This window comes from Rhipicephalus sanguineus, chromosome 2 (genome assembly GCF_013339695.2).
Source record: "Rhipicephalus sanguineus isolate Rsan-2018 chromosome 2, BIME_Rsan_1.4, whole genome shotgun sequence".
Classification (NCBI taxonomy): domain Eukaryota; kingdom Metazoa; phylum Arthropoda; class Arachnida; order Ixodida; family Ixodidae; genus Rhipicephalus; species Rhipicephalus sanguineus.
The window spans coordinates 83827445-83971623 of NC_051177.1; the positions used below are offsets into that span (position 1 = coordinate 83827445).

A 144179-nucleotide genomic window follows, 5' to 3' on the forward strand; every position below is an offset into this window, starting at 1 on the left:
TCCCTAGTAACTAAACGTCTCTTAACGCGCGACAGAACCTAAATGTTAAGAAAAACAACACGCAAAGAAAACTCTTGATGCCGTACACCTCGGGAACACCTGACGTAATCTGCGTTAGATTCGTGCTGAATATCCGGCCCCAAATGCTTGTCAATACTGACGGTGGTCCACTAAAATAGCCACATTCAGCGCTAAACCTTAGCATTTCAAAAACCGCTTTGGTTTTACTCTAAAACCTTCCTCAAAATTGCTCATTTGCTCCCTTAAAATGGGTGACAGTATACTACTTCGCGCTATACATAAAAACACAAACAAGTGAAATTCGGTTCCGCTCGACAAACGCTACCACTGCTTCACAATTAGCGGTCGTACCAATTTTCACACATGACTACCGTGACTCGATCTTACGCAGTCAGCTCACTTCCGTGCGGGTCACAGCTTCCGCACAAGTTACTCATAATATTGCGCCCACAACTATTTCGCACAATGCTTATAGGCTCAATAAAAGAAACACATACATCGCATAAAAATACCAAAAGTAAGAAACTGCTTCGCTAAACAAACCAGTCGGAGATAACAAATAACACTACATCAAACTAGAATAACCCTACAAAAAAAAAATCCTTTCGACAAACTGTTACATTCTCCGACAAGCTTACAGCTTTCTTCCTCTCTTTAGTCGTACTCGTGGCGGTCGCGGTCTTGGCGGCATTTCATTTCGCCAGAGACTACTATGAGCGCGCGCCATTAGCTGTACTTCTCCGTCACGCCTCATTCGGGAATTCAGACTGCTTCCTTCACAAGGTGAAGGGGGATGCCAGAGACGCGGGGGAAAGAGTGGCAATCCTCTCCTTTTGTTTGCTCTCGCTCGGCGCTCTACTCCTCCTGCCTTGCGTCTAGGACCACCTTGACATAGTTGTCCCCGCAAACTTGTACCTGTCGAAGGCACCCTCCGTCGTGGGGATGCGCATTGTTCTCCCCCGCTTCCCCTCTTTCGCCGCTTGCACCTTACTGCGCGCCCCGAAGGACGTTTCCCTGAACTGCCCGATGACCTGTCCTTTTTCTTTCTGCGCTGCGGCGGTCGCTTGCATCCGACTGTACGCCTCAAAGGGCGTTTTCTCAAACTACCCGCTCGCCTGTCCTGTGTTTCGCTCTGCCGTGTGCCACCTGTCTCAACACTTCGCGGCGCCGCACGAGTCCGCTTTTTTCTTTTGCGGCGACGTTTGCGAACATTTCCTCCCCGATTACGGTGGACTTTACTCTTGGATTGCGACGTCGGCATCTTCACAACTCATAAATGCTTGTGCGCCACTTTCTCTCTTGCTTAAATCAATCGACTTCTCTGCTCCGTTGCACTGTCGGGCCAATTGATCTGTGCTCTCATTTGCAAAAACTACAGCTGGGCCCTTCTCGACAGTATGGCTCTCTACCCTCTCACACTCTGGGATATTTCCTCCGCTATCAAAAGGAACTTTTTTAGAGAGGCCCTCTCCGATAGTACTGTCTTTCTGGAGCGTCGCGTCACCGCTACGTTTAGGACTAGCGTTGTCCTCATCTCCCTCCACTTCCGGAAGGCCATTCACGTGTTGGGGTGCGAGGGAAGTCTCCAACTCCTCGATGACCCTATTAGGGCGGCTGGAACCAGCCTCGGTCCCACACGGAATGCCTTTCGGAATCCTTTCAGTCTCCCTTCCAGCCGCGGTCTTGTCTACTATTTGCTCGGCCTTCGCACAATCAGAGAAACGCGTACATTTATCAGGCGCGATTTCACTATCCGCGACCTGTCTCTCGGTTTTCTCCGCAGAAGGCTCCGTGCGCATCTCGCACTCGTAGAGACGCGTACCTTTCATTTGTGGTACCTCACAAGGAGCGGCTTTCTCGGTGGCTTTGAAGTGCACCGCACTCGCCATTTCTTCGCACCTTTCGTGCGCAACCTCTGCGGACGTCTGACTTCTCCGCCGCATTGCCTCAACTTTACGCTCCAACCTTTCAATCTCTTCGTCTAAGGCTCGCTCGCGTTCTTCTCTTTCTTTCTCGTGTTTTTCTCTCTCCTTTTCTAGCTCACGCTCTACCTTCGCACAATCGGAGAAACGCGTACCTTTCTCTGGGTCGGTTTCACTAACAACGACCTGTCGCGCATTTTTCTCCGCAGAAGGATCTCTCTGCAAGTCATTCTTGTTTTGCTCTCTCTTAAGGGTGATACCGAAGGACCGCAATAAAGCTGCCTTAGTTACTTCGTACTTATTGAACTCCTCCTTTGGAAGGTACCCTATCTTACCTAACAAGTCACACGGAAGAACACTGTATAAGGCAATAGACCAATAGTCCCGGTCTAGCCCAAGTTCTGTGCAAACCTTCTCGTAAGCGGTAAGAAAACGCTCTATACTTTCACCCTCTCTGAATTGGTGAATCCTTGAATTTACTTGAGACCATTTCCAACGTTGCATTTCTGTTCTCCTCTCTTCGCGTTCTCTTTCTAGCCTCTCCTTCCGTTCCTGTCTCTCGCGTTCTCTTTGTCGCTCACGTTCCATTGTTTCCCTCTCCTCTCTTCTCTTTTTCTCGCTCTTCAAACCTTTTGAAAGCTATTAACGCGCAGTTAATGTCTCCTCACTGGATTCCCTAATAATCAGCTTCCACATATTTGTCCTTGCCATTTTATTATCTACCTTGATGCCGAGATGCTCGCACACAAACAAGAGCTCATCTTTCAGCATCGTCCTCAAATCCATGACTGCCGCTTTGCTTTGGTCCTGCTCACACATAGTTAGGTGATCCCTCAAACTCACTCGTTACGCAATAACTAGGTGATCTACCTAACCCACAAAAACACAATCCAGCTTCTACACTACTCAAGTGTAAACGCAAAATGAAGCCTGGAAAGTCATAGCAAAGACCAAGCACTCACCACAAACGCAGCACCATGTCGCAAGGTCCATCTCACCGCTGCCAACCAGTTGTAAGGTGTGGGGTTCGGCGGGTCTCGTTACGGTAGCTGGCTCCCGCCGTCCGTCCCCATAGCCGAAGGTTCCCAGTGAGGAGGCGCGTTCTTTCAAGAAGGAACGTGTTTATTTACATGATGAAGTCAGGAGGTGAAAAGAAGAGAAATAACAGCAAAAGTCTTCGGCTTTTATAGCCCCGAGACTGTCACTGCATAAGCACTGGCAAACCGGTGTCAACGTCTCCCGCCAATCCGGTGACCTGTCGTCCTGGCGTCCGGCCTCCCGAAAGGAGGCAAAGAGTCACACAATACACTCGCCACGCCCCGAAGACTCGTAGGTGAGAAGGTCGGCGAGGAGTTTCAGTCCAAACGGGAAAGGGCCGATGACCTCCGCTTCCACTGCCAGTAATACTTGGAAGAAGCGTTGAATGATGGCTGCCACGGGTGAAGGCCCCACCTGGGTTGATGGGAGTGTCTTCAACGGCGCAGTCCCACGCTGACCAAAACGCACGATAAAGCAGGTGTGTCGAATTCCGGAAAACACGCAGACCGCTCCCTCTGGCGCAGGTTAATTTTCCCTGCTGCGGTAGGGTAGAAGGCAGATGTGGCTGGGTGAGAAACTCTCCCGTGGTGCTATCTCACGCAGAGACCAACAAGCCAAAAAGGGGTCTCCAAATTCCGACGTCCTTTTTCTGGGAAATCCGTCCACGGCGACCTGCTCGCTCGCTCGGCATAGGCTCCTCCAGGAAGAACTGGCGTTCCTGCCTCCGTCTAAGCGCCGATACGGGGGGAGAAGACAGCATTCCGGTAGACAGCTGTACGCTCAATGGCGTCTGCCTCGATGAATTTTCAGGCCAAACATAACAGCGTGTGCACGAAGAAATTTAGCTTCAGTAGTGCAGCACTCCTAGCTCAATGTGAAAGGACCGTCACTGCAGGAAAAAGGCAACCTCACTGCGATTCAGGCTTCTATTTTTGTACAGATAAGTGCAACGTTCCGGGTGAAGAAAAGAAAAAACAACTTTTTGTCGTCAAAACCAGGCGGTGTTTGGTGTTCCTGCTAGGAGACGGGTTACAAAGTGAGCGGAAGCACTCGGTTCATCGCAAGGAGGCAGCATTTGTCATTAGAAATTCTGAACGCTCTCTCTGAAGGTCCCGCTTTCATTTTCGTTTTTTTAGTCGAGCAACCATATAAACTTGACGACGGAGAAGGCACGCAAACGCACAATGTTCACGCATTGTCATGCACCGCTGCCATTTGACACAGGACGCGACCGAGCGAAACGGTTTGTTTATGCACGACGGCCCGCAATGAATCGAGTCGGTCGCGTCGTCCGTTTGGCGAGCTCTGACAGTTGTCTGAAATGTACGCAAGAATGGCATGGCACAACGCGCGCGTTAGGCGGCGGGAAGCCACCGCCCCGCCAGAAGCGGCTAAGCGTCCTTCTCTGTTTTTTTCCGTGGGCCCACTCTTCGCTTGTCTCCTGAAAAATGCAGAAATGACCGCACTCCATCAGCGTAACTAGGCGACATTAGACTCAAAGGAGGCGCGCTCTACGCATGCCGCGTGAGAGTCAGCGTTGTTGAGCCCTTTCGTGTTTCTTCACCCTCTCTCTTTCTCTCTCCCGTTCTCGGTGTAGCCCTATTTTTCCGTGTCGCGTGTACGCGACCGCGCGACGCCTCATGTAGCGAGCGAAGGTGATGCGATGTATTCGCTTTAGCGGAGTGGCTGCGTCTGTTGAAGAGAAAGAAGGCAGCCGAAGGCAGGTAAAGGCGAGGGCAGCTTGACTTATTAACGAGCTTGCGCTAACTGCAGCGTACGCTGTGTTTTGGCACGTGGTGGGAAGTACATCAAAACAGCTTGCATTATTCCGTATTACTCCGGGAAAAGAGCGCTATCGTCAGAAGCCGCGCGTGGTAGGGTTTTCCACGTGTGAGCGCCACATGAGTGAAAGAGCAAAGATCGAAAACCTAACTAGACCGAACCCGGTTTGGTACCATGCGCTGCGGAGGATAAAAATTATATATATATATATATATATATATATATATATATATATATATATATATATATATATATATATATATATATATATATATATATATATATATATATATATATATATATATATATATGCGCCCAAAAATTACAGAAGGAAAGTTCACTGCATAATGAAAGACGATAATAATAATCGCTATAGACATGGGGCAGGCGGGAATGGATGTCCATATCATTTATGTATTGCTTGCTGATGCCTGAAGTTTTAGCTATCGAATGAGTTCTGTAGCATCTGCTCTTCGTATAAAGCCAACTTGTTATATTCCTATAAGCACTTGCGGTGGTATGGCTTAGCGGCTAAGGTGTCGCACAGTTACGGTTGTGCACGTGGGTTCGATTTCCAGTCACGGTGGTCATACTTCGATGAAATGTGAAACTCGAGAAAAAAGAGAAATATGTGTACATAGGTTTAGGTGCACATAACAAGAAAGACCGAAGAGCTAAACATTTATCCGGAGACCCCAATACGTCACAGTGGGATTTTATGTATTAGCAGCGCTAAAAAAGCGGACATACTACATGAAGAAAAGAATTGACCGCGTATCTGCGTGCTTCGCTGCAAATGTTGTCGAAAGACGATAGTCGACTGCCGGCCGTACTACACGAGTGCCTCCTCCTCTATGTTGAATCGCCGCATCTGGCTCATAGCGTCGCATTGGCAGCGCAGCCCAAAAGCACTAGCATTTTCCCCGCAGCCTAAGAAACACTGGGGTCTTTAGAATTACGTATCTATGTATTTTCTAGTAAAGGAACACACCACTTAATATATATGTATTGATGTTGCGCCTCAGATATGTGTAACATTTACTTTTTGATTGACAATGTTCACAAGTATGAACTGCGGTACCAGTTCAAGATGGCTGGACGTTCCGCAAGTGGTTAAACTTTGGCCGGGTGGCTGAATCGAGTGAGAGACAAGACAGACAGACAGACAGACAGACAGACAGACAGACCAAAATATCTGCGTTTAAGTTCCCCAGGAAAGACTATCGTCTTTAAAAAAGAGTGGGGGCTGACAGCGACCCTCCTTATCTTTAATGTGACGATGGTTTTAACGAATACATACTGCGTGATACAAAGAGTGGACACTGATGCGTTTTCGATAACGCTTAGTGCCCTAACGATGCATTCACTTGCGTAATACAAGTGCAGTAAATGTTGAACATAACGCAGTTTGAAAGTGTTGCAAACACTGGGCATGTGACGAGTTATGAGAATACAAAATACGCAGGAGCAAATTCTATGTACAGTGTCGGAAAGCATCACTCCAGCTTTCGAGGGAAGTTTTTGCAGAGGGGACGGCCGCTCCAGTGAGCCCATAGTCATTGCCCCTGTACTCCTTGAGTGGTTTCGCGAGCAGACACAGAGAGTCATTAGCTACGAGGTCTAAGGTGCCGCAGAATAAAAGTAGATAACAAAAGAAAACCACGGCGCTTTGAACGTGAGTGAGCTTATATTGCGGTCGTAGCTCATCAACAAAGAAACAAATGGCTAACTCGAACGAATCCTTTTTCAACTACAAATACAGTGTCTTAATGACGCCTATTTCTTTTTCTGAAGGTGACATAGAAAACGGCTATGCACAACATTACCTAATGGAGCGCGTGTCGTTATAAGTTTCAATGCACATTGAGCGCCGAAGCAATTTTTTAAGATCTTTGTTGTTTAATATATCCACATGATGAAGAGATTATGTGAGCCTGCTCATCAGTGTTTTAGTCAGGGTGGTTGGTCAGGCCGCCTAGCTTTTGTAGATTTATTATTTGAGATGAAGTCCCGAGCATGGAGGAACTCATTAGCACAATGGAACTTGCAGTTAAATATCACCTATGCCGTAAAAGGCAGGGCCCTAATCACAAAAGCCTCCTACGCTATAATTGTTTGTAAGAAAAAATTTTAGCCAGTCGCTATGCTGGGTGCGTCTTCAGCGAAACCTTCGGGACAATGACAACAAGCAATTAAAGATGAAAAGTTCTGCGGGTCCGGCCCGAGACAATGAGCTCTGCAATAGGATATGTGTAATGTCTCTCAGGCCTAATTCACAACTGAACTTATAACGCAATGGAAAATGAGAGTTGAGGAAATGACAACATGTCCAAGGTGGAAGCCGAACGTACATATTGAGTTGCTGAGATGTATCATGCATAGAAGGTTGCCCCTGTAAGCAGCAGCCAGCGCGGCTCACAGCTACGGCAGAGGATGTCAAACATCCTTTTAACCTGAGACGCAGGCGTGGTGCTTGAGCATAAAAGCAAACAACTGGACTATGAACCTTCGCAGTTCGCAAAATTACGCACGCAAAAATTTTGAAATATATGTTAAGAGAACCAGAAATTTTCTTTTCTGAATGAAACTATCACGAATGTTCCTGTAGTTTCTTTATAGTGGCGTTGTGCTCGTAGGCGTTACTAATAATTTTTCTATGCCAATGAAGCTATCTTACTTCCTATTTCTTTATTAGTCGAGTATCTTCAACGAACGTTTCAATATTACAAATGATAAATGTACTATAAATACATTAATTGGAACAATCGATTATGTATTCCAACCATTGCGCAAGTCACATACGCTGCTACGTGTTATCAAGCTAATGAACTACAATAACGCTATTCTTTAGGGAATATTTTTCATGCACTCTGCATATTAGCTAAAAATATACCTCACAAAAATTGCACTAGGCGTTTATTAAATTACGACTAAAACACCTTACGCGATGCGTTGTTGCCTCCATAACTGGCTTATACCCACAAGGGGAACTGGTTACACTGTAGTAATAAAGGTAATGCACAAACATGCACAAAAGGTAATTTAAACAAAATTAACAACTTAAAATGATGGCTTACTCAATTGAATCAAAGCGAATTTTGATAAGACTACTCAGAAAAAGCTGATAAAACATTTACATGAAACTTAGACAGTAATTCGGGTCACACTAACAATGTGATCATCTGGACGCTTCAGTAAACTTTTGTAGAGCAATCAGAATAGAGCCAAACGTTTTACATAACTAACAGGCTCATAAACACGAATAGATTAATGTTGAGAGTTAAGCCCAGATCACAGTGGGCATTGCATGGAACATTGTGCGGAGGGAGGTAAAGCGGCGGCATGCTGCTCCATTCATTCATTCATTCATTCATTCATTCATTCATTCATTCATTCATTCATTCATTCATTCATTCATTCATTCATTCAGTATTAGTCTCCAGAAGCGAACACCTGCTTCCTCTTCTTTTTTCTTTAGGGAAAAATTTTTCGTCAGGCATATAAAGAATAAGTGCTTCAGCCCAGGCTCCATCGTGCCAGCAGAAGATTCACAGTAAGCACTGTTTGCTTGCACACCTCGTCACTTCGCCATTTGTCGTTATAGTCTACACATGCTTTTACATTTGCTGTCGCAATACTACCTCTTACGTACTAAGTATTTTTTTGTGGTGTGGCTTGGCTGCCGCGCAAGCCCCACACTTTCACCCCTGCAAGGTGTCTGCGCGTGCGTTGTGCCTGGCTTTAGTAGTTGGTATCTCAGTTGCGCAAGACAGATCGGGAAAGTTGGAGAGGATGAGATAAAGTGACTTTCCACGGCTTGCGAAAGTCGAAACTTCCGTATTTAATTTCCTAGTGGTTAGGGGTATACAGGCTTGGGGTTCCTAACTTCAGTAACTAGGCTCGTCTGCACTAGCGGTGATTGCCGACAGTGACGTGCCAAGCATTCTTTCGCCATTTCATTACGAAAGTGAAACACGCGTGAGGACTAAGCAATGGAGGAGTAGGAGAAGAGGAGAAGCAGGATGTTGGATGCGGGAGGCGGACCTAGCCTTACGAGGTATGACGGTGACTGCACCGCCAGGGCTTCTCATTTCACTGAGCACTTTTAGGAAAACTCATCATCGTTCAAAAGCTCAGTCTAGACGTTTGAACGGCGTGCACAGTGAAGCAGAATAGTACACAAGCGAGCATGCTGTGAGCCACTCGGGTCTAGGGCTGCCCACCATCCAGCCCAAAAGGCGTGAAATTAGTGAGGAAACCATCAGCAATCATGGGCAAAGTAAACATTGCTTCAAGAAAACTCCAGGAGCAGTCAAGGTACCTCCCGTTTGAATATACAGTGTCCACTTGGAAGCACCATATCATATATAGACACGATTAACGTTTAGGGTGATGGTGTTGTGGTTGATTATGACGATATCTTTGCCGTAGTCGTCGTTGTGGTCGTTGTTGTTGCTCGTGTATGTGCCCTTGCGCTACATTATGTTCCTTGGCGAGCAAGAAGTCCCCCCGAAGCTCATACCTTACAAGACCCAACATGATGCATGCTGCGATACGAGTCTTCACACTATCGTATACGAAAGAGCTCACCTTCGATGGCAATATGGAGTGAAGCAGCTCCTCGGTTCGTTTCTTGTCCTCGTCCAGCTTGGACTGCAACATGCGCAGTCTGTTGGTGGCCTCGTCTAGCTTCTCGATGAGCTCCCGCTCTCCACGATGGTGATGAGAGCGCAGGAACAGCTCCCTGGCGGGGTCGTGTATGGCCATGTCGCTGAAGAACATCCCCATGCGCCGCATGTCGTCGATGTCCTTGACGCGCGGCGAACACAAGAACATGATGCTGTTCGTCTCTTCTACCGATACCATTTGTACCCTTGAGCCGAAGAATCTTGGGGCTCGAGTTCTCCGTGTCCTCGTCGTCCTCTGGGCCTTTGCCTGACCGAGGCTTCAGTACGCCTTCTTTTGTCTGTACAACGAACACCTGCAGAAACGCTTTGTTTGGTTTACCGTTTTTAACAATATTGCTTAAGCGCCTATAAAGAGTATCCTTATTGAGCTCCCTATTCATATCAATAGCGACAAGGATCCGTATATATGATGCAGCTACAACTTGAACCTCACTTTTTTATTCTTTTTTGGGAGTGATCTAATGTAGTCGCTTTTTTTTTTGTCCCCATTTAAAAAAGGAGCATGTCAAGATGCTCTCAAGAACACCAGTGTTATATGCACTAATTATAAGGTAAGTTGGACAAGAAAAACAGTCATCTATAGTCTTATATTCTGTTTTGTCATAATGCATGCATGACCCAGTAAACTGTAACAATTTTATGCCAGTCCTGTTGCTTTTCATGCTTATTCAGTGGTTGACGTTGTGCTCCTGTCCATGTTTTTCGCCGTGGTCGTCGGGTCATTCTAGTACTCTTCAGCTGTCGGACTTCTTAGTGAATGTTACTTGCGAATTCTACGCCTGTCCTGAAGCTGAAGTTATTACAAGCGCATTTTCTGCTATGATCCAACATTCATGCGTCACTTGTGATTTAGCGTGGGGTTCACAAAGGCCTTCAAATTTCTTCACCGAGAAAACTGAAAAGACATTCGTGCGACAGCTGCGGGTGTGAAATATCAAGTCGAACGTATCATCTGCTTCTCTTTTAGATAGAACCGCTTTTGAATAACCACTTCTTTTTTTTTTCTTTTTTCGCTGCAACTTATAGAAATGGAGTAGCCGAGGTGATATAAACCTCGACCTTTCCACAACAAGCCAGTTTAAACAGAACAGAACAGAACCAGCGTCCTAATTCATATGTCCCACGTTAAATCACAGGTATTCAATCTCATGACGAAAATTCTCGTACTATTGCCGCAAGCGTCGAAAGCGTCGAAAGCGACCCATGCGTTTCTTTCCTTCCCTCATAGCCGAATAAGTTATGCGATCAATTCTGTAATCTTTACGTGCATCCCGATGTAAGTCACCGCCATCGCACTTTCTTTCTTTCATTTTTCGATCCATCAAACCTTTTGCGGCTTCCTTACACAGCAAACGAAACGCGCGTCTGCTTGACCTTCGTTACTATTCGTTCTTTGTTTTGCTGTCTTTTCTTTTAAATACACATCACCCCACCTCTTCCGTGCGCATTACTGCTCTCAATCTGATTTCTCCCAGATTTTTGTTTCTCCTGAAGCGCGAATAGCGCCTCGCGTTATGGAAGCGTAATGTTCTAGTACCTATTTTTCCTTTGTGCAAGCAACGGAAAGTTTTCGGAACGTTTCGCCGTTTGAGCTTGTTACGAATTCCTCATCCGAGTAGTTTTCCTACAGCGAAAGGCTTCATCGTTTTTGCCTCCGAGGTACTGAGCCACCTATGGATCAGCGCCACGGGGGCCACAAGGAGCTATACCCCGAATTACTGTTGTGCGCAGGGCTTTAGGAGACTCGAATAACTACAAGGACAAGAAGAAAAATCTTTCGAGTGGCTCGTGCCGCCGGCGGTAAGTTACCACGGTCAAGTATTCCTTACGTTCCTTGTGCCTCGCACTGTGTCCACTTCTCTGCACTCCTCGAAAGCAACCGCCTCGCTATTTGTGCAAACCTGCTATAAAAGTGAGAGCAGAAATCGAACGTGAAGAACAGGGGTCTTCAATAAAATACACGCCCCCCCCCCCCCCTGCCTCCGAAAAAAAAACAAGCAAATCAAAAGCTTTTCTTTTTTTGCCGAGTCAGAAACAAGAGAACGAAGTAGTTTTTCGTAGAAACGTGCCTGAGACGTAACTAAGCCAAGCGGGCATTGTCAGAAAATCGGTCCCACATAGCCGCAGGGCTTTTCTCGCAGGATGTTGCGCCGAAGATACACACAATGAAAACAGTGAAAGCAAACGTATATCGAAAGCGCTACAATCGGTAGAGTAGATGCGGGGCTATCTGCGCGGAGAAATTCCGGAGAACAAGCGGAAGCGTAATGACCGCGCGGCCAGGAGGGCCGTTATTTCTTTTACGTAGAAGCACATTTCGTTTTGTCTCTTGTTTTGTATCATTCGAGTCCGATCAATGCACTGGACCGGCTGTTACACAAATAGCAAAGCGAGTACGTACCCGCACTGAAAGATTGAACGTGCCTAAGGGAACGCGCGGAGACGAAGCAAAACTTGAGATAAGATAACGCATTGTCGTAAGCCCTCTGCATCGCCGGTCGGGAAATATACTAATGCAGAAAAAGAATACAACCGGGGTGACAAAGACAGGAGGAATGCAAGCATATTAACTGTCTCAGGCTCTAGGCAGCCGTGGCACAAAGATTTGGCTAGAGTGTTACGGGCAGCGCGGTGGGGGGTCCAGACACGCGGTCGATAAGGCCGAGACCAGAGACAAAATAGCCGCCGGGCGGGAAACAGAGGAGGGAAACGGTAACATCAGCTTCCTATCGGAGCGACGCAGTGCACAAGGCAGCGCAGCCAGTTAAACGGAAAAAGAGGCCCAATTAGAGGGCGGTGCCTCATCGCAGAGACTGCTAGGTACGACCGAAATGCTTAGCGGTTGGACATGGGTCGCGGCGTTGTTTGTCTGCGGACGTGGCGTGGTAGCAAGTGCCGTTCTTCGTACGGGGAACCGCTTGAGTTCTTAAGAATATACTAGTATTTGCCTCTATCTAGATGTCACAGATGTCACAGAGAGCGATGCGATACAAAACCGCGTGTTGCAAGGGCAGCGAAACGACCGGGATGCTGCCGCCACCTGGTGCTGCACTTAAAAAAAATTAAAGTCTTTGTCTCTGGTGAGGAAACGACTGTGCCGCGGCAGCCCAACAATCAATACTATGCCGTTGCAATGAGACTACCATTTCATCCCTGTCAAGGAGTTCAAGTGACCCGTTGGGGATATACTATGAAAGGAAAGCGTCAATAGTTGTGGGTATGCTCACTGTGAGAATATATGGTCAGGTCACTGTTGCGATTGGTGAATGTCACCCTAATCTGCTGATAGTCACATTACCGGCTACTCTGCTCAGTTCTGGTGCTTGCATGGGCCTTAACTGTTGGCATTTATACATTGCGCGGGAATCCGATATTTTTTTTCTCTGTCCTGCTTGGTATCTGGAGCACTATCTCGATGATAATGGGCGTATTTCATCCAAATTTCAACATTATTGCCGGCAAAAAGTGCCATGTTTACGTAGGATTTTCTTTATCGATAGTAGTTGTAAAACAATCAATGAAGGCCTTTTTCTGTAGATTACTTGCGCAATTAATTGCAAGAATGTTTGGTTTCTCTATAGATTTTTGTTCAGCAAACTTGCACTGTCGTGAGCGCAAGAACTTCCTCTTGATACTAGGCCTATTGACCTGCTTTTCATTTATGTTCTCCGCCTACTGTACTCGTACATTTCGTACAGATACCAGCAAACAACACTAAATGACCTGATGTGTTCTTTCTGATATCTCTCCACTGTCTTCTCCCCAAATTCTATTCCCCATTATAGTGCGGGGTTGCAAAGCGGTTACTAACGCTTGGTTAACCTCCCTGCCTTCCTCTTTTCTCTCCGGACAAGAGGGATTGGATTTACGAACCAAGTGGTGGTATAACATGCGCCAGCACTGACCTGATTACAATAACTGCGTATGGACTCGAAAGTGCACTCGATAACGGGTCTCGTTATTTCGAAGATGTCGTCGAACTTGAGGCGGCGTCCCTGCGCTTTACTCTCCTTCCAGCGGTGCCCGACAAGACGCAGCAATCCTTTGCCCGCTTGCTTGATGCCGAAGTCGCGGCCAAACAGCACGTGGAACGGGAACGCTGCGCACATTGTCTTCACGCCGATCGGTAGGTCTTCCGGACGACTGCTGAGAATGTCGGCTGCGTTGCTGTCGAGAAATGAAATACAACAAGGAATGTATTACGGTTTTGAGAGTGGATCTCTCTAAAATCACGCTGAAATGAAGGTATATAAGAAAGTTATCTCTTTATAACTGTTCGTCATAAAAAAAAGCTCGTAATTACAGCTCCTCATTACCAACAGGAATTTGAAAGTAAAAAGAAGCGGACGAAGATGCGTGTAGCTGCCACTTTGCTTCAGGACAGCTACAAGGGTCGCTGTAAATTAATAACGTCCCTGCTGCATATTCTAATGTACTTGGCTTTAAACCATTCATTTTCTGCCTATTAAACGACAACCAACCTTCTGTACTACAATTAGAAGCTCATTCTAACTTGGAGACATCGCCCCTTCATATGTGCTCTTTGACCCAATTGCTCTTATCACCCAATTCTCACCCGATTTATTTATTCATATCTATCTATCTATCTATCTATCTATCTATCTATCTATCTATCTATCTATCTATCTATCTATCTATCTATCTATCTATCTATCTATCTATCTATCTATCTATCTATCTATCTATCTATCTATCTATCTATCTATCTATCTATCTATCTATCTATCTATCTATCTATCTATCTATCTAGCCGCCAAGGTCTGGGCGCTCTCCTGGTTGTCTCCATAGGTTGTAATATACCAAAATTCGCTTGGCAGAGGATCAGTGTATGAAGAGCACGATTCACTGCTCATGACATGAATAACGCAATATACCCGTCACGTAAATCATGAAATCCTTTCTCTCAGTCACGTGTGGCACATACCCGCATACCAGAGTTCATGTTACGCGGTTATGTGCCACAGGTAATACAGAGTCCCAATCAACACAGTTACCGCGAACGTACGCATTGACACGCGAGGAAATTTTCACCATGTGGTGCTTTTTAACGTGCACTGACATCGCACAGTACACGGGCCTCTACCATTTCGCCTCAACCGAAATGCAGCCGCCGCGGCTGGGGTCGAACCCGCGACCTTCCGCTCAGTCAGCAGCCGAGCACCGTAACCGCTACACCACCGCAGCGGTGCAAACAAATTGAGGGAGCTGAAGACAGGACACCCCTGGAAGACGCTCGACTACCATCCACTCGTTCACGTGGTCCGCAACGGGGACCACGTGGATTACGCAGAAACCGGGGTCAATGCTTCCTACAATAACTCTGTCGAGAGGACTATGCCCCTCATCATTACCGGTGACTTCAGCATTGACTTATCAAAACCGGAAGCATCAGAGATCATTTCTTCGTAAGAGGCATCCATGATTTTCTCCAGCTGTACTATACCTCATACTTTCCATGCTGCAGCTACGCTTTTGTTTGTGCAAGAGAACTTGGATAATCAGTGGCTGAAAGCGCGAACCTCCAAGTTCAAGGTTACTTCAAGGTTTGGGTTTTCAGGCAATGTAAGTAGAAAAAAACTACTGAGTTATAGATTTCTTTAAAAAGCTGGCATGCTTGTGCACCAGACCCCTAATTGCCGCGATCACGAACAGATCCGATAACAAGTCCTGTCCAGCTGCTGGTGATCACTGATCACGGTGATGATGACCTTGCTCAAGAACTGTCAAGAACCCCTTCCACAGATGCACACGAGTTTGTGAAACATGCGTGCGTTGTCCGTCATAACGGACAAGTGTAAGTATAACAACCGCAACGCAACTGTAACAACTGCAACTGTGACTGTAACGTATACGTGCAGTGTGCCTTCGCGTGCCATTCGGTTGAGTTTTCTTGCTATGCATTCATGGCTTCGAACTTGCGACGAAACTGTGACTTTTTATTTATTTATTTATTTATTTATTTATTTATTTATTTATTTATTTATTTATTTATTTATTATTTATTTATGAGTACTATCAAGCGCCGTAGCTTTACAGAGGGGAGTGAGTTACAAGCGATAATATGAAAAAATTCCGATGACGGCGGGATTATTATATATTTCTTATATTACAAGCATATTCGTTTCGAATAGGGATGGCCGACAACGCTCTTTGCGACGCCTGCGGCACCGAGGAGACCTTGCAGCATATCTTCTGCGACTGTCCTCGCTACGCTACGCAGAGACGACCCCTCATATTCGCTCTCGCTCGTCTTCACAACAGAACGATGACACTAGAAACAGTTCTCCAATGCCATCCTGAAAAGTCATCGAGAATTCAAGCAACCAAGGCATTGCTCAAATTCCTAAGGACAACAGACTTACACGAACGGCTGTAGACTCTAAATGATGCCGCTTACCGCAGAAGACTGCCGCTCTGCGCTGTGAAGTTATGTGTGTGCGTGTGTGTTCCCCTCTCTTTCTCTCTTTCTTTACTCTTCTTTCAATCTCCCCATCCCTTCCCCCTGTGCAGGGTAGCATACCGGTCATGCCAAACTGGCTAACATCCCTGTCTTTCCTCTCTCCCGTTTTCCTTCCTTATATTACAAGAACATTAGGAAACATTATTTAAACAAATTGTAATACAAAATGCTGTGCAAACAAGAATATGTCATGGCGCTAAACGAAAGGACCCAATAAGGCGAAAAGACGCGAACGCATACTGCGCTAATACGTTTATATCTTTATGCAGATGAACATGTTACATGTTAGGATGGACGAAAAAAAAATAAAATAAGGCATCTGCATCACAAGTTTTAAGGATGTAAAATTACTGGAAACTTCCAGCTTTGGACCAACAGCAAGGCAATAATAGCACTGCGTAGCAACCGCGAAAAAGAGTTTGGTTGTAATAATGTTACAATGAGTCTCCACGCATGCTAATTAGGCTATGTCTTGTTCTTTTTTAAGTGCGTAGCCCTTTAGGGGCCCGCCTTGTCGTCATCCATATAGGTATCGTGTGGCGTAATCACGATCACAATCAAGTGGTCAATACAGGTCTAAAACGAGGCTAGCAGTGCTCAAAACCGGGTTAATATAAACGAAAAAGGTCTAAGATAATATAATTAACACAAATACCCAAGAAGTGATCGCAATAATGAACTTAAATTGCTAAAACCACTTCGGAAACATGCGGCTGGCTCCCGCGCTGCTCAAGCACCGGTGGGTGGAGCAATGGTGCCAGGCGCACAATTGCTCCTCCCACCGGCGCTTCTCCGGCGCCGGTGTTAAAAGCTCCTGCGAGAGATCATTCATAGACAGAGACTAACAATAGCGCAATGGGAATCGCGGGGTGCCCGTGCTACGCACTTCCTCAGGTTTGTCAGTAGTGGAGCTGCATTTAGCGCAGGGTTAGAACTGCACCAATCGCTACACAAGAACGACATTAGCGTTGTATGGTATTTGTAGCGCCTTTCAGTGATGCTAGACACAGGCGGCAGAATTTTTTCAACGCGCTCTTTCAGTGAGCTTTATTTTGTGCAGACCTGGCGTCCCTCGGATACAACTCTACAATAACCACTGGCACAAATTATTCCACTCTTTTTGAGTACGAGATTGGCGCAGTAAGTGTAGGGCGGTACTTATGCTAACTACGTGAAAACTCAGTATAGTGGGTGCAATTCAATGCGATTAAAAATACGTTCAATGAACGATCGTTTCCGTCATTAACGCTCAAACAAAGGAAAAGCCCATTCTCATGCCCCGTGCGCTACTGACTGAAAAAAATAGAAGCGACATTTTTTAATGGAATGAACTCCGCCTTACAGTAAGTACTTTATGAACTTCTCTGCACTTCTTCGTAATTCAGTGAACTTAAATTTAGGTTCACGCCCTTAAAATAGCGTTAAGATGACTTTTTGCGAAGCAGCGCTGCTACAAGCCTGAGCAAATTATTAATGAAGTAACTTTGCTACGCATTATGATTACGTAACATGTCCAAAAAGCTCAATCGTTAATAATCAGTCAAATGTGAGTACGTGCCGTTTCCATATATTCTAGAAGCGCATGCTTCATTGTAAATATGTGATAGGCTGCTGTGTGCGATTCGGCTCTTAGGTGGGGCGCAACGTAGGCAATATGCACGCATTCTTCGTTCACTTGTCAGCCTGAACGACTGCGGCAAGATAATAAATACGCACTAATTAGAGCTATCAAGAATAGACATTGGCAGCACCCAATCTAAAACACGAGTATGTGTACTTAGGGGTAAACGAATGACCATGCATAGAAGAAAGTCGTAGTTTTGCCCCAAAGGCGAAGTACTGATAGTGATAGCAAAGTATTCCGAATCTACACGAACAAGAGGCTCGTAGATTTACCAGCCGTATGAATTTCGCTGTACGCTTGCGCTACTGAACGAATGTACCAACATGATGCTACGCGCCACAAAATACAAACACGAATGTAGTATCTCACGTGAAAACTGCCAGTGCTCGCTGGAAGAACGCTAGAGTGACGCAGAACGCTGATAGTGAGGAACGACGTGCAGCACCACGCATGCCCAAATACGCGTATACCACTTTAAGCCACCAGCCATTTCCAAATGGCTATCCATTGAGCACGCTGACCCTTACCTTCAAGATACGGAGCGTGGGCCGCGTATACTCTCGGCTGAGCAAACAGTGATGCTCAGCGATTGCCGGGATAAAGAAGACGCGCTTCCCAAGCCTCTACACACTTCCCTCTCCCCTCCACATCCCTCGTTTGGCCAAATACATTAGTAAGCTGTCGGTCTTCACAAGATGGTGCACACTCGGTTTCTTTACCTAAATCGAAGAAGAACCTCGGCGACTTGTCTACGGAAGGACTATGTCAAACTTTTCCTGTACCGAAGAAGCTGTCTGAAAGTGAATGTCCTAACACTGTCACAGCTTGAATGTTCGCTGCTTTTAACATAGCGCAACAGTAGCCCACGCTTCGCACTGAAAGATGACGCGCGGCCACATACCTCGGCAGCAAGGAGCTCTTGCCTTCCTTCTTCGTCTCGGTCACTTCCAGGGTCACGTGGGCCCTGTCTCCAAACTCCGACACAACAGAAATGTCGGCGCGCACCTCCGTGTTGAAGAATTCCTTGCCGACCACCTTGACGATGCCCAGCACGATTGGATGCAGCCCTGCAGAAAGCGCAGATGCACATCAGATAAAAAATGGGTAGATATAGACGAGATAACAGCTGGTCATTAAGAGTAACACACTGTATTCCAAGCAAAGCCAAGTGCAACAGAGGAGGCAGTAAGGTGGGCAGATTAGATTAAGAAGTTTACGGGGATAGCGTGGCCGCAGTGAGCACAGGAGCGGTGTATGAGAGAAACATGGAAGAAGCCATTGCCCTGTAGATAGATAGATAGATAGATAGATAGATAGATAGATAGATAGATAGATAGATAGATAGATAGATAGATAGATAGATAGATAGATAGATAGATAGATAGATAGATAGATAGATAGATAGATAGATAGATAGATAGATAGATAGATAGATAGATAGATAGATAGATAGATAGATAGATAGATAGATAGATAGATAGATAGATTTCATACAAACGCACTTTCCATAAAGTCTGTGCACTTTAATGGTTTACAAAATAAAATCGTTCTTGACCCAAGCAGCGCATCATCTATAGCGAACTTGAAATGTTTTCTCCGATAGAAACGTCTTCTCAGGAAAAGAACAGTTTCCTCTTACGGGCTAGGTTTGCCGCGTGTAATGCTGACGTTTTTCTGTCTTTGTGAAATCTTAAAAATCCATGCTGCAGCTACGTATTTCCTTCGTGCAAGAGCACTTGGATTATCAGTCGCTGAAAGCGCGAACCTCTAAGTTCAAGATTATTTCAAGGTTTGGGTTTTCATTCAATGTCAATAGTGAAAAACTATCGATTTATAGATTTCTTTAAAAAGCTCGCATGCTTGTGCACCAGCCGAGATCTCTTTTACTCGTAGTATCTGCAGTTTTCTATCGACCTCAAGAACTGTGCCGTACAAGTTAAACTTCTCACGAAATTTACATAAAAACTCAGCGACTTCGCTTCCATCCCGCACAATTGAAGACAGGCTGCCAATAATAAAGAAACGTATCTTAATCGGAGAAAACACCATAGATTTGTTTTGCATAAGAATGTTAGAAGAATTATTTGTAAGGGCAACCTTCTATTGGTTATTGTCAGCTTACACCAAGGTAAGCGATAACTGCAAAATTGGTGAAGCATCCTTATTTTCCAAATGAAATCGTCTCGTACTTGATGTACGGAGGAAATACTTCCCCTTCTCTTCAGTATTACAAGCGAGGGATCTTCTTTAAAATTTGTGCAGAACTTGAAAACTTTTCGCATAGAAAATCAATTCAGCTAGCCGGCTATCCATCCAGCCCGCTATACTGAATTCGCAGATATAAAATTCAATCACAAAAAAATTGTCCTATAGGCTCTGAAGTGAAGAGGCGTGCAAATGAAAAGACGTACAAAAAGATTATTTGCTCTTCGAACGGTTATGAAAGGGCGAATATAATAACATTATCCAAAGAAAAATTGCATATGACAGAAAACGTCAAAGAAGGGATGATCTGGCTCCCGCTTGATCAGACTTCCTTTCATTAGCCGATCTCATCTGCTTCCTAAGACTAGCTCGTTATATCTTCGTGAGATCATGTTGGGAGGCTTCATTCTCAAAACTCTCGCTGGCTCCGTTGGCGCAGGTTGCAGCGTAATACTTCATTGCATCAGCCAATCTCCTTTACCCTACCGTGAACGTGACCTAGAATTCTTGATTCTGGCCACTGATGAAAACAGCAGTGCGGCCGTAGAAGCTTATTACGCCCGTTTCTTCGAGCGCTTCTTACGCTTAAGGCCAATCTGTGGCGAAACACGTGCGCTATTTTGAAGGTGATGTATCAACATCCTGAAAGCTCCTGTTTTTTTATTTCTTGGCTGCTCCTAATCAAGGGACACGATGATAAGGCGTGGGGGAAATAACGAGAGCTCAAGGATGAGCCTGGCTGTGTAGCTACTGGGGCCGTTGCACAATTACGTCCTCATTTTTTTCCTTCGTTTTCTTCGTTGTTCCTATATTTAGGAAACGGTGGCAGGTCATGGATAAAATAGGGGGTGATAAAACGTGCGCCAGATACTGCGTTACCGCGTCTCGACTTCAAAGCGGGATGAAACAGCACGTGCCTAATAATAAATTTATTACAAATACACACGTGGCGATCGCCATGGTCGCTGCATCAACTTATGTTTAGGCAATTTAAAACAATAGTAGAACCGCCCCTAATAATAGTGAGGTGGATTCGTTCGTTGACGATCCTGTGATCATGGAAGGAAATTGGATCAGAACGATAGCATGACGTCTGCCGTAGTGATGTGCATAGCAAAGAGCCCTGTAGTTGTTAAACTTTGTGTCTTTTCTTGCCGTGTTCGTAAGGGGAATTAACTATTCAAATAAGGCTAATGATGAGAGATGGATTGCTGCGGACTACTTCAGTAATGCACTATTACTGGCGCAATACCGGTCTGTCTAACATGCTGCCCCGGCCAGGCTTGCCAAAAGAGACAAAAAATGTTTCGAGGCCGATGAAGCAATTCTGTGTGCATATCATTACGTGTATTTCGAGACGTCTTGTACAACCATCATATACTGTTTGTTATGAAAAATCTAGTCATGTGGAAATTTTATAATGTGCCTCTTCATTGCCCTGAATTAATTTTTTTTCAGCATTTTTTACTTTTCTTCCCATTCTGCAGGAGCAAACCTGACAATGTATTGACATTTTCGCTAAGGCACGGGAAAGAAAGACAGAAAGAGATCCTTCAGTTCGTTTTATTACCTAGGTGTTCTTTCATACTCGTGTATAGAACGAAACCAAGAATTGGCCTTAGCATAAGGTGTTAAAGCAATATGAGACTGCATGAGGTTCAAAGGAGCGCGGTACGACCTGACATCTCAAGCCCCGAATAAAATACAGGTGACACATTTCTTCCTCAAATGAAAGCCGATACACGTTACCAGCTGGATATACGAGAGTCACAATAGAGAATACATTGTGATTAAGCGCAGTGTGGGACCTATTTATGACAATCGATTGCATCGCTCCAGCAGTGGTAATCGGTTCTCCAATGTTAGATTTACCGATTTACTGTTTTCATATTTTCATGCTGCATTGGATGTGTTATTGCACAAACTAATTCCCTTCCCCATGCAGAGTAAATAGTGAGAGATTTGCATACGCCGGCTAAATTCTCTGCGTTTCAATCAAGAGTTTTTTCTTTCGTATTTCTAGCCCAACTACTACAAGGTAAAAACAGGCGTACCTTTTCGATCACTGTAATAGTGTAGCAGTATTTGACCGCTGGGACCTGGTGTTACACGGAACGAGGGAGCTCGCATTCCTGGATAGGTGGAGGCCAGGTGGTCGTGCAGGTTGTCCAGGTTCGTCAGGAAGTCGGCCATGTTGGAACCTAGGACACGCAGGATGTGGTCGTAGCCGTGCTGCTGACAGAAGTACAGGAAGTGTTCTCCGAACGCTTCTAGGCACGTGTCCAGATCCAAGCCTGCATTGGTAACATCAACGTGTATTGCAGCAGTTTTCGTTAGCGTTCAGAGAAGTGCAGGAACTTCGCTAAGATGTGATAATAAGAAATTCAGCGATGGAGACGAGGCTTTGGCTCATTTCCACATTTTGCTACAAATAACGCGTACTGGTTGGCTTTTTGTGTCTACAGTAAGATGACGAAGACTGGTGTACACGGTCAATAATGATATCTGGGGTTTAACGTCCCAAAACCACGATATGATTTATGAGAGACGCCGTAGTGGAGGGCTCCAGGAAATTTCAACCACCTGGGGTTCTTTAACATGCACCTAAATCTAAGTACACGGGCCTCAAACATTTTCGCCTCCATCGAAAATGCAACCGCCGCGGCCGGAATTTTATCGCGCGATCTTCGGGTCAGCAGTCGAGCGCCATAACCACTATACCACCGTGGCGAGGCCTGGTGTACACGATTATCTCGAGATAAGTTCTTCGACACTACCTTTTTTCAAGAGGTGTTGACGCCCCTACTGCAGGTCTTATTGCTTTCGCAGCTACTGTCAGCATGCGTTGCCGTGTAAGTATGCGAACAATTGCACTTGACTTGTGAAGGATATTGTTCGAATATTTTGCGTACGTATAAATGCGCTTCAAAATGCTCGCGTTTTGCGCTTCACCTTAAATGGTCCACGAATCCCAGTTTTGGATCACATTCCGTGCTAGCGGGTGAATCCGTGTCCGTTCACAAGCAAGCTGGCGAAATTTTATCAAATTTGGTCGAGCACTTCAATCTATAATTGAATATTCTTTCTAAAGACGCGAGCAGCCTGAGTCTCCGGCAACACTGGTGTACTCGAGAGCTTTGGCATAACAAGATGCTTGCTGTGCGAGCGCCTGCGCTCCGGTGAACGATGTTCATCCCTGGTCAGCTGCGCGTGCAATCGAGTCATTTCAGCTTTCTTCAGCTTGGCATTGAAATTGAACGATTTGCAACTGGCTGAAACTTTGGTAGAGCACATGACGTCACAAGCGCCTTAGGAAAATGGCGGTCGAGGCAGTTGGGCGGGGTTTATAGCCGGCGACTTCTACGGGCTTATTCTGTACTGAAATATTCTTGTACAGTTCATTTTTCATGCATGTAGTGTTACAATACAATCTGTACTTCTATTTTTCGCTGAAAATCGGAAATTGTTGGATGATCGTGTCATAACCCCTTTAAGAAGGAGTTCATATTGTTAGAGAGCGGTACGAACATGGATTAGTGGAAGTTCCTTAAAAATTGATCACGAAGACGAGTCTGTGTGAAGCGCTTATGTGTGTGGCACCTCGGCCATCTTCAGCTGTCTACCAACGTACTCGTAAATATATATTCCAATTACCTCTCCTTTTTCGTGACATTTGGTGGAGATGCGGCAGTGTGTGTTATATTCTGGAGTGGGCGCTGGTAAAAAAAAAGTGGTCTGCATCACAAGCGAATTGAGGGCGTCGACCGTCCCTAAAAGTGCGAAATGCTTGATTCACGCACACCTGCCAACAACGACAAGAAACAGTTTCGCTTACCAAGCACCTCGCAGGCTGCGGCCACCAGTTTGAGCGTCATGTCGTCCGTGTACACTTTATGCATCAGGAAAGAGGCTCCGTGCATCGTGATTCCAGACTTCTCTCTGCGAATCGGGATCACGAGATGCAGCGTAACACTGGGCAAAGACGCAACAAACAAACTACAAACGGGAAATGATTTTCCTTGAACAACGCTCCGAGACGACAAACGCGCTGCACAACTAATGTACCCTTTTGCAAGAAGATTGAGCAAATATATTGTGCACTTACTATACATGCACTGACTCCTAGCGCACATATGGTCTAGACATTGTAATATGTACAAATGGGCTTGGTCATTACCGCGGCTTCTTGAGGGGACGGCTGTTTCTAGAAAACTTTTAGGGCACATAAAGAAAGCAACTGCGTCAGAAGGTAGCTTTAGTGTGTGTTGATAATAGCAGCCGTAGCTATAGTGAATATGGCGTTGCCTTGGCCTCGGCTCGATTCCAGACGAAGCGGCTGTATTTATGTGAAGGTAACAGGCAGAAACGCTCGTGCACTTATCTTTAGATGTTGGTTAAAGAAATCGACCTGGTGAAGGTTAATCCGAATCAGCGCATCTTTCCACCTTTCTTTCTTTCGCCATTTCCCTTCCCCACTGCAGAGTAGCATGTCAGCAATTTCTATGTGCCGGCTAAATTAGCTGCCTTTCAATAAAGTGTCATCTATCTCTCTTACTCGATGCTTTTTGCAATTGTTTTTTTCGTACATCGCCTTGTATTCGCTATAGCAGCCTCTTATTTTATTTTATTGGCATTTTCCACGCACGGTTGTAATACTCCCTTTTGTGCTAGTTGAATGCATAGCAAAATAAAATAAGTAAATAAATTTTCATTAACACTTTCAGCAGCACAGTATATCGTTAGCCGGTACATAGACTTGCTAACGTACGAGATTTTCTCTGCTGTCCTTGCTTCATCGTTCCATGTACACTAAGGCCCTTTTTACTTTTAAATTCAGGTCTTTTCGGTGCCTGCCAAGTTGTAGCTTGATAAAGAGCTCCTTGTCAGCTTCTGATGAGCTTTTAAGTGCCACTTGTCACGCAAGGGAACTGGTGCGCCCTAATTGAGAAATTAAACAGTTGTTGATGGCGTACCATACAACAGCTAATATAAGAAAAATAGAATACTTTGCCGAGCTTGCTAATCAAGGCATTATTTACTTGCTCGAAACAAGATTATCTTGCACAGGAAGCGCGAAAGTGTTGCGGACAATAGATATAACACAAAGATAAGGCAATATTAATGAGAACTAACAGACAATAACGCCAAGGAAAGTATAGGGGGTGTTATGTGTAGTATTTTGAATATAAATGTGAAGAAAGTAAAGTGGACGAAAAGATAACCTGCCGCCGGCAGGGACCGAACCTGCGACCTTCGAATAACGCGTCCGATGCTCTACCACTGAGCTACGGCGGCGGTCATCCTCCCGTCCACTTTTATGGGGTATATATGTGCATTTAAACCTTGGAGTGTTAGTCAGCGCCAATCGCAGCCATGGCGGCGAGTGTGGAACACTCTTTTTCTGCCTTTCTGGCGTCACGTAGCACGTGATCTTTTTACGAGCTGGCAGCTGACCAATAATCCCTCGCATACTACCTGAAGGCATCAAGTCTGCCAGAACGAGACCCTTGCTATGAATGAAGGAAAGAAGATGATTCTTAAGGGCTCGTTTTCTTTGTTAGACACAATATTAATGAGAACTAACAGACAATAACGCCAAGGAAAGTATAGGGGGTGTTATGTGTAGTATTTTGAATATAAATGTGAAGAAAGATAAGACAGGCACCATCGATTGTGCAGTGTGCTTTACAATATGTCAAGCGAACTTTAACAACCAATTGCCACTCTGAAACTACATTAGCAGCAGTTATTAACCGAATGTAAGTAATCGCTGCCAAAAGAATTTCTTAAAGACCGAGGTTCTAGAACACTTCCTCCATGGTTACAACGTGAAACAGAATAAAGCGGCAGGTTGGGCGTGCTGGCGTATTGGTAAGCGCTCGTCCTCGTCGTCTCGTTTCGCGCTTGTCTGTTTATTGAGCTGCGATATCTTGAAATGAAAATGAGCAATGACTCTCAAAGCTCTATTTATGAAACTCATATTTTATGTCTATTCAGCTGCGTTTATCTCGAGACAGCCTGTTAAAGGTGCCAGAAAAAAATATATGAACAACGATTAAGACAGTAGATCGTTGCAGACTGAGCACATATTCGGATACCTTAAAAAAGGAATGAGCGACACTTTCTGAAAGTATCTTTTTTTTTTAATGTTATACACTATATTTTTGTATATAGTGAAATGTAACGCTTATCGAAGCGCGGTACCGTCATAAAGAAAATTATGTCCTGGGCAGATTATGAGCTCGACGATCAGCCATGAGCCAGCCAGCAAACCCACGAGGCGGCGAAGAGGCAAGACCTCGACATCCTCTGCGGGAGGCCTAGGCCGCGCCACTCAAACTGCGTGCTCTCAATTAAATTCATTCTTCCTCCTGTATTCTTTCTATCCCTTTCAGAAATCATCGAAAACCTTTCAATTTATCGTTAATGCAAGAACCTAGTGTCTGGAGGGGGGGGGGGACTTTGTTTAAAAGTTTAATATTGGCGCATTATTAGAAAATCGACTGTGGGCATTGCAAAAAAAAAAAAAAATCAGCTTTGTCTGCAAATTATGAAGTCACGAGCAAAGGAACTTACAGCAGCATTTTCCACGTGTCCGCTCCGAACTTTTTAGTCACGAGGTCTTCCAAGGCGCAATGAATGAATCCGTACTGGAAAGAAAAAAAAAAGCAATGTCTAGTTAGTCGTTTCATAAGTTCACTTAAACGGCGCTGAAAGGAATATGTGAAAATATATGCGATATATATTTATTTCATCTCAGTTGTAATAGAACAGCAATACTGTGGATTTTTAATCCTGTACCAACAAGATTAAGCACATTATGGGGTCCGGTTTCTTGTGCTGTTATTATGCGTGCTAAGACGGTAACGGAAGGATAATATTTAGTACATAGTTTTGCTGGGAGCCGATTAGCATGCAATAACTCAGCGATATGCGTAGCAGTATGCCTGGAAACAGAGCAATATTCCTCCTAGCTTTACTTTATACAAGAGGCACGTATGGCAGCGGTGCACTTGTTACCGCTATATGTAACGTTTAAAGGTATACTGACTCTAACTTTAGCATATATATTAAAAATTGATCGCCATTTACGCGAAAAATAGTGCCATGCGCTCATAATTTGTTTGCTTCTTTCCGAGATGGCAGGAACGAAGTGTTGGAACTTTCTTCTAACTAAAATAAATTGCGCAACCATGCGCGACACTCTGCAGTCGCCAGGAACGGCAAATGCTTATGCCTTAGAACGACCATAACTGGAACTGCAGAGGTACAGTACATGGCGCCTCCACCAGCAGCGTTGGCAGCAGATGCATATGAGAGACGGGAACGCAATATCCGGAATAGTTTCGAAGCGGAGCGCTCTCACTCATGTCACGTCGCATAACCGCAACTCAGATATCGCTGTGCTGCCGTATTTTTACTTGCGTATTTTTAATGCATGCGTCTAAAGTATTTCCGGATGGACAGGGTTGATGTTCGGGGTCCGAGGAATTTCAGCCTGGTCTCAGCTTTCGTGTGTATGAGAAAGAAATGGCTCCACACGTCGAGCACAGCTATATGTTATCGATTGGAAAATAGGAAATAAGCCATCACAAAAAAAAGGGAAGAGAACATCGAACTGTGTGGAGGTACACAAACCTTAACACATTTGGCCACGGAGCCGCGGTGGCAGTTTTTTTAACTTATCGCGTCGTACACTCGGTGGTAGGGGTCCCGTCCTTTCGTCGTTGTCCTGAACCGTTCGCCGATGGCGGCACTGATGGATGAAGACGGATGCTCGCTAGATTGGCCATACTCTGCGCCATCACTGCGATTCGAGGGCAGCCCAAGTCGTTTGACCGGACCACGACCAACGGCTTCTTCACAGCAAAATGCTGTTACGCCTTGATGAAGTCTTTGGTCTTCGCTGCTTACTATTGCGTAAACTTTACAGGTCAAGTTACGAGAGTGAACTCACTATAACAAGTTCTCGTATGCCTTAGCAGTCACTTAATGCCGTCCTTTCATCCTGTTTGTTTTAGGTCAAACATATATAGCACCCATTCGATTCGATTGACTTGCGGTTAACTTGTACCACAATCTGTTTCTGTTGGCTTGATGAGTTCAGTAGATTTTCTACTAACTTCTTTCCAATATTACGTCATAAAGCCATGGAATTTCACCCAGTTTGCTAGAAGCCAATTAACCCTGATGCATGATTTTACTTGTTTAGTCAGCACATAAAGCTCCAATTTAGTTTGATCGGCTCGCGAAGAACTGCTTCTTTCGTGACTTGTGTGTGTTGCCCTGATGAGTTCAGATCTCTGACTTTTGCGCAAAATTCTGCATTCGCGTCTCGAAGTTTGAGCGGTCATTAAAGCTCATCCTATGTGCTTAAAGCCACTTAATCATGTCTTGTCAGCGGGCTTGTTTCAAGTAGGCACGAACCTTCTGTTCAGTGTGTCAACTGCGTCATTAAAATCTGTCGCATAAGCTTTCGAGCAGCTGATACAGGTTTCGATTAAGAACAGTACGAATGTGAAAAAGTGTTATTATTCTTATTACCAAGCCGTCGGATAGTTCGCAAACAAGTATATGACTCAAGTTCATTAAGTCAAGGAGAGACAGAAGCCATAGTTTGATTAGCATAAAAATTTTGCAGTTAAATGCTGTGAAAATAACGGCGTATCAATTTTATCATGCAAATCGAACCGTGTGACTGCTCATTAACCTTTATTTCACTCTTTTCGCCTGTCCTCACGAAATGCTTTGGTCATCTCAGCGTGGTACATGAGTAGCTATTAAACAACATTTGTTCTTTTACCAGAGCAAATAAAAGAAAATATAATAAATGTACGTTAGCATCCGCAAAAAGCAGGGTAACAATGAGATTCACACAAAAGATTCTGTAATATTAAATCACGTATTACATCGAAATTTGGTCTGTTTATCGCAACGTTGAATTAAATTTAATGCAAGAACTGGGTAATAAAATTTTACGATTAAGGAGTAGAGTGAACTGAACTTAAGGATAAGGGAGCTTCACCAAAGTACACCTCTTCTTGAGTACTCTATACTGGAGAAGATGCACAGGAATGCAAAATATAAGAGAAGGTGCAATGGTTTTACTGGAATGATTATTGAAACACGTTATATGGCACACTCGTAATGCGGTACGCATGCAAAGTTCACGAAGGCGGCCGTAATCTGCTTGTTAATCTCTCTTCAGTCGGGTTACTGAGACACCTGTCTTCTAATCCTGATAAATCATGCGCGCATTTCAACAGGACGCTTTCCTTTACTGCACGCTGCAAATCAACGGGAGAAATGTTTTTATCAGAATGGTGGCAAATTTATCGAGTTTTTCTTTTGCCAGTCCGTGCAAGAATCTTCGCCAGGCCGACAGTAGAGAAGGTGACTGAAATGAACTACGCAGGAAGGCTCGTTACTGTTGGTCGCTTTCATTCATTAAATAAATAAATAAATAAATAAATAAATAAATAAATAAATAAATAAATAAATAGGGACATATGGATCGAAAATGGGGGTAGAGGCAAACTATTTTGATAGAGCAAGAGATAAAAAAAGCTAAGAAAACTCAGATACGCAAGCCAATAGGATCACTAGGGAAAGAAAAATGGGGTTCAAATAGATCGTAAACGCAGAACGTTCATACATCATCTGACAAAATTTTCTGCTGCTCTAGGCGTAGTACAACTGATCAGCCATGTTTCTCGCTGCTCTGGCTAGACGCACACGTTCTATGTACCGCTTGGCTGTCGTGCCAAGATTCAGGGCAATTTAAGGCACGAGCCGAAAGAGAATAGAATAGGGGACGTCTCTTCGTTGTCGAGACTGAGCGGCGAGCCTTTTGTTCCCTGGCCAGACCTCACTGTGAGGCAATGGAGCCGACGCGAAAGCTCTTTCCCACTGGGCTTTTGTGCGAGAGCCTGCGAATAACAAAAGAAGGGTCTCTTCTACACTTGAACATGGAGCCCGCTTTTGTGCCTTACGGCTACAAGGCAAACGTCGTCAGCGTTTCGTGTTCGCTCGTAGTCAGTGGCGTAATCTGCTTTCTTTTTTTTTTCTTTCCTTGGTCCCTTTTCAATTGCTTCCCTTTAATAACGATTATCTCTCATTTCTCAGTCCGGGTTGCACTAATGCATTTTCGTTACTGTCTGCGGCTTATTGCGTGTTTAGGGTGGTGGTCTATATGCTGAAGTTCCCACTATCCTGTTCTTCATAATTGAATACCCAATTTGAGGTGAGAAGTTAGCTAAGCTCTTAATAATAAAGAATTCTGTCCATTGAATAAGTTTAATTAAAACTGCGCTATATGCGGCGCTGCTATGCTTCTTTATGTTTTTGAAAAGAATCCTAGAAAACTTCAAGAAACAATGATGACAAGCAACAAAGTGGTTCAGCTCTTGCATGCTAAGGCAATGCTGCCTTCAGATTAAACGTGCTCCTCTTTGCAAAAGCTGTGTCCAAGGGTCCTCGGACCACGGTTATGTGCGTCAGTGGTACAGAAAGCAAGAAAGGCGTTGCTAGTGTACCTCAAATAGACGGATATCAGCGACCGGCTACAGCCTTGATGTGCTCCTGCAAGTGCGCGCGATTACTCTTCTCCCTTTCCTCAATTCTATCCTTATTTTCGCCCCTCCTTTCCTTTCCTATGGAAGGGTAGAAAGCCAGACGTGCGTCTGGTTAACATCGCTGCCACTTATAATAAGTTCATATAATAAGTCATATAATAGGTCAGGTTCATATAAGTCAAAGTCAAGGTCAAAGTTTGTTTTCCATTCTGTCGTACAGAAAGAAAGTACTGTGAAAAAAAGCTGTGTTAGACAGCTGGACTAGTTCACAGCCCGACGCAAAAAAGAAAGCAGGAAATAAAAAATCACGCCATAATCACGGAATGAATGATGATGAGTGGGGCTAAGCTCGAGAGGGGAGATGATCGGTAAAACCGTAACTCTCCCGTGTAAGTTCGCCCATTACATCATTAAGAAAGACGTAAGACTCGCATGCTCACTTCATAGAACTCGCAACTCGTAAGACTCGCAAGTGCACTTCATAGAACTAGGCGGCCACGTACCACGAAAGACATGCATGTACAGACCCACGGCTTTAGGAAGTATAGCGCAAGTGCACTTCATAGAACTAGGCGGTCACGTACTACGAAAGACATGCATGTACAGACTCACGGCTTTAGGAACTATAGCGTAGTGGGTTCCTCGCAAGTGCACTTATAATTATGATGATTTATAGCGTAGTGGGTTCCTCGCAAGTGCACTTCGCCCCTAAAATTATGATGATTTACAGCGTAGTGGGTTCCTCGCAAGTGCACTTCATAGAACTAGGCGGTCACGTACCACGAAAGACATGCATGTACAGATCCACGGCTTTAGGAGCTTCGCCCCTAATACAAAGTAAAAAGTCGGAGCGGTGGCAGCACCGCGGTAAACATGGCGATATGGCACCTCACGGGCAGTGCGCCATGACAGGGCGTACACATTGTAGTTGTGATTTTAATACATATACGAACCACAGATTGAAAACGAAAATTATTACACTGTGTAGAAAACATAAACATGATAACGCGATTGTCATCCAGAAACAAAATATAAGGCATATACACTGCATAAAAAGACATTATATAGATTACAACATTATACATTATATAGATTACAACCCTAGAAGTATCTACATGCAAGTGAAAAAAGCAAATAGGGCGGTCCGATAAGCACTTAGCCTTCAAAAGAAAAACAAAAATTTTGGAATCGTGTCAATTTATTTCTCAACATAGTCCCCTTTCAACTCTACACACTTGACCCAGCGATCTTCTAACTTCTTGATCCCGTCAGAAAAATACGTTTTCTCCTGAGCTGCCAAGTAGGCTTCTGTGGCGGCGATAACTTCTTCATTCGACTCAAATTTTTGTCCGGCGAGTGACTTTTTCAAGTTGGGAAACAAGAAGAATTCACTCGGGACCAAATATGGAGAATACGCTGGATGGGGCATCACTTCGTAGCCCAGTTCGACCAACTTGGCCGTGGCGATGGCGCAGGTGTGAGCTGGAACGTTGTCATGGCGGAAGAGCACCTTTTTCTTCACCAAATGTGGCCTTTTTTTTTCGCAATTCGGCGTCGAATCGACCCAGTAATTCGGCGTAGCAGCGTCCTGTCATAGTTTTGCCCTTCTCAAGGTAGTTGACGAAGATCACATCTTTAGAATCGCAGAAAATGGTGGCCATCACCTTTCCGGCCGATGCGACAGTCTTCGCCTTCTTCGGAGCAGGTTCTCCGGGTGCAGTCCACTGTTTCGACTGTTCTTTGGTCTCTGGTGTGTACCAGTGGATCCATGTTTCGTCGACGGCGACAAAATGACGCAGGAACGCCTTCGGATTACGCTTAAACAGCTTCAAACACTGCTCTCAAGTGGTCTCGCGGACACGCTTGTTGTCCGGAGTGAGCAAACGCGGCACCCATCGCGCCAACGGCTTTCTCATGCCCAAAATTTCATGCAGGATATGACCCACGCGGTCTTTTGAGATGCCTACTGTCTCAACTATCTTGCGCACCTTCAGTCGGCGGTCTGCCAGTACGAGGTCGTGGAGTTTTGCCACGTTATCGGCCGTGGTAGCCGTTTGCGGGGCCCCTGGGCGAGGCTCATCAAAAACCGACGTGCGACCACGTTTTAACTTGTTCAACCAATTTTTGACGGTTGCCATCGAAGGAGAAGACTCACTGTAGACGGCATCCAGTCACTCTTTGATTTCGCTGCGCGATTTCTCTTCCAAAAACAAGAATCAAATCACCGACCGATATTGCTCTTTTTCCATTTTTAACAGACACACGAAAATCACCTGCTTCCTCAAGCGGCTAAAACAAAACCGCGAGCTTGATTCAACTGGACCTTTGCATGTGTCCCTCTAAGAGAGCGTATTCAACGTCAGTGTATGTCTCATGCGATAGCGTCGCGCTCTCGCGGTGAGGCTAAGTGCTTATCGGACCACCCTCGTATATATCTAAGAGTTTTGATTTGGGACTGAGAGAAAGAATATGCAACTGAATGTACTATTGATATAAAGATCAAGTATTATATTGTTGCAAATAATTCATGGATGTCGTGGTACGAGCAGTTGAATAAGTCAAAACCTTTTAGGTCACAGTAATTCAGAAGAGATGGAGGAGTGTAAGATAAACGCTGTTTGCCCGAGTTTAACCGTGTTTTATCAATCTCCCACTTCTCTCCATGACGGGTGGGGATTTTTAGATTCCTTGCACGCAGGTTGGCTAGACTGCGTAGATTTTTTATGTGCCTAATAGTTTCTGATCTGAATTTTCGGCTTAATGCATAATTATATAGCTGGTGCACCTTAATTATTCCTGAGCCACAAAATAAGGGTCTAGTGGATGCCACAAAATGAGCATTGAATATATGCCTAATACATTTTTTCTGAAGTATGTATATTTTATCAACATTAGTAGCCGTCGTTGTACCCCACACAAATTGACAATAGTTTAAACGAGAGTTAAAAAGTGAATGATATAGCAAATGCTTAATTTTTTTGGCAGCAAATAACGAATTCGACCTATTACACCTGTTACCTGAGCTAATTTTTGCAAGACATATCCCACATAATAATCCTAGGTCATGTTCTGGGAAAGAAATTGTGCCAAGACATTTAAAATTGTCAACAATCTCAATTTTCGAGTACTCAGTATTATATCTTGGGGAGATGGAAATATTTTGTTCTTAGCTCGAAATATAACAGCTTTTGTTTTGTTTTCGTTAATACGCATAGCATTTGCTGCTGACCATCTTTCTAGCGTTTTCATTGTTTTGTTACAAGTTTTTATAAGCTCGTTAATGTCATGCCCTGAAAAGAATATATTGGTATCATCGGCATATATGATATATTTGGCCTCGCTGGAAATATTTCTGATATCGTCAAAATATATGTTAAATAATAGTGGTCCCAATATACTGCCTTGCGGCACTCCACATTGCACAGCTTGCACACTGGAGAAAGAGTTGTTTATGCATACAACTTGTCGTCTGCTGGATAGGTAAGAGTCCATAAGCGATAGGGCCTGGCCTCGAATACCATAGCAATGTAATTTATTTAGCAGTATTTTATAATTAAATCAAAGGCCTTGGAAAAATCGACAAAAACGCCAAGAACGAGTGCCTTTTCTTCGAATTTTGTATGTACGTACTCTTTTTGCTCCAGAAGCCTTAGTTCAGCGGATTTATGTTTTCTAAATCCATACTGAGCAGGCGTAAGTAAATTGTGGTTTTCAATATAACTTGAAATTCGAGTATGTAGAAGTTTTTCAAAGGCCTTTGAGAACACAGGTAAAATCGAAACCGGTCTATAATTACCTAAATCATTTCGATCGCCTTTTTTATAAAGTACAGTCACTTTTGCCACTTGCATATTGACAGGAAAAACGAACTTCGTTAAACAGACAATAAAAATGTGTGCTAAAATAGGAGCGATAACATCAGAAACTTCCTTAACAGGGAGTATTTGAATTCCATCAACATCACAACTGGTACTATTTTTTATACTTTTTATTGTTGACGAGACTTCGTGGGTGGTGATAGGCGGTGAACGTGGGCGGTGATAGGCCGTGGGCGGTGAAAGTCCAAGTATTCGCACCGAAACTAACAGCAAACCGCAACAAGTGCTGCACATTCGGCATGCAAGCATTCCCCACTACTCCCCCCCCCCTCCATCCCCGCCCCCCCCCCCCCCCCAAAAGAAAAGTTCAGGATTTTCCTCCGCCGGAAAAGCGCGGGCGAGCGAAGCTTGGCGTGGTAGTGACTGACGTACTACTTTTTCTTTCTTTCTTTCTTTCTTTCTTTCTTTCTTTCTTTCTTTCTTTCTTTCTTTCTTTCTTTCTTTCTTTCTTTCTTCTTTCTTTCTTTCTTTCTTTCTTTCTTTCTTTTCTTCCTCCTCTCTTTCTTTCATTCCTCCTTTCTTTCTTTCTTTCTTTCTTTCTTTCTTTTTTCTTTCCTCCTTTTTTACTTCTTTCTTCTTCTTTCTTTCCTCCTCTTTTACTTTCTCTCTTTCTTTCTTTCTTACTTCCTTTCCTCCTTTCTTTCTTTCTTTCTTTCTTTCTTTCTTTCTTTCTGTCGCATTGCGTAATGCTCTCTCCTAACTGTTTTCTTCCTACATGCCGTAATATGGACCTTCATCCACGTGCTTACCAGTGCAACACTTCAGTTGCTGCAGGCAACAACGACGGTCATGCAATCATATTCAGGCAACAATGAAATGAGACAACGTCAAAACGCATTTGACCTCGATAAAACATTAGATTGCCATATCATAAACGGCTGATCACCGTGGGCTAATCGCCGACAAGCTCACAATCGAGAGAGCATCAATTCTTGGAAAATGGCGCATACAAATAAGCTCGTGGCCGGCGCACCTCGAGGGCCCAATTTCCGTGCACTTGCCGGCGCCGGGTTTTTAGCGTACGACGCCGTACGACTCATTAGAAGCTTCGCTTAAAAATTACAGCCTTGAAATGAAGGCCGCTCCTAAACACCGGTGTTCGTGCCGAGCTAGCCGGGAGTTTCGCGGCCATTAGCGGTCTAGTGGCAACAGGGCGGTGAGCAAGGAGGTGTTCGGGCGTAGAAGAGTATTATAGGATGCGGGAAATCGATGCCGCCGATGAGTTACGATTAGAAGCGAGTTGGACGCAGGAGGCGGGATACCGCGCCCCGTATTTGGCTCGCCTTCTTTTCGGTACTCGCCATCTACGGCCCACTGCGCTTGATAGTTAGGGAACACCGAACGATAGAGGGGGAAGGAAAGATAGATGAAAGTGAAAGGGCAACAAGGAGCGTGGTGCAGAGTGGCGTTATCATCCTGTGTCAGTCGGGCAACAATTTATCAACGCCGCTTTTTCCTCTCGACTGCTTCGGAATCGGTTTCTCTCACAGCCACACGTGAGTGCACCCGCAGACTCGCGAACCCATTGCTTTTCTCTGTGTTCCTGGGGTAGTGTCGATTGCTGGTTATGGTTGGGGCCACCAATAGACTGGCATAGATTAATACGGCTGTATCAGGGCTCTAGAAAGGAACGCTGTCCTTTGGCCTCAAATACCCCTGTCAAACAAGCGTACCCTTTGAAGACCTTTGAAGTAAGCAGCCTTTGATCCATAACGAATATGAGTTACACCACTGATACACTGCACGGTGAGATTTCTTTTATGTTCTCAGAAGACAGAGATAAGCAAAGAAAGACAGGGAGCGGGACACACGTTCGGTTTGCTACCCTGCACTGGCAGAATGGTTAAAGGGGCGTAAAGAGAGAATAAAAGAGAGGGGTAGACAGAATCACGCGCACACTTGAGGGAGCACATCAAGCCTACAGGCAGTAGTAAAGACCTCTCGACTTCAGGTACTTCAGCAACGCCTTTATCGCCTTCCGCGCCATTGGCACATGTCTATGACACAAGACATACGGCGCTGATTCTTTAAAATGAAGTTCACGAAGTAATTTTTACGTGTATCCGGTCATAATGCGCCTCGGCAGTGTTCGGAAGCGCTGAAATTCAATTCAAGTCAATTACAATTCAATTCAATCACAAGTCACACTTGTTGAAAAGCTGCGCGCAAGCTTACCCCGTTAAGGCTCATACAGGAGTCCAGCTATCTACCCTTCCGCAAGGCGGCCTTCACTGAAAAGGAGCTACTCTATTGTTGTGTGCCACCCTCGCGTGAACGCCTTTAGATTAGATGTCCCTTAGTCCAAAGGTCTTTTGAGTGGCCATGTGTCAAGGATACAAAACATAAGATCTTGTCCTTGATGCAGAACGTCTTCTTGATCACTGTGCTTGTTCATTTAGCTTGTTTTTTTTTCTTTACCCAAAAATATCTTAGCACACGGGCGCCCTTTCTGTCCAGGCCCACTCCGTATCTTATGTTGCCTTCAAGATATATTTGCGCTGTCGTTGCTTTTTTTTTTACCTTTCGCTCAAGAGGGCCCAGAAAGCGTCCGACGTACACACTTCTGCGTGGGAATTTGTTGTTGAAAGGTTTTGTTGGGTCTAGTTTATTTCGTTTTCGTGATACGAGACGCTGTCCTCCTCCGTTGCGTCTTACTTTTATCTCACACCGTGCACGTGGATACACTGGCCGTCATAAACAACCGTGATTAAATGCCTCCTTGACCTGAACGTACGGCGCCGGGATCACTATTCTGGCGTAGGTGGAAACCCGCGCCTAAACGAACGACTTCGCTACATGCGCTGGATCTCGCGGTGAAAGTGGCCGCGCTAAGAGGATCATAAATCAACTGAAATGCTCTATCGCCTTTGCGTGGGAGGCAGAAAGGCGGCTCGATATAGATACTATAGCGCTGTTACGTACCCGTTTCACCGTCGTATCGGTGAACGGCACGTGAAAGACTGCGTCTTTCGAGCATGCAATCAAGCGAATCGGTTTTTAAAATCCATGCACGGTCAATGATCGACAATGAAGGCACGCTGAAGCAATCTTGCCGCGGGTTATTTTATTTATAATATTTTTACTCGAGCACATGTGGAGGGATTTGATTAGCTTACATAGGCTTTACCTCGTTTCAAGCAATGCCAAGGCATAAACTTTGTAGTGAATATGTTAAGGTCATCACTATGGTCCGGAGGAAGACCTGAAGAATAAAATCACACCATCTCCCGTTGAAGGGGACCATGAGGTGATGCGAAGCAGGGTTTCGGCCCGCGTTTCAGAGGGGTAATGGAAAGGAGGAAAGAGGAGAGGGGAAAAGAGAGAAGGGAAGTGGAGAGGGGGAAGAGGAAAGAAAAAGTGGAGAGGGGAGAAGGGAAAAGGGAATGCGGATAGGGGAAGTGGAGAGGGAGGGGGGAGGAGGGGGGTGTGGAGAGGAGTGTGTGGAGAGGGTTTGCGCATGCGGACTAAGGGTGGTCACGCCGCACACCACCACCACCACCACCACCACCACCGCCACCGGAAAATGAACTCCGCTATAAGAAGCTTTGCATATAAAAGTATTTATGAATGTTCCCGTAAAAAGACACAGATGCCGCCAATCGGGACTCCGCGCGCTCATGCGCGGAAACGATCACTTGTCTAGTGTTGATAGATTTTGCCATGCCGAGTTCAGTAGACGTTGTTTGCAGAAGTTGCAAGAACATCGGTTGCAAGAACATCGTTGTGTTTAATTATCAAAACACGATCGTCGAAATGGTTTCGGAACTGAATCATGTCAACCTTGTTAACGGGTCTTCCGAGCCCATCACAGTTGCGAAAACCAACGTAAGCATTGCTGAAATTTGTGAAGGCTACCAGACTAGAGAAGGAATGTAGGAAATGCAGAGAGGTTACTAGGCTATGCGTCCAGTTTGCTACCCTACCAGACTAATTGCGCACATATGGCGTCGAGCACATAAATGTTACTGCGTCGGCGCCAACAAGCGTGGGCTTTCTGTTCTCTTCTTAAACTTTTTATTCTCTTCTTTAGAATAGGCAACCGGACTCAGCTTTGATTGACCTTCCTGCCATTATTTTATCCTTTCTCTCCCTCTCTCTTGAGTGTCTGTATTGTGTCTCTCTTCTCTATCTCTTTCTCAGAATTTTGCGGCGTGGCTTACCACAGCCTTCATTATGCAATGATTTTTAAAAGTTTCCGCCTCTCTGAAATAATAAATTTTTGTGTTGTGTCACTGCTCTTAAAATTTCACAGTATGTGCCCTTCAGAGACTGGTTGACGTTCAATCAGTGCCGTTGTTTGAAGTTGGTAGTAGTTTTGTTGCTGTACACATACGAGGTGTGACAAAAGAACAAAAAAAAAAAAAACAAGGCGAAGTTTGTAGCGTGAATAAAGAGTGGAATTGGCAGCAGCTGTTTTGCTGACGTCATCCCACACACCTCCTTTATCCATGCGGCCAGTTTCGACTTAACCGATCACGCAAGTTGGGAGTGCTGCATCCTTGAATGAACACGTGGAATTGCATTCTGCCGGAACAATGTCTAATGTAAAAACTGAACAAAGAATGAGCATCAAGGTTTTTTGTGAAACTTAAGAAATCAGCCACGGAAACGTATCAAATGTTAACTGAGGCTTATGAAGATGAAACTTTGTCTTGTGCACGTGTGTTCGGATGGCATAAGCGGTTTTCAGGGAAAAGGGACAGTGTTGAAGAGGATGAATACTCTGGGCACCCAAGGTCAGCGATTACATAACAACCATTGCCAAAGTTCGCGATGTGATCCATGATTACCAAATATTAAGTGTTCGTGAAGTGGCGGAGTTGGTTAACTTGGATAAGGAAGCCGCTCGACGCAATTTAACTGATTATTTACACATGAGGAAGATTTGTGCTTGAGGAGAACTTCTTGTTGGCCTAGTTGGTATTGCTTACTGCATGACATCTTGCCGCTAGTAAAGACAACAAACACAGGAAAGAGACGAACGCGACGACAAGGGCGGCGTGTTCGTGTCTTTCCTGTGTGTGATCTCTTTACTAGTGTAAGCTGTCATACAGTAAGATTTGTGCGAAGGTTATGTTAAAATTACTGTCCGATGACCAAAAACAGTGCCGTAAAGACGTGTGTGTGTGTGTGCGTGTGGACATGGTAGAACGCATTGCAAACGAGTCAAGTTTGTTGAAATCTGATGTAACATGTGATGAGACATGGATTTTTACCTATCACCCAGAAAGTAAACGCCAGTCAAAGCAGTGGATCCCCGAGACCCAGAAAAGCCCGCATGGCAAAACCAAAATTCAAGGCAATGTTAATTGTCTTCTTTGTCATTGATGGAATTGTAATGATTGAATGGGTTCTCAGTGGTCAGGCTGTTAATCAACGCTGCTACACTGAAGTGCTAAAAAGACTTCATGAAAAGATTAAGGGAAAAAAGCCACATTCGTGTAGTGATGGATGGCTGCTGCACCCGCTCACAGAGCGCTATCTGTCAAGCAGGTTCTGACCAGCAAAAACGCAACTCTGATGGGGTATCCACCTTAATCACCTGATTTGGCTCCATGCGACTTCTTCTCTTTTTTTTTCATTTCCTAATGTTAAATCTTGCTTAAAGGGAACCCATTTTACCTCATTTGAAGAAGTTCAGGTAAAAACGGAGAATGTTCTGAAGGGCCTTCCATAAACCTCGTTCCAGAACTGTTACCAGCAATGGCAGCCTCGAATGCAGAAGTGCGAGAATGCTGAAGGGGACCATTTTGAAGGTGATAATGTCGCGGAGAACTGATTCTGCAAGTACAATAATTTATTAGACCAGTCTCGTTTTTTTGTGCGTGTGTGTGTAACGCCTCGTATATTGCGCGCGATTTTTATTCAGTTGAATCCATTAAAAAAAAACCATCACGCGCCTATCAACATTCGAACATTCAATTTGTATCTCCTTGAGACAAAAGAAGATTTAACCCTTTCAGCCCTGGATTTTTTATTTGGTCGGGGACAATTTTTGTGTTGTTTCCTAATAGTATGACCTCAGAAGACCAAAAACGAAAAATTGAGCCAGTGGTGCAATTATTAAACGGATTTACAGACATGACATCAAATTAGGTATCAGGCTCAGCGGTGGTGAAATGAGAACAAAAGGCATTTTTTTTCCCGCTATTCACTAGAGCACACAAAATGTGAACCACGTCTCATTTTTCAATGTGATACCATTGAAAACAGCTTCGGTACGTCGACCCGAAAATTGCGCTTAGCCGCCTCAGCTTGACCCGTTCACGCGAGAACGTTAAGAGCCCATTTCGCAGAACTTCAGTGTAAGCGGTCGGTGTCGGCCTCGTTGGGTTGATGAGTGAAATAATCATCATCACTTGGACATGACCGAAAATCGGGAGAAAGATGCATAAAAACAAAGTATAAAACTGCGGTTCCAGTGAGAATTGTACCCATCGCGTCTGCGTGGCAAGCAGGTGTTCTATCACAGAGCGATGCTGTTGCTTGAAACTGCTTCGGAAAAGAAACACTATATGATTGTCATGTAGAGAAAGGACTCTAGCTTCTTAACGCATGTAATATTGCATGGCGGAAGCGTAGAATCGCGCCAGGCCTCAAATTTGTGAATTTCGCAATGAGTGTGCGTATTAAATGCCCACCCATTGCAAAGCGCTCACAACGTTTAATAATCATCAGCTGCAAAAGCATCAACAAAGTAAGCAACTGCGTAGGTTCACGTGTTGCCTTACGGACGCGTAGTGGGCCCTTCGCTGAATCGCAAAAGGAAGAGTTATTGAGTAGTGGGTACTTAACAAATGCACTTGCAGTAGGCATTCTAGGATAGTTTGAAACGGCCAATGTTACGGAGACAGTCATTCGTTTCCTTGCGCCACGGTTGAGGCATCCACCGAGAACCGAAGCCAGGCTAGCAATTGAGAAGGCGATGCGCACGGGGCCCGATTACGCTATAGCGTTCTACTCTTGAAGGCGAAGCTCAAGCGTCCTCCAAGTTTTTTCTGCTTGCTATTGCTAAACGGTGGAACGCTTAACGTAACCATACTCAGTGGTTTATTTTTGGCGGAAAGCTCACGGTGCACGTGACCGCAATTACAGATTTATAGGAACGGGCGCTGGCTCTTTACAGACGCACATATAGGTGCCTGCTACTTATTTCACAAATATTTTTGTTTACATTTTGAAAACATAGCCTGTGAAAAAGTGAAAATGGTTATTTTTAGAAACACGGTCAGCTATTCCAACGGCGTCTATCGGATTTAATCGGAAAGACGAACGGCACACAATGGCAAACTTTTCGTCATTGGCAATTCCTGTACAAGCTCTGTAAAGGGTGCTCCTTCACACAGAGAGTAATAGTGCGGGGCAGCCGACTTTAGGAACCTAAAGTTTTGTTTTGTAACAGTACTAGTAGTAGTAGCGGTAGTAGTAGTAATATAAATGCTTGCGTTCAACGTCCCGAAACCACGATATGATTATAAGGAACGCCATAATGGAGGGCTCTGTTAAAGAACTACTGGTAGTTATTTAACGTGCACCTAAATCTAGGTACACGGGCTTCAAGCTTTTTAGCCTCCATCGAAAAGTCGGCCGCCGCGGCCGGGATTCGATCGCGCGACCTTCGTGTCATTGGTGGTGGTGGTGGTGGTGGTAGTAGTAGTAGTAGTAGTAGTAGTAGTAGTAGTAGTAGTAGTAGTAGTAGCAGCAGCAGCAGCAGCAGCAGCAGCAGCAGCAGCAGCAGCAGCAGCAGCAGCAGCAGCAAGAGAGTTAAGGTCAGAAATTTACCTGCACTTCAAGTCGCCTATTATTATCTACTGGAGTGTTCTGAATAGGGGAAAAAGCCCTTTGCTTTATCACCACGGTTAGATGCAGAAAGCAGCACATTTTACGCGCGCAAGAAAAGTAACCATCTTTTAATTTTTATAGCAGTGTAAACGGCTCTTCATTGCTTTAAACGGCAATGAAGGTGTGTTGTAGATGGAAGCGTTAATATTTCCTCAAAATCTTGACTTGAACGTATATTGGAGGTAATTCAAACTCATTTACTCGGTTCTATTCCTTGTTTGTGTTGACCGGACGGTCTACATGGAATCAATGTTACTGTTCATAAATGTTAATTTTTCTTTTCATAATATTCCGCGTACTTCCGAGTATATCCGAGATAAGTATTTTACGCCCTCACTATCTATGTAATTTTGAGCTGTAAGTAAGATAAAGTGAAGTCGAACTATATTTTAATGTGGACGTGGTCGTACGATATTCTCATGAGGTGGTAGCCGTCGGTGAATAGCGAAGTGCCGCGGCGTGGTCGGCATGGAAGAACCAAAAGTAACGTAACTGGCGTCAAATGGAAGACTCCGCAATGCTCTGGATTTACGCCAGTTGCTTCGCAAATCTTTGTTTCGCGTCTGACACATCATCGGTCCCATGTGAGATACAAGCTAAGAGTTTGTATGCTGCAGGTAGTGTGTGACCTGCTAAGCGTTGTCGCCCTTATTGGTCAAAACGACCTCGTCACATTCTCAACCTGTCGCAGCGGTGTGCCCAGAAACCTGCAAGGAAGAGGTCATTGATCCCTTTTTCATTATAATCCCTCGTACTCGTAGAATCCCTCGTACAATGACTCGCCTTCGTACAAGTGCCTGCAGCTTTGTTGGACGCTAAAAAAAAATCAGGTTCATAAATTTGCACAATGGCTGTTGCAAAACAGTGGCAGCAGTTTCAATGTGCCTTCTGTAATATACATAGAGCGATGCTATTTCGTAATCTTCGCCTTTCATACAATGCTTCAACGTGCACAAGGTCACGTGTTTTCGCGAGCCTCTTCCATCCACATTATGCAGCGGGTTATGATGTCCACTATATTGACAATCACTTCTGACACAACTTCTCTAAGAGGCATTCACTAGGTAGGTTCTGATGGTAAGTCACGTGGAACGTGCTTTGTTACTGATGTCCTTTTCGTGACGGAAATTTATTGGTGAATCCGGGTGTAAAACACATTCGTGTTAATATGGTAACTCGTATTCTTAGAACTTGATTTTGTTGAAATTTTCCTGTAGAAGTAAACTTTAGCCAGAAGCTAGTGATAAAGCTTTAATGGCGATCCAACAATTTTCCAAACGGTTATAGTTGTTTCCCGGCCAGGTGGTACATGTAGAAGTTTTGACATCCTCAAAGGAGGCTGCGACGTCTCTTGGCAGAGTGCGTCTCGGCGTACACGTGTTAACATTTTTTTTTCTGGCGGCTCAATCACCTGCAACCTAGCTGTTGAATGCGACTTCCGTGAACGTGGTGTCGACGCCCAGGGTATAACGTCCAGGTCATCCCGACATAGGAACCGAAATGAGGTCCCACAGCTAGAGGGCGTGCCGTAGCCGAGGAAAACCGTTAGGAGACCGATCAGGCCAGCAAACAGAAGCCACTGATTTATTCAGAAAATCTCGTGGCTCGAGGAATCCGAGTAAGGCGCTGAATCACGTGCAAGTAAAACTGAACGAGGAAGGTGAAGACAGTTCTATAGAATGGGCATGGGGGGGGGGGGGGGGGGGAAGGCACGTTATGAGCTATGTGTGCCAAAAGTAAATGAACGAATCAATTAATGAAACCGCCTTTATTCCGCATTAGAATGCGCTTAAACAGGATAAATGATCACTTGGAATCAGCGCGCAGAGCAATATTTAACCTGTTTTTCTGGTGTAACAAGCTCGACGAGGAAACTATACAAAATGAATGCACGAAACGCAATGCTTGCGAAGAAAATACAGGTATTAAAAAATCCTTCAGCAATTAAGTGCTCGAAATACTTACACTAGAATTTTCACGCAGGGTTTCACAATGTTCTGGGGAAGCTATATGTACACTGCCGGAAGTTCGTTTTCGAGGGAAACGAGTAATATGTAGAAGCTTATATGCACGCGAAATTCAAAGTGTTTGGGTCAATTGAGGCATTTACAATCAATTACGCATTTCAACGCCCCGAGAACATTAGAAGGGGCCTTAAACGTTTGGTGCTAAATTCAGTCCGCTCCCGTGGCCTGCTGAAGAGTTCCCCGGAGATCAAATTTGGCGAAAATGAAACAAAGTACGCGCAGTTAGATGAGTGCGTGTAAACATATTACGAATAACAGTTTAAGAGTGTCACACAATCACTACACTATGTTTCCGAAGGCTTTCACAAAACTCGAAATATTGAAATTCTGCCGTATCTTGGTTAATCATAATCGTTGTAAACAAATATTAATTTTATTCCTCGTTCACCAGTTTTTTTTCTTTCGTGCTTTTTAGAGGAAGTTGATGGTAGTAGAACGCTAGCCAGCTTTTCATGGTAAATTAAGCACGGAATCTATTTTACGTTGCGGCCTCCGCAAGAAACACGTACGCAAGCGATTCCGAGCGTAATAAATGCACATAGTAAAGAACGCATAAACACAAATCTTTTAGGAGATGAAGTTTAAGAGTAATGGGGCCAGATTTAAGGTCAATGTTACGCGAATTGTGATTGATTATTGTTTCATTAAAAAAAAAAAAACGCCAGGCCTGCGCTCAAACCGCAGCACAGTCACAGCGAAAGCTAGAAGAGCGGCGTTTCTAGAGCCCGTTCTAAGCTCCCTTGGGGCTACTAATACAAGTTCAATAGAAAGGTACCCACTACGCCATAAATCACAATTTTTGTGAACTTGGGAAGCACCTACTAAGCCATTATTCGTCATTCTGCGGGGAAGCGAGGCACCAGCTACACGTCTGTAAGGCATTATGTGCACTTTGTTGAAGCGACGACTGATGGCGATGAAGAATTATGGCTCAGCCCTTTGTAATGGGTTGGAAGCTTTAAACGGCCCACCAGTTATGCAATTTGCATTGGGTGACGCCCGGTCGCTATTTCCCTCTTCCGTCATGCTGTATAACATACGTTGACGTGGGAGAGAGACGGGGGGGGGGGCGAAGAACTTTACTGAGACCCCGAGAAAATGGATCATGCGCTTATGGGCTTCCTTGACAACCAATACAACTGCACTTGCGAGCAACGCACTACGCTATAAATCATTGTAATTTTACTGAGACCCCGAGGAAATGGATGATGCGCTTATGGGCTTCCTTGGCAACCAATACAAGTGCATTTGCGAGGAACCCACCACGCTCTAAATCATTGTAATTTTTGAGAAGTAGGGCAGCAGGCACTGTGCCATTTTACGTCGTTTTACGGAGAGCGTTGGTACCTGCTAAACGCATGTAAGGCATTATGCGCACTTTGTTGATGCTGTGCCTGATGACGATGAAGAATTATGGCAGAGCCCTATGGGTTGGAAGCATTCAACAACCTACTCGTTGCGCAATTCGCATTGTGTGACGCCTGGTTACAGAATTCGCGTTGTGCGACGCTTGGTGCTTATTTTACTCTTTTACAACGCTATATTGCATATGCTAATGTGGTTCCTTCCCGACATGAAGCCTCTATAGGACCTTTTTGCAAACCAGTTTCAAGCCCCGGCATGGCTCAGAGGTTCAATACCGGGCTCCCACGCAGAGGGCCCAGGTTCGAACCTCGTTCCATCCTGCAATTTTTTCTTGTTTCGTTTTTTTTCTTATTTCGAGCGATACTTGTTACGGACACCGGCGGCGGCGGCGGCGGCGGACAACTACGGCGCCAAAAACGGCCGGTGAAATTATCTCATTACAGCTTTCGCTGTAAAAAGTCACAGTTTCGCCGCATGGGTGAAGCAATGAATGCGATAGCAACAAAATGGAATGTTATACGAAGTAAGGCTATAGCAGCTCACTAATTTAGCATCCGACATGGTGGAACTCAACAAAACGCGGGCTTAAGGAAATGCTGCCGCTACAGCAAGCGAAGCGGCCATTCGTGCTGTCTATTGCTTCAACGCAAACTGAGTGGTAGAGACGCAGCACGTACAAATGTATCCGCCATCTGCCGATCGCTGACAAGGTAGGACGCGGGCGACCGCGCCCGGCCGTTCAAATTGCGCAGTTCCTGCCCGAGCAAAGCAGCGGAGCCCTCCCCCTCCCCTTCTAGACGGCCGGCGCGTTTCCTCTCCACTTGAGCCGCGGTCATCGGCTGCCCTCGCACGCTTACTAGCACATAGAACATACAACGTGAGGGGCGTTGTTATCGCCCTTGGACTTTATACAAAACCTCACGGCGACAGCGACGGCGACGGCGACAACGAAAACGCCCCTGTAGTGTCCATACAATTGCTATCGCACTAAAAAAGCAAGCATTGAATTTTTATTCAGTGCGCAAGGTTTCAAATGGACTAGTCATATGTGAGCAACGTTTTATAGTCTGTAGTTCAAATAGAGGTGAGAAAGTTTCATGGTATATGCGCGCGACGTAGCATAAATATTTGCTCACTTGAAGAAATTAACACATATCTCGTCGAGTTATTTAGCAATACTTATAAAAGTGCTGTATTGGTAAAATTTTATTTTGACACTTAATGTGCTATCACGTGTATTTTAAGTATAACACGGTAAGCCTGTCCTCGCCTTCAAGTTGCGTTGTAGCGTGTTCTGTTCAGCACGTGTACTGCGTACCCTATTAGTGCACTGTAGTTATTTTGCCCTTCAATGCGTTCTGTGTGGCTGGCTGACTATAACGTACAGAGACGATCGCTCGCAGAAGCGCCAGCTAGGTTCCATCAAATAGCGGTATAAGAGAAAGCTGTTTTCGAATGTTGACATCAACAGTACAGCTGACGACAATATACAATTTTACAGTTTTTAAGGACTAGATATATCTAGTCCTTAAAAACTGTTTCAGGGCAGAGCCGCTTGCGCGAGTATACTCGCGCAAGTGGCTCTGCCCTGAAACAATGTTATTTTATGTGAGTATTATTGCGCATGTTATGGCGCAGTGACAGTTAGGTACAATAATGATTACTTGTGGTGGTGCACCTTCGCTTCCTCTTTTTTTCTATCTCTATCTCTACTTGTCATCCTTTAATCAACCCCTATCTTGTCACTCTGTGTATGGCAGCGTAACAGACATTTCCTTCCGGGGTTAGCCTCTCGCATTTCACATGCCTCTTTCTCCTCTCTTACTTCGCGAGCACTTAGGCAAAAACTAGCACATCACTTGCAACACAGCAATGTTGAAGACACAAAACCGACCAAACTCTGCAAGCATTTTTCAATGAAATAAAACACCACTTGGGAAAACCTAGTAAAAGACGCATCTCTAAGCGCGGAGCCGGCACATAGAGCTGTACACCATTCTTATTTCAAGCCAAAAAAAAAGACACGCGACCTGCCCTCTTTGTCAGCGCGCGAGTTCGATCGGCCTCAGTTTCAGGAGCAGATGTCGTTTCATGTTACTCGCTTCTGTCGTCTCTTTTGTCGTGGTCTCTTATATCTCGACTTCACCGGGCAACTTTCAATCTCGGACTGCAGAGACCCATTCAGAAGGAACCCGCCCAGTATATCGTGTCTTGGTTTCCTCCTTATACTCTAAACGTGTTCTCATCCTTCCGTCTCTCTTCCTCTTGTACTGGTGCGTGCTCCAGTTTTACCAGCTTCGTCGGGCCCTTGAGGTTTCCCCCTTGAGCGAAAGCGGACAAGAAATGCAAACATCCTATACTCTACGTCTCTCGAGTGGGCAGCGCCGCACCGTTGAGATCTTGGTTCCTACGCAAGCTTTGCTTCTCTTCTACGGATGCTTTATTGTTATTCAGTTCCGTTGGACAGGCTCCGTCCGTGTCCTTAGTCGGAACCCCTATCGAAAACGACGCATGTCGCCTATGTTAGCCTTCATTTTAATTCAACATCGTCCTTTTATTCCTGGGGCGTACGAAGGTAGGAGCTGAACAGAGAGGATCTCGAGCGGCCACATGCTAAGAATAGAAGCTGGAATTCTGCTATTCGCAAATGCCTGACCATAAGTTCAACTAAGCGAATCGAAATAGATGCATTCTGCAGGCTACTCACAAGCTGCGCAGATGGATGTAGCAATTTAGAAAGAGTACGCACGAAACGCGTAGGGTTGCCTAGGGGATTACCTAGTGGTCTCCCAACGCATTAATTACCCTGTTGTTATTTACCGGTTGCCTAGCAGAAACATGAGTTCACTGGTTCGACGACGAAATTCTACAGTAGAAAGCCTGGGCGCGCAGGAATCGTGGCCGCCATGTTACGTCACAACGGAACTTTCCACGACGAGCAAGTGAGCAACTTTGAATCGAGAACTTTTAAATTACGACATATCGTGCCATGGATTAGATATTGGCTGGGAGAAAACTTTCGAAATAACACTGCTAATGTTTCTTACTGCTTGAACTTTTTCTTTTATGGCTGTACAGAGTCAACTGAAACGCAGAAGGAAAATACGGCCTAAATTCGGGAATTCATTGTGGTGCGAGACATTCTGATTCTATGATTCTGAGCAGCGGAATCAGCCCACTTGTACGCTCAGGAGACATTAACTACATGTAGCAACTTGAAGGGTGCGAACATTTGCGGCATAACACGCAGCTGCCCAAAACGCCTAGGAGACAGTTCTACCACGTGTAAATATTCTTTATTGAGACTTTTTTACAGTAAGTAAGGCGAATTGAAAAAGCTGAAATAGTGAGTAGAAGAAGAAGAAGAAGAAGAAGAAGAAGAAAAAGTAGTAGTAGTAGTAGTAGCGTTACCGCCAAATTCGTTTCGTCTCGTCTCGAATCGTCCGGCGACGTTGGCAAAACGAGCAGGAAAATTGAGAAACCAGCGTCGACCCGCCGCATAACAGGCTACAAGGGCCAATGACGAAACTGGGCGAGGGCAACGAACAATGCCTTTGGCCGGCAAGAACCAGCGGAGCGGAAATAGCGTCAAATATTTACGCTGCGGGGCTGCGCTTTCATTTTCATGGATCGCGAGCGTAGAAAAAAAAATAAAAAGAAAGACCAAGACAAACGACGTTTCGCGAACACTCTTCCTTTCGAGCCGCTGCTGTTTCCCTCTGTAAGACACAGGCGAACGAAGCTCAACAGATCCGCTTCCTCTCTCGTTGCGGCAGTAAAAACGCAGTTCGCTGAGAATGCGAGGAACCGTCGAAAAAGAAAACAAGCGGGCGTGTGGGCGCATGAAAAGACGGGATGTCGCAGTCTTTGTTCTGCATGAAGCGGACGACTATCTTCTTCCGCTGTTCTTGGAAACTTGAAAGCTAAGCTGTTGCCCACGCACTGTTCTCCTCGACGGGCCGCAGTGATGCGGGCTTCTCGTTCTCGGAGCATTGCATGGCGCTCTCCGGCAGCCTACTTTGTATTAAGTCCGTTTGTAACTCTTTGCCGGCTTCGCTTAAGCTCCTCGGTGTTTGCATTCGCGCACGTGTCATTTCTCGTTTCGCTGTCTTGCTTTCTCTCCGACATTCCGTAGCGTCAGTACTCGCTAATGAACAGAGCTCTCTCGTGATAATTAGCACGTCCTTTGTGGATTTGTTGTTGCTCCACATGCAGTAATGCTGAACTGTACGCCCTCTTCCCTTGCAGAGACGGTAAGGCAACAACAACGGAACCGCCATAGTGCTGACCTTTACGAATCTAATTCTTTTCCTAAATTATTTCTTCTCGTTTCCATTTCGCAGTATTTTTCATACGCGAAAGTATCTATGCGTATCGGATGTCTTTTGAAGTTTGGGCGTTCGTTTCGATCGACTACTTTGTACGTATTCTTTTTGAGAAATCGTTGGTGCCTGTCGTCCGCTGCTTTATCACGGAAAATTGTCGCGTGCAAAAATGAGTACTACACAAAAAACTATGTCACTCGAATAGAAGAAATTTGTGTAAACAGAGTGCACCTTAGCTTACCAAAGTCTGTCACATGTGCCTAACCTAACTCACATATACCTGTATTTATATAAAGAAGCCTTACGCTAGATCGAATAACTTCGAATAACGCGCGAAAAACATGAGCGCGTCAACAGGCGTACACTTCAGGTTTTATCGCGTGACCGCTTTCAATGCACGTACGCACGAATAAAAAAAGAAAGAAAGAAAAATAAGGTCACTGTTTCTGCCTAGATAACCATTCTCAACAGGAGTCACTTTACTCACTACTCAACAAAAAGAAGCAGGAACACCGCTGACTGTCAGTTCATGAAAATGCCTGTGCACTGGAGTGGTCGTACATATTCGCACACTATATGAATACTAAGGCCATGCCGTCGCTTAGGTGCACGCAGTCTGGCGGAACTACACACCACCATACCCCCTCTTGAAAATTGTATCTAAGGTTTAAATACCAAAAGCATTAGGCACTGCTTCCAGGATTTAAACCCGGAATAGAAATACGACGAGAAGAAATGGGATGGAGGAAGCCACTAGGACAGGAATGCCGGCGGCAGATCGTTCTATTAAAAAATCAAGGCCTTGACTTCTCGGCAGCTGAGTTTGCCATACAATGAAGGCAGGGAATCTTGACGGCAACGTAAAATAAATAAACGTATACGAACACATACGTGCGCAAACAATTCATTTGTGTTCATAATGTCCACTAAAACGAGTGGAAAACACCAGCATAGCGCCGACCTGACGTCTTGCCAGTGAACGACGAACAAAAACAATAAAAAGAGAAAGGAAAACATGCCAAGAATTCTTTCGTAATACTGTCGTGGGATGTTAAATTTGACCCAAAAATGCATCACAAAACAGGCATGATAAACTTCATAACCAAGTCAGCTGCTTACAGCGAGAGACTGCATCGATTGACTTAACCGAAGATTACGCACTTTCTTACGCAATGGCCTGGACAGAATAGAGCGCTTACATGCATTCCCTCAGTTATTCATTTTTCTCCCCCATTATGATTGCTTGATTCGAAGAAGGAACACAGTAGTTGACAAAATCATAAATAGCCGTACACGGCTAACAAAGAGAATTCATCAAAGTCTATGTGAATAACATATATGACCCCCTTTTTTAAAACGAAAGTGTTTTATGCCGGGGTCCACCAAGACTTCACTGAGGTATTTCCGTCACGGATTGTAAAATAATAACTAGCAGATGACAAAGGATAAACTAGAAAGAGTTCCGCCACCGGGAATCCAACCCACGAGCCCCCACTCTGCAGTGCGCGGAACCCTCGCTCCTTGTCGAGGCTTCTACTAGAAACGGTCGAAAAGCACTGCCTTCGAGACATCCAATTATTTTTTTCGTGTGACAATTAAGTACCGCTACCTTTATTTAGTTTCCCGGAATTTTATTTTATATTCTATAGTATATAATAGTTCCAACGTGCGAGCGGCCCACTCCGGGATAGGAAACTAGCGAAACCTAATGGACTTCAATAAATTTCTTCCATCCATCCACTCATCCATAATGTACATTACCTCTCGCAGCGCAACTCCAGCACGAAAGACACAACCAAGATATGACACATTAGGCAGCAAAAAGACGACACGTGGTTTTCTCCGCGCTTCCAACTAACCATGCGCTCATAGTGTACGTAGTCTCAAAATCCGTGCGCGCCACAGTAAGCCATCTTGTGGAGATATCATTGTAGTTGTACGTTAATAGCGAAACAAAGAGGATGTACTGATATGCAAACGACTCTGACACGTGACAACAGGTACTAGGTGGAGAACACCCCTCCTGTAGGCCAAATCCAAATGACGCCATAGCCTTTTCTTTCTGGTAAAATGTTTTGCTGGACATCAAACCCTGAGTAAAGATTGCTGCAAGCTTGTACTACATAAGTTGAAGTATTTATTGGGTATTAAGAAGCAGGAAACAAAATTATTTAGGGACAAAATCCTGGCGTTCCACGTGCAGTAGCAAGGTTCTGATGATGCTCCGCGGTTTACTTCATTGACTCCCGAGTAATATTGATTGACTGGTGTTCTTCACCTTACACCTCACTCTAAGCATGCACTCATTCTTGAAATGCATCCCCGTCGACTTGTGGCCGCCACCGCTGCATTTGAAGCAGCACGCTAGCGTGACAGCATCGACATTGAGCTACTGTAGCGGTTGAAGGAGTGGGGAGTTAAAGATAGGCCCTACGTAACAGTTTCAGAACATAAATTAAGGGCCGAATTTCCACAGCGAAGATTATCTGAGTCCACCCTTCGCCGGCGCCGGCGGTGTAACGCTGGTCACGTGCCCTTGCGGTGTGGCGAGTGCAGGGCTCGGTAGAAGGGGGAAAGACTGCGCCGTGTCGAGAGAGGCCTGGCGGAAAGGGGGGAGAACAGTGCGTTGCCGATAGGGGTGAGAGTGAAGTTTTGTGGAGAGGTGGAACCACTGATAGGCGCGCCAAGAAGGGCGAATGAGAGGCTCGGCGGAGAGCGCGTCCAAACCCAGCTCTTGGCGAGAAGTAAGCCAGTGAGGGGCTCGGTGTAGTATAAAGGAGGGTGTCCGTTCTTCGAGAGTCAGTTCTTTCAGAATGGCTAAGGCTGCTGATACTCCCGAGGAAGAAGCCGCCCGACGTAGGCAGTAGAAAGGCAATAGCCTGACGAAGGGGGGCATCAGCTTGGCTGTTTCGACGGCTTGCACGCGGTGGAGCAGGCTGGAGTCTTCATTTTCTTAACGAGCGCACCGTTTTGCAACTGCCTTAAGCTATCGAAAATGTTCAGCTCCAGTCCCAAGATTGGCGGGTGCACGTAACGTTTCGTTGTAAATTCCACGTGCCTTCTTTACAAAATTGAATCTCAGTGAACATAAGGTGCGTGCTCATTTTTTATCAAGTCCTTGCGTTCCTTTCGAATCACAAAGGTCATAGGGCCCGTACCAGTTCTGATTTCGTTCCTTTTCTCCCGCCTCGAGCAATTAGCGATGCCTTCATAACTGATCGCACGGGCGCAATGTTCGCTAATGAGGACAGTCAATTCGTTTTTGGCACCGCTCTTCAATTAACTTGGGTCGTTCTCCAGAATCCCTAATGAGCAGTATCCACGTGGAGAAAATGGATTCACATGTACGAACCAATGTGAGCCCGCAGAGCCGCGATGCCCGTAGCATGTGCATCGCAGTAATTAGTCCTTCTGTGGCGAACATTCGTTTGTCGCTCCGTTTGCATTTCTGTATTTAAATACGGCATTTTTGTTTTCTTTTCATATTTACATATTAAATTTTACGGAGATCTTTCAGCATAGTATTACAGAAGACGAGGAAGAGACCAATGGCTATAATCCTAATTAGGAGATAAGATATGAGGCGCTGTTGGAATCAAAATTTTTACAAAGGAGTAGTTTTGTTAGTGTGAATAATTATGTGTTCCGTATAAAGAGTGTATACCGCAATGAATGCGCGCGGAATGTGCATCCACTTCTGCAAGTGCTATGAAAGGCATGAGAAGCAATCGTGCGAAGCTCATTGGTACTTTTAACAGCAAAGCTGTTTAGTAAATCGATCCTTTTCCGGTGAACCAAAAAACTGCCATCATCATAAACGAGTATGGGCCACAGAAATTGGGTAAATTCCACTATTCACCAGTGGTCTACTAAAAAAACCCGCCATCTCCCGGTAAAGAGAACCCTGAGTAGTATGCGAAGCAGCCATGAGTCGACTTAAATTTCTGTAAATGTTTTATTTTATTCATAACTGTTCATGGGCCTCCTATTCGAGGTTCCCCTGATGGTATTACTCGTCATATATGACTTTAAGCTCAGGGGAACGTTTTCCCTTGAGTATAACGGCCTTGTGGTCCGTAAAGTATAAAGTTAATGGCTCTTGCTGCAAAGGTTGCAGCTTGAAGTTTGAGAATGCGACGTCAACGCGCCCATTTCGCTTCGGCTTCGCGAGGCCGCCGCTCCGGATTGGCAGGGGCACTGGCTACGTCGACGCGACGCCGGGGAGACAGGCCTCGTTCATAAGCTGCTTCGCATCTAAGGGTACCTTGCATGATTTATGGCGTAGTGGGTACCTTGCATGAATGACGATGATTTATGGCGTAGTGGGTACCTTGCATGATTTATGGCGTAGTGGATACCTTGCATGATTTGTACTAGAGCACGCGCCGCAGTGGAGCGAGCGCTCTATCGCATGTCCATATGTCAGGCAAACATTCCTTTCTGCACACCATGCGCGAGCTCTCCGCTTGTGCGAAAACCTCGTTCTCTTCTTTCTTTCATATATCTAGTGGCACCGTTTTCCCAGGCAAACATTCCTTTCTGCACACCATGCGCGAGCTCTCCTCTCGTGCCAGCACTTCGTTCTCTTCTTTCTCCCATACATCTAGTGGCACGCGGAGCACTGGTCGCGCCTGGGGGACAGGCCTTGTTCATAAGCTGCTCTGCATCTAAATTGAAGATGGCAACAGTTAGCTCAACAAATGGCTGCGAAGCGACGGCGGCCCCGGAGCGATGGAAGGCCTACGCCAACAACGACGTACCCGTAGATCGATGACAGGTGCGAGCGATTGGTTGCAGCGCGAGAGTCTGTCTCTACACTTTGAACATTCGTGTCGTGTCTGTGACTATGTGGTTTGAATCGAACCTCTCTGCGCTGAGAATCAACGTAGAAACAACCTAGCATCACCTAGCAACAACTTAGAAGCAACATAGAAACAACTTGCATCACCTAGCTAAGGCCTAGAAACAACCTCGAAGCAGTCAGATTAGCTTTCAGAATCGTCCAGTTTTGCTGTTTCAAGCCTTGCGCGGCTTAGTGCAAGCTTCACCAATTTTTTTAGATGCGAAAGCATCTTATGCTCGGGGCAGTGTCCGTTCTGCGGCGTCCGAACCCATACTGCGCATGCGCCAACTCTCCCCCCTCTCCTCGCGTGAGTGTGAAGAGGTGGCGTGAGCGCTGCCTCCGCTTCGTTTCTCCTCCCCCGTTTCTCTCTCTCCGCCACAGCTGTGCGCTCGTATATAATGCGGCGCGCGCTCGCTCCCGTTGCACCCCCCTTCGCAACGGCGCTATCGACGCTCGCGAAGCTGAACGTAAAAGCATAGTTAAAAGGCAACGCCGGCAAGCGAATCTCGAAGCTGCGAGGCTGCGAAAGCGCGCGTTCGCTTTGCTTCCGTCATTCTCTCTCTGTGCAACGGTGTACGAGACGCCATGAACAACGTCGGCGCTAGTTGCAGCGGCAGCGCCACCGCCGCGGAGCAGAGGAAGGCTCGGGAAGCCGAACGTAAACGTCACCGTCGGCAAGCGGTAATTCGAACGCCTCGACAACCACCGTCTCATAAGTCACATAAGAGAAACGGAAACTCGATGCGCACCCCCCGCGATGCTTTCGCATCCCACCATGGTTGCCCGTAGGGGGAGATGATGTGTAATTTTTTTATGCGTCAGACCTTGAGTTACTCGCTTTACCTATCGAATCCGACATAACCAGGCAAAGTATTTATGAAATAATTAGTATGTTTAAGTACTGATGACAAGACAGACTCAATTCGCATGACTGACAGATCAAACTGGCGTTCCGGGTATGTTTATTTAAAAAAAGCGCTAATATAAACGCAAATGTCCGCCCCATCTGAGCTACATGTATCTGTATCAAGGCGGCGTTCCCGATTTTACTGCGCTCTGATTTAAATGCGAACCAGCTTGGCGATTAGCGAAGTAATTGTGGTCCCAATGACAGTTGGTGACCTAACACATTTGTGTTAACACATGCATGACGAATATTATTAGGGGCGAAGCTCCTTAAAGCGGCACCCGTTCGTCCCCGTCGTATTGCGTAACCAGTCTTAACGCTAGTACCAGATCTTGACCTCCAAGGTAGTGCCGGTGGAAGATTTCTCCTGTGCGTTGTTGAACAATAAAAAATTCGCAGTGTGCGCGTTAACTAAAAGCCGACTTCTTCTGTCTCTCATTCCCCATTAGCAGCCATTGGCATGTTCCAGTAGGAAACGTTAGTAGAAGTAGAAGTGTAAGTGTTAGCTAAAAGCCGACTTCTTCTGTCTCTCATTCCCATTAGCAGCCATTGTTTACCTCCAAGGTAGTGCCTGGTGAGATTTCTCCTGTGCGTGATTAAACAATAAAAATTTTGTTCAAAACGCCGTTGATTGATGAAATAAACCAACGAGAGACGCCAGATGTTTTCTAAAGCAATGGTTTTCTAAACAATGAAAATTCACAGCGTACATGTAAAATTAAAGTGAGCTGCAAGTCGTCATAACTCTCATCGAACCTTTAGTATAAACGCGCCCGATCTCACGTCGGTGATGATGTACTGGGCAAAATTCACGGAAGATTCACGGTTTACCGATGAACCTCCGCAGCTTCACCCACTCATCATCATTCACTCCGTGGATATGCTGTGATTTTATGTATTATCTGTAAGCCACTAAAGAAGCTCAAGATGTGGATGTTCTATGCATCGAGCACGGCGCTTAGAATTGCATCAAAATATGTGCATTCACGACTCATTCCTTGCGAAACGAGTAATATGACATATAATCGTCCAAGAACAAGTTCTGGGCTAACAAAACGAATAACATGATCCGGAATAACATATCGCGCCTCTCACCGAGTTCGAAGGTCTCTTAAAGTTATTATGTTTATCGCATTGTCTTCAGAACTGTTAGGATCAAACAGCTAAGTGAAAATTCGGGAACGTAACCTCGTGTTCTGGTCTTAGTAGCACTAAGACCAGAATTAAAAAAAAAACCAAGGCAAGGGGAATGCGAATGCGCCGTAGCACTTACACAGCACAACAATAAGGCTTTTGTTGCGTGTATACTGCATTCAACAAAACAGTGAGCAGCGAATGATCTTGAACAAAGGTCTGAAGAGGCCGCACTGGTTGTTAGCCAGCTTTCGCAATAAAACAACGGCAAGAAGTGACATATGAGCTTCCGTTTCCCGCAGTGCTTCTCTGAAGACCCTAATGCGCAGTCTGAATGCGCGCTGAATTCCGGAAGCTACGGCGGCGTCTGGAATCTTTCGCAGTCAGCCAGCCAGCCAGCACATGTCCACCGGCTGGAACTGCATCGCACCGGAAGGCCAGGACCGGAAATTTTCAGTAATGACGATGCGGGTGCTCGCCCTGCCTGTCCGCTATTTCCTGACCCGTAACAGCCGCATTAAGAGATGGTTTCTGCAACGCCATTTATATGCTTCTGCGTGCGATATTTATTAGCAATTAGATGGAGTGGAAGTTCGTTCCTTAAGTGAACACGCACACTCAGTGCGCTTACATGCTGTTCGCTCAAGATTAGTAATGAGTAAATGTTAGCAATTACGAACTTTCGTCAAATCAACGAGGAAAGAAGGAAACCGAAAGGAAAAAGGCGGGGAGGTTAACCGGAAAAGCGTACGGTTGGCAACTCTACAGTGGAAAATTGGGGAAGTGAGATATAGAGATGAGAAAGAGGGAGGGAGGGAGGAAGAAAAGAGCGAGCATTGCCATAAATCCCTGACTGCGCCAGTGAATGCGGCGGAAGTTATAGCTAGAAGAATTAGACGACGACTCGCATTATTTTCGACGTTAATGTTACCAATAAATAAATAAATAAATAAATAAATAAATAAATAAATAAATAAATAAATAAATAAATGAATGAATGAATGAATGAATGAATGAATGAATGAATGAATGAATGAATGAATGAATGAATAAGCTCACAGGGTCCATCATGTATTCGCCTAAGATGACTCGAAGGCGGAAGCCACCTTCTTTTTCTTGTCAGTCGATGTAGTGATCCTCCCCTGCCCCTCTGCGAAAGCTCTCTGTACCTAACGTGGTCTTGCACTGCCTCCAGGATCGGAGGCGTTGCAAGCTTTCTACACCTCACTTGTTTTTGTACTGCCTCCGTGATCGTCCCACCTTTGACCAAGCGACGATGTCACCTGATGACATCGCTGAGGTCACAAATTTCGGCGATCTTTGACGTCATGTAGTGACAGCATCGCGTGAAGATTTTTCGCATCACTCGTGTTGACGCCGCGGACGGTCAATTTTCACGTTTGATGAGGCATCTATGGCTTTCGCCTTAATAAATAAATAAACAAATAAATAAATAAATAAATAAATAAATAAATAAATAGAGGAAAAGAAGTGAAATGGAATAAATACTGAGAGCATGCGCCACGAATTGCTGCGTGTATATCTTGTAAAAAATGGTTCCTTTTGCGGTATAGTTGCGAATAACTTCTAATGTGTAGGATGTATACATCTTACACGGACGTTTCGACATGCCAGGTCACACTGTTTGCTCGTTAACTGCACCAAGGTGTCGGAGCTTTCTTTGTCCAATCGGCGACTATGTCAAGGAATTATTAAAAAACGCCAGGCCTGCGCTGAAATCGCAGCACAGTCACTGCGAAAGCTGGAAGAGCGGCGTTTCTAGATCCCGTTGTAAGCTCTCTTGGGGCTGCAATAGAAGTACACTAGAATGGTACCCACTAGGCCATAAATCACAATTTTTGTGAAGTTGGGAAGCACCTACTGAGACATTATTCGTCATTCTGCGGTAAAGCGAGGCACCAGCTACACGTCTGTAAGGCATTATGTGCACTTTGTTGACGCGACGACTGATGACGATGAAGAATTATGGCTCAGCCCTTTGTAATGGGTTGGAAGCTTTAAACGGCCCACCAGTTATGCAATTTGCATTGGGTGACGCCCGGTCGCTATTTCCCTCTTCCGTCATGCTGTATAACATACGTTGACGTGGGAGAGAGACGGGGGGGGGGGGGGCGAAGACTTTTACTGAGACTCCGAGGAAATGGATCATGCGCTTATGGGCTTCCTTGGCAACCAATACAAGTGCACTTGCGAGGAACCCACTACGCTATAAATCATTGTAATTTTACTGAGACCCCGAGGAAATGGATCATGCGCTTATGGGCTTCCTTGGCAACCAATACAAGTGAACTTGCGAGGAAACCACTACGCTCAAAATCATTGTAATTTTACTGAGAGCCCGAGGAAATGGATCATGCGCTTATGGGCTTCCTTGGCAACCAATACAAGTGCACTTGCGAGGAACCCACTACGCTATAAATCATTGTAGTTTTTGAGAAGTAGGGCAGCAGACACTGTGCCATTTTTCGTCATTCTACGGAGAGCCGTGGTAGCTGCTAAACACATGTAAGGCATTATGCGCACTTTGTTGATGCTGTGCCTGATGACGACGAAGAATTATGGCAGAGCCATTTGTAATGGCTTGGAAGCATTCAACAACCTACTCGTTGCGCAATTCGCATTGTGTGACGCCTCGTTACAGAATTCGCGTTGTGCACCGCTTGGTGCTTATTTTGCTCTTCTACCACGCTATAATGCATATCCTAATGTGGTTCCTTCCCGACATGAAGCCTGTATAGGACCTTTTTGCAAAGCAGTTTCAAGCACCGAGGATGAATACTGGGCTCGCACTCAGAGGACCCAGGTTCGAACCTCGTTCCATCCTGGAATTTTTTTCCTATTCAGTTTTTTTTCTTATTTCGAGCGATACTGCTTACGGACACCGGCGGCGGCGGCGGCGGCGGCGGACAACTACGGCGCCAAAAATGGCCGGTGAAATGATCTCATAACAGCTTTCGCTGTAAAATAACCTTTACCGTGTCAAATTATGCGATGTCTATTCACTTTGTCTGCAAGTATTACAAGTCGAAGCTCACCTGTGCGAAATTTTTGCCTGGAACATGCCAATGATGAGAGAATTCACGCACTTCTACTTCGTAATAACTGAACTCTTGCAAGGGATATACAGAAACGGCTAGCTATCTACAGTGTGACCATTAGAGTCATCCATTATATCTAATGGGAGTATTTCAGACGTGTTCCGTCCCTGAAACAAATAAGCAGGTAACCTGACCGTTATGCGATGAGAATGGCGCGTATATCACCTGTCCACAAATACCGGAACACCGGGATATTTGTGGAGAGAACAACTAAAATAACACAGCCTGCGTTGCCGAGGATAACTTCAACTGTGCGCCGACAAAGTTAACAGGTAAATGCAGCTACAAAATTTTGCTTGTTTGTGCGCGAGCTTGCAATGGCACGGCGGAGTTCGAACAAATTTACTGACGCACTTCACGGCATGAATCAACGTCTCCGACACCATTTCCCATCGGCGATGTCGCAAAGCACGAATCGATTACGTACTGCAAGCGGCTCGGAGTTGGGTTCTCACTCATTATTGTACAATGACCACTCTAAATGCGATACCCATGGTTGCTTGCGACAGCTGGGGCTGCATCGACCAGGCACCACTTCTGTGACTTGGAATATATGAAAACGCTGTTAACTAACCGTGAAAGAGACGCAAGCACACCTTGACGGAACGTTGACTCTTTGCGCATATCTGTTTGCGTTGCGTTCAAAACACGTGTTTTCAAACGCTATCTGCCCGTCACTTGGCCTCAATTACTGAAGCACTTGAGGGCTATGTAACAGGTTCTAGAGAGTTGTGGCGCGCTCTAGCTCGCCACAACAAGAGACCGATGACGGCAGCATTCATTTTAGAATGCCGTCCTGAGATGAGATCACGGAAGAAGGTGATAGAGGCAATGCTAAAATTCTTGAAGGCAACAGACTTGAACCGGCAGTTTTCGATGTTTTGACTATGAGAAGTGTGACTCTGTGTGTGTGTGTGTGTGTGTGTGTGTGTGTGTGTGTGTGTGTGTGTGTGTGTGTGTGTGTGTGTGTGTGTGTGTGTGTGTGTGTGTGTGTGTGTGTGTGTGTGTGTGTGTGTGTGTGTGTGAGTGTGTGTGCGTGTGTGTGTGTGTGTGTGTGTGTGTGTGTGTGTGTGTGTGTGTGTGTGTGTGTGTGTGTGTGTGGTGTGTGTGTGTGTGTGTGTGGTGTGTGTGTGTGTGTGTGTGTGTGTGTGTGTGTGTGTGTGTGTGTGTGTGTGTGTGTGTGTGTGTGTGTGTGCGTGCGTGCGTGCGTGCGTGTGTGCGTGCGTGCGTGCGTGCGTGCGCGTGTGTGTGTGTGTGTGTGTGTGTGTGTGTGTGCGTGCGTGCGTGCGTGCGTGCGTGCGTGTGCTCCCCCTCTCCCTCTTTCTCTATCTCTGTCTTTCAAACTTCCGCTTCGCTTTCCCCAGTGTGGGGTAGCATATTAGTTTTTCTAGACTGGTTAACATCCACGCCTTTCCTCTATCCTATTCCTTACTGTAGCGGGCTGAAGCGCGTTGATGCGCAGTTCTCTTTTTTCTTTCAAATACTTTTTGTGCTGCTCATCAGCTTTCATCACCTGTGCGCCTTTCTTCAAGCAGGCGCTTAGCCATGTAAATATTCACCGTAACTAAGCTCCTTGGCTTTCTGTTTCGTGTCGTTCTGTCTTTTTTTTTCTTTTTTTGCTCCAGGAATTGGTAGACAAGCGCTAGGGCAAACAGCAACGAAAAAAATAAAGGCGGCTAAATGTGAGCGTCGCAGCTGGCGCTTTCTCACGAATTTTTATTTTTATTATTTCAGGAACCAATATCTGCCAGCAAGCACATAGACAGCCAAAATTACATTCCTGCGAAGTTTAAGAATCCCCGCCGAGCTTCGCCTCATCAATCATTTGTTGCACAGTTTCGACCGCAGCGAACGTCCGCATACTCTATCAAACTCGCGCGGTGCTGGACTGGAGAGCAAAAGTTGGCGGGCGCGTGAATGAAAACCAAGAGTCTGAAACGACCCGAAATTAGAGTAGCTCGAGAGCCACTGGAACAGTGTATTTTCTCCGGAAATGAAAACAAACACACACGAGCTTCCCGAATACAAAGCGTCTACAGCAGCGTCCCGAGAGAAGCCATGCGTTTCAAACGACAGCCTCTGTCGCAACCGAAGCTCGTTAGGGAAACTTCGGCTAAAACGTCACTGCCGTGTTTTCCCTGATATATTCGCCGCTTTTCGCGCCTCCTAATGGCAATGCGCAGTAGTGAAACACAACGTTACTGTCATTTTTCAATGGGCAATAATGAAGAGGGCAGCCATATATTCCGCGCACGAGCATAAGCGGGAGCAAATTGGGGGGCGGGGTGTGGGGGAGGGAACTTAATACCTCTTCGTTGCCATACATTCTGATTGTAATGTCCTCGGTAAGAGGGAATAGGGAAGGGCTAGCGCGCACTGCCGAGAAACTTTGCCCCCTCCCCCCGACTCCTCCCCTTCCCCATTGGAGAACCCTGCGTGGAGAGCCATTTGGAGAACCCTTCCCCATTGGGGAACCTTGCGCACGCAGTGTTCTCCAATCGGAAAGGAGAGGAGTCGCTTATGTGCCCTAGTGCAGCATGCATCAGCCCTCTAAATTATAGTGACGAGCAGTGCGAGAACAACCATTAAAGTTCGCGCATCAGCCTTCTGCATTTAGCACAGCCTGCATTTGCCGCTACAAAAGTAATGGCGCCGAGAATTAGCGAACAATTTCGAACAACGTATTGCCTCGACGTCGAAGCTGTAACAACTGTGAGAATGACGCAACGCGCCGCGTCATGATTTGGCTCCCGCGCCAGTTCGAAGATAAGACAGCTGCGGCTGTGGTATTTGTGACCGGCGAAGGCTGAATGGCGGGTCCTCGTTGGGAGGCAGCCGCGCATTAGCTCTAATGAGTGAAACGCATTGCACCCTTTAATGCCGATGACGGAACACGCGCAGGAGGATGTTCCGAAGCTTGAGTAAAGTGTTGCGTCGATCGGCAAGGTCCCGCCGCAGGAATGGCCCCTCATGGAGTCATGTTGTCCTAATTACGCCTAGCGCATTGGCCACAGTATTTCATTTTTCATTTGTTTTTGTTTTTTCTGTTGTTTTTTTTATCTTATTCAAGGCAATATAGCTTGCCCACTACAGACCCAGGAGAGAAAGAGACAGGAAGAAAATACTTTATTTGCAAGTACCACGAAGAATATTTATGATTTGTAAACATTTCTATTCTGCGAATATTTAACAGCGGAGATGTTTAAGCCTACCGTTAGTCACTGCGGGTGAACCGTAAACGGCGCGTGCTTTCTTCGTGCTCTTCTTGATCTTCTGCTTCGCACCTACAACACGTGCGCGGGCTTGCCCGGCGTGGGACGCAATAATTCTAATGGGGGAGAGAACGAGTACAGAGAGAGAGAAAGAAAGAGCAAGAGAGAAATTCTTGGCGATGCGGGATTTGAGCCCGCGTACCCGCCATTCCGAGGCGAGCGTCGTAACCACTCGGCTATCCAGGCACGCGAGCAGAGCATAGCATAGCCTTGTATAGTATAGTATAGTATAGTATAGTATAGTATAGTATAGTATAGTATAGTATAGTATAGTATAGTATAGTATAGTATAGTATAGTATTGTATTGTATAGTATAGTATAGGACAGGTAGTAACCGCGGAGCCGAACCATGAGAGTGAAATAACTAGAAGAATAAGGATGGCATGGGGCTCTTCGGCAAGCATTATCAAATTATGAATGGTAGTCTACCACCAGCCCTCAAGAGGAAGGTATATAACAGCTGCATCTTACCGGTACTTACCTACGGAGCCGAAACCTGGAGACTTACAAAGAGGGTTCAACTTAAATTGAGGACGACGCAGCAAGCGATGAAAAGGAAAATGATAGGTGTAACCTTAAGAGACAGGAAGAGAGCAGAGTGGGTTAGGGAACAAACCGGGGTTAAGGATATCATAGTTGAAATCAAGAAGAAGAAATGGATATGGGCCGGGCACGTAGCACGTCGGCAGGATAACCGGTGGTCATTAAGGGTAACTGACTGGATTCCAAGAGATGGCAAACGCGTGAAAGGGAGACAGAAAATTAGGTGGGTAGATGAGATTAAGAAGTTTGTAGGTATAACGTGGCAGCAGAAAACACAGGACCGGGTTGATTGGCGGAACATGGGAGAGGCCATTGCCCTGCAGTGGGCGTAGACAGGCTGATGATGATGATGATGATTATGATGATGATGATGAGTATAATATAGTATAGTATAGCAAGGGGGTGGGAAAGGGAAGTGAGGACGAGGAGGAGGGAAAAAGAGGAGGGGAGAGAGCAAAGCATATACTAATACATGTTGGGATTTAACATCCCAAAACCAGGATTTTATTATGAGAGACGCCGTAGTGGAGGGCTCCGAAAATTTTGACCACCTGGGGTTCTTTCACGTGCACCTAAATCTTAGTACACGGGCCTCAAGCATTTTCGCCTCCACCGAAAATGCGGCCACCGAGGCCGGGATTCGATCCCGCGACCTGAGAGCAAAGTATAGCATAGAAAGAAAAAAAAAGAGAGAAATAGAAAGAAAGAAGGAAGAAAAAGACGGAAAGAGAAAGAGAAAGAGGAAGTGAGGAATAGAGAGAGAGAGAAAAGGCGAGAGAAAGAAAGAAATATAAATAAACAGAAACAAAAAAGACTTAGAAAATAAAGAGATAAGAGAAAAAGAAAAAAATAGAAGAATAAATAAAAATAAAAAGAAACAAAGAAGGCCGCTCAGCTCTGCATTTGTATTAGGCTTGGCACCACTAGTGGGAAGATGCCTTAATTTTTTATTGAGCTAACGCTCATGTTTGGTTACCGTTTGTCTAAGATTAACATTTACGCTGCAGTACTAAAACTTGCCGCGCGTGATTGCTTGTCCTTATATTATTTCCCTATTTTTTGCGTCTGTTTTGTGAGAAAAATTATCATGTCAGAGAAGAGGAGCGGCCGGCACCACAGGTAAGCGAACATCGCCAACTAAGTAACCTGATTCAAAAAAGAAAACAATGCGGAGATATTCCGAAGAACAGAGCATTGAAAATTACGGAAATTACAGAGAGCGGATTTAGAATAGCCTTGTAGAAAACAGAAACTTTAGTGGATCTGGGCAAATACCATTAAGAATAGAGGATAATGCTGGTTCAGCGTGTTAGTAATCGTCGGACACGCTTCACCGTACACAGCAGACGCACACACGCACACAAACACACAGATACGCTTACAAAAACACACGCATACGCAAAGCGTCGCGATACTCGGCGGCGGCACTTCCCACCAGTCGTTGTGCCCCTTTATCACGTGACGTAGGCACCGCGCTAGCGCTGTTATCAGCTGCCCTTTGAACTCGCTATACGACGAACACGTGTCGTTAGCTTGGAGGAAGAACTGCGGGGATCGAAAGAGCGACAACGCTCGCTGAAGCGCGAATGGCCGCGAAAAAGACGTGAAGCCGCTGCCGCAGAACGTGAAGCCGCTGTCTTCGCTCGCTTCCATCTGCACAGCAGTGAAAGAGCTCTGAACTTTTTAATTGAAATGTCTGCGGCGTTCCTTCATGTCGCGAAACGCTACATGGCTTTGGGACCTCCGTGTCATCACCGTGATTATCACACAGTGTACAACATTGTCGCGTGGTCATACTATAAGCTACGTTGAAGATGGAGGAGCGATCGACTTTATCACTGACGAGGCTTTTGTCTTGACCCTAGATGGGTGGTCATCTGCCGTTTGTTTTACCCGGGTGATCAGTGTAAGCTGGTCGTTGGGGTCCGGACTTTAAAACAGGACATACCATTGGTCTTTGGTGGTGGCTGGTTCTAAAAAGTTTTGTTTCTTGAATTATCGTCTTATGTGGCAGAGGGCATGGGCAATGTTCGGACAGTACTTTTAGGACAGTACTTGGAATTTTTTGTTATAAGTGGTCGGGTATGTCGTATGTATACCAAGATGCCATGAAGGCACATTCCAGTTTAAAGTATTCTCTAAAGTACGATTTCTTTTCTAACAAGCTTTCTTTGTAGACACTGGAATTGAAGATGAAATAACTATTTCTTTATCATTGCTTGAGCTGTGTTCACACAAGTGCCGAAATACTAATTCACTTTGAAACAGGCAAGAACTATCTGGCTCAGTTGCGTAGTCACGGAACACAGACGCACGTTGCAGGCGAGCTGTTCTTGAATCAGCACGCTTCGTTGCTGTCTTAGCCACGCCGTGCTCGTCTGCAGGCTGATTAAGCAATCCATCCGTTCGCGTGAATCTAGCTTTACCGCATAAAGCAGCGGCTGGCCTATACCTTCCCACGAAAGCCGGAGCGCGCTAAATCAAGGCTCAGCCCGGGCACACAAATAACTGTAATCAAAGGCCCACGCGCTTGCGTCGCTGATTAAGGATGGATCGTTCTGCACGCAACTGCTGCTGCTACGGCGAAGACGGCGGTACGCTTAATCAACGTGCACTGGCGCAGGTTTCACGGGGTTGGAGTCAGCTTCCGGTCGAGTGCACGATGAACATGAGGGCGCGCGTGCGCGCAAGTCTTCTCCTTATCTTCAACACATCACCGCACCAATTCCATCCGCCTCCTTAATTGGAGCGGCACGTCGGGCGGCTTCAACGCGGCTCACTGAGCCAAACTCGACGCAAGGCGCAGGCCGCACCTGTGAGGAAGCGCCGAACAGCGCTGAATGCAAATGAACCCGCCGCCCTGGCGTGTGGCACGACGCTGGCTGTGAATGTGGGGCGTTGGGTCATGAGAGTGGCGACGAGCCTTAGTTGGACGCGTTGCGTGTGCGGTTAAGCTTCTCTCTCTCTTGATCGTCTCCTATTTTGCCGTCTCGTTTGCACTGCGGTCGCGTTTAGAAATTAGGAGCGAACATCTGGTTCTTTTGTTTATATTGGGAGCTCCATAATGAAGCATCTGTTGAGTTCCCACGTTAGACTCGCGTGTGATTCCTGGCCAAATAGAGCTGTTTAGAGCTGTTTACCACATTTGCTATGCATATTACGAAAGCATGCGTACAAAGCGCTTTTTAATGGCGTGCTTCGAGGTGTGTGCGCCAATACGGGCTTTGTCCTATAGGTCGAAAGGGATGTTGCACGCACTTTTTTTACGTACTCTTGCAAAAACTTTTTCGTTGGGGGGTGCGGGGGGCTTCCGCGCCCACTCATTATAGTTCTGCTACTCTTTAGTCGCATACTAATGCCTACCATCAGAGTCCTCGGCAAACCTTCCTGAACAAGCGGACCATTTTATACACCCATGTCTGTAATGCGCGCACAGACGCTTAATTCGCGCAGTGTTCAACAAGCTGCACAGACAACAACCGACTGTGGTTAAGACCAATATGTGGAACCCTCATTGGAACCTCTCTCCGAACTTATCTTAAGTCTGTGGGAGTCAAATCGCACAGCTTCACTAGATTTCGAACAATATACTGTAAGGAGTGGAAAAAGTAGTTCGTTGGCCACGTTTATGCATACAAAAGTTGTTTCTTTCCAACTTACTTTTCTCTTCTAAGATATTAAATAATTTATGTACGTATTCTTCTATTTAGTGCACTTTCGGAGAAATTCTGCCACCGTTACGTCTTCGGCTGCGAGATCAAGCACGGGCCACCTATTATGCGAGTTCCCCGCACCATGTGAATTTCTTAATGGGTTCGTGCTTTAAAGGCGTTCATTCAATACAAAGCGCTACGCCAATAATCGCCATCGTCATGATCATCATCAATTTGGCCATAGCTTTCCTTGCGGCACGGCTGACGTGAGAGCCTCGGTAGCATTACAGAGTCTGCCATTACTTTTGTTGGCCATGGTCCTAGGACAGTCTAGTATGGACTTCCTGTAGTGTCAAACTGCATGTTCATATCAAGGCATTTTGCTGAGCAGAGTGCACGCCTGACTCTATTTCCACAAATTTTTGTTCACCGCCGCGGTGGCTCAACCATTACGGTGCTCGGCTGCGGAACTAAAAATGTGGGTTCGATCCAAGCCACGGCGGTCGCATTTCTATGGAGGAAGAAATGCTAGAGGCCCATATGCTGCGCGATGTCAGTGCATGGTAAACAACCCCAAATGGTCGACAACATCCTCCTATGGTGTCAGCATGGAAGCGTGACATCCTCAGCACAGCACGCCTTGGTGTCTGTCGAAGCCTGTGTTGGTTTGGGACGTTAAACCCCATGGACCAACCGATAATTATGCGCGCATGACACGACAGTATTCGCAGTAAGCGCTTTCACTTTACGACGATCTTCAAGCTACGGCGCTCCTCTAGCTTACTACGAAACAGTGATGCGTGTTCCGCGCAGGTCTGTTCTGGTATCATGCTGCACATCGACCAGTCCAAGTTTAGTTCGTGTACCGCATGAAAACAAGGTACTGGGTAACAACGATAACGAACACAGGAACTATCCCATCATTTACGGAATACGCCAGCTGCTCAACATGCCGCAACATTTTCTCTCCAGTTGAAAATTTTTAGATGCTAAGAAGCTCTTTGACTAGCCTGTGTAACGCTGTCCCTCCGTCCGCACAAACGCGAGGCAACGCGCTTCCCTCGGTGCAGGTGTTGGAGCGGTGCCAATAGGTCACGCCGCAGCTAAGCGTTGACGTCACGCTCCCCTCGCAAGCTTTCCTCGCAGGTGCGCGCGTACGTAACTCTCTCCCTGCCCCGCCTGAGCGCCCGCAGCTGCCGGCTCCAACGCCCGCTCGCCTCCCGTGTCTGCATTTCAGACAAACGTTTATACCAGTAAACGCTACACCGAGTTTCGCTTCAAACGAATCTTCCCTCACCGCAGCACCCACGTTAGCGCCGTCCAACCCGTGACGCCACCGGTGCGCAACGCTGCTGCTTCGCATCCCATCAGGGTTCCCTTCGGGGAGATGGTCCAATTTTTTTTGTTCTGAAAATTAGGTATTTTAATTAAATTTGTTCTCGTCGTCATTGGAGACTGTAGACAACCTGTGACTATTGCTATATTGTTCTTATCAGCCCCTAAGCACAATCTGAATAAACATGAAATAAACACACGCACTAAAACTAAAAAGAAAGCTTTATCTATAGCATCCTCAGCAAGCAATATCCATAAGGAGATTCTTTTACGCTATAAACACCTTATGGGGTTCTACGTGCCACAACCCCGATATGATTATTAGTTATGTTGTGTTGCGGTTTGCTCATTAATTTCAACCACCGGGGTTTCCTTAACGCGCACCTCCATCTAAGGACACGGGTGTTTTGGCACTTCGCCCCCATCGCGATGCAACCGCCGTGGCCGCTAATTGAACAGTCGTCCTCGAGCTTAGCACTCCAACACCTCAGCAGCTAGACTACTACAGCGTGTCCTATTAGGTAGTAGCGCAGCTAGAATTTTTTTTGTGTGTGTGGGACAGGGGAAGGAGGGCTCAGTCATACTTCATGTTGCTCATGCGTGCGTTTGTATGGGTGCCCGTATGCTAAACACATGCAAAATTGAAAAATTTCGCGGACGGAAGGCGTTTGAACCCCCCCCCCCCCCCCCTCCAACCCTTCCCGCGTCCCGTCTACGCCAGTGCTTTCGCGTTATGTATATATGAAGTCCACGATGCCGTGACAGAGGAGGCGCAGGGAACAGTACCAAGCATACGTGTTGAATCTGTGACGCCACGGAGTTCAGCCTGCTTTTGTTTTCCATCTACATAAACCAACAACTAAATGAGCATATGGCATTGTATATGCCATATATGGCACGTAGTGTATGCCATATATGTCAGGCCATATATGGCACGGATCATATGGCATTGTATACGTCCGCCGTCGCCGACCAATGCCCCGCCTACAATGTTTACTTTAGTCGAGCTATCCGCTTTGGCGGAACCTGAAAAGGTAGGCATGCTTTCATCCCAAAGCCTGCGGCAATGTCACCAGGCGTGAGAGCTCCGCGTGAGAATTCAGCCAGCCGCCGCTTCCTAAGCTTTCCTCCTCGCTCTCTCCTGGTACACACAAAAGAACACGGTTGCTTAAGTACATATACGTATAAATACATCAAAATAAAAGAAAATGAAAGACGTTGCAGAGTGGGGAAGGAACAAATATTCGCCCAATCGCTGTAAAGCTGGTTCGTATCTGCCATTCAGGGAATGCTTCTTTCTTCATTTTTTTTTTATTTACCACGTGACCGCTCAGCTCTGTCCAACCCAGACTGCCGGTGTTTTCATCAGTATGTTCCTCCCCTGGCTGTTATCGCGTCTTTCTTTGTACCCTTGCGTACCCACCGGACCGTAGGCTCTTTCCATGACACTCGCAGCGTCCCAGCGCTGAATACAGAGTTTCGTCCCGTTTTATGTTCACAGTTTTTTTAACGACGATAGCCTTTCTTGGGGAACCTAAACGCAGAAATTTTGGTCTGTCTGTTTTTCTGTTTGTCGGCACGTCACTCGATTCAGCCACACGGCCAAAGTTCAACCACTTGCCCAAGGGCCAGCCATCTTGAACGGCTGACTAGGTTCATACTTGTGTACATTGTCGATCAAAAAGCAAACATTACGCATATCTGAGGTGCAACATCGCTAGGTAGGTATTAGGGGGTGTGTTCCTTTAATAGAAAATACATAGATACGTAATTCTAGAGACCCTAGTTTCTTAAGCTGCGCCGAAGCTTGCTTTCCTACGTGCCCTCTGCACGAGCTCATTGTTGTGTTTCGGTTTCGGTTCAGTATTGCACTGTACGAATGCCATGGCGCGCCGCTCAGGCATTCCTGTTTTACCCAGGCGACGTGTAAATAAAAGAGTGTGTGGAGAGTACAAGGAGGTTTTTTAACCTCCTTGGGGGAGTACTCGTTGAGTGCGGACGTTTCTTCTGCTTCGGCGCTTCGCGCCAAACCGCGTGTTTGGGCTGGCTGGCGAACCCGCCGGTCGCGTTGGTCACCGCCGGTCTTCGCCTGCCGCTGCGCCGGGACTACCAGCCCGCAACACAGCACTCATGTTTCCCGACGTATTGCCAGATGGCGTCCATATCTCACGCAGCGCCTCTTCTATCGTCTTTAGACGACATTTGCAGCAAAGCACGCAGATACGCGGCCAATATTTTCTTCTTTTCAGCTTTCCGACGGTGTATATCATGTATTTGTTAAGCATTTCCTTTTAGAGCGCAACGCCGAAATAAAATTCTGGCTGTCGTGGCTCTGGCATCCGGTTTCTGTTGACACTGCCATCAGTCCTGTGCATACCTATCCGAAGATAAGCCGCTTTGCAAGGACGCGTCTTTCCAAGTGTATAACGTTGCTGTATTACACTTGAGTAAGTGCCGCTGTTTGCTCCTTTTTCACACAGCCATGTTTTCATGGTGTTTTATTTTCTTTTTTTTTGTTATGCTAAGGTGTCTTTGGCCTCTACAGTTGTACTTTTGTAAACTGAAGTCGGTCGACTTTGACGGCCCTGCAATGCTGTGTATAGGTTTGTCGATAGATTGCTTCTAAACGCAAAAGAAAATAATAAACAGTGCAGTGCGTAGCAACAACTTGTTCCTATGTGTTGCATTTTAGTGCTTCAACCTGCACTAAGATGCACGAAGCTGCTTCAAGTTATACACAAGTATAAAGCAACAACAGATCAACTTCCAGAAAAACTGAGATATTTAAAGGAAGATCGCGAGTTCCATGCTATTCCCTAGTTCAGGCGCGAAAAATGTGATTGACTGTCTACAGATGTGTCACGGTTGCACAGCATAATTATAAGGCACTAGATATTTCATTCCAATACATAACATGAAGTAATATGTACCTATGTGCGAGTTTCGGTAAATAATCGCCATTAGAGTGTAATTAAATATTTGATTTTTTTTTCTGCAGTCGGTTATGCTCCATTTTTACGTAAAAAGAATAAAATTGTTAGCTCGAAATGCATGCGCAATTCGTTCTTGGTTGTGGTCATTTATCGCAAAGAAAAATAACACTTGACGTTGGTCTTTGCAACGTGGCTCCCCGACCGCACAGTCAAACATCGTAATGCGTTCAGCAAAGTTGTCGGCTGCAGTCATACGCGGCACATTTAGGTTAAGTAAAGACACACTGCCTATGCAGAAGGTTCAATTCATCCTACGCGCAATATATGTTACTCTTTCTTGGCAACTAGTCCAAAGATCTGGCAAAAGCAATTTGCGTCCACGCGTACGGACGTTGCGCTTCAAGGGGCTAAACAAACTTCGTACAAGAACAGCTAGCTGAATATTTGCTCCCGATTACCAAGAAAAGTATGGGGTATCATATTGCTGAACGATTTTTCGAAGCGCGCAATAATATCCTTGATGCCCCAGTTTAAAGTCCTTTTTTTAATGCCTTTGGACTCCGCAACCAATTTAATCTTATTTGACCACGCGTGGTGGTCGTGAAGAACGCGTCAAAGTTATTTTAAATAGAGTCATTGCTTGAGGTTCGTGCTGGTGATGTTACTGTATTAAGTTAATAGTTGTAGATTTTACTGTCCTGACCATGTTCGAACGATGACTCCATCACTGATCAAAGATCGACAATTACACGCGTTTGATATGTCTTTTATTCAGTGCAGGTACTGTATATATCTTATTTAGAATCCCTGCATATAAACATAGAGAGCTGTCCGTCAAGAACATATGGAAACGGAGAAACAGGTTGAATACTCTGATAGACAGAGTACAGAGAAAAAACGCGCCTTAGTTTATTTATTTTCATTTCTGTTCACCACAGTGTTGGTCATAAGGCCTTTGACCTACAGTGCCTAATATAAGATGATGCTGCGTATAAAGCGCTATCATTAACATTTTATAAGGCTAGCAACAACACAGCATTTTAGTGCCAGAGAGCGTATGGCGCTCGTGATGGTAACAGTATAGGGGAAAAAAACAACTAAATTGTTCTTTTCACTTACAAATACTGTGGCTTTCCGCGCTTTTGGAACATTATATTTGTTCATATCGTGGTCCTGGTTATTTATTCTGTTTATGGTAACAAATGACCTATATTGTGGCCTCAATATCAAAACAAAAAAAAAGATAGAGAAAATATTAGCGAGGATAAACGTATCATTACGCACCACTTTCGTAGTCACTCAGTACAAATGCTTTAAAGGCAAACCATATAGTCACTGCACTCGGACATTCCTGACGAACCTTCCACATTGAGGAATACATGTGCATTACGGAGCGCTTCAACTTGGTAATGCGCGTGCAGGTTATAATCCGGATCACAAAAAACTTGTACGACAGGAAATGAACTTGCGCGTTTTCTTCTATCGCATTCGTACTCCCAATTCGCATCGTTTTACACCGGGATAAAAATGAACGAATTCGCCCACCAACAAGCACGAACGAAAAGAAAAAAAATATGACGACACTGAAGGCAAAGGTCAACACGAAACTAATGGCTTTATTATCGAAACTTTAGAACGAAACTTTAGCTTTCAGTATCAAATCAACATTATAATTAGTGCGTGACATATTTCATATTTTACAATGCGTTAAAGAGAAGTTCCGCGCGATTGTACTATTTATTTCAAGCAACTCTTAACCAAATTGTATAGCTCAGACTGCAAATAAAATATTAGCAGTGTTGTGCCCTGTAGTTACGGAGATGATTAAGTGAAATAGTTTGAGCTGATTTTATCTAACCCTAACCCCCTTCCTGTTCCGATGCAAGTGGTGTATTTTTAAATGCCGCTTGATGGAAATAAACTACATAGTTGTTAGTCAGAGCTGTGGTTTGCCTCCTCCTTCTCCTCTCCTGTGTTCGCGACATTTCCCCAGCAAGTATGAACCAACCAGCCCAAGTAAACACGCTCTTGTAGAAAGAATTGTTCAGACGACCTTGTCATTTTTTTTGTACCGATAACGAACATCAATGTCGCAAGTTTTCAAAATTAGTAACGAGGTAATACTGAATTGTCCCGCATGCTTCCTTACATCAATGTTCGTCAGCAGGCGGATATAAAGGAAAATAATGTATGCACAAATGTAACGTGTGGTTGTGGCGCTCGCTATCAAATTTTACAAGAAAGCAATATACACTACATGATACTCCTACGATATGTACTCTTACGATACAGGCCTCATATCAGATTAACGTCTGTGGTTCTAGTGTTGGGTCAGCTTTTATACCAGTCTAATAACGCTTAATGGCATTCAAGAACAGCGCTAATGTGGTTCTTGTGTAGAGATTGGTGTAGCTCGATATCCTGCACCCTATGCAGCTCCACTACTGTGCAACCTGAAGAAGTACGTAGCACGGGCACCCAGCCGATTCCCGTTCGTAGAGTTCCCACAGCTCCGTTTACCAAAGCGCCGACGACGTCAATGTCTGAGGTAAGCGTGTAGGGTTTTCCCGGCACGAGTAGAATATTGTTAGGAAGATTCGCAAATTCGGTGTGCGACATGTGCGCTGCTGTTTTGCTGCGCTTTATCGACTTCCTCCTTGTTACAGCAGTTGAGATACGTGGCGTCTGCAGCGAGTTGCGTCACGTTGTTTCCCCCGTCAGATGCAGCGCCGGAGAAGCGCCGGTGGGAGGAGCGATGCCGCACTTCGCGAGGCGGTGGCGCCCTCTCTTGCGCGGCGCGTGTGTCAGCCGCATGTTTGCAAAGCATTTTAAGCAATTTTAAATTAATTATTGCGATTATTTCTAAGTTATTTCTGTTAATTATATTCTTTCAGACCTTGTTCGTTTAGGTTTACACGATTTTGACCTTCGCTTGTTTTAGGCTTGTATTGACCGCTTGATTCTGAGCGTCTTTACGCCACATGAGATCTACGGATGGACCACAAGCCGGGCCCCTTAAGTGCTACGCGCTTAAAGGGGTCATGAACCACTTTTCCAAGTAATGATCTAATGGCCTCAGTATCGGAGTGTACTGCCTCCCGAATCGATTGCCGCAAAAATTTCTCGAATCCGTCAAGAATCAGCGGAGTTACGCGAGTGCGGCTACCGTGTACTGAGGAGTGCGGCACCGGCAAGTGGCGGCACCCCACGGCAAGAAGCGCATCTGATCCGAACGCCGCTCTCGATTTACGTCGGCTATCGGCCAATAAGCATGCTATGTCTCTTGCGACGTACAGCGGACAGACGCCCCGCCCACCGACGAGAGTGAGAACCGGCCTCTGTTTGAAAAGAGGGTGCCTGGGGAAACGGTAACTTCGCGCTCCGCTTGTGGCCATTACACGGCGCGCATGACTGTAATATTTGGCAGAGCAGTTCATAGCCGTGTCAGCTTTCCGCAGGATGTGTTTTTTCAATCAGCCCAAGGGGTGCTTCATGACCCCTTTAAAGGGCCCGTAAACAGGCTGCGACTTTTTTTTTTCACACCCCCCAAACAAGCTCGCTAATTCGTACGGTAGACCACGGCGATCACGTTTTCCGAATATTACAACGCTGCGCGCCGCGCAGACCCTTCATTTCGAAAAACAATTCCCGCGCTTCTTTCCTACGCCTGACCAATTCTCCTCGTACGCGCAGTGACGCAAACTCGGCGATCGGCGAGTTTACGTAGCACTGAGCTCGTCGATTGGTCTAAACCAGGTCTCAACAAACTGTTGTCAAGTTAACGTCAGTTGCTGTTCCCACCCACCGCTACGAAACTGCGCCTTGTTTTTTGGCCCTGCGGTGATGCGGTTTCGACCACGCAGTTGTCGCCCGTATATTCCTCGCACTGCTAGTGCTGCTAGCACCTGCACGCACTTAGCCTTCGACATTTTTCAGTGGTTATTGAGGAAAGGAAAAATGCACCTAATTTCTGTCTGCCTATAGGCGACACGGCGCAGTGCCTTGTAGGGGTGGGGGTAAGGAGGGAATCAAAGAAAAGTAGGAAAAATAGAGAAAGAAGTGATAGGGGGACATCCATCCAACGAAGAGAGAAGAGGACAGGAAAGATGGGGGAGACGGTCACGGGAGTTCAAGGACGGGACCACGAGACACAGCCAGAGGCACGGTGCTCAACATCGTCGAAGCGGCGGAGGCCCCGTCTGTGAGCGGCGCACGGCATAGCGGGCGAGGCGACCGTCACGGGGCGCCGATCAGCGAGAGGTACGATGAGAAATCCAGGACATCGCGGCCGGAACGTCCGTCTTGCTTGAAATCCAGCGAGCCGCCTTCGACATGAGGCGAAGCGTTGTTCAGTTGCCTGCTGCAAATCGAGCGGGGAGAGGGGAATCTCCGGTAGCTCGGACGGTGAGGCAAAAACCAGACAAAAAGACGCCGGATAAGGGGAAGAAGTGACACACACAAGGACTGCCTCAGCGTCATGTACCAACTGACCCAGACTTCGACCTTATTGCATTATATTTCTTCTTCGCTGGGTACCTTTCTAAATGTGCATTCTTCCGGAAGCCAGGCCATTAAGCCAGTCCTTGTGTGTGTCACTTCTTCCCCTCGTCCGGCGTCTTTTTGACTGGTTTTTGCCTCAGCGTCATGTACCAACTGACCCAGACTTCGACCTTATTAGCTCGGACGGGTCGCGCTTGCTCGCGCGGCAAGAGGGGTTCTCCAGGCTTTTCTATCGCGCCCCTTCGAGGTCTCGGAAAGCAAGCACGCATTCCTGCTGTATTGTGAATTGTCACAAAGGTTTAAAAATAGTGAAGAGCCGAAAACTGCCCTCAAGTTACGGAGCACGTGCGACAATGTAAACAATAAACAACCAGGAGCCGCAGCAAGCGGATGTGCATTGCGACTAATCGAGCTCGCCCATGACGTCAATTGTTGACGTCGTGTCACATTGCTGAAATGGGCGGAGTCACGACGACGGGCTACGCCTTTCCCTCCATGTGGCGAAGGGTGGTGAGGCCGAGCGAAAATTTGAAACCAGCTGAAACGGATGTTCTAACCCCTGTAATACCCGTGTCACACGGGCGTTTCGAAGGTCATTGAACCGATGGTCCATTGACTCAACGGGGATGCACGCGCTGCCACACGGGCAGTTTCGAAGGCCATTGAGTCAGTGGCCCATCGAGTCGACGGAGCACTCCACAACTCCATTGAAACTTCGACGGCCATCGCGCGGCGGAAGCGGAAACAGCGTCACCGCGCCCTCTCATTCCCAGTGTGCTCGTACTCATGATTAGAAAAGGAAAAATTTAACGAGTATGCATTAAAAGTAGTGTGCATGGGCGTTGTAACTTATTTACTAAAGTATTTGTGTGATTTCACGCTTCGTTCTGTCACTGCATCCATAGTCGTCAGCAAATTGTTCACGAGCAACAGCTCATTCTCGATGGCGTCGGCTTCCTCTTTCGCCGCTTCGATCCCAGCATCAAGCTGCATGATCGCAGCCGCGTAGAACACCATAGCGGCCTTGTCATCTGTTTCACGGTCACTCATGATGGCGGAACAGTCACGTAATGAAACCAATGAAACGAAATGAATACACGCAACCGCAAAACCAGGCAAAACTACGTGGTAAACTTCGCAAACCCGGAAAAGCGGCCGGACGGGTAAAGCGGCCACAGTTTCGCTGTTCAGCAAACTTATAACCAACTCTGCTTATAACCAATAATGCACTTATAATTACGTATAAACATTTTTTTTTATATTTCAGAACAAGACAACGCACAAATGTGTGCTTTTAAGTGGATTTATTTTTAAGTGGATTTTAAGTGGAAGATGACATGAAAACGAAAATAAGATTAGCAGCGTCACAAAATGTTTGCGAGAAACACCTGAATCAGTCAACGGCCGTTGAAAACCGTCGTGTGGCAACGCGAGAACTCCATCGAGTTAACGACCCGCGTTCGTCCCATAGCGAGTTCCATCATGTTCACATAGCAAAAGTGCGCATATTTCTCTTCATTTCAATTTTTGGACATCGGGGTTCTTCACTGGCCCTTTAAAACAGGCGTGGTGTTCATCGCGGAGGTAAGGGTATAGTGTTCATGGATGGATGGATGGATGGATGGATGGATGGATGCTGTGAGTGTCCCCTTTTAACGGGGCGGTGACGTGCACTACCAGCCTCGACAAAAAGGAAAAGGGAAAAAAAATAACACCTTTTTTTTTCAAGGTCGGCCTAATGCCTTGTTTTCTTCAAATAATTCGATCTTACCATAGAAAAAAAACAACATAAATTCACAACGCATCATTCTGCCCTTTGCGGCAGAATGACATTATTTTTCCCCACTATTTATTTTTGTCCTTTCTCTACTTTTCTGCCATGAATACTCTAACCGTCTCTCACATGTTCCTATCACGGACGTGTTCAGCTTTGCATCGTTGTCCCTAAAACCCAAAGCTTTATGTAAGCTCGTGCCCAAACATACACCTGGGTGGATATCTCCACATTCAATCAGAACATGCTCCGTCGTTTCGGTGCCTTCCCCACAGTATGTACATTTTTCTTCTTTTTTACTGAATCTCGCTTTATATCTACGCGTTCAGGCAGCCCGACCTCCCTTCAAACAGTAAAGCGCTTTCCCTTGAAGTATCATAAAATGCCTCCATCTTTATTTCGTTTTTAAACTTTCGGTAGTTACTCAGAGCCGGTTTTCCTTTTTTTTTCAACGCTGCTATTCATAAATACTCTCCGCTCTCTGACTTTTCGCTTAACGCTCTTTGTTGCCATATGTCCTACACTGCCAGCCGTATACTTTCTTGTGAATCTCCTAGTATTTTTTTTTTCTCCACTGTGAGTCAACGCTCTTCTACACAAACATCGGAACACCTTCTCTGCCCATCTATATACTCTCTTTCATATTCCTTAGCCTCTCTTCGAACCTCACTTCGCTCTGAGCTTCCCTCACCTCAAAACTCGCCCATGCCGTATCGCCCTTTATATAGCCTCATTTGTCGTCCTCCCATGAGCGCCCAACGCGAGGCGTCCCACAGTCCTTGATTCACATCCAGTCCTGATTGTACCTCTGACTTCATGCACACCACTGAGTTCCCAAGTGTAAGCCCAGGAACCATTACACCTTTCCACAGACCTCGAACCACCTCGTGCCTGTTGTATCTCTATAACGCTCAATGCTTCATTATTGCAGCATTCATCTTTCCCTTTGCTGCCGAGGAGTTTTCTGTACCTCCATGTATCTATCACCCTCATTTACACATACTCGGAGGTACTTGTATTCGCTTACTCTCGGTATTTATTGGCCCTGTATTGACACTGCCTCATCACCGGGATCATTGGGCGCCAGCTATAGCGGTGTTGTTCAATTTGTAAACTCGGTTCTGCTCTTTACGAATAAATGAAAGACAGCCGCTATCAGTGAAATGGATGTTTTACACGATGTCTCAGTACCATGAGCCAGCCTACCTTTTCCACCCACCACATGAAACGTAATAACGTGAGGAGGTCCACATATGCCGAAGGAGCACGCATGAACAAACACTGGCATGAAGCTTCTGTTCACCCGACCATGGCCGCTGCTACCTAATCCCTAACAGCGGCAGCGTGCCGTTCCCTTTATCGAATAAAAGATTCAGTCATTCATTCATTTAATCATTCATTCCGAATGAAATTCGCAAATTTTCACGCAGGCGAGCATCGTATTAGAACGCATGGCTAATTTCGCTCATGTAATAAATCCAGCCAATATATAACTTGTACCTGCCTAACCTGTATGTAAGATGATGGTTCTCAAATAATAATAAAAAAGGTTAACTTATTGCTGCTTACTCTGACAGAAAACTTAAACAAAACACCGATTGAATAATGTTTCCAAGTCATGCGGTTTATCGTAGGCGATATCCAGGTGGTAAGAGTCAGAGACCACCAGTTGCCACAATTTTCCCACAATAAGTAATCTCTCCAAACGCTGGCCTGACATAATTAGTTTCGATAATATGTGTGGAATGGTTCGCATCAGGTGCTATACCACAAAAAGGGTTTAATTGAATTCGTAAGAAGCACAGTTTTGAGTTATGATGGCACGTGTTTTTCAAATTCAGGTTGGCCAAATAAAAAAAAATAAGCAAAATTGGCTTAGAGTGTTTGCTATAAACCAACTTCAGCTTCGCTACTCACTTACATGTAAAACGCAGACCTGATTTCATGAAGGAACTTCTGGGCTGATCTGAATGAAATATTTCCCACTTCAAATGGGGAAATCGACTCTCCGAAGAGTAATTTTGATTCAATGTCGGCTATTGCGCTACATATATTACCTAAAATTGGTAAATTAACAAGAAGTACTCAAGCACGAAGCTTGCACATTGGAAACTTTGTACCAAAAATAGATATCCTAGTTTAATACGGATTGTGTAAGAGCAGTTGAAGCAGAGCAGGATGAATTTGAGCTATAGATTTACAGCCTACGTAAAATTCGGAAGTTTTATAACGTCAACCATGTCAACGAGAAAAACATTTTTCTCAGAGAAAACGATGAAATTGCAATGATTGTGATGACGCCATTTTGTGTGATCAGGGCGTGTTCATAACACGTCACACGTCGTATCAAAAGGCAAACTGAAAAAAAAAAAACACTTGCCTAAGGCACAGGCACTCAGGAGCCAAAATAACGTGTGATCTTTAAAATTGATTGCTTTATCAAAGTGATGCTAATCTTGCGAAACAAAGTGTCCAATTAACTAGTCTACCTAACTGGTCTTGAGAAGCAAAGTGTCCACGGAGTAACAAAGTAAATGTTGCGCGTATTGGTAAAAGTTGTCACAAGCGAGATGATATAATTGGTTGAAACCCGAAGAAATGTACACAAGACGTAATGTAACAACGCTCAAAAGGCTCTATGAAAAGTATTTTCTCTTACCATTTTTTTCTTGTGATGTATTCAAGACAGATGGAGGGAAATCCGAAGTAGAGTTTCAGGAGAGTTCCAAAACTGAGTAGATGATATCCGAATCTAAGATAAGCTTTCAGCACAATAGAACTTTATAAGTTCTTTACCACAGTTATCATTACTCTTTTTTTTTATAAAGAGCGACTGTTATCCTCACAGAAGCCGTCAAATGTCGAGGGTGTTCCTTTATCGGTCAGTTTCTCATAAACTCCTCCAGTACATCTTCACGGAGCTGTTCTCTTTGTCAGAGTTATGTTAAGCGCTTATGTTAAGCGCTGGCTCTGCTTTTGCAGTGTCCGCAGGCTCATGAGGATGTTTAGGTGGCAATTCCCAGAATCCAGACCTGCGCCTTTCGCATTTTCTAGTTATAGTCTCGGTTCTGTAGAAATTGCCCCTGAGGAATGTTCAGCCGATTTACGTTATTTCCCTTGTTTCCGCGAAAAAAACCAATCTCGTGTCACATCAGATGTCGAGAGACTGTCCAAACGAAGCAAGAACAATGACACGTCCTCAATACTGTCCCAGAATGACTCATGAGTAGCGAGCTGTCCTCCGCAAAGTTGGCCACCAACAGTTGTTCCTCGAGAGTCAACAACACCGAAAAGAACGAAACACAGCTCGCACAGGTGGTTCGTGCACTCCACGGACGAACTAAAAATGTAACGTGTCGTCACACTGTCATCTCGATATCAGATCGAAGCGAAATGGTCACGTCATCTAAGAGAACCACTTGATTAGGAACCAGACGTCTACATGCCACCAGGGCTCAGCACCAGGGAGAGACTCGCGACTCACTGAGGCGTCCCAACTCCGGGCGCTCCTTTCGGATGCCGCTCCAAGTCTGCGCAGCGCTGGTCGCCCAGTGTCGAAGGCACACGGGGCCCGCCTCCTCGCTCGCGGGGCCGGGTCCTGGCCGCGGCATTTGAGGAAAGGGGGCGCAGTCGTCGATGGTTTCCCCTCTCTCCTCCTCCTCTCTGGTTCTTCCCGTCGGAGCCGGCGGTCGGTCGGTCGCTTGCGACGCCGTCTGCCGGAGTGGGTGTATCGAATGGCATCGGAATTTAGCGCGGCCGCCAGCGTAAATGCATCGCACTTCCACCACCACCGCAGTTTACGCCTGTGGCTTCCGAAAGCGCGCTAATAAATTCCCAGCCGCGACGAGTCAGTCTGAAAGCGCGCCGTTGAGAAGGACGCTGCATTCTTTGTTCTCGCCGGTTCACTGAACGGCGTGGAAGTGCGTGTGGTCGTGCGGCAGTTTACTGCAGTTTTGCTTCCCTTACTGTCTCTCAAACGTTGCCCCTGCCCTCGTTGTTTATTTATTTATTTTACCAATGTCCTTTTTAATTCGACTTCCGCGGGCTTTATAGTTGAGAGTGCTTAAAATCACGCCTTTAACCCGGCGACGACTCGCCACGATGGTCTAGTGGTTATGGTGCTTGACTGCTGACCTGAAGGTCGCGGGATCGATTCCCGCCCGCGGCGGCCGCATTTTCGATGGAGGCGAAAATGCTTGAGCCCCATGTGCTTACATTTAGGTGCACGTTAAAGAACCTCAGGTGGTAAAAATTTCCGGAGCCCTCCACTACGGCGTCCCTCATAATGATATCGTGGTTTTGGGACGTTAAGCCCCAACAATTAATAATAATTATTATTATTAACCCGGAAAAGTTTAAGCTGGCAATTAAGATTGTTCAGAGGTAAAGATTATAGCCATAGCAAAGAAAATGTACTTTGCTCTATACTAGACACATTTAATGCACCCTCATGTTGACGCGCATTGGCGCCAATCATTTCTTGCTCATTTGTAAAGAGCATCTTAGTAACGACGTATAGCTCTAATATTACAATTTCCAACCGGAAATTTCAAATGTACTTCCTGTACATTTTCGGCGAGTCCACCTGTCGAAATGTCGCCTCCAGTGACATTTTAGGCTCAACAATTTCTGATCTCTTTATTTGCATTTGTTGTTGATTTTTGTTGCAGTGGTCCTAATGCCACGTAGCCGAGCTCTTCACAGCTCCTCAGACAGCTTCCAATTATAAAAATGGTGCAGTCAGACAGGCATGAAGTCGCGATCTGAAGTAGACAACGCATTTAAATACTCTCCGGACTTCGTGAGCACTTGAACCGTCAGTGCTCCAAAGAGGCTCCTAAGGGATTATTACCCAAGGAACTGAGACCACGAGAAACACTTTGCCGCGCAGTTGCCTAAAGGTAAGCGGGCCCCTAAGTGGGGATTCCCTGCTAATAACTGAGATTACGGAGGCAGTGGCACAGACTGCCATGAAGTATGCGCATGTGACGTTTCTTGAGGCGACTTATATAAGGCCTAACAGAGCGTTAAAAAAGTGTTCAACGCGGTTTTAGGAATAATGCATGCTTCCGGAAAACTGGACGCGCATTATATTTGTGCCAGTAAAATACCCACCTTGCCTTCGTTAACACAGCGAATGTCTGTTGGACGCGATGGAAGCTAAACGTGAAGCACAGAATATGATAACGTCGTAACTGACCTAGCGAAAAAGCGCAAAAAAAAAGATATACTTTTATTCCGCTTGTGTGTTACAGCTTCATGAATAGCCGGGGGTTTCAACTGCGGGCAACGCAGGTGAAACCATTTTGAGCGAAATGACGCAAGATGTGGCTACCTAGCACAATCAACATATGTGTTTGTGATATTTCTTGACCATGCCACTGGATATGTGGCAGTTAAAAACATACCTAAGGGACGAATAAATTACAGTAGGCGTTAGAATTATTAGTAGGGGTGTGCGAATATCAAATTTTTCGAATACGAATCGAATACGAATATCCACCTTCGAATATCGAATCGAATATCGAATATCAAAGGAAAAATGCCTCCACAGTAACAATATTTTATTTAACATGTAGCTATTTGAAAAAAAAAAAACATTAACAGCCTGACTGGCAACAAAACATACACTGCTATCTCCAGAACATAATGTCCAGGCTAGCACAATGCACATCACAACGCAAGCAAATATAACGGCACAATCAGAGTAATGACTAGATGTTATCATGAAGAAATATGAGTTGCTCCGCATGATCAGGCAGCAGGCGCTCCCTTCTAACAGAGACCCCCCCCCCCCCATGCCACTGAAAAGGCACGCTCGCTTGGAACAGAAGTGGCTGGTATAGGGAGGTACATGGGGCAAAGCTTTGCCAGAATGGGGTATCTGAAGGTGCCTACAGTTCGCCACCAGTCACATGGGTTCTGTCTTTCATCAGAAGTGGTCCCGCATTGTGAACGAGTGGTAGTGCGGCACGTTACGGCCGCATAATATTGAAAATGTACGGTTACATGATCGCCAACAGCGCTGCACGTCGGAGATGCACCAGCAATAAATCATACGTATTGGGGCGCTCGTCGCAGGCAGATATCTTGCCTCCGCGTACTTACGATGTGTATCGCTCCTCTCGGCAACGTTTTTAGCTATACGAACGCAGCAGAAATGTGGAAGACGAGTTATTTTATGCATGATAATCGAATCGCATATTCGAATTTTTCTAATATTCGAAGTTATCGAATATTCGAAACTTTTCGAATACACCATTGTCGAATCGAATACGAATATTTCGAAGGTAATATTCGACGAATATTCGAAACTTTCGAATATTCGCACACCCCTAATTATTAGAAGAGGAAAAAAAAACTAATTGGCAAAGGCGATACACGTACGAGATGTCCACTGAGCGAAACTATAAGTTTTGGAGCAACACATGCCTACGGAAATTAGTTTGCGGGGATAAACGCTTTACAGTCAATCTTAAGCACACCCCCCCCCCCCCCCGGCACACACACATGCATACGCAAAACAGTGGAGGGAAGACCGATTGTTGTCATTTGTTGGCGCAATCTCTGCGGGTATAAACGCGAAAGTTCGGCTAAAAAAGCAAGCCAAGTACTTCACCAGCCCGAAGGTAATAAGCGTAGACATAGGCGTTGGCAGTATAAGCTAAAGAATACAGTTTACCGCACTGGACTATAAGACAACTAATCATTCAGCTTAATTCTTGGTTGCCGTTCATTAAACAGCCATTTTCTCTTTCTCCCTCAAGTGATTTTCACACAACAACGAGATGACATCTAATAACCGAGAGATTAGTAATAAATATGGCTAATATTACAATGTTGTAATACGCTTGATTCTAAGTCACTCGCGTAGAATAATATAGTTAAGTATTCTAGTTACGCAACCAACGTTTTTTTGTAGTGACAAAAAGCTTCCAGCGTGAAACGCTCATGTTGCTTCGAAATGGAATCACTGACCCGAACTTGCGGCCGTACACAGCAGCCATCAAAACAAACAAATAAAATCAGCGTAAAAGTAAAAAAGCACGCCGACCATTCACGCGTATATCCCTGCAGCTTCGCCCAAACTCCAACTCCACGAAAGTGGACATTTCGAAAAACCGTCGCGCAACGCTTTTCTTTCACGCAGAATGTCGTATGGCCAGCGGTCACTCGGTCTTATCATCAGGGCGGTCGCAGCTGCGTCGCTTGGACGTTAAGCCTTCCCAGAGGAATACGATGCCTTGGCCTCCCGATGCGCCGCGCTTGAATGGACGGCACGCGAGTTCACGGGCGCGTTTTACACCAGGGTTGCCACTGACTTTCGAGTCAAAGTCGCCAAACGACGACGAAAAAGTCGCCAAAAGTCGCCATTTTTTTTTCTAAATTTCGACAAAAATGTCGCCACTCGCGATATGTGTGGTGTACCAATAAAAATTCCCTGTTACCTATAGCCCCGTAGAATACAGTACCATCGAAAACCCTTCCGTTATACTGGCGTTTTTCAATGCCACTCGCATCGTCCGCTTCACCATGGGAGTGCTTGGTGCGCCTGGTTCCCCGACTAGCCGCGACGCTTGGTGCCGCAAGGTTTACCACCCATTATGAATGGAACGCTCATGATATCCTTCCATCCATGTCCGTTCCTTTCAAAGGTAAAGGTTTGGTCAAGGTTGTGTGAAAACCATGAAAGCGTTTTTTGTAGACAGCAAGGTTCATTGGAGGGGACAGGACAGAAGTCTTACAGGAACCGATCATTAGTGAGGTATATCACTTTTCAATCTGATCTGATATGACACCGGTCTCCACACTTCAAGCTTGCGCTTGAAGTGTGGCGCGCACATTCTTGATGACAGCTGCGCAATTGGTACGGTGCATTCAAAATTTTCCGTCCAATTCTTCTTGCACAATTTCACCAAGCTTGTGAACCGCACTTATAGATGTGCGTGTAGCTGTGTACAATGCAGTTCGAACTTGGCACCTTGCTTGGTCAAAATTTGGCTTGCTAACCTGAACTGCTTGAGCTGCTGTGCGGTAGGCACAACGTAATCATGATGTTTCTTAGAGTCAGCGTGTTTCAGAAGATCCGCGTAATGAGGCCTCAATATACAGCTGCAGTATTTGCACTTTGCCGCTTGTTCTTGTTCTGTCGGCGATGTCCTACCTGGAAAACATTTCCAAAGCGAGCAAGCAAAATCGTATTGTCTTATATGCACAAACTCCGTTTAGAAAAGATAATGCCGCTGTGACTGCTTTTGTACAACCTGGCCAAATAATAAATTTCCTCACTAGCTTCACAACATCGCAAGACTATGTCATGTATGGCTTGCGTTAATGTCAGAAACCACGAGATGCCGCCAGTGGCAATTAAATGAGCTCGCCCGACACTTACGTTCCTAAATACGATACGATCATCCTTCAAGACTGAGCTAACTACGAAGCCCGTCCACATTACACACACCTTTAAGTTATTGGTCCCGGAGCCATTCGTCCCGAAATTTTCTTTTCGCATTGGCGTGCCTCTGAACAAGAGAAGGACGGCGTGCGCAGCCTTCCTGCGGATAAGTTAAAGAATTTCATTGCAATAGAATCATGTCAAAAAATCCACCAACTTAATTACAAAGCAGCGCAAATAAGTCATTCGAAAGTGCTACGTAGCCTTCGCAATACTCGCACAACGCCTTCTGTGCGGTCAAGCTCTTTCGCCTCCGTGCCGTTTCTGAAGGCCGCCCAGAAAAGCCGACCTCTCGTTCTGCCCGAAAAGAATGTCATTAACAAAGTAAACTCCGCATGCCGAATTGGGGGGGGGGGGGGGCACTGTAGCAGTCGCCGAGCTATTCAGAATAGCTGGAGCTTTGGCGGAACAAATGGTCGGAACACGCGGCCAGCTCGTCGTTTGGCCACTTCAGAAGCGGAACTTCAGAGAATCTTAAAGCGCCTAAAGTGATAAAGTGGTAGTCTAACACCGCCGCATCGTGGCACGTGAAGCTATCCGCTTACATTTTGCTGGCATGTCCCTGGGGGACGCTGCAGTACCTCCTGCATCTAGATGAATTGAGGAGATACACACAGGACGGACGGACATACTGAATGACACGTAATGTGCACATTCTACTCGTGGGTCTAAAACCAAGAAAAATACAGAGAATGTTGGCGCTCATTCGTTGGAAAGACACTGAGCTTAGGATGCATAACCCAGTCGCGACCAAAGCCGAAAATCGCCAAAAAATTCGCCATGTCGCCATTCATAATTTCTCGTCGCCAAGGGCCTCTCAAATTCGCCAATTTGGCGAAAAGTAGCCACCAGTGGCAACCCTGTTTTACACTATACTCCGCTGCATACATGACGTACGACGCTATGGAAGCTAGCGAGACTTCTTGCAGTAGATGCGTTCGCACCAAGAAATAGTTTGTGCTGTCGCCTCCGCGATCAGTTTGCGGTAGCACGCAGCCGCAGCCGGAGTAAATAAAGAATGAAAAAAAAAAATCGCGGTGGCCACGTCTACAGCGACGAAATCCAAGCGCGAGGGGCGCGTACATACACATTTTGCTGACGGAACTTCTTGAATGGCCGGCACAATGCTGCACCTGATGTGTGAAACGGAGTATAAGCATGGTCACGACAATGCCTTATCTTCCTCCTATCGCCACAATTTCACCGTCTTTCTTTCATTTCGTTACTTACAATTGTTTCTCCGAGCGTCTTTCATTCTCACGCTCTGGGCGCCCTTGTTGCAACGACTTTTGCGCAAGTGCGGCGTGAAAAGCAGTGCTTGCTCCAAGCTCTCCCTCGACGTCCTCATCCCCTCCCCCTTTCCTTTCCTCCCTCCATTCTGGCTGTGCCTCTCGTAGTCTTAGCCTTGCGAAGTGCGCGTGCCTTGGGGTCCTAGTTGCCCCGGAGGACCTCTGTTCCTCCAACTCAGAAGCGTTTGAGCGGAATCTTCTGGCTCACTGACCGACCGGAACGGTCCCCTCCCTCGCTTTACCCGTCGTTCAAACTTATTCGCCGCTTGTTCCTCCTTCGTTCTCTTGCTTGCCTTCGTCAGCCGGCGCAATTCTCGCAAACACTGCCTGTTGCCGATGCAGTTGCCAGAAAAAGCTGACGGCTGCCATTACGATCGAGACTGCTCTGCGAGAAACGATGCGAGAGGCACGCATTTCATCTGGTTAACTGTACAGAAAAGGGCAATCAGAAAACCTAGAACTATAACTATCAGTACTAACTCATTTCCTCTCATATATTTTTGAATGCTGTTTGAATTTATACGCGATGGCGTAAGCTGTGTTAGCCTTCAATATAACTGCCACAGTGAGACAAGAAGAACAAGAAGAGAGCAAAGCATCGGCTTCAACATGCGGCTGAAGGTATGAGTAAGCAAATTCAATTTCTTGTCGTGTCATTACTACTGGAGCATTGCTAACTGACTTTTTCGTGCAACTGTAGCTTATGCTGTGCAGTTAAAAATTGGCTTAGATTATTTAGCGATTATGAGGCAAACAAGTGTCGGTGCTTATCGGTGCGAGTGCTGACATGATCGACGCGACACATAATCTATGAACGTAATCATAAAACGCGGCGTCATGAAGATGCATTTTTCACGAGCCAACATTCACATCGAAGCGTGCGGCAAAATGTATTTTTACCTATACTGTGTTCGAAATCACAAGCATTTGTTAGTGAAGTCGTCAAGCTGAACTAAACCACTGTCTACATGAACCACTTGTCGCAAGCCAACAAGACACGCGCAAACAGACGGCTTACTTAATTGTATATCTACTTGGTGCAGTATTTTAACATGTCAGCACCCACATACTCACACACGCAAGGGAATAAACAAATAAACAAACTTCCTCTTTCACCTGGCATATTTCGTCATCATCACCCTGACTACGACTACTGCAGGGCAAAGGCCTCTACCACGTTTCGCCAATTAGCCCGGTCCTGTGCTTGCTGATCCACGTTATCCCCTCAAACTCCTTAATCTCATCCGTCCACCAAACATTCAGTCTCCCCCATCGCGCGGTTGCTGTCTTTTCGGAATACCGCCTATTACTCGTAATGACCAGCGGATATCTTGACTTTGCGATACATGCCCTGCCCAGCCCTTTTCTTCTTCTTGATTTTGGCTAAGATGCCCTCAACCCCGTTCTGCGCAGTGCGCTGAGCAAGTTAGACGACAGAACGTTTTCCGAAGAGAAGATCCTCTGATTGTGGCCCTACGCATCGCAGGCCAGCAAACCGACGCGAGCATTGCTACTGTTTTTTTTTTTTTTTTAAATCGACCGGTTTGAGCGACCGCTTGTAGGCATTCAATGGACAGGCGCATATGTACCCTGACAGTGCCATATTCCCTCTTCTTTCTTTTAATCCCTTCATCCTTTTCCCCCAGTGTAGGGTAGCAAACCGGACGCGCGTCTGATTAACCTCCCTGCCTTTCATTCATTTCCTTTCTCCTCCTATACCCTCACCCACTCTGCTCTCTTCTTGTTATTTAAGGTTAAACCCAGGGTGTCGGAACGAAATGTTTTTCGTTTCGGTTTTAGTTTCGTTCCACCGCAAAACGTTCCGTTCCGTTCTGCTCCGGAACGAAAAAAAAAATGTTCCGTAACGGTTCGTAACGGTATTTTTAATGGAAAAATTTGAAGTTAAGGTAATCATTACGAACATTGGATTTTTGATGTAGTTACTTGCTCTGCTCTTAGGAAAGTGGGAGAAGGGTAAAATACGTTCTTCAGGGCAGCGGAAGTAACTGTACCACGAATTTCTACCAACTAGCACAAACCTGTATTATTTATTTTCTCAAAAGACAAATACGGATTTTTCAGTGGGCTCAATGCTTTGTGTCAAGGGAGTGTGCACGATCTCAGAAGCAGCACGTCATTGAGTGTACTCTCTGATGTGCGAGACCGCTGTTCTGATAAAGAGATCGCCAGGTCTGCGCGACACACGCAGCACAGTCACAACGAAAGCTGGGAGAGAGGACTTTGTAGAGCCCGCTGGAGAGTCTCTTGGGACAATAATACTACAAGTACACATGCAAGGTACCCACTACGCCATAAATCATCCCAATTCTTCTGAAGTAGAGAAGTTACCACTATGCCATTTTTCGTCATTCTTCGGACTCTCGTGGTACACGCTACACATATGTAAGGCATTATGTGCATTTTGCGCTGTGACTGATGAAGATAAAGAATTATGGCGGAGCACTTTGCAGTGAGTGGGAAGCAGTGTGGCGGAATGGGCGCCTCCATTCCATTTCAATTCCATTGCGGGGAATTAGAACTTGCCGCAATTCCATTCCTTTCAATTCCTCGGAATGAAAAAAACTTAGCGCATTCGGACTCTGGGAATGGCCGGGCAGTTCAATTCCATCAATGTGATTCCTCCACGTAAGAAAGGCATCTTGATAGTTTTATCGAGTTAAGAATGAACGCCCCATAAAGCTGATGTCATCAGATGCATTAAGAACTGCAAGAGTACGCAAAACAGGTTACCAAGATCGAGGGATAGTAGCTTGGTTACATATCTCGTGCAGTACAACCACCCTACTAATTCCCATAGGGGCAGTTCTCCCGCTACCTATAGTATTTGCATGGTCAGCATGCTTGAACGAATGGTGGTGTTTTAATATTGTTTATGCTTAAATGTGTTAATGCTAAAATGACGACGCAGCCTACATTTATGCTGACAAAAGTAGCATTCAAGAAAACTAAGCAGTTTTGCCACGTGGTTGGAGCGGTTGTGAATATGGAGCGGTTGTGAATATGGAGAAAAATAAGATTTGGTTAATAAGGAATAAGACCCTCTAGATCGCTGGTATTAGTTGGAACAGTGCACCGCTCGGGCACCTTGTGTCTTTGTATTGAATACGGAACACTGGGCCGCACTGCTCGTCAGCACTCACGCTTGTCAAGCGCTCCTCGCAAGCATAGAAGCACTAGCGTGGCACTGTTGTGGAAGACCCGACTGCCACGCAGAGGGCGCGGGTTGAAATGCCATCCGTCCTGGAAATTTGTTTCTCATTTATTTTTTTTTATATCACGCGTTAGCGGTCATGGACACCGGCGGCGGTGGACAACTATGGCGCCAAAATCGGCTGTTGTGATCTCCTAACAGCTTTCGCTGTAACAAACTTCGGCGCCGAAATACCCTCTCTACGCTGGCCTGCGTGACAGGCGCGCAAAAATCCACTTGCGTTAATATAAACATCTCTGGTTGCCACTGTTTTCGTTTTTCGCACCATTTCAACATATCTTTGCTTTGGAATTCCTGCCTGAGGTACGCGCTAATACCGTACCCTAAGATATGCTCACATTGCACGAGCTCAGTTGCTCCGGATTGCGAAGTTTTCTCGTGAACCGAAAAACGATTGAAAAAATTTCGTTTTCACTCCGGAACGAAATAATAGATAAAGTTTCGGTTACGTTTTCGTTCCGGTCCAAAATATCGTTTTTTTCTTTTTTCGTTTTCAGTTTTCGTTCCGTTCCGACACCCTGGTTAAACCTATCAATTTTCCTTCCATGGCTCGCTGCGTCGTCCTCAATTTAAGTTTAACCCTCTTCGTTATCCTCAAGGTTTATGCTCCGTAGATAAGTACCGGTAAGGTGCAATTGTTATACACTTTTCTCTTGAGGGGTAATGGCAAACTACCATACATGATCTGAGAATGCCTAACAAATGCGCTGCATCCTTATTCTTGTAGTTGCTTCAGTATCACCCTTCGAAGCGGCGGTCGCAACCTGCCCTAAGTAGATGTATTCCGTACCACTTCCAGTGCCTTGCTACCTATAGCAAAGCGACATATTTCAATTTACTAATAATTGCGCCTCTTTGTACGTCATTGCTTTAAAAAAGTTTTGATTTTCACCGACATCCGTCGATCGATGTAACGAAGAACGAAACTAGCGAACACAAGTACACGAAGTTCTTGCGTTGTAAGTGCCTTCTGAGACTGTGCGATGAGAGACGACGTTAAATTATTCATCGACCTCCCCGCCGTCTGGGGGCGTGCAGAGTGTCCTTGAATCATGTTGTCCTAAGCACTTGAGTCGAATGTTTGTTCTCCTAACGATCTACGTGCGGGGCAAACAGTTTCTAATGGGGAAAAACGAAGTACATTTTATTTGATAAAGGCGGAGTTGATTGATTGAGATCCCCGTGTTTGAGTGCGGGAGTGTCGATAATTGTGCGAAACTTCGCAGAGTTGTCATCGTTAGGCACTTAGAAGAAACGCCTTGCATCGTTAGCCGCGCTGTCGAAGATCTTTGATTGAGTCTCTGAACTATCGCTACTGCACTGTGGATGGAGGCTGGCCCTGAAAACGAGCTTGAACAGCCTGCGTATTGGACTTGAGACTTGACGAAATTTGGGTGTCTCAACTCGCTCGCAAGTAACTTCATATTTCTGCTGTTTTTTTTTTTTCGCTGATGCTTCAATGGTCGTTTGAGAAAAGTTACTCGCACGTATGACGTGATTCTTTTTTTTTTTTTCAAAGTGATATGTAAAGTTCTCCAGAGGAGCGGGCAATGCTTCGGGCAACTCGGTGTTTCAGTCCCTTCAAATATAAGCCTCGCGTTCTTGTTTCAAGTTTTGAATATATGTGAACTATTGATTTGCGTCACAGCGATCGCCACAGAAGAAACACGCGTGATGAGAAAAAGCTTTTATTCGTAATAAAAAGTCTCTCTTTACATGCTAAACTTTGAAACTCTATAGGTACTTCGGTTACGTGCACGTCTCTAAACAAATATTTGTCACACGACAGAAGCATTTTACAAAGAAAGCTCCCTATTACTGCATACATTAACATGCTAGTTTAAAAGGTCTATAACTTTTGTACTTAAAAATTCGGTTCACGCAACACTACCTTTTCGAGTATACACGAGGCTCTGGTACTGGATTGTTCCGTTTCGATCGTGGACTTTCAAATATTAGAAATTAACGAACTCCTCTAACGCTTTCCAAAGGGAATATTCTTCAAGCGAATAATTTTGAAAGAGTGGCGTAAGCTACTTGCTTGATAGCGGTTGTTAAGTGAGGTTGAGATTCCAAGGATTACCGCTACAGAAGAATCCGCTTTCCGAAAATGGTGACTGAAATACGACTAAACGTAGAAAATACACAAACATAAAAAAGCTAGAAATAATCACAAGCTTTAACGATCTCAAGGAGCGAAACGCACAAACTACTATACACCGCAGCTTTACGGAGAACACGCCACATAAAGTAGCAAATCTATGGAAAAAATTTGGGGGGACGCTTAAGCTTCGCCTTTAAGAGTTGAACGCGATAGGGATATCCTGCCCCTAGTGCGCACTTCGAACACTACGAGTGTTTAACAGAATGCGCGCACTAAGGTGTGTGCCTTATGTAATGGGTAGCATGCTTTAAACCAGGGGCAATTATGCGCGAGAAACGTTTTTCGAAGTTGCGATGCACCCACTACGTGGTCTTAAAGGAATACGCGCAGTAATGTGCCTTCTGTAATGGGTGGCTGTCTCTAAACCACAAAGTCGTTATGATAATGACATGGTGTGACGCCCGATGGCAATGTACGCTTGTACCACGCAATATTACTGCGATATTACATCTCGTACTGTGACTCCTGTATACAGGACGCGTATTTTTGGGAACCATGAAAGTTACTTTCAATGCAGCTCCAAGCAGAGGCGTGGCTGTGTGGTAGAACACCTGCTTGCCACGCAGACGGCCTGGGTTCGATTCTCACTCGGACCCATTATTTTTATTATTTATTTTATTTGCAGCTTTTTCGATTTTTCGGTCACCGACAAGATGATGATTTTTCGCTCACAACCAACGGAGCCGACGCCGACGGCGGAATTTCTGCGATAAGAGCTCTTTAACGCTATCGCGTTAATACTCCGTAGCGCAGAGACAGCGGATCATATCTGAAGAGCACGAGTAGCTACCGCTCATGTCTCAGTTAAGATCCGGGCAAAGGCCGTGACAAATCAACAACGCGGAAGAAGTGTTCTCTGTTTGCCAATTTGATTGCACGCTGGTAATTACGCCATGCACCACAAAGAAAAATACTTACGCCATTTTGAAGTTTGAAAGCAGAGGACAGTCACGGATTACGAGTAATGCACGCTTCCGTTAAAGTGATGCAGCTTGCTGCACATCGCCACTCCGCGCTTTCGACCCCAATGCACTTACGACCCCTTGCGTTTCGTGCTCTCGATCTTTTTGAACCTGCGCCTTCAAAATTCATGCGAGGTGGTGCCAGCATCGTATGCACGTGTTTGTAGCGCCGACTTGGTGCTTGTAAATGACGCGTTGCATTAGCATACGAGCCTCTGCATGCGTAATGTTTTTCTCTGCGCCGTCCAAGCAGCTGCAAGGTTAGCTGATGATGCCACGCATTTGTCCCGGATCCTTTCCTCTCCCTTCGTTTCTTTCCTCAAATGGCACATCTTTTGCAAGCATCACGAAAAGAGGGAAGCCTTACCACGACAAAGTAAACTTTATTCTCGAGGCCCTCAGAACGCGGCCACTTCATTTTTATTACACGAGGTCTCACACGAAATTCCAATTCTAAGCATAAAATTATATATGCGACTTAGGAATTTCGCAGGTTGACGCACTCAGAAATTTTGAAAACGTTAACGAAAGCGGTAGACTGCGGAAAGCGTATAATAAGAGGATGAATTGTTGTTTCTTCACCTGGGCAACTACGCGGCATATCGTCAGAATGGCATCGTGAGCAAGCATTTAGACCCCCTTTGTGTAAACACTGCAGCAGTCATCACTCACGTGCGTTTTCATTTGCGATAAAGTGGGAGAACAAAGCAAGTTTACTAATTGAAGCGCATCGGCTGTACGCCATGAAGGGATGCAATATAAGAACACTTTCGAAATGCCATCAAGCGATTGCACGTTGCACCGTGCGGTGCTGATGCAAAAGCGGGACGATATAATAAAATAAGGATGGCGATCAATGAGCATTTACACTGACAAATACCGGTAAGCAGAACACGTTACAAGCAAGCAAACGAACAAACAAACAAACAAACAAACAAACAAACAAACAAACAAACAAACAAACAAACAAACAAACAAAATACCCAATTAATATATTTATGTCAATTTACTGCTGTTAAACGTTTAGCACAATCTACTTCTCATGTACAGTAAAACCTCCGTGGTACGATCACGGCTCGTACGAATTTCGGGGTGATACGAATTTTTCTGTGGTCCCGGCCAAGGTCCATTGGCCTGCAATGGATTGGAGTACGGTTGTTGCGAACCGATTTGCACCCCGCGACGTTTGATACGAAAGTACGCTAGCACACAGGTACGAACAGGTGCTCCCCGCGCTGTCGCGAAAAACGCGGCAGTCACGCGCGGGTGCGGCGATGCGCGCTGCGCTACCATCAACAATGCGTCGTTGCCTCCGAGATAGTGTGCGCGAATTTTGGAGGCCTTTATGCGCCTTCACGTTTAGGTTACAGATGACGTTAAAGCCGCGCTTTTTTTTTTCGACGCGTTGACGCGTGCTCCTGCGCTCGAGGCAGCAGCATCTTTGTACTGTGTTAACACGTGCCTGCCACGTCGATGCAAGCCATGTCCCCACAATCAGACGTTATATGAAACAAGACTGAAACTTGGGCTGCGGGTCCGTCATGAAGTCCCATTAAACGTGGAGGAAGGCCCCAAGAGACGAAGCGGACGGTCTTGGCGAAGTACCTTGGCCTCCATCTATCGTGTGCAAAGCGCGTTTCGCCGCAGTACTCAAATGTCATGCAACAAAAGGAGGTAAGGAAGGAATACAAAAGGGCGAAGGCAGGGAGGTTAACCAGACAGCAGTCTGGTTGGCTACCCTACGCCAGGGGAAAGGGAAGGGGAGTGGAAAGATGGGAGAGACAGAGAGAGAGGGGGGGGAGCGAAAGCGTAGTAAGATTGGGAAGGGGCTACTAGCGGTCACGGAGCACAACACATCTGGTTCATAAATTACACACAGGCGCATGCACCGTATATTTACGAGTACAAGTATGATTGTTGACATCTAAAAACCTTACTGGCAATCATTCAGAGCTGTTCATGACATCTCTGCGGCCCTGAGAAACACTAAATCAAAACGTACGCCAACTTTCTATTGTCGCATACTAATTGCCCATATTTTCTGGTGATGCAAATTTAGGATGATACGAATATTTTTGGTAACCCCGCGAGAATCGTATCATCGAGGTTTTACTGTAATTCCTTGCAAATTCCACTCGCAGGCTAATAAACTTGGCTCAGAAGAAAGTCTTTCATCACATCTAATATTCGTCGATGTAATCAAACGCGGTAGCGGCGGCTTCACATGTCATGACGTAGACTTTCGTCAACGAAGCCAGTCTATTGTCGCGACTGTTCATGCGCCGCAATAAGAAACATAATTAATGGAAGGAGGGAGGGATCATGTGAAAGAAGAAACGCAGGGATGTTAACCGGTTCGGAAAAACCGGTATGCTACCCGACACGGCGCAAAGGGATGGGGGAGTCTGAAGGTTAAAAGGGTACAGCTGTATACCACTGAGATTCTTGTGACGTCTCTCCGATACATAAATTAGCAGCCTAAAAAAGGGAATAAAGCAAACCTTCGTTTTATTTCCACAAAGCCTTTATTAATTTGCGTGCCCTTCTTTTAAGCAGTGGCTGGTGTTTCCTGTGGCGTTGTATATTTGCTCACGTGGGGATCGAAATCATGCAATCAACGAAGACAAATAGGAAAAATAAAAAGTGTTAGTCATGCATATGTACTTCTTTAAAAACTACAGTTCTTTTTTTTTAATTAGTGTGCGGCATGCGGTGTGTGTGGCGCCGAGGAAAAGACAAGCACTTCATAACGCGCTGCGACGACTGCACGATTGGCCACTTTCCGTTCAGGTTATATAGATTGCTGTCCCACGCGCTCGTCAACCCGCGATGCAGTGAGGCACTTTTGTAATTCTTAGGAATAACGGGCTTGTGCGAACGCCTTTAACTAGTGGTGCAGTCCCGCACGCGTCAGCGAATTCAGAGCTCATTTCCTTCTTTCTCTCCCACCTTCCGCTCTATAATCTTGCTGTTCTCCTTTCACAATCCCCCAGTGTAGGGTATTAAACCAGACGCTTTTCTAGTTAGCCTCTATGCATTCTGGCTTTCTGTTGCATTCCTTCACAGTTGTCTACACCCACTGCTGTGGTCTAGTGCTTATGGTGCATGGCCGCTGACCCGAAGGTCGAGGGGTCGAATACCAGGTAAAGATCCTACGGGGGCCATATACTTGATACGACTTCGTGGCTATTCGCGCTGCCAGGAACTTTACGAATGGACAATAAAGAAAAGACACACACAGGGTGATGCGCGTACTAACAACTGGTTTATTTCCGTGCAAAGACACATCCTTAAGTACGACACAGAAAAGCGAGAGAGAAAGAAAGTAAAAACAAGAAGAACAGCTAAAAGCAAAAATACACATGTTGCACATAGTTAAACACTTCCCCTTCTACAATAAACACACGCAAAGCAATTATGTATGAGTTGTCATGGATGCCTTTAAATATTCAATTTATTTTTGATATAGAACGATCGATATGAACTGACGCAACCTTCGCTGGTATGAATAAGAAAGGCCTCGATAATTTCTTTGTCTGTATGATTAGATGCGCGCTTCAAAACTTTTGTGCCATGAAAAGGTGCCTTGCATTCGCACGCAGCGCAGTGCGTGGCCAAGTTACTAGGTTGAGTTAACAGTGAACATGCATAAATATGTTCTTTAAGCCGTGCATTAGGACACCGGCCCGCCTGGCCGATGTACTTCTTGTTGCAAGACAGTGGAATGCAGTACAGAAGTCCATCTGTGCAATCCACAAACCTATTCCTATGCTCGACACGGCAATCGTTCCCCTTCCTTACCCTTTCAGATGCGTTGACCGTTTGGCGAAGTCCCTTCAACTTCAGAGGTGCCGAAAAAACATCTACATCGTATTTAGCAGCAATTACCTTATGGCAGAAATGATGAACATACGGAATGTTCATCATTTCCCGTGTGCTTAGGTTTAGAGGCCCATGTACTTAGACTTGGGTGCTCGTTAAAGAACCCCCGGTGATCTTGAAGTTTCCGGATCCCTCGACTACGGTGTTCCTCATGATAGTAATGCGGTTTTGGGACGTAAAACCTCTATAAATATTTGTAAATCTTTACGTTATGCACCCTGAGTACTAACTTGAAGTTCAGTCTTCACTCGAGAACATAAGTTATTCCGTATTTTCAAAAACAGTAGGAATCGCTTTATGATCAGGATAAGTGAACATTGTTTTCCTCTAAATGATGCACTGTATGTATGGTAGGCTTTCAAATTGTGTTGTTGCGTTCTAGAACTACGCCAGTTTAGACATTAACATCAAAAGTCTGCAGTCAAGCCGACGTCACTCTAACACCCCTTACGGATCTTTGGTGCCAGTTAGTTGGTCTGCTGTCGGGATACATTTCCAAATTGTCACGCTTGTTCGCGACGGGCAATGAATGTACCTGAGACGTTTTGTTCTTTATAACAACAAAGAAAAATATCATAAATGCTTTGCAGAATGTTCATGGCATTAATATTCGCACCATACCTGTGTTTCTCGTTGGTTTGGGAGGTTAAAGAAGAAAAAATCTGCACTAAAGACCATCGGCAATTAGTCTAACCTACAACCAGTCGTACACCTGCAAGGTTTTCAAGCAAGTTTGAAAAAAACAAACAGAAAACAAATGATAGTTGCGCCCTGGCATATTTGCCACGACTGAAGAAGCTGTCAGCATGAATTGAAGGTCTTGTCAGTGAATATGCTCCCATGAAAATAGACCCTTGTTTCAACTTGAGCAAAGTTCTTTGTTTTAATCAAACTTCAAGTTACTGAGGCTTTCTGTCCAAAGTAATCATTGGTGAGGAAGGCGAACGAGGATATTCCCAAGCATCTCAAGAGGTTTACTATACCCAACACCTAAGAAATGGCGAGGTGTTCGCTAGTATGAACACCATCATTATAATTTCCTTTTCTTTCGTCTCCATAATTAGCGTTTGTAGATTTCTGGAGCGAGAAACTGTCCTTTACGGGAATTCTCAAATGAATGATTTTTACACTTAGGTATTAGGGCGACTGAAGAAAAAAATGTGTCAGGAACTGCGCAAAACTTTGACATGCGGCTTGATTGTTTCTTTGTTTTTTTTTTTTTTTCATCATGACAGCACCGCAGATGAAATTGCTTTCGCAATGACGAGTTTTTATCTTTCGGAAATGTGCAGGGCGTTCTTCAGGTACCACATTCATCGAGTCGAGTTCCCTGTGATTTCATTCTTAATTTTGAAGCGCAAAAGTTTACTTAGAAAAAGAAGATTTAGTAGTGTACACGAGGGAAAGACAACTTCGCAGGGGCCAGCTTATACAGCATTGTGCTTGAGGATCTGCGCTGCAAACAGTGGTAAAAAAAAACGTCTAGGCAAGTATTATGAGCACACTGAATATAGTATTGCAGAAAATTAAGTGTTCTTTTTTTTGTCCGAAATATCTTCTTCCTTCGCCAGCGTTCGATTTTTGTTTCCATTTTACAGAATTAAAGGGAACGAAATGGTCATAGTTTTCTAGCAGGTATTTATAACATATATATACCATGGCATATGGATTTAAAACAGCACTTTTGAGCTACATACGGCGAATGACGTCGCCGAGCAGATATACTTGTTAACCTAACCTAAAATCCCTAACCTAACATGATAAACCCCTTATGAAAATTTGTATTTAAGAGCAAAAGTAGAAACAAAATAGAGTGTGCTCTGCGAGCCATTCGTTCTTCTGCTTTTGGTGAACAGGGACAATAAAATGAGAGCAGTGGGACAAGGCTGGAAGGTCAGCGTTTGACGCCATTAGTTCTTACTATGGGGAGTGGACGAAGGGATAAAAAATTCTTTAGATCTGCCGCTTCTTCGGTACGTCCTGTGCCGTGACCCATATCCTGAAAATTGGGGTTCGCACAGCCTTTAATAAACACAATACCCACCTTCTCCTCCTTTAAGCGTCCTTTTTCCTGCAAGGCGTCGTAATAGTCATACCGCATTAGGAAGCGTAACGGCGCATTTCCTTTTCAGCTCACGTAAGCAGGATGTATGCGGCTTAGTCAGTGGCCTTTTTATTCTATTGTGACTTTTGGAATGAAATGTTACGAAAACTAAGGAGCAAGGATTCACAAGATAGGTAAATTTAGCTTACACCAATAGAGGTATGATGTCAATAGTCTTTTTCCCTCCTTGAACTAATTAGATGCCAAGGCATCGCGTTTATTACTTAGGTGGGGACAAAATGTGGTAATATTCCTATAGAAAAGCACAATTTTTAGGAACAAAAAGTACAAATAGAGGAATAAATACAGAAGAATAATCACTCCTTTACAGCTTTCCTTACATTAACTGCTGCTGAGTTCTCACTTCAATGGAAACATGCTGAGTTCTCACTTCAGCGAGTTCAAAATGAGTACTCACTTCAATGGTAACTAAATTCTCATATCTATAAGCTCTGTTAGTTCCAACTTCCGAAATACGAACTTCAATTGGCCAGATACGCAAGCGAAGTTATCCGGCACCACAGCTTCGCAACTCTGAGAAGTGCTGTCTTTAAAGTGGCAGTGAACGTGAAGAGTCTTATTGCGTTGGCTAGTGTCAGTTTTCGTCCAAGAAGCCACCACAATTGCGCTGCATTGTTACAAATTAAAAAAATGAAGAATATATATATAGAAGTCCACATTGGCGCCAATATGCCACGGGGGGGGGGGGGTGATCATGTTGCAACATCATCCTGGCAGACCTGGTCGGCAATTGCTCCGCCTAGGCGACTCTTTCCATGCAGTACGTCTCAAGATACATCACTTAAACGTGCCTCTGGCACGAAACGTAAAAAATAGTAGCCACTTACTTCCATGTGAATCATTTACGCACCTGCCGGAAGCACAATCTCTCCACAGCATCCATGGGGAAACCCTATTTTCTCCACATTGTCCCTTAGTCTCTCCCTTTGATTGATTGATTGATTGATTGATTGATTGATTGATTGATTGATTGATTGATTGATTGATTGATTGATTGATTGATTGATTGATTGATCGATCGATTGATCGATCGATCAATCGATCGATCTAAGGACCATGCATGACTACAAGTCAACAACTTTCGCAATCTCTAAATGAACAGTGATAAGTGCAATCTGCGTGTCAATGCATACGCGTGTTCGAAGCCGCAGAACGTTCTCGTAGGTTGGGCGAAACGGATAAGACCTAATTTTACTCACAGTGCATGAATTGTGGAAGGCATAAGTAATGCAGGTATTGAGATATATCGTACGAAAATCTTTCCGTTACTTGTGTTACGCGGACTTTGTGGAAAATCAAATGACGTAAAGAAGACACAGAACGTGTCTCCGTCAAAAACTTTCCTTTGGTAAGACTTCAACACAAAGAAAGGGGTTTGCTTGAAACAAGATTAGTAACTCATGTTTTCAGAACATTAGAAATCGAGGTTTTTTGACGTTTGTACATATTCAGGACGATAGTGACATCGGTATTACGGAAACAGTAACTTCAAGGCTTCAAAACTTAGGACTCAAAATGGCGAAGAATGACACCACGCAGCAGCCACGGCTCGTCTGGGCTGGGCATCCCTTTGTTCGCCTCCATTGTCTTACGCCGCATTCGTGCCTTCATAAACGCTATCTCGGCTTTCCTGAAGGCATATTGCACAAAGACTGACTAGTCAACGGCTCCAAAAGCTGCCATTATTCCGCGGCGCTAAGCCGGGGCGGGGCGAAGGGGAGTGGAAAGTTGGCCAAAAGGTGGCTTGGCTTCGTCAGGTACTCCACTCTTCCCCCTACCAGACTAGCCCTCGTTAAGGTGATACATGCAAACCCCCTATCATCTATGTCCAGTGATGAATTGGGGCGGCTGGTCTGAAGTCACGCCTGCTACCATAAGAGATTTTCACACGCGAGGTGAGGAGCCATGTTTCCCATTCTAACCCTTGCGTTTCCCAAATGGCTCACTGTTGTAACGGCAGTGCAGCTGGGCGCAGCAAGATTTTGTGTTTTTTTTAAGTGGCAGTTAATGAGTTTAAAGTCGTAGTAATAAAATACACAATTATTTGCAGGCCAGAGCGCACAAGCTCACGCCGACCTCTCTGCCTCCTTGTAATAAATTCGCGCTCTCTCTCTCTTTCGCTATCTCTTTGGTGAAGCCTCACTTCGTTATACAAGCTTAATTTAAAAGGGGTGTATGTCTACTGAGAGTTGACGCTATTTACAACTCCTGTATTAACATTCATAGACACGACACATCACTATAAAATAGTGCAGTTTTCAACTCTCTGTCTCTCTGTGTGTACAGATACTCACGTGTGTGCGTGCGCGCGCGCGCGCGCGCGCGTGTGTTGTGTGTGTGTGTGTGTGTGTGTGTGTGTGTGTGTGTGTGTGTGTGTGTGTGTGTGTGTGTGTGTGTGTGTGTGTGTGTGTGTGTGTGTGTGTGTGTGTGTGTGTGTGTGTGTGTGTGTGTGTGTGTGTGTGTGTGTGTGTGTGTGTGTGTGTGTGTGTGTGTGTGTGTGTGTGTGTGTGTGTGTGGTGTGTGTGTGTGTGTGTGTGTGTGTGTGTGTGTGGGACTAACCGACCATTACAGCTGCCTGTCGTCAGTCCGACACGAATATTGTCGCGGTACACTTAGCTTCATCGCCATAAGTATAAGACATACTGCGTCGTGCTCGAGATACCGAACCGAGAGCCATACTCGCACGAACATCTTTCTCTTTTTAAGAAAGAGCTCGCACTTCTCGAGTAGGTCGTTCGTTGTCTTCGTCGTCACCAGGATATGGGAGGCGGGAATATTCGTTCCGAAGAGCTAGCTGAAGATGAAATATGAGAAGTACTCGAAGTAGAGTCTTTTGGCTCCAATTCAATCGTCCTAAACTAGATATGCGGCCCCCTATAGCTGAAGACACCCTTGAGACAGAGGCAGGGGTGCACACAGTGAGAGTGTGGTGGACACAATAACATGTAAACTCGTAAAGCCACGTTAACCTCAAAAAAAAAAAGAAAAGAAAAGCTGCTACGCTAGAATTCCTCGTGAGAACAATTTCAATTTAGTCGTTATGACGGACACGTTTTAGCAAAGGTGATCAGCCAGCCAATAGGATGCAGCGTCGCAAAGTTTTGGGCTAGTTGGTGCTACCATCACTCTGTGTAGATAAAAAATGTAAGAAATAAGAGGGATGCGCGAGCGACACCGACAGGTACTAACTTTCAACTATAGTCATGTAAACTCGTCCACTGCCTCTAGCTGAAGTTGTGTGCTTCGCTCAGCTTAAGGTGAAGAGCACTAGTGCCATAAAATCTTTGCGAATTTGGCCCAGCTTTATCTACACTTTTAAAAGGTGAAGTCCAGAATTTTGTGCGGGTCAAACCAGATGTGGAGAACTGTAAGTTTCAAGAGTTTCTCTTATCCACACGATTCACAATCTCTTTTCCAAAACGGGATCGTAATCACTGAAAATTTTCTCTCAAAAGTTCAAGCAGTCTAAATAACAATACTTGTGAACTTTCAAACTGTTGGTAAACTTCCGAATGAAACGAAGATACATGCCAGCAGCAGTGAGCGAAAACACACGCCGCCACAGCCACGCATTTCCACAGCAGGCCAGTTGTCAGGTACCAGAAAACGGTACGTTTCACTCCTTTCCTGCATAACTTATTCAGGGTCGTGTTGGTCGGGCAACCCGTTGTAACATCCTGGCGCAAACCAGCGTTCGCACAAACGGCGCCGTTGTGACCCGCTCTTCAACGTATGCGCCTCAACGGCCCCCAAAAGTAGGGCGAACGCGAACAAACCAAGAAAATCCCAATGGAACGTATATCTAACATCGTATACGGTTTTAGCTCATGGATGCAAAGCAGCATCGCAAAACTTTCACGAGGATCCCCTCCACTTCCGTTTTCTTCGATCCCGAAAGAAGCGTGCGTGACTCTTGCACACGCTACGCGTACCCTTCCCCCCCTCCCATGGCTCTGTTCCTATGAAAATAAACAAACAAACAAATAAGAAGAACGCGGGTACCGCCCTCTCACCACTAGCGGACGCGGCGAAACGGCTGTGAAATTTACGACCTCGGTGGCAGCAGCCCCATGGCTCGACGCCTGCGGCATGCGTTTCCAGCGTATACATACGAAAGCGCCGCGCTACCAGGATCTATCGGCCCCGCTGGGAGCCAAAGGAAGCCAAGCCGCTCGCTCTTTCGGCTTGTTGCTGTCTCGCATTGCTTGACCGAATGCATCCACGCAATACCGTGCAGTGCAGTTAGTCACAATAAGGTGGGGAAAGCATTATAATGCTTTCTCGTGCAAGTTATACAGCAAGAGCGGCAATATTCCAGTCCTAAAGCGCTCCTTAAGGCTCTTATTTTATATCTAAGGGTTCATTATGAGCCATTAGGCGAAAGACTATAATGTCATGCGCATACGTTACCTACAGTTGACTAGGAAGTACGGCATTCTGGAGTTTCCACCAAGATAGTTGTAATGCGTATGTTGCGCTGATAGTATAAAGCGCATCATTATTATGAATTTTTCCCTGGCCGGAACGTCACATAATAAATATGAGATAACATAATTACCTAACAATTATAATACACCAAAATAATGAATAAATAGGGCACAAAATTATATTTCTCTCATGGTTACTATCTTTCAAGCAAAAACAAGAAATAACACCCCCTATGCTGTGTTTGGAAATTCACTATCTATTGCCTTTACATGGTTTTGCTTCTTTCGTTCAGCATAAGAAAAACACACTCTTCACGTAAGTGAATATGTCATACGAATAAGCGGCTTCTTGGAGCCAGCATATTGCGATCTCGGTGCCCACAATGCCAGCCCAGCTGTTCGCAGTACTGCACGGCTGTATAATGCGGCAATGCCCATACGTATGCGCGAACAAGCTGCACGTAAAATTGCTGCCGGCAATGACGCAACTGTGGTCCCGACGATGCAAGGCTGCTGTCATTGCCCTTCGCAATGGGAAATAATTATCGATGCACCGAGTGGGCGCAGCTTGTTTGCTGGTGCGCTTTCCGGGACTACCAACGCCCTTTTTTTTTTCGTACTTGCTAGCATTGCGTGCTCTGCCGTATGTTCTTTGCGCGTGATGAAGCAATGGTTCTTTCTTTGCAGTTGCGTAGGTGCGCGGGTGGAAATCGCTGGGGTACGCTCTCACCGTATTAGGACCGTCGGTTTTCTTTTTACGGCACCTTCGTAAAGCCAGCTTTCGTGACCGTGTTGCACTTTGCGCGGTGTAGCATGGACTTTGCGGCCTGCTTACCTTGAATACGTGGGAGGGAACGTCATTGCGGGAAGTTATTGGGTATATTCATTATTGTTAGTTTAATACCTTTTTGCGATGAGCAGGGCCTGTAGTCACAGGAGCATTCAGTTAATTAGCTGCAGACGACGAATAAGTATACGCACCCCAGTCCCAGGTAACGAAGTATGAATTCTAAATTTCCCGTGGGAAACGTTTATGCATTTTATTACGTGTATATTTTGTGTTCACTTGGACATTTTCTCAGTCGTTTTTCGATCCTCCAATTCGATAGCCATTTCCGAACTTATCAGTTCTGCGTTGCACCTCATTTTTCTAACCGCCTTCATATCCTAATGTGAGAAAGTGTTTACGAAAGTCCGCTCGTCCTTTATTTCGCCTACTACGCTGGCTACTACGAATTTACCACTACATCTTTACTGACATGCTGTCTCTGATTGAAGTCGGATGCAGCTCTTGTTATCAAACAGCCTCTATTCACAAATTCGGTACAAAAAGGAGAACGTCGTTGGTTGCTCCACCAATGCATTTTTCACTTACTTGCTTACACTTACGTTTCCTATTGGATGCGTTTCTACACGAAGTTGCTCTTTCTTTTGTGATTGGAAGTGGCATCCTTAATTCGTTCTTGGATACGCGACAGGTAAGTGGCGTGCACTTCACCTTTAATTATTGGTACATATTAGTAATCAAAAAGACTATACGGCACGGCGAGTGTGACCACAAAAGCTCGCAGTCAGTCGCTTATTTGCGTTGGAAAATACTGCTCCTCCTCAACATGCTATAACTGCTGGTATGAATGGGCGGCGCCAGGTGTGTATGGGGGGGGGGGGGGGGTGGAGGCAGAAATTTTCGTCCCTACTCTTTGCCCTTCCTAGAGCAAACATATATGTCAAAACACAACCCATAAGTTCCTGCCACCTCCCTCCACCACCACGCTCCCTAAGGAATTCACATTTTGTGGAAGCCACCCCAGTTAGAAGTCCTGGCCGCCCTTGCTGGTACGTTGCAGAGTGTTTTTAGATATTATAAAACAAGAAGCCCGCTCAGGAGCTGCTTTCAGCAATAAATACATGCAGAATTTCTAATTGACGAACCTTCAAAACTTCCGGCGGGTATAATATTTACCTGACTACAATCGAACGCCTGCAAACTTGTAAAAAAGGGACATCCCCGCTGAAGCAGCGGATAAGCGCTGCAAACCCGAAATAATTTTGTTTCGCTCTCGGTTTTCCATTACGCTCGAAATTCCGCAGAAATCTCCGTCTAAGTAGATAAAATGGGGGAAAAAGGGCATATTGAAGCCCCTAAGATAAGAAGGTACCAGAGGTATCGATCCCACTTTTGGAACGATTCACCGCTATGTGCGATCGAAGACTTACCGTGGGCGCGATCAGAAAAAAAAAAGCACGTAAAGCTCTAAAGTCTGCTTTTGCGCGATACAGAATAAAGTCAACGCAAGAGAAGCGCCAAAACGTAGAAGCGCTTGCGAATCGCTTTTCTCTCTACGAAAGAGGATGCGCAAAAAGAACAGGTCACGAAGCTCTAATTTTACGCAGTGCTGAGCACGAAAAGGGGTCATCCTTTGTTTGAACGTCCATTCCCATTTGAAGATGTAAGGGTTGCGATCGCCTTATTTCTTTCCTCTTTTGTATCGCATCCGATACAGCGGACCTGCTGCCATCTTGCGGATCTTAGCAGAAGGAACAAGATAGCTTACATCCGCAAAATAGTTTACAATGCTTATGCAGTATATTTCTTTGTGCCATGTGTTTGTGTATCTCTAGGGAAACGAATAATTGAAATTTCTCAATTACACCCAACAATAACAAAGACGGTGGCAACGACAACCACAGCAGCAACAACAGCAAAATTCTTGGACCGTGGCCACATCCTGATAATCAAAGACGCGCGATGAGCGTTCCTCGTTATTTTTAATGGACACAAGTTAATTAACTGTTTATAGTCGTTATTATTGCTCCCTTAAATAGTGTTGAATTATTGTTGAACAAATCTTACAGTCATAATGTATGTAAGTGCACAAAAAATTATATGTACGTAATCTATCCGCTATATGTACTGGACTATACCTTTAGAATATCCTCATGCTTTATACGCCACACATTGTATATGTACATAGTGCTTCTGATTATTTTTTTTTATTTTCTTATTCTTTTATTCTTCGTAATTTTCTTGTCCTTGTGTATTTCTTCAATACTAATATCATGATGATGATATAGTCGGCTGTATCGTAGCCCACCTACCCATATTGTTTTTTTTTTTCATATATATAAACAAAGAAAAAAAAACATGATAAAATAGCCCAGATACATTGGTTTCCATATTTTGAAATATGTGTAGTGTCCCAGACAGCTTCCGTATTTGGGACTTCGAGGCTCTTTGCTTAAGGGCTATCATCAGTGAACTGTTCGAAAACACCACATTCAACATTGATTACACATTGACTTCGAAGTGGAAAAAAAAAAGAAACCTTCCTTGATTCTTCTGTTTTTTCCCGGCACTTTATATCTGAAAAGCAGAGAAGCTCACTAAAATAAGCATTACAAAAAATGAATTTATTCTTTCTGTATACGTAACAAATTATATTTTTTTTTTGTCGCATGCTGAGTACTGAAAATAGACACCCTTGTAAAATTTTATGGGCGAGATGGAAAACAGTTACGATAGGTTGTAGCGCGTTGCGGATATTGAAGAATTGGTCACATAGTTCAAACGTTTAATGTTACCATGTAGCGTACGTGCACCATCGATCCAAATAAATGCTTATTCTTGCAGAATTTTTCAGCACCCTCATTAAAAACATCAGGGGCCCTTCGCCTGATTCGATTCATCCCCCCGTATAGAACGAAAGCCTAGATAAAATGCTGCGTGGCTACGCTGTACCGCATCTTTGCTTGGGTCGTGTAATATGCACAAATGACCGCCATGCATAATTTCGAACTGCAGCCTCACAGTGAGAACACGTGCGCAGCCGGGCTGGCAAATGTAGGACATCGCGTAAAAATTCAGACCTGGGATCTCAGTATCTGTTGCCTTTTTTTTTATAGTGGTGTTTTTGTGAGCCTCTTGACCACACCCTCCGTCTAGGGGAACGCGACACCGAGGTCAGCCGCAGCACCCCTCCATCTCGCCTATTTTATTCTAGAACTGTTCTGTTGAGTTGTTCTCTTCTCTTAAAAAACAACTCAAGGCTGCGACTGACATTCATTGAACATTTATTGCTTTAAACATGAACGCCCTCAATAAGAAACAAAGGACTCGAGTGTTTATATATAGTGAGATATTTGACACTGTAACTTAGGTCACCGTATCTCGTATTCCATACTTACATCGGGACGTTTTTCACAAACCAGCTGTCGTTCTGACCTGTAAGTTTTCGTTCGACTGTTACCCACGCATGCCTTCAAGCACTGCTGCACTTTTTTGATGAAACTGTTCGACGTGCGTCGTCCACCCCAACGTGTTCACTTGTGTCTTTGTAGACTCGGGATATTTTCTCCTTGCCATGTCCACCATCATGCCAAGAAGACAGACCTCAAGCTCGGTAACCGACTTCTGCAGACTTTCTTGACAAACTGTGGTGTCGATATGCACACTCTTCGTTCTCTCTTTTCGTTCTTTTTTTGGTGCGGAGCACTTGAGGGGCCCGGGCGGTCGTACGCCCTCGTATGTTGTCGTCGCTTGGCGTAACGCAGGCAAAATCACGTATAAAAATAGAAAAAAAAAAGAGGAAGCAAGCAAGCAATAGAAAGAGAGGGAAAGAAAGGTAGAAAATTGGAAGACAAATATAAATAAATAGGAATAAAGAGAGAAAGAAAAGACAGAAAGAAAACTCGAAAATAGAAAAAACCCAAGAAAGAGAGGGAGAAAGAAAGAGAAAATTGAAGTGCGAAGCTTCCTTAATTTTTATCTCCCCATTCCCTTTTCTCCCAGTACAGGGTAGCAAACCGGACGCGCGTCTGGTTTACCCAAGGAGGTTAAAAAAAAAACTTCTCGAGTGGAGGGCCCCTACACGCGCCCACGCGAGCGGGTGAAGCCTGGGAAACCGGTTGGCAGCCATCTTACTCCAGGCAAGAGGCAGCACAGCCTGAGCACGGCCAGCGTAATTGTGAGCTTCCACGGTGGCGTTTCAGCACGAGAACGGGACAGTTAGTGTCACTTATTTGACCGAATTTCTTTTGTCCTCCAAGATTGAAGAAGGCAGTTTTTTACGCCATAATACATGGGCTGAAGCGTGCCTGTTGACACGTATACAATCCACTTCCAGCATTCCCAAAGTAAGGCACATGATGGAGTTAATAAGTGGCACATAACATTTTATTCAGCCCCGGCTTTTTTACAATTTCAAAAGAAAAAAGAAGCATATACAATGTGGTTTATACGTGAATCGATAATGCAACAAGTTACACAATAACTTCAAAATACATTATAATGCAGACACTCACGAAACTAACCGTATGAAACACGCGCCCTTAAAAACTAAACACAAAAGAAAAGATACGAAAGCAGATCGATTAATTGACTAGCTTGCTGCAGCAATTCTTTACACTCGTTTACAAAATCTTAAAAATAACAATCCTTGTCAGCCGCGTTCTTACTGCACTGTGAGAGTTTTAAATGCGAAGCATATCTTAGCGAATCTTTGGCACATTCAGTGTTTCTATCTACGTATCTATCTATCTAGCCGCCTACGCCTGGATGCTCATGATCCAGGCGTAGGATGCTCTCATGATCGCTTCCTTTACTTGGTGTATACCAAAATCGGCATGGGAGGGTAAGAGGATTTGACAAATATGACTGTCGGGTCATGATATGAATAACGGAAAAATTCAGTCATGTACGTCGTCAAACCCTTTCTTCCAGACACGTGTGGCACATAGCCGTTTACCACGGGCCGCGGTGTACGGTTATGCGTCACAGGTGATTGACAGTTTATATCTACCCAGGAACGGCGAGAACAGACATTAGTAATTTAAATGCGAGAGCGTTAAGAAAACCTAACATCGGCAGCGTTGTGCCGACGAATGGAAAGAATATGGGGATCACAGCAGGAATCAAACCCAAGCATTCTGCGTGGCAATCAAGTATTCTACCACAGAGGCACGCCAGGTATATATAGACAGGTTTGGAAAAACAGCCTATGCAGGCGTAATGTCGGTGCAACGTCAGTTGTGGTTGTGGGTCTAGCTATCTAATTTTACAAGAAAGCAATGGACACTACATAAGTACTCCTACGATACCGGCGCCATGTCAGATTAACGTCTGTGGTTCCAGTGTCGACTCCGCTGTTAAAGCCGTCTCATAAACCTTACATTTCTATTCCTATGATTCAGCAAGCTATATTGAAGCATTGCTCGACCCCGGAAGAATACATACGTATGATATTCACATGATTGCACCATAAAGTGCTCTTAGTTTTGATAATAAAGACGTATGTACTCTAACGTGAGGGCTGACGTTACGTTGCACCTTAAGGTTACCCTTTAAACGCCAGTGTTGTCGACGTGCCTGGTAAGCCCGCGATGTGCACACATCTACTACACTTACAAAAACACGTTGATCCACCTCGTAACGCTTGGTTCAAAGCCATAAAATACAGCATAGAAGTACTCGCTGACTGCTTCGCATGAAACAGATTCCCACAACGCGTGGGATCTGCCCAATTTTTTCCGTATGATTCCTTTTGAAATGTGGTGAAGCCTGATTTTGCAGCGAAAGCTGTTATTAGATGGCAGTGGGGTAGTTGTCCACCGCCGCCGCAGGTGTGCGTAACCACTATCGCGCGAAATAAGAAAAAAATAAAAATAAATAAGAATAAACAGGCTCAGATGGGATTTGAACCCGGATCCTGTGCGTGGCAGTCCAGTATTCTGCCACGCAGCTACGCTAGTGACTGGAACCCCTTTGTAAAAACATCCTTAAAGGCGTCATGTCGGGAAAGTAATCGCGTTAAATGTGTAATATAGCGCGTCAGAAGAGTAAAATAACGACCAGGCGTCGCACAATGCTAGTTTTGCAGTAAGTGACAGGGTTGTTAATTGCTTCAAGTTCATTACAAAAGGCTCAGCCATAATTCTTCATTGTCATCAACCACATGCAGCATCACCAAAGTTCACATAATGCCTTACAGATGTGTAGCGGTACCTCGCTTTCCGCAGAAAGGTGAATAATGGCATAGTGAATGCTTCCCTACTTTACAAAAATTATGATTTGCGGCGTAGTGGGTACCTTGCAAGTGTACTTGTATTGGTTTCCCCAAGAGAGTTTAGAACGGGCTTTAGAAAGGCCGCTCTTCCAGCTTTCGATGTGACTGTGCTGCGCGCTCCGCGCAGGCCCGGCGTTTTTTGTGTACAGCTTGGTTATCTTCGACAAATAGTAAATGTGGTTATCGAGTGGATCACAGTCCAACAAACGAGACATCCACAACACTCGCTTGTCACCAAAGGAGTGGAGAAATTGGCCATCTGTGGAACTTCCGCGCGGGCTCAAGCGACGACCCACACGTTTTCTGCCTGGAGCAATATGACGGCCGTGGTTTCAGCGGCGGCGCGCTGCCTCCACTGCAGAAGTTTTTTGTTTTTAACCTCCTTGGGTTTACCGCACTGTCTTTGCTTTTCCTCGTCTTCCTCTCTATCTACAACGAAGCTAGGCTGTATTCAACAGTGGTAATCTGTAAAAATTAACACATAAGCCAGGCTTCAATACTTCGTGTTCAGTGAGACGGTGTTTATTCTAATTGTTTCGCGTGCTTGTGCTTCGAGAGATTCGCCCAACATAGCCTGAGAGTGATGCGTTTATTACCACGTTTTCTACTGCGGAAGAAAGGAGACGTTGCGTGCCATTGAAACACGTCGACGACACAATAAAGGGGCCCTCCAACACTTTTCCAAGTAGCCATGAGATTGCTTCACTAAAGGAACATATTGCCTCACGAATCGAATGCCGCAAAAATGTTTAGAGTCTGTCCAGTACGAGCGGAGTTACAAGGATTTGTCGCACGCTGCAATTGCTTTCTCTCGTCTCTCGCCCCGACGAAAGCGCTGGAATCAGGGGGGGGGGGAGGTGGCACGGGGGGAAAAGGTATGTGACGCACGCGGCGGCTTAATGCGGTGGCCGCAGTAACTACCAAGCGTGCCATGCTCAAATCAGCCAATGACGTGGAACGTGCCCGTGACGCCGTAGGCATCATTTTTTTGTCGAGAGAAGAGGAAGTGCTTTTTAGCTGACTTTGCGAATTTATTGTAAATCCCAGGCCGCGTGCTACGCTATAATGTTTGGCTCGCGTGTTCTCGGGAGCCTCGACTACCGATCGGCAGCGTTTTCTGACCACGCTGAAAAAATCTTGCAGGGCTCCTTTAATAAATACTCGGAGGAGAAAAAGGAAGTAGAAAGGCAGAAAGGATAACAAGAGGCGCAATATCTTAGCGGCACCTCGGACGTCAATCCGAGAGATCAATGCTAAAAAAAAGGGCGGTGCGTGATTCGACGACCGGAAAGACTCGATGACGTGGTCATGAATGGGGACGTCACACACGACAGGAGCAGCAAAAAAAATAAAAGAAAAAAAAGAAAGTATTAACAACGGAAGTGCGGCGAAAAACTGCGTGATGCTTTCCGACATATAATCCCACCGTCTTCTCATCGCCTTTGTTGCAGTCTTCCGTCCCCGCAGCATTATCTCATCTCGAACCACAAGGCTCACGTCAGGATCTTATTCACGAAGCAGCTGTTATTTCCGCTCTGCTGTGATCAAAGTAGCAGCCAGTGCTTTGCCAAGGACCGGAAAGCCCTTTCATCTCGGCCGGCATTACGGCCAGTTCCTGATGCTGCACTTTTATGAAGCGATGAGGAGACAACGTGTTCCCGTACGTCCTTGCTTAGAGTTGAGTGATCTTCTGTTGCGAGTGGGCCGCCAGCGAAAGGCACGTGTCAGCACTGTTCCATATCTGTAGACTTCGCGTGTTCCCTTCGATTTTTTTCTTCTTGTCATCTGGTGCTTGTGCAACGCGAAGAGAACACACTAATTCTGTTCTACTATGAAGGGTAGGAACAGAACGCGACACACGCACAAGCACATGTGCACACACTAAGAAGCAAACAATCGCGCGCGCGCGCCGACAAGATAGATAGATAGATAGATAGATAGATAGATAGATAGATAGATAGATAGATAGATAGATAGATAGATAGATAGATAGATAGATAGATAGATAGATAGATAGATAGATAGATAGATAGATAGATAGATAGATAGATAGATAGATAGATAGATAGATAGATAGATTAACTTATTCGCTGATAAAACATCATTTTGTGCTGTGGCTGGCCGGAAGGCACAAGGTAATAAATGCCAAAACACGGCATAGCGATTCATTCGTGCCGCTCGATGCTTTGCCATTTTTAGTTGCCTTTCAAAGCTGTTCGCCCTAATAACGCGGGCGCAAAGCCGCTGTGACAATTAATGAAGCACGACAACAAATGGCATTACGGTGTAATCGTAGAATTATTCCCGGACCAAACAAACAAGTTCTTTGAGTAAACAGCGTGGAAAATTAGGCAAGTCGTTAAGTATTCATTTTGGCCAAACAGTTTAAGCAAAGTAAGTTCTTTACTATACAACGAACCTCGAAACCACCGCTTCTGCAGAATTGACGTTTTGACTTTACCGAGGCCATTGCATGGTATGTACATTAAGTAAGTGTTTAGGCCAAATGCTTGTTCTCAGTAATACTCTAGAATGATTTTTAAGACGCAAGAGAGTTGCTGCGAGAGTCCAGGAATGATGATGGGGCCAAATTCACAAAGCTTTTCGTTCACTGGTGCTCACTGCCATTGGCCATCATGCTACGCTAATGATATGCGCGGCTTCACGATTGGCTGAAAATTTCTCCTACGACCGGATCTATAGCGTAGGACGCTCTCGTGAATACGGGCCTTGCGGCCTCCGGAAGAAAGCATCCAAGCAAGCGAATGAAGTGAGGTTGACATGTGGCCAAGCTTGTGTGCGTACGTATTTTTGCATGCATGCTGGTATGAACGTTACGAATGGAGCTAATTGCTACATACGCATGAAGGCTATATTGTAAGCAATTACCATCAACGTACATTGAAACTGAAGCGGACAGAAAGTGAGACGTGAATGTGTGTTACAGCACAGTCTGTGTGACAGCAGCTTGAACGTAACAAGACGGTGCGCAAAGACGCTGGGAACCGCTGCAGAACTTTGAGAAATGGAGTAGCCAAGACGCTATGAAGCTCATCCCCTCCACAACAAGCCAATTATAGCAGAACAGAACAGAACAGGATGCACCTAGAAACCACAACTTGCTCATCAAGGATACCGTTAGTCAAGTTCTACGTATACCTGTTTAGAGAGCTCTAACTGATATTACCTTGTGAAGGTTGCGCAGCCGAGCAACGCAACACGAGAAGTTCAGTCGTTGATGCTGGCACTGACTTGACACGGCAGCTATAACCTTAATCTCTTTGCGACATCTGTGGCACCGAGGAGGGAGAACTTATACAGCATATCTTCTGCGACTGTCCTCGCTGCGCTGCGCAGAGACGATCCCTCATATTCGCTCTCGCTCGTCTTCACAACAGAAAGATGACACTAGAAACAATTCTCCGATCTCATCCCGAAAAGTCATCGAGAATTCAAGCAACCAAGGCATTGCTCAATTTCCTAAGGACAACAGACTTGCCAGAGCGGCTGTAGACTCCTAATGATGCCGCATACCGAATAAGACTGCCGCTCTGCGCTGTGAAGTTATGTGCGTGAGTGTGTGTTTCCCTCTCTTTCTCTCATTCTTTACTCTTCTTTCAATCTCCCCATCCCTTCCCCCTGTGCAGGGTAGCATACCGGTCATGCCAAACTGGCTAACATCCCTGTCTTTCCTCTCTCTCGTTTTCCTTCTCCTCGTGAAAGAAAATAGTCTCCGCTTGGTATAAGCAATGCTTCATGCGCAACATTACAATTCGCTGCTCCCGTACCACCTGTTGAGATCACTTCGAGCGTGCGTAAAAAACAACACACCTTTGCTTGTCCTGTTCGTTCACCAATATGACTTCAGTCTCACCACTTTGGTTAACTTGCGCAATCCTACAGTGCGTGGGAGGATTCTTCCTCCGCTACGCGAACGCGAGATCTATACTAGAGCAGCAAGCATCGGCACTGTCACGTCATCTGCTTCCGAGATAAGGCTCCCAACTTCACTTTATATGCAAATGACCTTAGGCCGTTCTGGCAGGTGGCGAGAGGGCAAGATTGAAATCTAGATGATGCTACGCTCCCATGCTCGACGATAATCAGTGTACAAGCTCTATTCGTTAACGTTGTAGCAAAACTATTTAGAGATCTGGTTGCCGTCCCTACTGCCTGTATCCATAATGAAAAAGAGATAACTTCAACTGATCATTTGAGGTTTGTTTTTGTACTTTCGCTTATCAAGGTGCGGTATTATCTCATCATGACTGTTTAACTTCAACAAAGGTTTAATTAGGTAGTCCCGTATTACCTAACTTCTTTTGTTTAACGAGATGCAGCGATGGCCTTGATCTATATAAATATTCTAACCTTCAAACTTTTCTGATTACGTGTTTCGCATTTGGGTAATCGCAACGACTGATGTGGTCTGCAAACTTCCCAGTAGACTAGCCGGAAATTTTGTCGTGGGAGGGGGGGGTTGGTTTAAACCATACTTTATGTATGTCCGTGCGCACGTATACATATATATATATATATATATATATATATATATATATATATATATATATATATATATATATATATATATATATATATATATATATATATATATATATATACACACACACTCGCAAAACTGAAAGTTTTCTGAAAAGGTTTGAACCCTCCCCCCTCCTGACTACCCCAGTGCTTCCCACTGTGCCTCATTTCAACAAGACGTCGAATTCGGGGGCCAGAATCACGAAATTTTTCTATGTAGGTGCCGTTTTCTATTGGCTGGTGGGCTTCTCTAATGATATTGCGAGCATTGTGATTGGCTGAAGTGTTCTGTTGCAAACATTTTTAGCGTATAACTTTTTTGTGAATATGGGCCCGGTCGTTTTCGTTGCAGCTGTATAATTAAACGCGCACGTTTGCTTATGTCTTGTTTATGTACTTGCACCGTCCCCATGATGGCAATTTCTAAGAGTGCCTTGCAAATGTTTTTGTTAAGAATTCTGAAGAAATTTTTTGTTAATTATTTAACACATTGCGTTCAACTTATCTATAGTTAATATACAGTGTGGTTACGTTTTGTCGTTACTTAAAGGGACACTAAAGAGCAAAACGATTTTTCTCATATTACTAAAGTAGTCTTTCACGATACCAAAAACACCACGCTTGCTGCGAGAAGACGCTTAGTAAGCGAGAAAATGCGCAAAAACAAAATGTGGGTGGCGACGCCACCTTGAAGTTTCTGCACCGTTCGACGTGACGTCACATGTTTTGACGGCGCCTACTAGGGACTACTTAGTTCCTAATCGGTAAAAATGAAGTACATTGTCCCCCGAGGGGGCCATAGACTTAACATACCAAGTTTGGGGTAATTTTGTTGAGGCAATGGCGCCAAAATACGATAAACACGCTTTGCAATCCGTGACGTCACGCGGGGAAATTTCAACGCGAAATTTAGAAATGAAATTTTAAACTTGAATTTCTCCTCTATTAATAAACCTATGATTGCAAAATTAACGGCATTACAGTCCTCAGAGCACAATTTATTGATCTAGGCCGATTCACTTGTTTCTCTTTAGTGTCCCTTTAACTTCGTGCCTCCCCGAAAGTGATTACTGTTTTAATGAATTTTTCATATGACTCTTATTTTTTTTATTAACTTCATTAGATACAAATAATATATGCAAACGAATAAGTTAGTACATCGGCTCTGTCTTCGAGGCTCGATTCACGCCATTATATTTTTACACTAGGTTAGTAGGTAGTTCTCTTACTTGGTGTTTCGTCGACAGCGCTTGAACAACCACTGTTAAGTTGTGTTACAGCAATCATTCTTCAGCGTAATGATCTGTTAGTTAAGTAGATGCACGTTCTTAGAGAACGAAACTTGTACACTACTTAATGTAGGCGGAGTCAGAAGGTGCGTAGATTTGCCTGCGACGTGTCCGAGTTTTAGAAACGAGTCGCCATTAGAGAAGGCGTACATTAGGGAGGAGACATGCATTGCTTCATCTAATGACTTTGGATCAATAAAGCTTTTTTTTAAGGAACGTTTGTAGACACTATGTAGGATAATGTTGGTCTGCGCGAAGCAGTCATCAAGTCTGGGTTTCTGTACAGTGTGTGTACAGTACCCACCTTAAATGTACAGTGCCTACCTTAAATCAAAACATCGACAAAATTTCACAAGCTATCTAAAATATACCAACAGAACATTGGGCTCTGTTCTCGGCAGAGTTTCACATAACGGTCCTCAGGTCCTCTCGCACTCTATTGGCCGTAGTTTCTTTCACTATTAATCCGTACTCGTACTAACAATTTGTCATTACGCTAGAAATATTCATAAAATAATATTTTATTCAATCCCAATGCAAGGGAGAGAGAGAAAAGGAAGGAAGGAGAAGGAGAGAAAGGAAAGGCGGGGATGTTAGCCAGTCTAGAAGAACTTGTATGCTACCCTACACTGGGGTAAGAGGTAGAGAGAAAAAGAGAGGGAGGATCACGCACGCACAAAGTCACACACGTCACAGTCACGATATCGCCATTGGTCTATAACAGCCGGTGCAGGTCTGACGCCTTCAAAAATTTGAGCACCGCCTTCGTCGCCATCATCCGCGATGATCTCTCAAGACGACATTCCAAAATGGTTTCTTCCGTCATCGGTCTGCGAGCTATGCGAGCTATAGCGGCAGCGAATGGCTCTGCACATTGTAGCGAGGACCGTCGCAGAAGATGCGCTATAATGTCTCCACGCTGTCACAGTTGTCACGAAAAGGGCTGTCAGTTATTTAGACGCGAAAGGAGGAATGGTTTCGTGAACGCCACTCTTAGCCATAAACTGCAAAGCAGATTGGCTTCTTTTCCGCGAAGTCCAGCAATATAAGAAAGGCATGAAGGTTAACTAGACGAAGGCTCAGTTGTCGTAATGACATGTTCCAGTGTAGGACATTTCATGAACGAAGGCGGCTGGCCAATGTCCAAAATCACTTACGAAAGTGAAGACTTTAGAAATTTGGTTCTGGTGTTTCAGATGCCATATATAACAATTATTGTTCAGTTTTTTCTGAGTGCTATAGTTGTCAAATGTACATATTTACTTAAAAATTCACTTAAAATATTGCTTGTATAAAGGCTGCATGATTGCCAAGGACTTAGATGACATGTTTAATTATGGAGCATATATATTTTAAACGTTATTAACTGAGTGAGTGAACAAACTTTATTAAAAGTCCGGGCGAGGCGGGGGGAAGAGGGGATTAACCCCTGTCCCGTCCCACTCTCCGTCGATGATGGCGTCAGTTGACGGCTTGAAGCCCTTGGACCCGGGCGGCATCCTCGGCTTGCCGGACGGCCCAAAGTTGGTCGGTCAGCTTGTCGCTGGTGAGTGCCGCCTCCCAGCGGCAGCGACGCCGACGTGACCAATACTTAATTCAGTAACTTCTTAAAATAATCATAGTGGAAGTATTCCTACTCCTCGAATTGCTAATATAATTCATTTAACTTTTCAACTCCAGTAAATAGAGGGTTTTGGTATTAGAAGCGCAGAATATGTATAATATCGTGTCTATAAATACCGCGGCAGGAGCGCCAAGTAGAAGATACAGTTTTTAGGTAAAAATTAAAAACAGTAAGTTGGTCAAGTCTGAATTCGTCTACGGGACAAACCTATCGGTCGTGTAGACGAGCCTAAATATAACACCAAACGCTCCAAGTCTATGTGTCCATTCCAGTCCAACTCCATTTCAGAATCTCGTTCTCCCATTCTAGTGGCCAAACTGATAACAACATTCGATTCCCATTCCACTCCGCTTGTTTATAAATTCCAATACAGAAATGCAAGATTGGCGTTGACGCAAAACTTCCTTTTAAAAAAATATGAGGCTTGGCCCCTGCCTTCACTTTCTGAACAACATTAGAAATTATTTTCCCTCCAGAAAATCTCCATTTGCGCGTGAAAGATAGCGTAATAATAACTCATCGCAAAAAACGGTGACATCAAACACAATTGACTGTCGCCGTTAAGTTCAATTTTCAACTCTCCTTTTGTGGTCAGGCCTGTGCCAGTCGATCCCTTTCGTAGTCATCCAGCCGTTAGTATGTGGTTGCGAAGATAATTCTTTTTTCATGGCAGAGTTCCCTGAGAAGGCGCAGACACTATAAACAGTCATGAGTTCGTAGGCGTCAGACTTGTAACGAATGTTGTCTAGAGGGACAGTTGATTTATTCGGAAAGAAAGAATCATATTTCCTTTGCAGATCGTAATCTTTTGATCAAACGGTCGACCATTCCATTCTAGACCAAGTACCATCTAGCCTGACTACACTGCTGGCCGGGGCGAGAACACGATCTCTACCGAGGTTAGTGACAAAGGAGTCGGCAGTAATGCGTGCTGTCAGACCAAGGCCTCGCGCTGGCACCTAGCCTGTTCGCTTCAGTGACCACAACGTCGCCGCGGAGTGTATTTCGTTGGTTCCATCTCAAAGCCTACTCTCATCTTTACACAATGCCGGCAAAGCCCTGTAAGAGGAGCTCCCCGGTCTGGTAGCTTCAGTCAGCCCGAGTTCTTTCTTCGTTGCGCCGGTCTTTGCGGTGAAGCCAAGTGATATTGTCAGCGGCTGATAACTCGCACAACACTCTTGAGTAGTAACTGAGACCAATTTGTACTTTTCGGCTTAAATGGGTGATTAAATATTCTCTTATGACCGCCATGTATATTTCTCCTCTTTCGTTTTGTTTCAAACGAAAATTTCTTCTGAGGTACCCCTTTTTGGTGTTATTGTAGCCCGTCGTAGTTCTTATGTAGCTGTTCGAGGGAAAAGATCACGAGAAGATTGCAGTGACTATAGCTGCAGCCAATACTCCAAGAATGCAGCAGGACCTTTGGGCATAAATGCAACAAAAAGAACAGCGATTGTCTTTTCCTAAACTTATACTTGGATATTATATATGCATAATTGGCATATGTAATTCTAATACATGCGCGGTCCCGTACTTACGTCGAGATGCGATGACGGAGTGGACAGGTCGTGGGAGTATTTGTTACGTCACAAAGGAGTGCTCCTTTCGCCACTAAGTAGGCGGCCCGCCACTTTGGCCCTGTAGTAGAAATTAAATTAAGCACAGAAAGCTGAGCAGAAGCAGTGGGTTTTTTCGTTGCGCTTAAATCTTTCTGTGGATCTTTCTTTTTTTTTCTGCCATTCTTATTCATTCTTATCAAGTAAAACACACAAATTTATAAAAGTTAGAAAATTAGTAAAACTAACCCTTTTCAATAACTAATATAATGTTTTAGATGTAATAGATGACTCAATACTATTTATTTACAGAAACGAGTACAACTGCTATTCTCTTCAAATAATTAAATGTCGTTGTTTGATCCTGTTAGCTTATCTGCAACACACAGGACCTTTGTTTTATGTTTAAGGTTACTACTGCATAAATCGATCTCGAGTTTGCATTACTAACAATTATATGCCGTGTATGGGGCGTATCAAATTTTTTCTCACCCGGTATACGATTGCATTTCGCAATACAAACGACAGCCAGAAGTCGTAACTGTTGTGCTGCCTGTGCGGTGGCTTCTATAGTGCCCTGACATGCGACAGGTAGTGTCGCCTATAGCCGTGGAGCTACTTATGTGCTGTGGTACTGAAATAAATAAACTATAAATAAGCGTACGTGTAATGCGCAGATAATGTAATATAATAATATAACACAATAACTGCTGGGGTTTTACGTGGCAAAACCCCGATATGGTTATGACGCACGCCGTGATAGGGGACTCCGGTTTAATTTCAACCATCTGGGGTCCTTTAACGTGCACCTAAACCTAAGCAAACGGATGTTGTTTGCATTTCGCTCACATCGAAATGTGACCATCGTGACCGGGAGTCTAACCCGCGTCCTCGAGCTTAGTAACGTGACACCCTATGTTCTGAGCTACTACCACGGCGGGTATAAAGCAACATATGTTACAGGGTGCGTGTCGTTGCTGTGGATCCGCCTGAATATCATCACGTTCAATATCTAAACACATTGCACTACGACAACTCAGACCGTGAAATTGTTCAACAATGACGCTTTTCAGTTGCGTCGGAGGAAGAAAGTGCTGCGACGTGGACTAAGAATTCGTTTAAGAGGGCTTCAAGTAGGAAGCGTTGCGCTCCTCGTTATTGTTACGGACACGCTGCTCTCTTCATCAGTTGCCTTATGTCTTATTAAAACGTCACGTATAAAAGACGCTCAATGCTATATACTGTTTCCGCCTAATTTATTCGCTTGCGGTGCTCAAAAAGACCCCGGAACTTACAACATGGCGTGGAAGAACAGCGCCCTTGTAGAGAAACGCATGTTCACTCGCGCAAAAAAAGAAAGTACACACTATATAGAACTGGCGTATTTCGTGTGTATCTCCCACATGGTCCATCAACTGTATCATCAGTTTCTCCCTAGAACATGCATCATTGTCCTTTCAGCCGTTTCGCTACCACAGCCTTTTGAAGTTACAAGTGTACTCTCTTCATGCATGCATGATGGTAATATTGACGCCGCGAAAGGCTAGAGCGACAACAAGAAAAGAAAAAGGGTGGGGGGGGGCAACTGCATCTCATTTCGAGCGTGACTGCTCCGCACAAAATTTATTACGGCATCCTATGCAGCCGCCTCAGTCGGGCGGAAAGCTTTCTTCAAGCTTCTTCTTTCTCAGAATTAAGCCAGCGAGAGCCCCGCTCTTTTCATTAAAAGCGGCAGCGGTGCTTAATTTGCCGACGCTTGATTATGACGCGTGTACTAGGCACTACCCTTTGATCTCACACGCGAGAACTGAGAGGAAGGCGCGTTGTTGTCTTGATCCCCCTTTCCGAAGTTAGCGAAAAATTTATTTTCTAGGATAAGCTCACACTGTAAGCGCTCCCGCTCGCTCCTTGAATTAAGTGAAACAAAGGCGATGTGGAGCTTGTGCCGACGGTGTTGAGTAAACTGCTTTTATGAAACTTGGCCATGCAGGAGGCGTAATTAATGAGGGATTTCGTAAACCCCAGCGAAAGTACTACTTCACCGTGGCTTTGAGCAGTCTGTGTGCGAGGAGACAAGAGGCCGCTTTGGCTTTTTCAGCCTGACCTATAGTCCTTATTTAGCAAGCAATATCTCACACTATCTATCTATCTATCTATCTATCTATCTATCTATCTATCTATCTATCTATCTATCTATCTATCTATCTATCTATCTATCTATCTATCTATCTATCTATCTATCTATCTATCTATCTATCTATCTATCTGTCTGTCTGTCTGTCTGTCTGTCTGTCTGTCCTGTCTGTCTGTCTGTCTGTCTGTCTGTCTGTCTGTCTGTCTGTCTGTCTATCTATCTATCTATCTATCTATCTATCTATCTATCTATCTATCTATCTATCTATCTATCTATCTATCTATCTGTCTGTCTGTCTGTCTGTCTGTCTGTCTGTCTGTCTGTCTGTCTGTCTGTCTATCTATCTATCTATCTATCTATCTATCTATCTATCTATCTATCTATCTATCTATCTATCTATCTATCTATCTATCTATCTATCTATCTATCTATCTGCGTTACATTCAGGGGGTGTCATTTCTGGGTGAATTCCAGTTCTCTTTCGTCAGAATTCGCTTTAGCCTTTGCAACGCTTTTTTTTATGCTTGATCTGAACTCATTACATGAAAAGCCCTCGCTCTCCCCCGGAGAGAAGTATGAAACCAAAGCCATGGTAATGCATTTAGTGGTCACCGGTCACCACAACCCCAAAATAAGTAAGTTTTCAGCAAGTAGTGTAAGTACAAAGAGCACAAATAATGACACCTATTTAAACATTTTTTGCATGTTCTCTTGTTTCTCATTGATGTGCGTTTGTTACAAGACGCGAAAGTTGGTTACGAGCGCTCAGTACGACCGCTCGTAAAGGTCAATACGCCGCACATGTACTTACAGTAATGTGCTGAATTTGGGGGCTGTGAACGTAAGTACTACAACCCTCGACTCTCACAGAAGAGCTTTCGCAATTCATTGAAACGGAGGCGCTGCGCCGTACAGGAAATCTGAACCCCAGCATACCGGATCCCAACATTTCGTTGAGTTCGCTGCCTTCATTCTTAACCGTCTCTCTCTACATATCTCTCTTTTTTTTACAAAAGCCAGCATCGCGATAATATAAGTGGAGGAGGGATAAAAAAGCGAAAAAAAGAGGATAGTTGTAAAGGCGACGACAGTGTATGTGGATCGCATGGTAACCAATTTAAACCTTTATATATTGGCCTCGACAAAAGGAACCATCACACTTGTCGTCTTGATTTGTTGTCCCTCTTCTCATCTTTAGAGATCTCAGCATATATGCATTTTGCACAAAATATTTTGTCACGTGGTTGTGACGGTGGAGAAGGCTGCAGCAAGACTGGGAAATACGCAACTCATTATTTAGGCGTACATGTGCCCGGAAAATGAACTTCGCTCTTAGCCACCGCTCCACATGATCCTCTTGCGTAGTAATCACCCATGTTCCCCATGCTCACATACTATCACATGTAGTCATTGATCCCATCTAAAAACTATTACCGAGTGGAAACCGAAGACATTACTGCCGTAGACTATAACGCAACCTGACCGCTTGAAAATATACTCTAAACTAATCGCAATGTTTTTAACTTGTGTTGTGCGAAACTAAATGAACCCAGCAGTTATGAAGCCAAGAAAATTGTAGAGCAAATTGATGGTTGTTGTTAGTTGAAATGTATAAGGAAATGATAAGTTAAATGTATATATGAAGGATAAAAATCAACTTGCGGCATATTGAAGTCGTATCCAGACACTCCTGCCTATTTTTTCTCTTTTTTACACATAAAATCAAACGTCGAAATTTAGACATGTCACAACTGCTCTCTTGATAAATACAGCAAAGTTGTGCGTTTCCTGTAATTGTCTACACCTTAATATACACATTCGCAGTTAGAACTTCAATTTAAGTTTAGAAAGAGAGAAAGATAAAAGATTTCCTACCCTGCACTGGTGAACGTGTAAGGGGAGATAGAAATTTAAGAAGGAAAAGGTTGAGAATATAAAGAAAACAACACACACACACATCCACGTACACACAAACAAGCAAATTATTCACATGAAGCAATAAAGGACTATATACACTGGCAGACGCTGCACTCGAATGTGAACGATATTTACTCAATTTTAGAACAATGCACCCATTTTTGTGACGTGCAGTGCACGGTACGATTGGGACACCCGGCCGTTAATGTAGATGCATTCGTGAAGCATTGCCTCTGTGTACGCGCACACATTGCCTCTGTGTACGGTTTCTGGTGAAGCTGTTGCGCTTAAAATAACACGAACGCCCTTTTTGCAGGCGCCGGGTCTAAACAGGGCAATGTGCTCCTTTGTTGACATTTCCCACAGCACAATTATCCCCGAGTGCGCCACACGGATACCCCGCCTCGCCTTGGCCAAATGTTTATCCACGTCGCAGCTGCTTCGCGCACAGCGTGCTTGTCGCTGTCCGAAAACCTAGCTCCAAGCCTTGTTCAAAGGTTGCTAATGAGTTTCGCACAGGGAGGGGTCTCCCTTCACACCCCGTTTATAAATTCCTCGAATTATGCGTTCCTGCGTTTGCTTGTTTTTGAGCGTCTATACAGAACGTTTATTTACCGAGTTTCTCAATCTTTAGTGTTCCTTATTACGCACCCTTTGTTTGCGATGTTTCTTTCTCCCGATGTCCTGACACTTCATTTTTGGAATGTATGTACGGAAACCTAAGCGCGAGGTTAAATAATCTTTTCCGCCCGATTGATTCTTTCGAATAGCGGTAATACATAAATAATAAAATTATAATTTCTGGTGTTTTACGTGCCATTACCGTGATATGATTATAAGGCACTCCAGTGGAGGGCTCCGTGTTAATTTCCAGCAGCTGCGCTTGTTTAACGTACACCTAAATGTTAGCGCCCTGGTGCGACTGCATTTCGCCCTGGGCATCGAAGTGTGGCTACCGGAACTGCGAATTGAACCCAGCGATATGGAGCTTAGGCGTATGTCCATAAAAATATACTGCTTACGTTGGAAAACTGCTGGTATGTTTTACAGCGAAAGCTGTTATGAGATCATTTCACCGGCAGTTTTTGGCGCCGTAGTTGTCCGCCGCCGGTGTCCGTAACCAGTATCGCTCGAAATAAGAAAAAAAAAACGAAATAACAAAAAAAATTACAGGATGGAACGAGGTTCGAACCTGGGCCCTCTGCGTGTGAGCCCAGTATTCAACCTCTGAGCCATGCCGGTGCTTGAAACTGCTTTGCAAAAAGGTCCTATACAGACCTTTTGTCGGGAAAGAACCACACTAGCATATGCAATATAGCGTGGTTGAATAGCAAAATAAGCACCAAGCGTCGCACAACGCGAATTCTGTAACGAGGCGTCACACAATGCGAATTGCGCAACGAGTAGGTTGTTGAATGCTTCCAACCCATTACAAAGGGCTCTTCCATAATTCTTCGTCGTCATCAGGCAGTGCATCAACAAAGTGCGCATAATGCCTTACATGCGTTTAGCAGGTACCACGGCTCTCCGTAGAATGACGTAGAATCTTGAATTTTCTTTATTACCTGACCTTCCGGGCACAGAAACTATTCGGTGCAAAATATACATTGAAGGTATCGTAATAGTTGTTGGTGTCCTTTATCGCCCTCCGAACTCCGACGATGTTGTTCCTGCTATTAATGATTACCTTGTCAGTAACAAGTTGTACGATTGTAAATTATTGTTAGCTGGAGATTTCAATCTCCCGTACGTTAACTGGAACTTACTTAACCCAACTGGGCGTGATCGGGCGCTTTGCGCTTCCCTGATCGACCTGACGGTTTCTTTGGGTTAACTCAACTTGTAGATACTGTAACACGCGAGGACGCAATATTGGACCTTTATTTGTAACCAGGCAACTCTTAACGCACGGTGTAAAATGTGAAGTCATCGAAGGGTTATCTGATCATAAAGCTGTTGAAGTTGCCTTGAACTTAGTGTTTCCCCCTCAAAGACCTGAGATCAAAACTGTTTTGAACTTCTGTAAAGCTGACGACACTTCCGTATTGGACACTTTAGCCTCATCTTTTGATGAATTTGTATGTTGTAGCGAATTTTGCAATGTAGATACGCTGCTTCTTAAGTTTTGTGACATTGTGCGTGAATGCCTATCAAAGTACGTGCCTCAAAAATATATAAAGGAACCCAAGACATCCATGGTATAATAGAGATATAATTCAGCTCACTCGTCGCGTAAAGCGCTTACGTAAAAATCGTCATTCCAGGTGTGAGGAAATGTTTCTTCATTTAACACATTGAAAGTAATTAGGCGCTAAAATGAAAGAGGCTAAGAACTACTACTTTAGCAATACTTTGGCTACATTTATGAAAAAAAAATCCATCCAGGTTCTGGAGATCGATTAGTCCTGCATCGTATACACCTTCATCATTTATTGTTAATGACCAATCCTGCTCAAATCCTGAAGCTGTAGCAAATGCCTTTAATAATTACTGTAAATCTGTTTTTTTCTACTGATAACGGCATCAATCCTTCATTTACTGCACGCAGCAACCTGCCTGCTCTTCCTGGTCTTGAAGTAAGCTCCTCTGGAGTACATAACCTGATATTAATCTTGATGTTACGAAAAGTTCTGGCCCAGATGGTATTCCAAATATGTTTCTTAAAAGGTATTCAGAGTGGTGTGCTAATTATCTTACTGTAATATTTAAAAAATCAATAAGCTCTGCAACAGTTCCCCAGCTGTGGAAATTAGCAAACGTCGTGCCTGTATTTAAGTCCGGAAACAAGCAAATAATACCAAATTATAGGCCAATATCTTTACTTTCTACCAGCTCTAAACTTTGGAGCATATCATTCATAAATACATTGTAGAATACCTAAATGCACACAATATACTTTCCCGATCCCAGCACGGCTTTCGTGCGGGCTATTCTACTGTCACGCAGTTGCTTGAATTTACGCACGACATGGCTTCTTCCCTTAATGACCGAGGACAGATTGACGCCATATTTATTGATTATTCTAAGGCCTTTGACTTGGTTTGCCATGCTAAACTTTTAGTTAAACTTCGCACATTTTTTGGCGAGAATAAGCTAGTTGACTGGATAGCAGATTATTTGCGGTCACGCACACAATTTGTTACGTTTAACCGCGCGAAGTCATCTTATGTACAAATCACATCAGGGGTGCCCCAAGGTTCAGTCCTTGGGCCGCTCTTGTTTATTATCTACATAAATGACGTAGCAGAAATTATCGGTGACACTCAAATTAAACTTAGAATGTATGCAGATGACTGCGTTATCTATAGCACCATCTCAAATGTTGAAGATCAGGAAGCGCTTAACAGAGTTTTTTCATTGTTTTGTAACTGGAGTGAAACCTGGAAAATGTCTATTAATTTCAAAAAGACTGTAGCCATGACCTTTTCAAATAAGAAACAGCCTCTTAATTTTATATATACTAATGATGGTGTCAGTCTAGCTCGTGTCACGGAGTTTAAATACCTGGGTGTAATTTTGACAACAAATTTAAAATGGCACACGCATGTCGAGACAATCTGCAACAAGGCTCTTCGAAAACTTTGGTATCTCCGACGTACGTTAAGCAACTCGACAAAAGAATGCAAATTGACAGCGTACAAGACCTTGGTCAGGCCTATACTCGAATATGCGTCGGTTGTTTGGTCACCTCACCACAAACATGACATAGCTATGCTAGAATCTGTTCAAAAAAAAGCAATAAGGTTAATTTTGCGTCGCTATGACCGGCGGTTCTCGCCTAGTGCGCATGCGCATGTTTTATCGCTGCAGCCTCTCGAACATCGGCGCACTTGCGATCGAATCATCCTCCTGCATAAGATAGTTCACACCGGCTTGAGTGTACTAGCACCCATTTCTTTTGTTGCAGCTTCTGCACGCCGTACACGACGATTCAATTCCCTAAATATTACGCCGTTTAGAGCTAGTCTTGATTGTTTTAAGTTTTCCTTTTTTCCGCGGACCGTGGATCTATGGAATGAGCTTGATGGGTCTCTGCGCAGACTCGATGCTCAGCAATTTGACAAAGAGTTGCGAAATCATGTATTTTGTTAAATTGTATTTTTTTTCTTCAATGTGTTGAACATCTGTATCCACTCCTGCTATGTCTCAATAACTGAGACAGCAGTATTTGTAAATAAATAAATAAATAAAATAAATAAAATGGCACAGGGCCTGCTGCCCTACTTATCAAAAATTACAATGATTTATAAATCGTAGTGGGTTCCTCGCAAGTGCACTTGTATTGATTGCCAAGGAAGCCCATAAGCGCATGATCCTCGGGTTCTCAGTAAAATTACAATGATTTATAGCGTAGTGGGTTACTCCCCCCCCCCCCCCCCCCGTCTCTCTCCCACGTCAACGTATGTTATACAGCATGACGGGAGAGGTAAATAGCAACCGGGCGTCACCCAATGCAAATTACATAACTGGTGGGCCGTTTAAAGCTTCCAACCCATTACAAAGGGCTGAGCCATAATTCTTCATCGCCATCAGTCGTCGCGTCAGCAAAGTGCGCTTAATGCCTTACAGACGTGTAGCTGGTGCCTCGTTTCTTCGCAAAAAGACAAATAATGGCTTAGTAGGTGCTTCCCAACTTCACAAAAATTGTGATTTATGGCGTAACGGGTACCTTTCTAGTGTACTTGTATTGTAGCCCCAAGAGAGCTTAACGGACTCTAGAAACGCCGCTCTTCCAGCTTTCGCTGTGTCTGTGCTGCGGTTTCAGCGCAGGCCTGGCGTTTTTTAAAGACGATAGTCTTTCTTGGGGAACTTAAACGCAGAAATTATGGTCTGTCTTTCTGTCTGTCCTGTTTAGAAAAAATTTATTTACACTATGTACAGAGCATACATCCTGCGTGACATATCAGTGTTCAGGGACACATTCACATTTTCACAATTGTACATCACAAAAACTAACACTTTCACATAGGGCGAACAGCAGAAGTCTGATCAACATAACAACAAACGAACATAGCTCACAATTGACACAATAGGGAATAGGGTAAAAGGGTAAATGGGCGGGTGACCATTCTCTTCCATCGTGTACATCACTGTGGTGGTAGATTCACTACAACATGAGATATCAAGGTGGTGAACACAGATCAAAAGGTCGAGAAGACGAGCGCATAAACTCCGAACCGACGGTGCGGCCTAGCACCATGTCGGCCGAAAAATAAGTTGAACTCGATCACGCTCAACGCCGACAAAAGGGCATGACCAATGGCGCAAAAACTCGCGCTCCCCCAAGAAGAAAAGCTCCTCAGAGAGGAACGCGAGGATCTCACGCCTCATGCGCCCCAATATTGGCCATAAAGCACGTCGACGGCAATTCCCAGCGACGGCTTCGCAGCGATTGCGCCAAAGGCTGAACAGGCCGGCAACTAGTAAAAGTGCCGCGAAGCGCCCTCGTGGGAACCCGCCGCCGGACACGAACCCTCGGACACCTTGTCCACGAAAACCAGCATGGACCGCACGCCAAAAAAGTCGGGCGACGACGCATTCGATCGTCGCATGCCGGTTGGTCTCAACCATGACGCAGTTCGGGCAAGTGGAGCTGAGCACCACCTGCCAAAAAAGTCGGGCGACGACGCATTCGATCGTCGCATGCCGGTTGGTCTCAACCATGACGCAGTTCGGGCAAGTGGAGCTGCGCACCACCTGCCATCGTTGCAGCCGATCTCGAGTTGGGAGCAAGCCCCAGCCCCATCGCCAAACGAAGTCACGAAGGTGACACGGCAACGCCGCTGCGGTCATGTGCTTCCACGGGCGACTCATTACCGCTTGCCGGTGTCGGGGTACTAAAGGCTGCACTAGGGCGGCCATTGTGTCCACTACTTTCGCTTCCGCTACATCGATCTCGGGGCATGTAGTCTCTAGACGGCGCTGGAAGGCTAGGAGGGCACGATACACAGTCGGTAAGTGAGAGGACTGCGGACCACAGTTGAAAGGACCAGCGGGCACGAGGACTCGTAGGGATGGGCCCAGGTGGCAACGCGCGAGTGTCTGCGCAGGCGTACCATCATTATTTAAAACGCGCAATAAAGTGCGGAGGGACAGGATGGAAGCCGTAACGGCCACGTCGGGGAACGCGAAGCCTCCTCGGCTGCGCGGTTGCGCTAACGTGGGGCGCGATAATAATTCCGTACCGCCAGACCAAAAGAACGAGGTGATTAAATGCTGAACTCTCTGTGAAACGCGGAGCGGGGGTTTGACGGTGTGACATAAGTACCAAAATTTGCCGAGGTAGACCGACTGTGACAAGTACCGGTGTTCTAAAAGGGGAAAATCGAAGTGCTTAGCAGCGTCTATGTTTTCTGTTAGAGATTTTATAACAGATGCCCAGATATTTTCGTGTATACCGAAAGCATTGTAAGTGACACCTAGTATCTCCATGGTGGGGGACCATTGCAAAGGCAACGTGATGTTAATACGGCCGGCAGGGTTTCCAATGAAGAAATACTGACTTTTTGACAAGTTTAAACGAGCACCGGAAATCCCACCGAAATGGGAAAAGGTATTCAGGACGTGCTGCAGTGACTGTTCGTAGTGTATGTACAGAGTAATATCACCGGCATAGGCAGTTACTTTAACTTCAGTGCGGCCTTCTGTCTGTCTTTCTGTTTGTCGGCACGTCCCTCGATTCAGCCACACGGCCAAAGTCGAACCACTTGCCCAAGGGCCAGCCATCGTGAACGGCTGACTAGGTTCATACTTGTGTACATTGTTGATCAAAAAGCAAACATTACGCATATCTGAGGCGCAACATCACTAGGTAAGTATTAGGCGGTGCGTTCCTTTAATAGAAAATACATAGATACGCAATTTTAAAGACATTGATGGTATGCGTTTAACGTTGAGACAGTAACGCGTTTATTAAAAGATTGCCACAGCTGAAGCGATCAGCGGTCCAAGCCGAGCAAGCGCGAGCGCCAACAACAACCGTCTTCGTCTTCTTCTTTCGCAGGCGTTCTTGTCTGCGCCCTACCATGTTACAAATCACTCCCCCGCGGAAAAGGAGCCATCCTGGCGACCTAAGGAACAGGTACAACTGGTGGGTCATAATGCGGCTTCAGTCGATCGACGTGAACAGTCTCGCGGCCGCGACGACGGCGGTCCGTAGATGATTGAACACGCTCAATCATATAGTTAACTGGGGATGCTTGACGTAGGACGCGGTAGGGGCCTTCGTACTTAGGCAGTAACTTTGTGGAAAGGCCAGGAGCGGAGGAGGGAGCGCGAAGCCACACCAACGTTCCAGGCGAATACGACTGAGGAGGCAGGTTTTCGTCGTGACGGTCCTTCTGGCCCTACTCGCCCTACAATGTTACAACCCTAGTTTCTTAAGGTGTGCTGAAAATGCGACTGCGCTGAAACTTCTCTTCCTCCGTGCCCTCTGCACAAGCTCACGTTGTGTTTCGGTTTCGGATCAGTATTGCATTGTACGAATGACAGGGGGCGCCGCTCTGGCATTCCTGTTTTACACAGGCGACGTGTAAGTAAGAGAGTTTGTGGAGAGTACTCGTTAAGTGCGGACGTTTCTTCTCCTTCGGCGCATGGCGCCGAACAGCGCGTTCGGGCTGGCCGGCGTCTCCACCGGTCGCGTTGGTCACCGCTGGTCTTCGCCTGCCGCTGCGCCGGGACTACCAGCCCGCAACACCGCACTCGTGTTTCCCGACGTATTGCCAGATGGCGTCCATATCTCACGCAGCGCCTCTTCTATCGTCTTTAGACGACATTTGCAGCGAAGCACGCAGATACGCGGCCAATTTTTTTTTTTTGTGCTGTCAATCGTGAGTAGCAATGCCTGCGAACCAATGGTAAACAACCCACGCAAATAATTTTATTTTTCGGATTTCGAACCGGATTTTATTCAGACAGGTTGATCGCAGCAGCAGCAGATGAACAGTAAAGTTTCTGTACTAGCTAAGCCCGTTATTTCGTTCTTTCAATGAGCAATGTGGGATTTTGCTTGCAAGAATTATGCGTTTATTTTCGAGCTCTCATGGGGAAATCTCACTATTTCGGGCCCCTATAGGTGTCGTGAAATGCAGTGCGGTGTGGCCACTGGTACGATCTTCTTGACGGTTTTTCTACTTTAAAACCATCGCTCAATGTAAAAATGACCGCTAAACTTTTATCTCAACGTAGTGATTCACTTCTTATATGCTTCTTATATGCTTACCAAGATAGTCTGTAACAATAAAGTAGAGGCACTTTTTGCCCTTTTCTACTGCTTTACCAGTAACCACGGTTAACAGCAGACTAATCCAGGCGATGACGTTGATGGAGCCTCGCTTGGCCACACAGCTTATTCAAATACTCTTTCACCCTAGATGAAATGGCAATACAATAGAATTGCTATACTATCCCGGTTAACTTTTCAGAGCTATTGTGGCGTCTTTTATTTCGTCTATTTCATCTTTTCATCTCCTCCTGCGTGCATAAATCGTTTTAGTTCGTTTTTATACAGAACGAGCACTTTATAACTGATAATGTGCGAAGACAGCGATGCAAACTCAACAAGTAGTATTGGTTTACGGTACCAAAGGGTCCTGAAACTAAACTACAGAGGGTAATTGTTCCCACATACAGGACCACCTGAATTTCATTCTTGTCCATTTTCTAAAAAAGTGCGCCTTTCAAATCGACAAACATCGTGGTACAGTAACTATGGGCCGTTATACAATTCACAGAAGCAGATAGTGTTGCTATCGTTCTCGTCGTCCACGTTGTTGTTGTTGTTATCGTTTTTGTTGTTGTTGTTGTTGTTCTTGCTTTTTGTGGTGGTGTTGTAGCAGATGGGTTTAACCTGGCATATAGGCCGGCAGTGGGAGTTCCACCTGATGATCATCTCACGCGTTGATAGCAGCAGTTTGCCACGGGGCGTTGATCATTCCCGTGGTCTAAAGAACGGCAGTCGGGACCCGTAGAACCTCCTGCCTGATTTTCGCGGGTCCTTCGAACCAACCAGCGTCTTCCAATAGCGTTACGCCGCAAATCGAAAACACCTCTTCGTGAAGTTTCGAAGCCTTCGCTTAAATAGCTGAGTCATTTTTACGCGGTGTGGTTATAAACGTTCAAATAAATATATGTTTAGAAAGTCTAAGAAAAAAAAAGAACATGGGTGTGTCATGATTTGCCACGTCTATGACTTTACTTAGAAAGACACGTAAAATTTCTTTTGGCTGAGAGTCAGTACGCTGTAGAAGCGTAATTAGACTATCCTAGGAGAGTGGAATGTCTCTTATCTAAAAGATCACATGACCACTATTGAGTGAATTATTTGACACTTGCAAGTCACTCTGATAAATGAGTTAAATGACACACACTGGAGCGTCGAGTGACTCTATGAGATACGTATTTGAAGTGAGTAGCTAAATACCACAATTAAAGAAATTGGCAGACTGCATAAAAAATTGCTACCGAAAAATGCTTGTAGCATATACAGCGGTTAACAGTCCAGTCTATTTTCGACAAGAATATTTTTGAACGCAACTGCGTTAAAACACTGACGCTTCCCAAGTGTTTCTACGAAGGCGCTATTATTGTCCCGTTCTACATCATCGCCGCTCGCTGCTAAACTGGCCCAGCGAGCTAGTTTTCGAAACGCCGGGATGTTTTGAAAACAGGTTAACAACCAGGACGTTCCGTCTGCGTCAGTTGGGAGCTGTTTAGACTACAACTGGATCAAAAACAGGCGTCGAGATAGCGAAAACATTGGAGCTCGCTGCGCACGCTTTTAAAACACGTCGAAATTTGTTCCAATGCCCAAGGCAGAAACATATAACGTTCGCTAGCCCTCCGATAAATATCTACAGCGATGAATACCACCTCGGGCCTCCATCTTTCTTATAATTCAAAATCCTGATGTCCGTAATCTACGCATGGGGACCACAAAAAAAAGGCTCATAATTTTCAGCGTGTGCGTTTTTTACTTTGTAATCAACGAAAACATGTGCACCTGAGATCAGAATGGATCTCATTGAACGAAAAGCAGCTCAGTAAAATGACAGACTGTAAAGGTAATGTTGAAGGGGAAGTAATATAATTTTCGCGTTCCGTAAATGTGCTTTCGTACGTCATCGTTGTTACGTTCAGAAAATGAGTGTCCTATAGGATACCGAGAAATCTGCTATGTGTCGCCTTTAACTTTCTCTATCTTTAGACGATATCACCGTCATCTGTGCAGATTAGTGGGCATTTTATCCATATATTGCGTTTCAGCCCACGAGTCCTGATGCTCAAGCCGCCATGCCCCACATGTCCTCAAACTATAATATAACCTGCTCCTATAAGATCATATGTTTTCACAGTGTCCTGTGGCTTTCACAAACTGCGACAAGGAAAGCGGCTGGTGGCGACAAGTCCTTCACGGTGGAGTTCTTTTAGATCAAGTAAAGGCCTTCCAGAAGGCCCACGATATGGTGGCATAAGGTTAAACCTCACTGTCCCGACGCAGAAGTCGCCTGCGAGAACCTAAGGGTTGGTCTTCAGGACGCGAATATAGGACGATATATCGGATGACATGCATATAGGATGATATAGGATGTAGGATTATATGCAAACCTGGACGTCCACATACAAATCCATTTGTTCATTTAAAATGATAATGAAGGCATAAGGACCTTATAAGTGTTTTTTTTTTATATAGAAATCGGCATTTATGAATGTGTCGTGGGTTCCCATGTCGTATTTGTGAGACGTCTGCGTCTGCGCAATGTGCCACTTATCGTGAGTCGCTTATTTCATTCCAGTACAGGTCTTTTCATTTAGTTCAGCATCGCTCGCTTAGCAAACATCTTAACATGGTGCAACAATCACCAAATCGCCGCAAATATGAGGTGCTTTTTTAAAATTGTTTTTCTGCTTACTGTGAGGAAATGTTTACAGCCAATATTCAGTATTTGACTTCATTCAATATTGTAGCTGGTTTCCTGTCGTCTCCATGGATCGCTGCATCACATGAAAGTAGTGCCTCAAAGCGCTAGAGAATTGACATTTCTTATCAGAGGTATAATGAACTCCACGCGTAATCTTAAAGTCAAACGGCGTTATCAAGCAGACTCTTCAATGAAATGATTAAAAGGCGGTGTCAACAGACGCGGAGGCTTATACCTGAAGGAGCTAATCGCCATAAAGTTATTTTCATTTTTTAATAGTTAAGAAAAAAGCGTAGTCCTTACCGCGCCACAATATTGTCCCGCGTACATTGCTTTGCATTTAGCCGCTGACACTTTCTACATTGAGTTATCTCTTGGCATCGCTGAAATATTTTGGTGACGTGTGTGCCACCAGGCTCGAAAAACAAAACAAAAAGACGTGGTTGATCCCTCCGTCATAGGAATCGCAATAACACAAAAGTAAAGCGTGCCCTTACAGAAGTAACTTAATGTTTACTGTACATTGATATAAGGGTGTTTGCACAATGTATATTGATGCCCGGCAGCTAATGGCACCGTTTAACGTGTATGCCCCCACTTTGATGATTGGTGGTACATCTCCATCCCGACAACTAACGTCCATGTTAAATGATTAAACAAACCCTTGTGGTAGATGTAGTAGTTAACGGTGAAAGCGTAATCAGAGAACGAGGTGTGATAGCCAGAAGAGCGTCGCATATTGGACGCAGAACTTGGTCGCCATCCCGCAGCATGTTAAAATGTGATTGACCACCACGGCCGGACTAGAGGGAAACGCAAAGCGCGTCGTGCCGCCCCGGTAGCCCGGCCGCGATTTTTCTCGGGGCGAGTGCGTCAGCGGTGAACCGGTGTTACAGCCAGGCGAGGCAGGCGCGCGTCGCAGAGCTATTTTTGGTTTGGATTAGCGTCATGCTATGAGCGAAGCCGGCGCTTTTACGACGCTTGGGCTAATGTCGCCACCTCGCGGTGTGTTAAGGCATTGACGAAATTGAACTTCTATTGGAAACGCGCCGAATGGGACGGACGTGTAACGCGTTGCAGATGCTAATCGCGGAGGCCATAGTAATGAAGAATTACTTTATCTTACCGCTCCCAGAGGGCAACACCACGCCGCCGACCGGGAGAGTGGTAGATACAAAAGGCACGTTTGTAAAGCCTCTGGAGTCTGTAACCGTGGCGCAGTGGATAGCGTGCCCGGCATCTGTTGTTGCGGACCAAGCGGTCAAGGGTTCGATGCCCGTTGACGGAACCATTTTTTCTTTGCCATGTGATCGTGAAAGTTTTTTCCGTGGCGGAAATACGTCAATGAAGTCTTGGTGGGCCCCGTCATAAAACACTTTCGTGTTAAGAAAGTCACAGCATATCCACGGGGTGGATGACGATGAGTGGGCGAAGCTCCGGAGGTTCATGACTCTTCCGTGAAAATTCGCCCATTACATCACCATGAAATACGTGAGAACCAGTGTGTGAGGTTATGTAAGAACTTTTATTCATTCTCTTAGATGACGTTTGGCTTCCGCTGTCCCTTCTAAATGACGGCCTTATTGTCCGTGAAATGCAAGGAGAGCGGTTTTTGTATGGGTTGCAGTTGGAAGTTCGTAAATGCAATCCGCATTCGTCATGCGCATGAGCTTGCCGTATTCGTCTATGTCTATAACGTCCTGGCATTTGCGCATGGCGGCACAGGGACTGACGTCTTTGACGACACGCATCAGCTCTTCGCTGGGCACGAGGTCGGCGTCTTCGTCGGCGAGGAGCACGGCGGCGGCAGAGGCGGCGGGGTCGGCGGACTCCGATTCTTGTTGTTGTTGTTGTTGTGGTTGTCGGTGTTGTTCAGTCAACTGAGCCACGATGTCATCGTCGTTGACCAGTGTGTGAGGTTATATAAGAACTTTTATTCATTTTCTTAGATGAGGTTTGGCTTCCGCTGTCCCTTCTAAATGACGGCCTTATTGTCCGTGAAATGCAAGGAGAGCGGTTTTTGTATGGGTTGCAGTTGGAAGTTCGTAAATGCAATCCGCATTCTCGGTGTTTAGATGTGACTCCGACCGCTCCAAGAGGGAGCCTCATGGCGCGTTACTTCTGATATGTTGTCTTCGGGCGTCGTTGAAAACACGAGACGTAGTAAAGAAGAAAGAACGCCACACAGGCGAACACGCACGTGAGTCTCACTCGTCAACGTCGTCTTCTTCTTCTACTGCATACCAGAACGCGCGCTCGGTGGCTACTACAAACAAACAAACGGAGGATGGACAGACCCACGGCATAAGCAGCTTCGCCCCTAAAAGCGCGCCGTTGCTGCGGCCATCGCATTCGGCGCGTTTGCAGTAGAAGTGCAGTAGAAGTGTAAGCCTCGCTCATAGCGTCCATCCATATAAAAAAATAGCCCTCCGACGCTCGCCTGTCTGCCGCACCACGTTCCCCGCTCGCCCTGTGAGAAGTAAGTGCCAGGCTAGAGAGAAGACACAGTGTTCGTAGTGTTTCCCTTCGCGTTTCACGACGCTTTGGAGCTGTGCATACCTAGTATCAGTTTTTATAATGTGCTTTTTGATGTCATATTTGCGCGGGATTCACCATATGCAGTGTCCACGCATATGTTAAGAACTTCAGCCACCGCAATGGTTAAATCATGATCATGGGCGTTGTCGGTACGGAGATGTGCAACTAGGCGTCAACGTGCGTGCGTCCACATCAGGAGGTGCTACATCTGCCAAACAACAATAGACATTATACAAGCACTGATATACCAAATCAGTAAAGCAATCAACCACTTCTGTGATGACGCGTTTCACTTTCGTGTTATACCGATTCCTATGACAGAGGGATCAACCACTTTTTTTCTGAAAGAGACAAGTCAACTTTTACTGAAACTGAGAGAAACAGTTTCTTTTTTTTTTTTTGCTACGGACAACATGGTCGGTCCTGCTCCCACAATTTTTGCCTATGTGCTCAGGTGATCAAAATACCTCAAATATAGAGTGCGGCTGAAATCTATAAAGCCCACTATCGTCGGCATTCAGGATTAAAATTCGGATAAGGCGCTTAAAAATTGGAACATTTTATTTTGGCTTGAATTATCTCGTAAAAGACGTCTGAATCGCAGCGAATGAACGATATACCAATATTTTGGGGCGAAATAAACACCATCCCTGTGCCTCCTTCGGTTCCTTCTTTTCTTGCATGGGCGTAACAGCGATGACTAGACTTGTAGAGCGAGTGGTCCTTCCAGGCAACAGGCACACCATTCTTGACGGTCGGCAGCGTTTTCTTGCTCTTGGGATCTTGCTTGATCGCTTGCTTGTTGCTTAGATCTGGTTCCTACCCACTATGGGGGATTGGGCAAGAAGCCGGCGGTTAATGTAAATCAATTGAGGGCCTTTAAAAAATGCTTCAGCTCTTCTTCTTAGCTCGTTTTATGCCTTGCCGTTACGGATCACTTCTTCTTCTTCGAGGACTAGATCGGTGCCCAATGTCTTCATTTCATTTGTCTTCTATTTCAAGTATACTGTCTTTGAGCGAAAGGACAGAATACTGGAGAAAAGAAACTCAAAAAGAATCACTAAAAAGCAGAACGAAGTAGGAAAGTCGGCTTCTTACTCTTTATAGTCGAGTTTTTCTCTACAGCAATAATGTCCTTCACTGAGTACCAACTGGCTCAAGAAAAACTAACTGCGGAACGAAAGCACGGTAGGAAAGCAACTAGGACACGAATGAAACAGTTTGGACATGGCCATGTTGGTTGTTTCGGTAACGGTTGTTGACGCAGCGCTGGTTTAATGGATCTGGCTCAATTTGATTCAAACAGATGCAGGATTTGGGCCATTTTTTATTCGAAACTGCCTTTTTGAGTTCACGTTACAATAAATAACTGTCCCATTTTGATTATAATTGTTTGAGAATTAAGAGACGCTTAGGCGCGCTTTACGCTCCAGTGAAATTTAGCCCAGTTTCGGTTCATGGATTTGGTTCTCTTAAAAAAGAAAGAACGCCGCATATGTATCAGGGACAGCGTCATACAGCACTGCAGCAGTAGAATACAAAGTATTCTGAATGGATTACAGTTTCTTTTTCAGGCACGAGACATACGTTTACCAAGCACAGAAATTGGAACGGCTTACCACTCTCCTACAGTAGAGTACGTCGTACTTTATGCTGTCAACTGTATTGCTTAACACAGAGACACTTACTGTATTCGAAATCCAGCGAATTATTTCGTCAGTTTTGTACCCAAGGGTTTCAACCGTCTCCTGCGATATCATGCATCACGCGAACAGCACTGTACCTGCATATATTTAATTCAGACGAGCTCTAGCGACCACAGCCTAAGTTCCCAGTGGTGCACGTAAAAATGTTGGACGCACATGACACGTAACTTCAGATTTCTACGGCACTGTCTCTGTTTATGTCACTATCTTTTAAATTATGTTTTGCTGATGCTTGTGTACCAACGTTTGCCAATATCTGGTCAGACTTTTAAATAACGCAGTTGATGGTAGTTCTCGGTCACCGAGCTAACGGGGCCGATGCTGGACATAGCGTGATCAAAGTTGGTTTGATTCCTGAGAGTGTAGGTAAAGTGGTGAACTGGTCTGACAATGGTGATTGATCTGATAGCCGGATATCGGTGACCGGATGGCGTGGCGACGGTGGAATGACAATGGTCGCTTGTCAACGGTTGCTCGATGTCGGCGGAATGACGCTGTATAGAGATGGCTGGACAATGGTGACGGCATCACACTCAAGGAATGATTAAAATAGAACGAAGACGGGTGTAATTACAATGACGGAAGGGCGATGAAGGCACGGTTACGGAACAGTGTTTGCCCAACAGCATGTGAACACACTTGATGCCACTGGTGGAGTCAACTTGCGCTATATATTGTGGCAGCTAGCAATTGCGCGAACCAATCGCGAAAGCTAGCAGCCGGCAAGTAGCATGGCGTCACGCTCAATGAAGAAAGGGGAAGGGCGGAAGAAGGCAAAGGAAAGCTTATATTAATAAGCAATAAAGTGTTAATCAGCATAGCATTGTAGGTATTCACGAGCCCGACCAACCGCACATCGAGTGCATAAAAAAGCAGCAACATTGGTACAAAGCATACAGAATGTACTCCCACTCAGACGCACTTCCTCATTCAAGGGTATACCTGTGACATACCGGCACCTACGCTTGCAAAGCGATGCGCAGGTACGCAAACATGCAGGCACACTTAAAATGAAATAAACATCAGTATTCAAAGAGTGGCATACAAGTAGTCATCGTAAATCATACAATGTTGATGGTCATTACTACAAATGAAGAGCTTAATGATTTACTCGCGCACGGTGTCATCTAGGGCGCTTAGTGTTGCCTAACGGTGTTTTTTTTTTCTCCCGATGGTGGTCTTCAAGCTCCACCGTGAAAGATTAAAGCGGTCATATCAAACGCATTCGGGTTGACGTTGGTCACACACTGTTGCTTTGACGGTGTTTATATCATCTACGCTGCCGCGAGAAAACATGCTTGCGATTAATGCATGGCACGCGCGGCAAACACGTCGGGCGGTGGAAGCCGGTGACAGAGTTCGTAATGATGCAGACGTTTTCGTTGTCATATAATGTGAGAGGCTTTTGTCTTCCTGTTGGAAGAAGGGCTAGCCTCGGCGATATGTACTGTCTCCGCAATATTAATAGATTCATTAGTACACCAAAGACGCAGCGTATTCGGTATACACGCGAGTTTGCTAACACCGTTCACCATTTCTTTACCACGTGTATTCTATATTTCCAGACCGTCAGAACAGTGTCGTATTTGCATCCCCCGGAAGCTTAGATAATGCCCGAAACTCATGTCAACTTAGGAGCAATAGGTGGTGGACACAACAAGATTAACCAAGAGACGACGCCGTCTAAAGCGTTTATTAGTAAAACATTTAGCTCTACATCGCTCGTTGCATACTCAATTTTTCGACAGCGTTGGCGTGTTTTGTTGCACTCGCAGAAATGTGCAGATACGGCGACGAGAAAGTGCGTTCCACTTAATGTTGAATTAACGCACGAACGCCGCGAATGACGCAATAGAACCCGATGGTACCGTGCCGCTATTTTTTCAACAGTGAGTTACCGCTGCGGTGTCCTTGTTGTATACTCCACTGTCTAGGTATGATGCCCACTACTATATAAATATACGGTGCATGAACGACATTTTTCTTAACTATAGTCGGTAACGAAAAAATATGAGCTCCGCCCACAGACATCGCCTCCCCCGGGCAAAAAACAATTTGCATACCTGAGTTTACAGAACAAAGGTACACTGCAAACCGTTTCACACCCTCATAGGTGTATTTGCGATAAAACACCTATCGTACACCCTTTTTTTCTGTCAATATTATCCGAAAGGGTGTAATGTCTTCTTTGCACACCCTTCGCACACCCTTTTTTCATTTTTGGGTGTGCAATGGGTGTATGTTCTGTTAAACACCCATGGGTGTTCTTTGGATTTTACACCTATGGGTCAATTCACGCAGTGAATTGACCCATAGGTGTAAACAGGTATCGTTGTACTGCTGAATGCAATTAACTGAGACATTGAACACCACGGGCAACGCCTCCTGAAACCACGGGTCACCACCCTGTTCGACAGAGCGTCTTGGCACAGGATACTGTTTCGCGAGGCACCTGAGTGTGAAGCTACCTGCTCGTGAATCAGTAATGGTTCACCTTGGTCTGCTAAGCTTGCCACTCAATTTTCATTCTTTTAGTTGTGCATCACAAGTCTGCTGTAAATGCAAAGATGCATGTATTTTGCCTACTTTATTAGGCAAGTGGTAGTGACAATAAAATATAATATTGTCGTGCCTGAGGTTCTGAATGCAGTGAGTCAACTGATGTTACTTATTTTGAGCTCACATATATTTAAGCCTTTACATCCAGATTTATTTTTGAGAAATCATTTCCAAAATAATTTCATTTATTGCTTGATTGGATTGACACGTTGAATGAATGCCCGAAATACATTCGGAATAATATATGTATTTGTTTAGCATTCATAAGCATTTGTTCAGTTTAGAGACAGTTGGCTTCACTGCTCTGTGATCATCGCAAACACCTCTCCTAACGCTTAATCTATAGCATACATATAATGTGAAATCTCGTTGACACGATTCTGCATAATACGTTTTTTAGCCTAATACGTTTTCGTTTTTATTTCCTGCCAACATCCCTTGAAAATAATACATTTTCATGAGTTTAATACCATCACATTTTGCCAAAACTGGATAATACGACCGCGAAAGTGGATCTTGACCGATATATCGAGAAATCCTGCGTTTATTCTTCGCTATGACAGCTCTCACCGCGTTCCAACAAGCCACGATCTGCGCGTAGCAGAGCCGCTGAGACCACAGCAGCACCAGTTTAGCGGCGAAAAGATCGCTGCTAGGCGATCTTCTCTTTGAGATTATATATATACATATATATTGCCGCTTTGTGAGGGCCTCCCCTCCAGTGAAGGGAGACTTTAAGCCTTGCTTGTAGTCAAGCAGCCCTTACTGTGTCGTCGCAATGCTTACTGCGATTCGAATACACTGTGTAAAGCATAACAAAACATAACACTGCCGCAGAAAGAAAGCTGCGCCCACGCGACCCAACAACGGCCGGGGCGCCACCTCCTCTGCCGGCGCAGCCGCCGCGCGTGCGCAGCGCGCGGAACAGCTCTATCACCACGTGACTTAAGGAACGCGCTCAGACACGCCACCGGACCAGCCGGACTCCATCGTTTTCTGCGTGTGTTGTGCATTGCCTCCCGATCGGTCGAGTTTTGCAATCGTGTGTTTCGGTTGTTTGAAGTGTGTGTGCGCTGTGTGCTCGTCCTTTACCTTCTGCCAGTGCTGCTTATTACGAAGATGCACTATACTCAAGGGAGACCTGCAGCTTCATATCGTGGAGCACTCGAACTGAAACGGTATGTACCACTATCACGTTGCTACGGCCAGCGCTTTGTTAACTCCGAGAGCGCGATCTAATGCCGTTAACTAAGCTTTTCTTAACTGGTTGACGATCGGTGAGCATTTGTTAACGTAGCGAGCATATGTGAGTGTATTGTTTCATCGGGATGAAGGCAAAGTTGTGTGACATTAGGCGCGGGCAAGCTTTGCTTTGTTTGGTGTTGAAGCAGTGTGCGCATGCGCGGCTGTGATTCGGAGGGGGATTTGAACGCAGTTGTGGCGGTGCCCTCCTGTCGGCGGTGGTGTTGGAAGGGGGCCCCGCTCTCGATGAACCACTATTTTGATTTAAGAATAGTTGGGTTGTGACGGCACCTGTTACCTCTAAGCGTCAAGCGTGTCTAAGGCGCGTATGCTTCGGCCTGTTGGTAATTCAAGTGCATTTTTTTCGCACAAGTAAAAAAAACAGGACAGAAAACAACGACGTGGTGTCCGCGTCGTTCTTTTCCGTCCGTGTTCGTTTTGTGCGCTAAAACTACCGTGATGCTCGGGTTGATGCGTGTGGGTCATTTAACGCAGCACGTTGCTTCGTTTTAGGTACGCCGTCCGAAGCTCGCCTAAGTGCTAATACATTCCGTTTCGTTAAATTCGTACCGACGTTTTAATTAATCCGCAACATAGGTTTCCTGATAATGCCGGCACCCGTGCACGGGGAGCCGTTCGTTAAACTTGACTTGTGTTCGAATGAATTTTTCATGTCTGTGTGTGGCCGAATCGCCTTAACTACCTGAACTGTGCAAGCGCTAGTTCGAGCATCAGTGTGCACTTAGACGTGCGCAGGGTTTCCCATCAGG

At 45.2% G+C, this 144179-nt stretch overlaps 1 protein-coding gene across 1 annotated transcript; it reads right to left on the minus strand.

The window, feature by feature from the left end:
* Positions 1 to 9330: 9330 nt before the first annotated feature.
* Positions 9331 to 120467, minus strand: LOC119381708 (guanylate cyclase soluble subunit beta-1). Its single transcript, XM_037649476.2, has 7 exons — positions 120377 to 120467; positions 26338 to 26411; positions 23597 to 23700; positions 21816 to 22055; positions 18458 to 18623; positions 13357 to 13618; positions 9331 to 9744 (listed from the first exon to the last, which is right to left on the minus strand). Exons 2-7 carry the CDS (start codon positions 26343 to 26345, stop codon positions 9331 to 9333), a joined length of 1194 nt encoding a protein of 397 aa, XP_037505404.1. The 5' UTR covers positions 26346 to 26411; positions 120377 to 120467.
* Positions 120468 to 144179: the final 23712 nt, after the last annotated feature.

What these genes read in the sequence shown, in the direction of transcription:
- LOC119381708 (XM_037649476.2), bottom strand. An exon ending in CGCAGCCTGCGAGGTGCTTG is followed by an intron (nt 22,056 to 23,596) that starts GTAAGCGAAACT and finishes TTACCAATGCAG; the next exon opens with GCTTGGATCTGGACACGTGC. An exon ending in CTATTACAGTGATCGAAAAG is followed by an intron (nt 18,624 to 21,815) that starts GTACGCCTGTTT and finishes CGCTTTCTGCAG; the next exon opens with GGCTGCATCCAATCGTGCTG.